This window comes from Sprattus sprattus, assembly GCF_963457725.1.
Source record: "Sprattus sprattus genome assembly, chromosome: 2".
NCBI classification, from domain to species: Eukaryota; Metazoa; Chordata; class Actinopteri; order Clupeiformes; family Clupeidae; genus Sprattus; species Sprattus sprattus.
The window spans coordinates 42,638,168-42,780,922 of record NC_137921.1 but is presented as its reverse complement, the minus strand read 5'-3'; the positions used below and the strand labels follow the sequence as shown (position 1 = coordinate 42,780,922).

The following is a 142,755-nucleotide window of genomic DNA, read 5'->3' as shown; positions in this document are numbered from 1 at the left end:
TTGAACATTTACCTACATCCGATTTTGTCTCTGAAGGCACCTTTTCAAGATCCAGCAACGGTTCAGAAACATCTTCTGTTGACACTTTGGGGTTTAAGACCAGGACAGGAGTTGACACCTGAAGGTGCTCTGCAGAATCTTTTTCAGAGACATCTCCACTTGAATGCTGAGGAAACAATCTTGGGGATCTGATTCTCACTTGTGAAACGTGTGCACTGACTTCATCTTGACTGGGAGTCCTTATATAAGCAACTGTTTTCTCAGCAGATTCAGGTGGTTCTACAACAGCAGTGACACTTCCTGACTTCTGAGCATCCAAAGCATTTGTATCTGAAAAGCTGACATCATTAAGTGAGTATTTGGAAGCTGCTGGTGATACCTTTTCCCACACTTCTGCTTTAACACCAGTTTTAGTAAGTTCCTCCCCTGAAGGAGCCTTGAAGGAGCTGAGAACCATTTCTACCACTTCAACTGCCTTTGAAATGTAACTGCACTGAATTCTTTCTGAACTTGATTGTGCCGATGTAATTTTAACGTCAGCTATGTCATCAAATGGAGTTTTATTTGAGTTTTCTGAAACAGAAAGATTATGTTAATGGTGATTAAATGGCTAAAAAGCATTTTCAAATCACACCTTCACTGAAACTGGCAAGGTTTTGGTAAACTGCACTCAAAACTGTCTGTGGATTCAACTTTACATAAAACTGTCAGTGGACTGACTTCAGTGGGGCAAAACTGCACTTACCACTTGGTGTTATAGTAGAGGATGACCAATTTGTTGTCATTTCAGATGAGTTCCTCTCCAGGTTAATGTTGCTTGAACATTTAACTTCATCTGATGTTGTCTCTGATGGCAACTTCTCAAGATTCAGCAACGGTTCAGAAACATCTTCTGTTGACACTTTTGGGGTTAAAACCAGGACAGGAGTTGACACCTCAAGGTGCTCTGCAGAATCTTTTTCAGAGACATCTCCACTTGAATGCTGAGGAGACAATCTTGGGGATCTGATTCTCACTTGTGAAACTTGTGCACTGACTTCGTCTTGACTGGGAGTCCTTGTATAATCAACTGTTTTCTCTGCAGATTCAGGTGTTTCTACAACAGCAGTGACACTTCCTGACTTCTGAGCATCCAAAGCAGTCTTATCTGAAAAGCTGACATCATTAAGTGAGTATTTGGAAGCTGCTGGTGATACCTTCTCCCACACTTCTGATTTAACACCAGTTTTAGTAAGTTCCTCCCCAGAAGGAGCCTTGAAGGAGCTGAGAACCATTTCTACCACTTCAACTGCCTTTGAAATGTAACTGCACTTAATTCTTTCTGAACTTGATTGTGCCAATGTAATTTTAACGTCAGCTATGTCATCAAATGGAGTTTTATTTGAGTTTTCTGAAACAGAAAGATTATGTTAATGGTGATTAAATGGCTAAAGAGCATTTTCAAATCACACCTTCACTGAAACTGGCAAGGTTTTGGTAAACTGCACTCAAAACTATCTGTAGATTCAACTTTACATAAAACTTTCAGTGGATTTACTTCAGTGGGGCAACAATGCACTTACCACTTGGTGTAATAGTTGAGGATGATTTCCTCTCCAGGTTCATGTTGCTTGAACATTTACCTACATCCGATTTTGTCTCTGAAGGCACCTTTTCAAGATCCAGCAACGGTTCAGAAACATCTTCTGTTGACACTTTGGGGTTTAAGACCAGGACAGGAGTTGACACCTGAAGGTGCTCTGCAGAAGTTTTTTCAGAGACATCTCCACTTGAATGCCGAGGAGACAATCTTGGGGATCTGATTCTCACTTGTGAAACTTCTGCCCTAATTTCATCTTTGCTAGGAGTCCTTATATAAGCAACTCTTTGCTCAGCTGACCAAGATGGTGATACAACAGCAGTGTCACTTCCTGACTTCTGAGCATCCAAAGTATCATTTGCTGAGAGGCATATATGATCCAGTGAGCTTTTGGAAGCAGCTGATGGCAATACTCCCTCCCTGGAAGGTATCTTTTGAATGATCACCACATTAGGAGTAATTACTGCCTCTTCGGGATCCTTTGAAGATAACTGAATACATTCTGAGCTTGGCTGTGATGATGCTGTTTTCTCTTTAAGTGTACTACCAACTGGTATTTCATTTGATCTTTCTGAAACAAAATTAGTTACACAATTCAGTAGGTATTTAAAGAAGTAGAAGAAAAAATAATGTCACACATAAACAGCTGAAATATTTCTGAATGTTGTACTTAGTGTACTTACCACATGGTGTAATAGGTGGAGATGCTATTATTGCTGACATTTCAGATGATTTCCTCTCTAAGTTATCATGGCTCAAACATTTAACTACTTCCGACTGTTCTTCTAAAGACATTTCTTCAACACTTGACTGTGGTTCAGAAACATCTTCTGCTGGCACAATGGAAGCTGAGACAAGGCCAAGAGTTGACACCTGAATGTGGTCTGAAGAGGGACAAAAGTGTAAACATACCAAATGAATACTGAAGTAAGTATAATTTGCATATACTGTAATACTGCTAGTGGACAGGCTATCTTTCACCTGTTATGCAAGATGATTTGATGGACCCACTGTTCATTTCTGTAGACATATCTTCAACAACCAACACTGGTCTTGACAGATTATCCCCTGATAAAGATGGAGTTGTCAAGCCAGAGGTTGACACCCTGAGGTGATGTGAGGACGCTCTTTCAGAAACATCTCTCTCTGAATGCTGAGGAGACAGTCCTAAGGGTTTGGCTTTGTTTGTGACCTCTTGACTGGGTGATGTACTGGAGGTTAATTCCTCCTCTGACTCAGCAGTGTGGCTTCCTGGTTCCTGAGGGGTGGCTGGTGGCACCTTCACCAAAACTGATTCTGACCCAGTATGGTTCTCTTCTCCTGATGTAATCATATCTTCATGGTGGTTTTCCATTGAAGAAGCTTTGTCCATGGTCTCCCCATGAGTAGAAATACAAGACTCTGAAACACCCTCTGACATGAAGAGTGAGTGAAAACTTTCTGAACATGGAGTTGAGGATCCGGTTTCTAATGCAATGTCACCATCAGATGAAAATTCAACACAGCTGTTTGAAGCTGAAAGGGTAAATTGAGTGACAAAATGTTGTTGAGGGGACACGTAAAAACATTAAAAAGAAAAAATATAAAAATAATTTTAAAACATCTGACTTTTCAGAGCCTTCTGAAATCAAAGGGACACACATTATTTCTGAACTACACTCAACAAAATGATCACAAGTAGAACTGTCGGCAGTGAAATGAATTAGTGAGACATTCAGAAAAAATTGGGTGCGTTCCTTAACAACCGCTCCAAGCACTCTGAGCATACTCTGGCACTTTGAAACCATTCGTAAATTCAGAATGCTGTTGGGCATTATCTGGGCACTCCAGATGAAGAGACAGAGGGGGGAGAAAATGACTGAGACTGTTTTGGGGGAAATCAACAGCTGCGGACTTATTGGCAAATTACAAGCAATAATTCATTCAACAAAAAAATGCTTACATAGTATTTATCATCTTCACTGTCAACAAGCTCTTTAATTAAATATAACCCTAATTCAACACAGCTGTTTGTGTTATGTCCATTTTGCATTTTTTTTAGATTTTTATTTTTTTTGTCATTCCATTTTCAGAGTGCCATATTGAATTTATGAACGCACCCAGTGTGTATACATTCCACTTGGAACTCTGTACGTGTGTCTTACCAGATATGAAAGATGGTTCAGGGGAATGAGTTTTGAGTCTCTCGGCTGAATTGGCTGTTCCAACAGACTCCTTTTCACTTTGTGTGCTAGTTAAGGATCCTTCATTTAGTGAAGTTTCAGGTAGTTTTCCCTCCACATTTTTACTTGAAGAATCAACCACATTAGATTGTTCTGCTGAAGGTTCATAAATGTCTTCCTTTGAAGCAGAGGGAGTCCAAGCCAAGTCAGAGGCTGACACTCCGAGGTGATCTGATGATGGTCTTCTAGAAACATCTCCCTTTGAGTGCTGCGGAGACAATCTTGGGGATTTCGTTGTCATTGATGAGACACTTTCATCTGTCTCATGTAAACTTTGTGTCCCAGACGCTCTCTGCACTAATTCAGAAGGTGTTGTAACCACAGTGGTACTCAATGACTTGTGGACACACACTGTATCAGTGGCTGAATGACTTGTGTGAGTTGATGATGGTCTAAAATTAGCTGATGGCACCTCTTTCAAAATGGACTCTGACCCAAGGCTCTGAACATAAGATGTAATACTAACTTCAGGAAGCTGCTCCCCAGAAGGAGCATTGTGAATGATGACCCCATGTGAACCAGTGTCTGACTCTACTGAAAGAGAAGAGGAATGAATCCCACCTGAAGTTGGAAAAGTAACAATGATGTTCAACTGGAAGTACACTCTTAACTCTCTAAAGTTATATTGGTAAGTACCACAGTATATGGGGCATATCAAACAATTAAGAAACAGTTTGAAACAAGAAATATACTTTACTACAAATATTATTATATTAAATTATAAAAAATATATAATTGAGTGTGCTGATTTTATTGTCATTAGTAAATGAATCATGCCTGACCTAATATGCAAGATGACTTCGGTGTTATCCTGGGAGATCTGAGGGTCTCTGATGATGTCACTGTATCTCCAATAACCTGATCACTCAATGGATTTGCTGGTGGTCCTGTAACGGTTTCTGTGTCAGATGATTTCCGCTCTAAATTATATGGTGCCACTGGTGGTAGTTTCTCATCGTCCATTTCAAATCTAGCAACATCTTCTGCTGACAAAGAGACGCCAAAGGTTGATAAACAGGGTGCTTTGCGAGAGCTCAGATAAATATCAGCTTGACAGAGTAAGTGCTTATTTCCTCTTGACAGGCTGTTCCTACTAAGGGGGACTCTAATACTGAATTATGTACTGCCCATTCAGTTCTGTCACAACAGTGTCACTTCCTAGCCTCAGATTAGCCAAGACATTAATGGTTGAAAGAAGTGCTGAAGACACTTTACCCAAAGCTGATCCAGATCCAGGAACATGTCCTACTCCAGGTGTAAAAGCAGTTTCAAAAAGCTCGTCCTCAGAAGGAGCTTTGTGAATAATCACCACATATGGTGTCCCATCTGACTCTTCAGCATCCACTGAAATGGAAGGGAAATGAGAAATTTGTGTAGAGGATGCAATTCCCACTTTTAGGTCATCTATTTCAAGATGAGGTATAATGTGTGTCTCAACGTGGATGACAACAATTACAAGTGAAAAACCTGTTAATATGTAAGGGATAACGGCCAACGAGCTGTACAGTTCTACAAAGATAATGGACAATGCAAGGCAAAGAACTCCACGACACGTAGCGAAGTCCATTATCATTGTAGAACTGTACAGCTCGAAGGCCGTTATCCCGCTTATCTCCCGTTTGCAACATTCAAAAATGTTTTTATTATTATTATTATTTAGAATTTTCCTTTATCTTTAGGAAACTTAATATGCATAATAACCTGATGAATTCTTGATTTGAAGCCTAGTGCTCCCGTTAGAGAAGTTGGTTGTCAATGGTAACCATTCAAGATTGATATGGAACGGCGATTTAACTTTTCTACTGGGACTACGTCCAAGGTGTCCGTCTATACGAACTTAATGTACACCCCATTAGCCAATCAGAAAACAGTATTTCGTTCCAGAGGGAGATAATATAATACAGCACTTTACCTGATGTTTTGGGAGATGATACAGGAACCTGGGATCCCTCTTCTCCACTGGTAGACTGGGTCCTGACCACATTTGGTTCTGATCTATGTAGGTCCTCCTCCTCTGTTTTAAGATCTGTATCAAACAGTTCCCCAAATGAGGGACCTTTGTAGACAACCACCACCTCTGGGATGGAAACAAACTCTGCTGAACTTTCAGCAACAGCCGTGGATACACTTTCAAATTCACGGTCATCTTCGCCTGAATCTTCAAAGAGAACTGTGATAGAAGACTCTGCGTCAAGGCTAACTTCAGAGATACCGCATGTTGAACCTTCCACTTTCTCATTTGCTGTAGCTGTGTGTGATATCTTTCTGAGTGATGGTAGTCTAGAAAGGCCTTTAACTCTTTGCTTAGAACCGCAATGAAGCCTGGCCTGGCTCCAATTGCATGACAAATCAATGCTCTCTGAAGAAAATCTCAAAGGGATGTCTCTCATTTTCTCAGTTGCATTATGGTCACTTATCATGTCCTCCGCCTGTGGAGTGTTAACATCTCCAGGGTCTTCAGATAGTTCCATAACTGGTGAAGGTGGCGTACTGGACAAGTTATTTCCACTGAGACAAACTTCATCTGAGGGAATATCCACCAAAGACCAATCAGTGGCCATAGACAAAACAACTGAAAAAAAAATCTATCAATTATATCTACCTTCTACCTTTAGTTTTTCTAAAACATTAACTTTTATTATTTGAACATTAACTTTAACAATAAACAGAGGTTTTATGTGACATAGCTTACAGGAACAGAGTTCTGTCTGTTGGTTTTCTGGCTGGATATCCTTTATGTCTCCAGTTGCTACCGTTTCAAGCCCTTAAAAAAAGAAAATTAAGAATGAATTTTGAAGGGTTGGTATTCAATTCAATTCAATTCAATTCAATTCAATTCAATTCAATTCAATTCAATTCAATTCAATTCAATATTATGTATAAAGCGCCAAAACAATACAATTGTTTACAAAGGCCAATTTCTGAACCCCCCCTTAGAGCAAGCACAATGGGAACAGGGGCAAGACAAAACTCCCTGTTAATCAGGAAGAAACCTTAAGCAGAACCGCCGCACATAAAATGGGAACCATCTGCTTGAGGCCGTCCAGGTAGAGATGGGGGGGGGGGGGGCGGGGGGGGGGTTACTTGGTCAAATTCTAACCTATGTTACAGACCATTAGAAATAACATTATTACTCATTACCAGGTGGAAAAAAAATCAAAAAAGGCTAGGTTGCAGCAACTCTCTCCATTTATCCAATTCCTCAGATCAACATATATAACATGAAAGGCAACCAGATGAACCTGTACATCTTAACTTACACTTAAAATCTGATGATATAGGAGACGATGTCAGACCTCTCTCTGAAGGTGTGGTTCTCATCATGGCATTATCCTCTTGTATGGGTAGTCCAGCTGACAGTGTTACACAAGACTGTTTTCTACCCATATGCTCGCAGCTGGAACCCTTGTCTTCACTGACGGTGGAACTTGAATGCACTGAAACTGCTGAACCTTCTTGAGTTGGTAACAGGTCTCCACACACATCTGCAGAAACTAACACAGCAACACATAACAAACAAATAAATGGTGAATTTGTCAAAATGGCTCAAGATTATTGCAAAAACATGATTATTATAAATAGGATATCTTCAGAGATGGTAAAACAGATTTTAACTGCTCAGTATACAGTCTATACCTTATCAAACTGTTTTTGCTGATTGGTTGTTCCATTTCAGCTGGCACTTCAAGGGCATATAAAGACATTGGCCCTACATATTTACTACTATGCTAAACTACTATTTTAATTTTTTTTAATATCTATGTCTGATAGTTCCTTCAGTACCGTTCTTACTTTCTGAATTATCAGATGAAACTAGGCATTCATCCGAGTGCACTTCATAGATGACGACAACATCAGCATCCTCTTCAGGATCATCCAAGGGAGTTTCATCTGTTCCTCCAAAAAAGTGTATCACTTCTATTAGTTCAATGAAACCAATGAAGAATTGAAGGATGAATCTTAAGATATGGCATCAACTATGATTAATGACCCTGTTTATTACCTGGTACACTAGATGTTTTCATTCCCACTCTCTCCCTTTGGCTAAGTGTCCTCAGTACTGTTTGGCGTGGAGACATAGCTGATTCAGCCAAGTCCTCCTCCTCCTCCTCTGACAGAAAGTCATGTGAGGACCTATACAGCATGCAGCTTGAAGTCAAATCAAGTTGCTCAGTAGATGCTCTCACAGTGATCTCATGTATGCGGTCTCTCAGATGGTGGGACTCAACTTTAGGTGGAGGGGATGGAACTCCGACTGCTATAGAAGGGAAGTCGTTTCACAATGACAATCTTAATTTCATATGGCATATAATCCTTCTGATCAGTGTTTTGCCTGCAAAGTATGAAAAACGATATGTTTCTCTCTAAGAGATTCTATAATTACAAACTCGTCTCTAGCCTTTATAAGCTTGTAAATCATAAACATGATGATAATATAATATACGATAATAAAACGAAATAAAATCACATCTGCTAAAATGCTAAAAAACCGGTAGTACAGAATTATTTACCTGATTCACTGGATGACTTGGGAGATAATTTTGGAGGTCCATGTCTGTCTTCTAACACTCTCTGTCCATCAAGGTGAATTTCTTGCAGTGATACCTCAGACATCTGTTGTGAGGCAATCCCAAATTCACAATCTGAAAACTGTTCATATTCCTTAAAGATATCTGACAGATATCTTGCTGCAACTGCAGATATGCTAGACAGTTCATGGCTACATGGAACTATGCTACAGAGTTCTTCTGTGGGAGTTGTTCCAGATATTTGAAGGCTTTGTTGGTAAGTTGATTTGTCTGTAGCTTCCCAACATAATTCATTCTTGACCACAGAGTCTTCCTGAAGGTCCCCTGATGGAACCCGGCTCAGATTTGGTGTGGGTACCAATGAGGACACCTTATGGTAAAGCACAACATCAGGGATCCTCTCAGAAGTTGTAGAAGTTTCCTGCCCGTTCTCTTTTCCAGACCGCACTGCAGAAGACTGCAAACGGCACTGACTCATGCACAACCCAGTAGCTTTGGAGATATCTTTAGAATGACTACTGATCAAGTCCTTTGATGGAGTAGACTTTTGGATGGCCACAGATTGCTCCAACTCATTTGTCTGTCCTGTTCCATGGACCACTAGTTGGTGGTCAAGAGCATCGGAGGATGAAAGTGTCACGCAACTGTCACTGCATTCTGATTTGGAATATTGTTTTTTCACAGGATAATACTTTTTTAAAGAGTTTCTGATCCCTACGAATTTGTAGAGAAATAACACAATTAATTACCACCATTAAAACACCAGCTCTTAACTTGTCACTTCACGTTTTTAACCAGCCTATATTTAGATGATAGAAAAGGGGCACCTCTTAATCTGTGATATGTTAGGACAAGATGCCTGATGTCCATCGTGGGGTTTTCTTTCAAATAAAAAAGGAGAACATCAAATTAGACAAAATATGTGGCTGAGCTATTTTACTTCGTCCCTCAAATAGGTTTCCCGCTGATGAAAAACAGTTATTCACCATTTTTGTACTCCAGGAGCTCTTGACAGTATACTCCAACGAAATGTGTCATGCGTTTTGGACGTTCCCTCACTATAGCCTCTGCGACACATTCCAGGCAAGTTTTGAGTCCGTAGGGCACAATAAGAGTGCGTCGTGGCTTGAACTTTTTCACCGGCATCTTAATAGAATACGAGCTGATGTTAATGGTTGTGTCAGAAATGTAAATAAAACGTTTAGCTTCTTAAGAACATGTTTGGCTAATAGCTAACATTTGCTGACGTTAGGCTTACCTAACGTTGGTTTTAGTTAACATAACGCTAAACGCTAGATATCTATGAATGATCTGTCGAACTTTTTGGCTTACCTCTGCAAGTGGCCTGTGCCTCGGTGGTTCCAGCAATCACCACCGGACCCCAACCAATTATATCCCCCTCTCAAAACATCATGTCGGTCTACATGAATTGCCAAATTGGGCCCATTACAAACGATCCCGCTTCAGCAGCAACTGCCCATGCAAATTCGATTAATAATAATAATAATAAAAAAAGTGACGTCTGTTTGTAGCGAACATTCCATGGAATCGCTGTGTTTGTTGTGTAGGATCAGGGGCGGTTCTAGCAAATTGGAGGCCCTGGGTACTATTCGGCGACACTCGCTAAGCGGTTTAGCCATAGATATCTATAATAAAGGCTAGGTATCCTGCCTGCGTTTCTGGCCGACGGAGTCGAATGTCCGCACATTTCGGCCATTTTGAGGACAGTATAGCTCACTCCCCCTTAACATTGTGTTGGTAGTGGTACTTTTTAAATAACCAGAACTTGCTCAATTTTCAACCGATTTTCAAACGGGTTGGTTTGTTATAAACGTAAGGTATTTCTTATGGCACTACATACTTATGAAGAATTATGAACATAGGTTTTCATATGAAAATAACATTGACAGGTCTCTGACAGGTCTCGTTTCAAGGGAGTGTTCAATAGAGCAGGTTGCACAAAATTCTGGCATCTTCATTGGCAATAAAGTCAGCAATTTCCTGTCGAAATCATAATGTAAGATGTTTAACAAACCAACCCGATTGGAAATCATGTGCAACTTCAATTGTATTATGTGCAACTTAAGTTATATTGAAAAGAAAGAACAATTACTCGCCAATTGATGTAAAATGACTGATACACAATAGCCGTGATACACAATTAAGCTGCACATTTCAACATGTTCAAGCATCCAGAATTATTACCAAGGTAATGACGATTGTAAATCAAGTCATTTGTAAATCCGTCAAAATTTCCGCGAGATAAGAGTGTAAACGATTGTGAAGATCACTGACGTTACCTAACGTACCACTGATCCCTACCGGAAGCATACTGTCCTCAAAATGGCCTACTGTGCGGACGTTCAAGAGACCGCCGTTGCACCCCCTTGGGTTTAGCGAGCTAAACTCCAGGCTAAAAAAAGACAACACCGCTTTAGCGGATTCGCCGAAGCAACTTTTGCTCAATTTCCATGGTAATTAATCGCTTAGCCCTAGCCTGCTCCAGGGCAGGCTAAGCAAAGTTTAGCTGGCTAAACTTGCCACACCCACGCCAAAAGGAGGGATCCCATTGACAAGGAGTCATAGTTTGATTAGCGTAGGAAGAGTTCTTTGCGATCGCCAAGAAGATCCATTTTTCCATCATGATGAGTTCTTGTATGAGCGCTACCGATCCACCCGACAAGGAATTATTAATTTAGAAGACCTTCTCGAGTCATTTATTGCACCACCGTCAAACATTGAATGTCATCACTTTCTTGAGAGTGGTAGCCTTCATTTTTGTAATGTCGGCGATGCGGAGAACAAAGCACTCATAATTATATGACAGTGGTAGCCTAAGAGTTGAGACATAGGTACAGTTGATAAACCCGAAATAACTTTCATAATGCAGCCTGAGACGTGATTTTTAGTTTGCACATGAATACTAACGTTTTCTTTGATCCCAGGAAATTTGAGCACGTAACCCAAAAAGATATTGGCTAAAGTTGTTTTACCTACTTTAACTTACATCATTGCAAACGTTTAGTTTTGCAAACGTGTCTAGTGTTTGTGCGGTAGTGAATGGTGGATGGTGGAGGTGGATGGTAAGGTGGGTGCATGATAAGAAGAGAGAAAGAAACACAATTTATTTGGATTTCTTCAATTTATTGAATTTCTTATTAATACATTTTCATTTAGTCATTTAGCAGACGGTTTTATTCAAAGCGATTTAAAACTACAATTCTTACGAAGGTGAAGGGAATCAAACCGGCAATTTACTGCATGCAAGCCCTACGCTCTGCCCGCTGTACCAAAGTCACATGTTCAGGTAAAGAAAAGATATCACTAATTAGACAGCCTATGGACAGTTTCTTTAATGCTGTTGCACTCGCGACAGTGATGAATTTTGACATGATTATGGTCTTGAATTCTTCATAACGCATTCATGGTCATATCCCGCCTTAGCGGAGAAAAAAATGAGTCTTTTTCTTTGAGTTTAGACTATAATGCCGTTCAAAAAATCCTGGTTTTGGTTATCGACCTTTCATGCCTTTTAAAGCAGGACGTGCACGCGCAATTTAGCTGACGAGATAAATTAACTTGAGGTTAAAATAAATTAGCGCCCGTTGCCAGACCGGCTTGGCCTGTTCTCATTTAGCGAGCTAGTTAATCTCTAGTTGCGAGCTAAATTAATTATCTTAGCTTCAGTTGTACGCCGAACAGGGCCCTGGGCAAAGAACAATGTTGAGGGCCCCCCCCCCAAAAAAAGAAATCGTTTTAATGTTATGTGGAACTGACATTTATTGTGAGTATATGACTTTAACAATTCAACAGTTGTACATTATTTTAATTATGAGGTTTTGAGTGCAGTGTTTTAGTAGTGTAACTTTTTTATTTCTTAATCAAAACAATGTTACTTGTTACTTTTGATTAATGCTTTATAGTTCTGTTTCTGAATGTTTTCAACTGCAACTTCCAAATTTGTAGAGGTCCTGTTTTAACCATTTCAATTCTCTCTCTATCTGTTCATTTGTCACGCCATAGGGGTCTTCACTAATCAGACTGTATCTCCACCATTGATGTAGGCTACTCACATTGTTGACATCACCGCTGTCGTTATCAGCCAGCTGTGCTTGAGCTGTGTTCATGAGTCATGACCATGGCAGTATCATGCGTGTCGTCGTCAGTGCGGGTGTGACAGTGTCTCGGATATGGGCAGCTGTGGTACATGATGGCTCACCGTTTGTAGAAGCAAAGCAGGCAGGCAGAGCTAGTTGGTGTCACTACAAGCTGTTTGTCTGCTGCTGCTGCTAGGAATCGCTAAACTTGGCTTAGCCGCACTTGAAACATTATCAGATGAACTAGACACATTATCAGATATTTCTTCCACTTCCACGGACGAATTCCTTGATAGGAAATTGTGTGTTACCTTAGGTAATTTCTCCCTGAACTTCTAATCCTGCCCTTTCCTCTTTCTTTTCTCGCTGCCACTTAAAAGACGTTTCACGCTTAACTTTGCGACCATACACGTCACCACACGAAAAATTGTTAGTGACAGAAAAGTCACGTGACCTGGAATAATTTGTTCCATGATGGAATTAAGATACATTTTAAGATGATACTGAAAAAAAAAAAAATCGTTTTTCATGCTTATTATGAATTGTCAACTTTTTTGCAATGCCAAGTGATTTATTTTAATTAGCAAAATAAATAAAAAATCGGAAATACGACGAGGCCCCCCTGGTGGCCGAGGCCCTGGGCAACTGCCTGGTTTGCCCGTTCGTCCGGTCCGCCCCTGTGTAGGATACATTTAATCAGGGGTGCTGCCAGGAATTTTGGGCCCTATGAAAGATTCTAGGGGAGAGGCATGTTTGCGCGCGCAGCGCGCGGCAATTTTTTTGGGGTGCCCATTTGAATCATGATCAATGATAAATATATTGTATAATGGGCTGAAATGGAAGGCACCCAATGCATTCACTTTAATTATGTCAAATTAAGATTCACTAGCATTAATAACTGATTATAAAAACCAACATTCTATAGGTAGGGACTGATATTATTGTTTCGAAATACTAGAGAGATATTAATGCAAAGAATAGAGAGATGTCGGTAGTTATTTCTTGTATTTCGAATTTGCTCGTTCACACTAACAAAATAGCTAGCTAGCTTAGTGTTAACATAGCCCACTACATTACAATATTCCCTTTCATTAACCTCAAGTAAACCTACATTTGAGCAGGTAACAATCGTTAACAACTACAGATAACAGATACAGCCACATTCTGTAACTACCTGTACTTAGAATTTCACTCCTTGCACCGTTTACTTTGAGCTAAACTCCATGGCTATAATCCTGGCTGTCTTGAAGAGACGTTAGGCAGAAACAAATACATTGTAACGCTGGTTGCACAGGTTATGTTGTCTGGGAATTCCCTGCCCCTTCACTGCATTCCATTTGTTCAGTTGGTCTGGCCAACTCTCAACGGCGCTCCACTTCAGCCACCTGATTGGACAGTCTTTTAACCAATCAGACCAACGATACTATACAACGATACAACGATCGGTAATAAAGCAAACACATATTTTTTCTGTATGAATTGTTCCAGGGCAAGTTTCTGTTCTGTTTTCAAAGAAAACTTGCCTTATCGAAGTTTTGCGGTGCTTCGGCGGCCACCATGTCCAATGTTTAAAAACTCTCCGTGCAGTAGATTTTGTAACGTAGCCGTGGTAAGTTTAAATCCGCCAATGGCGCACCAGGTAGCCAAAAGCCAGTTTGTGATTGGCTCCAAGGATTCTGGAAATCTTGAAATGAATGGGTATGCAAACTTGGCCAGACCCAGTTCTGAGGCAAAATCAATTTGGCCGGAAGAAGTGGGGCGGGACTTTCCAGACTACAGGTTATGCAGACGCAGACCACTTTGATTGACTGACACACGCACACATTGTTCAAATCATACGCTGGACACTTTATTAGTATTTCTACATGGGTTTAGATAATGATCAGGCTATAATAAGACCACATCGGCTATGTAATCGCTGACAACCGGGATTTCATAGGCTAGTGGTTGGTGTAAACCGGGACATATTAGCGTCCCGACAGGTTTATGTCGGGACGCGGGACACGCAACTCAAAATCGGGAGGGTCCCGGTAAAACCGGGACGTCTGGTCACCCTAGGTTAAGACCTGACCTCAGCCAGCCCAGCCGCTCTGTACACCTGCTGCCAGTGCAACTTCAACGCCTCGCGCGTTGCGGCCGAACCATTTCGCAAGCGCTCAGGGGGAAGGGCAAATGACAATATGTTAAATAACTAACGAAAACGTTATGGAAATCGACAGTTGTGAGTTTAATACGTTTATTTCCAATTACCATTTCTTTGTAATGAGACATTTAAAAAAAAAAAAAAAAAAGGCAAAAATATTAATATTATATTATTAATTGCCATCCGCGGGCCGTGGGCCGTGCTGCGTTGGGCTGGGCCGTTAGAATCAGTAGCCTACCACCTTTCCCCGCCAGTCAGCGCCCCTGCATTTAAAGTTTATATGAGTTAAGAGATAAGAGAGTTGTTGGTAATCAAATAAGAACTATTGATCATTTGAATAACTGTGACAAGGATCAAAGTGATTTTAAGGAACAGAATCCATTTGCGTGAACTATTTGTTGTTAATATTTTGATAAATCTCTATTTTGTGGAGGTCCAAATGGCTTAGTGGGTTTTTTTACGGAGTTGCTCCTTATATTTATTTCTTTGTTCCTTTCCTATACAATAAACCATTAAAATATATAACGAGGTGATTATTCTGTCCTCCTTGGAGACTTGTAGTTTTCATCTTGTTCCATGTTTGGTAAAATAGGTATTTCAATGTTTGATCAACGTAGGCTACGTTTTGGACTAAGGCACACAGTTGCATTTCGGTTCCCTAAAGACAAATATATAATGTGCTGTTTTAAACATGACAAAATGTTCCAAAAATGTGTTTTTATTATCCAAAAGGTAATGCAATTTTCTGCCCTGTGTCATAAGCATATCCTATTTCTTACTTAACAATAAGATCAGCAGGTGCTCGGCTCATGGGAGTCACCCTTGTTGAACGGGGCACTGTATGGATGCTGTTTGGTTGCAGTTCGATCAGCTTCTCCAGGCATGGGTGCAGCAGGGTAAAAAGGGCACTGAAAGTGCTGAGTGGAGCCTAAAGCAGGAGGCATAGCTCCAGGAGGTTGCTGCCCCATGAGAGCAAATGGTGGCATGTGTCTGTGTAGTGGATGCATGCTTGGAAGGACGTTCACAGATTGATCTTGACGAATTGATGACATCCTGATAGATGTCTGTTTGAATTGCGAGGTTTTCATCTGCATGGTTTGATAGGGTTTCACTGTCAAACAAGGGGGGACAGGCATTCGGACTGTCATTGGGAGGTGCCTGCATGGAAAGTGGTTTGATGGCATTGGGAAGGGCTGGTAAAATGGCATGGCCGAGAAGGAACTCCTGGGAGCATAGAAACTTCTTTCCATCTCAGGATTTTGTTCAGGTTCTTGAGCATCGTCATGACATCTATATGAGCTAGGGCTGTAACAGGCATGTTCCTGATGGTAGGGATAACATGGATAAAATAATGGCTGGTCATATGGAGGGTAAACAGAGCCGTCAAAAAAGCTGGGTTTCCAGTAAGGATACTGAGTCAAAGGATGAACGGGTTGAATGCAAGCACCTGTACACACATTTACACACACACAAGAAAAAAAAACTGTCATGCAAATGATATTGCTTGACAGTTAATCATAATTGATACAATTCATACTTCTATGGAATCAGATCAATGCCATAAATATTTTAAGTGAAGATAGTTTTTGAAAGTGTAGATACATTTCGTATTTGAAATCCGTATCTGTAGATAGGTTTTGAAAGTGTAGATGGTTTCACAGATACTAATATATATCTAATCTATATTACAGATACAAAATCTATACTACAGATTAAAAAATATTTATGGCATTGATCTGATTCCAGATACTTCATTTTGTATGAGTATATTAGCGAAAAGATTAGCTTACCATCACTACCCATACTTGGTGGCTGGATTTGCTCTCTTGCATTGCTGATATGAACTACACATGATGGTGAGTCCTGAGTGCACTGACTTCCAGTCATCTCAGTGGTGGATTGTTGGTTATTCTGGGAAACCATTGAAGCCTGGCATCGTACTGAGGTCACTTTGGGCTGTATAGGTCTTGTCTTTGTACCTTCATCTCTCTGTACATTGCATGGATGACAAGGTATTGCTTTTGCAACTGTTGCCCCCACGGACATTTGGTAAACAGAAGCAGTGGAAGCCTCAATTCGAATTCTCTCCTCTGTATTCTGAATTGTTAGACGGTCTCCTCTTGCCAGCGGTTCACCCACTGCTGTGGTCACATCACCTTTCTTGTCACATGTTGACGGTTTTGTGGTATCGGTGCGTAATGGCAGGTGTGGTACATTATCTGATTTGGGTCTTGTTCCAGAACATGACACTGCCGTGGACAAGGGTTGCTTGTTCACTGGCAGCGTAGTGGCACCATTGCCACATTTATCTTGACTTCCATTTTCTTGAGACAAAGGTTTAACAGGAATGATTCCGATTTCAACATCACTAGAAATCTTTACAGAGTCTGCTGTCTGTTCAGAGTGTATAGGGACAGGCTTTAGATACCCCATCCTTTGTAATTCCTCTTCAAAACCAACCACAAGTAAAGTTTCAGCTAAAAATAAACAAATACAAATTAACTGATACTAGGTCAGTGGATTGTTTGTATACTTTTAAATCATTATTCAGTTATCTGTGTAGAGCAAACAGGCCTGCACCGTGTAACAGACTCACCTGTGCCATTATGGAATTCTTTGACAAGCCTCTTAATGTTGACATAAGGTCCATGTCCTTGAACAAAAAAAAATCGAAAAAGCAATACAATTTTCTCAAAACAATTGACCATTATGAACAAATATCGGTCACATTACCTGCTCACTTATTGTAGCCTAAAGTTTACCTTTTCTAAATTCTTTCAGTTTAACCAAATAGTACAGGGCAAACAACTGGATGTCGTGAGGCTTCTTCTTTATCACAGTTCTCGCCAACCCCTCCAACATTGTAAGTAGTCCATCAGGGACTGGTATCTGCGATTCTGCCATCCCCAGGGGTCTTTTTGGCTCAATAAAACCTGTACATAGATTATTTGATTTTTTGCGAGGACATAGTCATTGCTTAATTGAGCAGCAACGTTTGCTGACAACTATAATTTTGTATAGGTAGCGAAAGTTTGCTATTCGTGATAATTTAGCCTATGCCATTGTACTTACAGGTAAACTATTTCAATTTAGCCAATTATAACAAATATAAAATTATATTGTGAATTACCTTACATTAACATTTCAGTTGAAACTCACAGCAAACTGAAGCCATTGTGGTAAATATAAACATTCAGGAAGTCGATTGAACCAAGAATAATCACCATCACAACGGATTCCAACATCTTATCGTGCATGAGAACGTTGATTATTGACTCGCGTCATATAAAAACGTATCGGGTAAGTTCCGACCAGCGTTGTCACCTATGCTCTGCAGTTTTATTTGGTTGTTAGTATACACTTCGATAGAAATACAAAGCGAACAAACAAAAACGACTATTTGTATTTAATTGTCGCATGAAATAAATACCTATATCTCTACAGCGTTTGACATTCATTTCAGGACCATGGACAGTGGAAGCCGAATGAGTAGGCTGGACTATATTTGTATTAAACGATTCGAGTAGCCTAACTACAAAGGCCATGTTGTCTTAGTAATAATGGTCTCACTTATCAAACGCTTAGTTAACAGCTTTTTCAGTTCTTGCTTCATTAAAATTACATATCCATTTACAGGCCGACGTGTGTAAGGATATCGTTGAAAATAATTCTGAATTGAAAGCCTTTATTGAATTTTGAATTGAAAGCCTTTATTGTCATTGTATTTTCATACAACGATATTAGGAGCTCTTAATCATTGTTGTGGGCATGTGTAGTATTCATATTGGACCATTTGAGCAGAGTTCAACACAGAGCTGAAAGGGTTAAAATATCCTACATTTAATACAAATTTGTATTTATTCAACTGTATGCTTCTGAGGTATTCTACTAGTACCACATTTGCAACTGAGGTGGGCTATTTTTTATTTCTTTTTTACAAATGTATATCTGAATTTAATTTCTTCTAGGCTAAATATTTACATTGTTTCCGCTATTATTTCTGAATTTCATCATAGGCTACTTAATGTACAGCTGCCTATTCCCTTAGACAAAACACTTCAGTAACACTCAAAGTTTCATTTAACATTTACATAAGATATACACTATACATTATATAGTGCACTTAACAGCAATAAGTGATGTAATAAGTGAAAAAGTATGTACTTCCCAGTACTGTTTAACTAGTGATATGGATTTCATTTTACCTCCATAACATAATAGAGAAGTCATCATTGATTTACTGCAGAATGCATGCACCACGTCTTTTTCTCTGAAAGCAATACTCTCAAACATATTTCAATGCAATGTGTGTTTTTATGGAAGCAGGTTAGGGACTAGAGGGCCTTGTTGTATATTTCATGGGCAGGGTATTGGCATCCAGTGGGCAAAGGGCATGGGCATCTGAGGCCAGGTAGAACCATTCTCGAATGTGGGTGCCTGGTCTGATGAGGCTTGTTGAGTTGCTTGGCATGGCACTGAGTGGCCTGCTGTCCCAGACTGACTGGCTGGTGTTTCTGTTGAATGAGGCTGAGCCACAGGGCACAACCTCCATAACTGTGGGCTCATAAATGGGAAAACCATGTTGGGTATTTCTGCTGGTGGGCTAGACTGAGCTGTAGGGACATGGAAAGAGAAAGAAATAGTTGACTTTTTGTTTATGGTTCTGTTAAGTCTTCTCACAAATTTGTATACGCTTTTATAGTTAAAATAGACTAAAATTCACCTGTGCCTGGAGAGGTGTGAATGGCATTCTGTGGTGGTTGCAATACAGCAGCCAGTAGCTGAAGTTGTTGCTCAGCAGTAGGAGGCACTGTTGGACCAGAGGTAGCAGTAGGGCCAGAGTTCTGAGCCATATAGCCTGAAGCAAGAAGAGCATAAGGCATTGGGAAGGCCACATATACCATTTGCTGGGCACTTTGTGGGGTTGGAACCTGGTTCGCCACTATGGTACCACTTTTTGAGTGTTTTTGAGAGGAACTCGTTTCAGTCATTTCCTCTGGGAATGATGACTCTGTTAACTTGGTACTTAGTTTTCCTTGAAAATGTTGTTTCGGAGCACTAGATGAGGTCAATACCCCCTGTGTTAAGGTTGAAGCCTTCACTTCAACAGTGTTTACTTTTCTTCGTTTTGATCTGAGAAGTATCTCCATTTGTTTGTCCATCAGCTCAGCTATTTCACCCTCCTCCATTGCTGGTGGGGTCCACTCTACATTGTTCACACTAAACAACTCAGGGTCTTCAGCAGGAGCTATGGGTCTGACAAGTGTGTGATCACCCTGGTTCTTCTTCCTGTCAGAAGGACTGAGAGAAAGCTGGTGAGGATCATTGGCCAGAACTGTTGCAGAACTGTCTTGAGGTCTATGCTGAGATACAGGCTCTGAGAGCAAGCGCAAGCTCTCTAGAGCAAGACGACGATGAGACTGATAATTTATCATCTGTTGCTCCTCTGCATAAACCTCTTGTTCTGTTGGAAGAGGGGGATAAACCAAACCAGAGGTCGAAACAGGTGTGCACGCCAAATGAGAGGTCATTCTTTCTTCTGGGTTGACCAAAACAATGGTTTCCTCCTGTGGTCCTGATGCAGTCAAGCACACATCCATAATTTCTATCTCAGGTTCTTCAGTGAGCACTGCAGGCTTGACCAGCTTACACTCAACTTTCTTCTTTTTTCTGCTAGGCAAAGGCTTTGTGGCTGCTCCTGCAGCAACTTCCTGGGTGAGCGGCGTGTCATTTGGAGGCTTGAGACGCTTAGAGACCAATTTAGTGTGAATGACCTCTACAATAATATTAGTCTTCTGGCTGTTAACACGTTGTCTTTCGTCATCATCAGCAGATTTGACAGGGATGGAGCCTGAGATTTGCTCCATCGTGTGTGCGCGTACAGAAAATAAAGCTGCTTTTGCAACTAATGCTTGTTTCTTCGCTTTCACATCTTTCATAGTACCCAAACCACATCTAGGCAACCTGTCCACTGTTTTTAAAATAGACAAAAAAGAAACAGGTGTCAGTTTTTTCAGGTATTTCATTGCAAAAACACAGGGGGGTCCTCTGTAGTACAGCTGATATGGTGAAGATATAGGTTACTGTATATTATATGTGTGTTTGCTATCAACTTTAAAGTTATTAATTAAATTGGCGTAATTAATTGCGATTGTTTTTGACAACACTGATGTTTATAAATTCTACCTGTATCATTAAAACAAATCCACAAATAGATTTAGTTATAAACATGTTTCTTTCATGAGTAAATTCACTAATGTAATATGTTCAACAAATAAGTGCAAGCATTCATCTTTACCTCTGCTTTTATGGAACTGTTTCACAAGCCCTTGGATATCTTCGTTGTTACACACTGTGCAGCAAATAGCAAGATAAGAGAGGACATATACAAAAGATACACTGCCAGACTGTGATTTTCTTACATATTTGTCTAATTATACCATTGATACATGTGGCTCACCTGCTCTAAAACGCATCAGTTCTGCAAAGTAAAGCGTAGCGAAGTGCGGTATACTTTCCGGCCGCCTCTGCACAACAGCTAGGCTAAGGCCCTCAATGAGCGCTCTGAGGCCGCGTGGCACCTCAATCTTTGGGGGATACTGATACACGTGGGCTTGCTCCATGTTCCCCTATAATAGAGCAAATAACAATTTTAAAGTACGCGCCAGGGGCATATTGTAGCCCTAATAATTTGCAAATGTGATCTGAGGGAAAACAGTAAACGTCCATGATAACAATGGCGAAAACTTACGAAGGGTGATGGCCGGTGCCCTGTGATTTCCACCGCTATTCCAAAGAACCGACTCGAGCCTGTTACTGCCTCATATGTTTACCAACAGTCTGATGTTACCCATATGTGTTAAGTGTTGCTGGCTGATAAATGACGCGGGGTAGCCGTTTCGTCACAATGACTCATTGGGGAGCCTCACTGCTTGTGTTTGGGTAACTGTTGTCATGGCACCCAAGACATGGATGACAGGATGACGAGAGGCACAACGTAATGATTCTTATCATCCTATTAAAGATATTTCGTCAAATATGCCAAGTATAATTTAAATGCTAACAGTTATACTGTACTGGGGCGAACACCTCTGTAAAGTAACTACAACAACTCACGCTCAAAATAACATGTTCCCTCTTGTCCAAAGAATGTAAACACCTCACACACATAATTCAGATAATTGGTAATATTGTACTTTATTGTTACTGTTAACCCAATTTTATAGAGAAAAAAATTACATGCAGGAAAACCAGTTCCTGCTGGAAAATGTACCACCCCACTTTCATAGCAACTCTCCCATCCCCTGAGACTTTGTAGACGACTTGGCACCCATTACAGTGCATGGCCTACAGAGAGATTGCACAACTCAAGTCCTTCAAACACCACAAAACACACTCTATGCTCAATACTTTCTGGTCATAAGCCAAGCAGTTACAAGCAGAATGATCCTTCGAAATCCCAGCCTCATTTCAATGTCTTTTGCAGATGTCCAGACAAAAGCTTGGGACTTGAAAGCATAGGGTCAAGCGTAGGTTCATCCTCAGTGAACTGATGTTGTGCATCCCTTGTAAGAGAGTAAAAAGTTTTGGGTGTCTATGCAAGATGACCGCCCAGCCATTCGATACCATGACATGACATGGTCACATGAACAGTGCGCCAATATTTTCAAATCACTTGACATTTGGGTGGAAAGCCACATACACATCAACTCACAAGTATTAGATCAAATCAAATACACCCTTGCAACAGTACATTGAGAATGAGACAAAGCACACATGAGAACAAAGTGCAGCAAAGATTTTCTTTACAACCTTCCACAGAATCAATACGCTTTTTAAACAACTATTCTTTATTGCTCATTTCCCACACCTCGAAGTGTATATTTTGTTGTGAAATCCTCATTCCCTGCTTTAAGCATTAAAGTCTGGGAGCTGCACTTGTCACTAGTATGGAAGAAAGTAAAATGACTGTATGTTGTTCTGATAAAGCGCATTTAATGTAAAGTTAAAAGGTAAAGCCAGAACTTGATGGAATTCTCACTGTAAATTTAGTGATTAAGTATGGTGATCAATGAGATTCCATCTGAATCTGAAGAAAAAAACAACAAAGAGTAAAAATACAAATGGTGACAATCAGGAAAACACTGATGTTGTATAAATATACTGTAAGGATGCACTGGTCATCTCCAATAGAGACACTCTTAAGTATTCATCTAGCTAAAGCTACGTGTGTGTGCTATGTTGGGAGTGAGCACTAGTTTGAACTACTATGAAATGTGTTGGGAATCTTGCCTGGATTACTTTTAAGCATACTAATAAGGTCATGAGGATTTTCAATAAAGAGGCAAATGGCACAGGGCTCAAACGTGACAGTCAGGTGGCCTGAGATGATGCTATATTTGACTTGCAAATCATGAGAATAAATCATAAGGAATAGAACAGAAGGTCCATCAACATAAATACATTAAATACAAATAACCTGGGATGACCTTCTGGGTAAATCTGACTATATTTTGCTGGATTCTTGTAACCTATAAAAATGTACTTGCAAGAGGACAGTAGTATGTAATCCCAACCGCCCAGAAAGCATTACTAATGTGATTTAAAAACAAAACAAAATAAAACCCTGTTTTATTTGTGACAGAGTTTGATTCAGACTCTGCGGACATGCATCAGCTGCCAAACTGTTTGCTGTTCTTTTAACAAAAATGTATAACGGCATTCATGAGGCAAAAAAGACAGACCAGGGGTTCCACCGATCGACTCGACAGCTCAATAGATGGAACACACAAGAGTTATTGTTCAGACAGGCAAGCCATGGTCCTCACCTGAAAACGCCTGAAATGTGGTGTAACACATGGCATTAAGACATTTTTCATAATCCCCTACACCAAAATAGAATGCTCACCGGTCCAAAATCATACCCTTTTAAAACCTTGATCCTCGAGTGATTAGGAATTAACAAATGGTATTACCGAAGACCAATAATTGGTCACACAAACAGTTTCACAGGAATACAAATAATGTAATGTAACAATACAATGATTTTTTTGTTTGTAAAATTTATATCACCGTAAACTTAGATGGCTTGTATTTGTTGTTGAAAAATTGGACAAAAAAGTGCAGAGATCAGAGGTGGGGATGGAACTGAACAATAATCTTCTGTAACTGGCATTACTGGGGAACCACTTCCTTCATAGATGCCAGGGCGGAGTGGATACGGACGTGTAGTCGATTTTCAAAGTCATACCCGGTGTAATTGTCCTGCAGAAGAAGTGAGAGAGCATCCAAGACTGAGGACCAATAACATATCCCCCATGCCCTACCCAACCAAATTCAGTGCAACCGTACCAGTTATTTTAGTGTGCATTTAGAGTTATTGTAGCTGTCTTACCTTTGACTGAAGAAGCAACGACCGTCCCTTTCCCACCGTCTGCATAAAAAAGGAACAATTACTGAGGGTTTCCATTTTACAATTATGGAGCGTACCGAGGGGTTCCATTTTACAATCATGGAATGTACCGAGGGGTTCCATTTTACAATCATGGTATGTACCGAGGGGTTCCATTTTACAATCATGGAATGTACGGAGGGGTTCCATTTTACAATCATGGAACGCATGATGATCATTTTATAAGCTTGTTCATTTTACTCAGGACATATACAAGCTTCATGTGACTACCCTCAGATTATGTGAAGTTAATCACACATTTAAAAGACAGACAGGCCTAGGCTCAAATATTTTTTCACTAGAATCATCCCTTTTCCCGCTAGAAGTCCCACCCTTTAAACAAATGCATGCCCTGCCTTGTCTTGGGTACATGATTGACAGACAGGTTGAGACATCTTGTTCCGATTGAGCCTGCAGTAGTCTCAGAGACAGGATATTTTCCACAGAACATGTTTTTTTAATCCATAGCTGTTGGCGTGTAAGGGGAATTCCAACAATATTACAAAAGAGTATTCTGAATTAAAAATCCTTTATCCGTAGAAATATATTAATCATCAACATCAACACATCAACACATCAACATCACTCATCAACATAGAGGAGACCTACTGCATAACAATCCTACGTGTGAATTCTAAAGAGAGAAAGAGTTTTCACTCTACCTCAGGTTTGGTGAGCAGCATACAGCCCAGTTCGTAAACAGAATAAGGTTGTATATATGAGTTAGTCTGCCTGCCCAGATCATCTCTGGCTGCCAGTTGGAAAGACTGTAAGAGCAGAATCACAACATGCACTTAGGAAATGATCATTTTAATACTTTTAAAAAGAAAATGACAGAAACAGTGGTTAAGCTTATTAAGCTCTAGTACCGAGTACTGAACTCTAGGTTTTTGATCACTGCAAATAAATGATACCCATAGGTCCTGTGTAAAGCACTATATGTTTTAGATTTTATTATATTTTTTTAAATTGTATTGTTGACAAACAGTTGGTGAGCACACAGTAAGCCTCAACTGCATGGGTATTTGGAGCAGAAATGTTTTAATATTAAACATGAAATAAATCTTGTATTCTGTAACTGTTTTTTCATAAAAATGACTACCCAAAATACATTTCATAAGTCACTATTTATGAAAGCTATTATACCTGAACTGCATCTTTAATGTTTCCAAGGGACTTCTGTATGGCACCAAGGAGCAGATGTCTCAAACCATAGCTAGACGGGTCCTCCAGACCTTGCAGAACTGAAAAATAAAGTATACAATCAATAAATATTAATCAATTGTTTCAAAAACACAAGTATACAAGCACTGTATGTGAGAGCACGCAATTTAAAAAACTCTGAATACATTCATCTATGTGTGTAAATACGAATATAGTTTAAGTCCTTCTGACCTTGGCTCATGACCTGGAGTTTCGTGGCTGAGCAGTTGGGCAAAGCCTTCCACAGATATAGCACCTCAACTATTCCCAGGATGCAAAGCTCTCTGGTAGGAGATGTTTTTCGAAGCCTTTCAGCCTGATTAAAAGAAACCAAACGGATTAAATTGAACGATTAAGGGCAAGTTGGCAAATGAAAACAGTACAATCCATCATTCTGATTTATTTTAGCCTTAAAAGGACTGCAAACTATCCACTTCAAACTCACCTTTCGGAGTGCAAACTGCTCAATCTGATTGTTCTTCCGTTTAAAAAGCTTCTGCACATCTTTGAAGATGCCTCTGGCCCCTTCTAGATCTCCAGAGGCCCCCTGACACACTTAAGAGGACGAAAGATTAAATCAGCAGATATAAAAACTAAACAGATATGGTTAAAGTGACAGACCAGCATGGTGTATCTATTACTATATAAGATGTTCAGTTATTAATTATTCCCTTTGTAACAACCATTTTATAAGTTATGAACCATGACATCTCAATGACAAATAATCAAGGATATGGTTGAAATTAAGTGTTAAGAATCCTTACCTCCAGTCAAGTAAGCATAATAGCATTGTGACCACCGAGATTCATTCTTCAGTCTCTCAAATGCCTTATAAGCATCCTCAAAGTTCAGCTCAATCATGCTGCACCAACCTGCAGTTTGTTTACCACAGTAGTACCAGTGAGAGAAAGAATGAAAAAAAGCCAAAAGGAAGGAGAGACAGTGAGGGACAAGTAATGAGTTTGGATGATTACATACAGTAGGCTAATGTGGTTGTGTTTTACTCAGCTTGTAGTGGACAAGTTAGATGCCTGGAAGATAAGTGATATACATGCGAAACAGCCCAGTCATGTATGGATACATCTTTGTGTGTGTGTGTGTGTGTTTAGTCTTCCATACCGATCTCATACAGACACACATGTTGCATCTCTCTCTGGTCTGAGACGAGCTCCAAAGCATGATGGAAAGATGCAAGAGCACTGTTGATCTGGCACTGAAAGACCAAAGGACACTCAACCTCACTCATCAAATACAACATAACCAGAACAAGAATATTCAGGAGAAAAGTTCTCATTTCAACATTTCAAATACATTTTTACACACAATCAATACAAAATAGACAAACCTCAAGCCTCTGCACTCGTCCTCTGAAGAAAATGAAGAGAGAGGAGTTGGGGTACACCAATGACTTTTTCTGTAAGATGGCTTTAGCCTCCAGTAGTCCAACTTGCGAGTCGGATCCATCCACAGCGAAGAAGGGCTGCACTACTGTGTGGTACCACAGGAGTGCCAAGCTAAAAAATGATTCATTACACAAATTATTACAGATATCAGTATCATACTTCATATGAATTGTAATACACAAATTATGATAGGACTTTTGTGATCCTCTTGTGAACCAGCTCAAATTTTACCGTTATTTTTAACGATTCTTTGCAGCCAGTGTGAAAAGGGCAAGGATAACTTCAGTGTGAGACTATAATGGTATTTAAAAACCCCTAGATCTTTACTTGTATGTACTAATACATCACAGTTATGCCCAGCAGCAGTTTTTGGTTCAACAGTACTGCACAAGTTGATTACGCATGTCGACTACAGCTATTCTTAGACTGCAAATAACAAGCTGTCAGCCTCTAGACTACAAACAGGAACTATCTAGGCAAGGATGATTAACACCACAAATCAAAGGAACAGCAAGGCAAATTAATAGGACTGTCTGTACTGAATCATTCTGTTCACTTAATAAGCACTCTCCTTTCAACCGTTGGCACAACTAAATCTATATAAGATGGCTTTTGCTGAAAAACGGTATGATTCTATTTCTAAATTTCTATATATCAATATTTCTCATCTGTTTCATACTGTCTATTTTATTTGCTTTAGATACACTGCTACTGGCACACTGGTACAGTAATTACAATGACTACTTTATAAATATTTTATTGGCAGCCTTTAAAAAGCGACATTACTGTGACAAACGTCCTGTAAGGACATCAAGGATTAATTGATTTGTTGATATGAACCATTGACTATATATAGAGGCGGAGGACGTGACTCCATGCCCTTCGGTTCAATAGAAATTAAGCATAAATTTGCTGGAGTTTGCACAGTAGAAAAGAGAGCCGAAATCAGGTACGGCCAACGACTAAAATACGAAGGCAGGTACGTCTACAAAATCAACTTGCAGCAATAACCACAGCAAAGCTGTAGTAACAGTTAAGACACAGTGTTCATGGATGTTCTTTTTGTTGGGTAAGTGTAATGTTACATTTGCTAGCAATTGTTAGGTAAGATTAGACTGCACGCCAACCTCCCTAAAACCTTTATTCACACTCGGCACTCAATTTTTGTAATCGTTAATATCCCTTCAAAGTAGAGAGACACCATAGGTTAAACAAGACAACAAGCTAAGCCACTCCACATAATGAACGAGTATGGGCGCGATTCAGGTACTGCAGCTGGTGTCTTCCAGCGAAGGATGTCAATCTCTTCATTTCCAAGTGTATCCACACCTCCTTACGATATTGAATAACGTTTGTAATGCAGATATCACCATAGGGAAAACAAACTGTTTGAATTATATACTGTAGATGGAAAGACAGATTAGACGAGAAAAGAAATAGACTACTTTGTGATTGCAACACATGGGACTGGGCAGAGTTACACATTGTACTGCAGCCCACCATCAGGCCCGTGTTCGCTTCACTTTTTGGAGACATCTATATGAAGTCATTGATATGAACTTAGCAAAAACACAGACATTGCCCTAATGACAACAGATGGGTGGACAGATGGATGGACGGACAGATTTTGATGTTTATGTAGTAAAGTGTAAGGGCTTACGTTGCTAACGGGGCTTTCATGTCCTTGCTTTCACTGGCATATGCCAACGAGGCTAAGCCTTGGTGTCGGTCACCGGGGAAGCCCAGCAGGTTGACGATCTTGAGGAGATGGGGTGGCACCATGGAAATGCAGAGATGGAACAGGCCGTAGCCAAAGCTGACAGAGCCCTTCAGGCGGTTGAGGGTCTCTTCCGTGATCACATCGGCCTCAGCTGCTGGCATGTTATGATTGGCCTGGTCCGTGGACAGCGCCTCCTCCTGGGTGGGTGACCTCTGATGGCAGGACTCCTGCAGTTGATTGATGTCACTGTAGCACTTGTTGTACATTTTCCAAGCCTTGCGGAGGATCCAGCCTCCTTTAATGTAAGCTGAAGGAAAAACAGAACATTGTCTTCAAGTCTTCTGCTTATAGAGTATACTCCATTTACAGAGATGCATAGTGTTAGTAAATGTTTGTAGTGGCAAAAAGTCAAAACAATGGCATCTGCGAGTCATCTGCGTCATTTTTTAAGAACAATATATTATCCGTTATTCTTTCTTGGCAGCAGAAAATGTCAAAAATGATGTGTCCTTTGCATGACATACCTAGAGCAGTATTAAACATGTCTTTCTGAGCACATAACTTACAAAAAAGATCAAATATGCACCAGTAGTTGTCTGCGCCCTCATAATTCATGAGTACGCATTTCCCTGCAGGCTGAACCTGATGTAATACCACTCTCTCGAAGAATGGCTGTGATTCATGCATAACAACACAGAGATCAAAATATCATCATCCAACTTTCAACCAAGGTGACAAAAATGTTGTTTCTCTCTAACCTGAGAGTTCCTGTTTCACAAAGGAGAGGACAGCAAGGTAAACCTGGCAGTCAGCCACAATGATCTGCCTCTGGAGACGATCCACCACAGTCACCTCAGGCCTCTGACTGTCCATCTTAAAGAGCCCATATGCAAATGTATGTAAAAACTAACACAACATATGAAACATACTGTATCTACAACAATACATGACAGTACATCAAACATTAACAATACATGATATACATGATAGTATATCTAACATCAACAATAAATAAATACTGCAGTTTATCATTGTGACAGTTTTTACAGTATCCTATTCATTTCTAGTTTTTACAATGTCCAGTATTCCCATTTTTTCTTCTTATGATTTACATTTTCAAAAAGGTAAGATACACCAGGTGTACCAAGAAGTAGAGACAGATTTGTTTAGCAATTCACTTTACAAACTAAAACAATACTATGAATGTGTCACTGTCTGTAACACCATAACTAAGAGTGATAATGCCATCCAGGGAAACATCCACTATAAACAAACTGTGATTATAGATCATTGATATGTTTCAGTTCACTGTACTTCTCCACAAAAAAAAACATTGCAGTTCTGCAAGGTGCCACTATGTTCATTCGCAGCATCTCATCATTATTTAATGTCAAGAATAGTGTGCAAACATGTTCACACTTCCTGGCTCCAGGGTTTTTGCATGAAAACATGTACAGTCCATACAGTTGAATTAAAGTGCTACTAAAGGTTTCTTATTTTAAGAATGCTTTTAAAAAACAGCACTGTTTCACCTAAGTAGTGTCTGAAATCTTCTGTGTCTGGGGATGGTGGGGATAAAATAGCCACTTGTAAAGAGGCAAGTATGTAAAGCACTTATACGGTTTCATACAGCATCATGACTCCTGGTCATTACAAGCAGCACTTATACTGTTTCATACAGCGTCATGACTCCTGGTCATTACAAGCAGCACTTATACTGTTTCATACAGCATCATGACTCCTGGTCTTTACAGGCAGCCTGTAACTGATCAAACACACACAGAATGTCTTAGGCTGTAAATATTTGTTTCATTTTTCTTTTATTATGACATTTCTATTCTATATTAGGCTTATGCTCTGTATAGGTGATGTCGTCTTTGAATCGTTTCTTGCCCTCTCTATCTCACACATACACTCCTACACACAAGACACACACACACACACACACACACACACACACACACACACACACACACACACACACACACACACTCACTCACTCACTCACTCACTCACTCACTCACACATACACTCCTACGCACAATAACACAGAGAAAGAAAAAAGGGTTTGGACAAAGAAATTGAAAAACACAGAGACTTACACTCTTCTTGATTTTGTTACGGATGGTTTCAATGACCCCAACATCACTCTCACAAAGCTTCTCTGTTGTCTTCAGGTCATCACATGCTGTTTGCATTTTCTCCTCCTCAAAGGTCATCATCGCATTCTACACACAAACGCACATTCAGGTTACATGACTTCATGACACATTGATACAGCACGATTTGCACTACCCTCCACAGGAACAGCAATCATATAAGCAAAGACTTTTTACAACTTCCTGCCTCTATACCTTAATGACTGGTATGTGCCACCAGAGAGAAGGGACGGATTAGGGGGGATTAGTGTGCGTATTAAAGGACGGAAATGACATAAAAGGCTAATACATAGACACGACCGAAAGAGAAAGGCACATGGTGGGAACAGCTCTCAGCATTCTCTTTAATATCCACTCAGGTCACCAGTCCACCAGATGATAGTGTCAAGAGCTGGTGAAGAGAGCAGATTAATGGGTTGCATCATGGCTGTTGCAATCTTTGTTCAACTGGGTTTATTTTTCTTATTTTGGATCAGAAATGTGTGAGGCTCAAATGTTTTTACAAGACAATAAGAATTGTTTTTAATGGTGGTAATCAGATTGGCTAGATTACACAATGGGGCTCACAAAACAGAATACAAAGGGTCCTTTATTCAAGACATGGGGAAACTTGGACGTATGCTGTGTGTGTGTGTGTGTGCGTGTGCGTGTGCGTGTGCGTGTGCGTGTGCGTGTGCGTGTGCGTGTGTGTGTTTGTATTTGTTTGTATGTGTGGGGGGGGGATTTCTCCCATAAGAAACTTCCCTTGTTCTTCGCAGCAAAGGAGTAAAGCGCCTAAGGCTTCCTTAACATAGCAAAACAAATGAATTATTTCAGGAAATTCAATTCGGTCAGGTAAAACCAAGAAAAACTAATGTTATGCCCCGTCTCATACAAATATTCCTAACGCCACTACTCCTTGGATCAACACGAGCAATCCACTTTCAATCCACAGTCAATACTTGATTAGTATCTATCAGATGCTTATTTACATCTGGCAGACAGTGAGATCTGTCTTTGACATAAATAGATGTTACAGGGGCCTGCTTTATTCTGGTGTGGAGAAGCCTCTATCGCCCTTCCTGTCCATTCTGTCTTTCTCTCCCTGCACCTCTTTCACTTTCTCTAGTTCTTGGTCTTTCTGTCTTTTACACACACACAGACACACACAGACACACACAGACACACACACACACACAGACACACACACACACACACACACACACACACACACACACACACACACACACACACACACAAATGGCCCTGAAAGCTCAACACACTGCAACTTAGCTAAACACGTTCAAAAAGACAAAACACTAGCAAATAAGGAAAACATCTTCATCCATTTGACAACAAATGTGCAACATTTAGCAAGCAAGCTGCCAATTGAGACACAACATTACAGAAACAAGTTGCAAATTGAGACAACGGAATTCTCTATTTGGATGTGTTTGCTTAAACTGCAGTACATTAACCTCAGGGCCACCATAACCAGCAGATGATCACGCATTTTAAAACAAACACAGAAAGAAAAATAAAGCTTTCTGGAATGAAAAGAAAACTACACAGATGAAGGGAGAAAACGTTTCAGACGGATCATATTCAGATGCAGATGGAGTAATGTAGAAAACACCAACAACCATGACACTTCTGGTATCTCTCCACACACATATAAAAATCTAGAGGAAAGTCCGGAGTACATTTGTTGTAGGTGCTGATGAGGTACAAGAACAGGAAGAAGCTCAAGAACAGTACATACATAGTCATTGTATCATTGTAAATGAACCATCAAGTATGGCCATGACTTACCAGGAAGCTAACGAAACTGGCTCCAAAACTCATCAAAGGACTGTGGGTTCTGTGGAGAAGAATGTGATTCAATTTAGATAGCCAAGGAGACCCTTACCGAAGTCTTGGTTTGTTAATACCATAATTGATTCATTCTAAAATGAATCTATTCACTACTGCTTCTGAAAACACATACTAAATTAATTCACCCAGGTCTACCAATACTGCATTTAGGTTAGTAAGACAACTAAAGGGATGGTTGAATGTATATTCGAGCACACACACTAACACAGAGACAGGCTACGTAAAAAGGCTCTCAGATCTACAGCAATCATGCATACAAATTCTCTGATTTTTACCATGACCCAGTGTATTTATTGTTAGGTACTTGTCTCACATTGAATAGCAATAACCGTAGGCCTATGAAGGCAAATAATTGAGACACGCACCTGTATTTTCTGAAAAGCTCATCGCTCTCTTTAAACCCGTTGTTTAGGAGCATATTGATGCCCTGAAGAGCTAGCTCTGCATCATCAATTTGATTGGTTTTCTCCTCTACCTGCTGCTGCTCATGCTGAGATTGGTTAGGCCCCGCCATTGTCTGGAAGCTTGTAACAAGACAAGGTGGTGAAGTCTATGTAAAATTAATATCAGAAGGAAACGAGAAATGCACTGAATACTACCATGAATTTATCACATACCTCATTGGTACTGCTGCAGCTAAGTACCTTCCTTTGAAACAGGCAGACAGTACCTCGTTTTTTGTTTAGCGGTCACTGGAGCATCAGAACATCGGGCCAGCAACTAGCGCCTCAGATATGAAAAACAATGTGCAATCATATGAATTGCCACTTCATTCCCACTTCAAACAAAGGCATATTGTGTCCTCGGCAAATCCTCTTGCCATGCCTCACAACGATGCCGTCATTCTTGCTGGAAGTCCAGCGGTGTGTACATATTCTTCCAGGCGCTGCGCCCGAGCAATTACATAACAAGATGAAACGCTTCTTTTCCAATCCGGTCCGCACAATGCAATATTCCACAAATTTCACAACTCTTCGTCGTTCCAATAGGCTGGATGTCGCAGATTCAGTGCCTGTTAAAGGATGGGGATTCTCAAATAAGCTATGATCTGTGCTCGCATCCCATTAGCTGTAGATGGCAGAGCTTTGTCGAAGCCGATGACTGCGTGAGCCACTCCTCCCACTACCCACTTTCCTTGGTTGCTTAGATCTAGCTATGGCGGCAGTGATGACAGCTACAACCTTTCACCCCAGACGCAACAACGTGAGGCAGGCGGGTAAGCCGGCGGACAGTCAGGCAACAGCAACATAACATATCGTGCCCTAAGTACATTGGTACATTGGTTCATGTTATTATAGATCTGCTGTCATTTTTGCTATTTTGTTTGTATGTGTATATGTTGTATGTCCTATGCACCAACCATACCAAGTCAGTTTCCTGCATGTGTAAATCTACTTGGCCATTAAAATAATTCTGATTCTGATTTTGATGTCTCGGAAAATGTGGCGTTTTTTCTTGATTGTATCTATTTGAGTTCTGCTTTATTTCTAGGGTTAAGTTGGTTGTTTAAAACAAATTCTTCTGTGTTTTGGCCCTCTAATAATTAACCCATGATTAACCATGTCTGTATCATCTGTTCTTGGTTGCCTTTAACTGTAGGAAACGTTCACGGATCACGAAAATAATATTAGCATGAAATGTATAAATTTGAAATTTGTATGAATACGTTTGAATTTACAACTTCTTACCATATTCAACTAGAATAAAGTGGTAAAGGAATGTTATTCCCGCCATACTCCGATGCAGGTAGGCAGTTGAACATTCTGTTGGGACCACACCCTAAAGTATGAAGATGAAAAGGGTGAGTGCATATGTGTGAGAGGGCGAGACAGACACATTGAGGGCATGTGGAGAGGCTCTGCATGGACTGGCCATGGATGCACCACGCCTTTTGGAGCAGCACACTCATCATGAATAAATGATGAAAGCATAACTGGCTTCTCACTGGATGAACCTCCCAACAAAACAAAAAAAAAACCAGTTCTCTTCTTAAATGCTCTTCATGTTTTCTTTTATCTGTTCATAGTTCAAAGCATGCAATCCATGGACAAAATAAAAAGATTATGAAGGTTATGGACCTATGTTTAGTGATTAATTTTGCAGGCCTCAGTTGTAACCCAGCTATTCAGTCAATAACATAAGGAACAGAGTTTGTGATTTTATTCTGTTTACTTGATTGATAATATTTAATTCAATTTATTTTTCAAGCATATGAGCGTTTCATTGCTTTAACATTTACTGAACCTTGTGAGTTAAGAAAGTCAATCACATTTGTAAAATTACATCAAGAGCACCCTGATCTGAGCACCAGATTGTATGTAATAATTTACAGCAATCCACTGACATAAACACAGACAGACTAAACTGATTTCAAAAGAAAAAAACTTTGACGAGAAAAGTTCGAATTCTCAGACTACATCTGGCAGCATTACAAACCTTGCCATACACAGAGACTGCTTAAGAGGAAGAGGTGCCAGATGAAAACAATGCATCTCATCATAAACTGGCCCTGTTTGTTGATTCAGCACACAGATGCGCAGATGTATCCTTTGTGTGTTGCTCTGAGTTATGACCTTCCCTCAGTAAACATTATACTGCTAAGAACACAACTGCATTGAAAACACAGACAGCAACATGGTACAATAACTGCCTCTTTTGCTGAAGAAAAGGAATATCTTTTAGATTTTTTTGGAAATGAAAAAAAAATTGCCAAAATTTTGAGTAATCAGATTTTACATGACTGGATAGAGGGCGTAGCTGGCAATCCCACAGGTGTTGCTTCCATTTCGGATAAGCCGCATGTATCCTCCTTCTCCCCATCCTGAGCCCCAGCTGAAAAGGCAAGAGCAAGTTAAACAAGTGAGAGACTAGCTGCTACTTCCAAAGCATCTGAAGACCACAGAATAACAATAGCAACATTGTCTAATGTTCTCATAAAATATTTGGCACTGGAAAGGTGCTCACCTGTTTTTAATGATCCAGTAGTCCTTTCCTCCCTCTGAGCCATAGCCCACCAGCACCACTGCATGGCTGAGGCTGTTAGGGCTGCAGAGAGGCTCCTCATAGATACCTAGTGCAGATTAATAACAGTGATATGAGTTAATTATCTTATGATCATTTATTGATGTGTTGGGTTCGTTTTTTTTATAAACACTATTTTGTTATTTCTATAATACAAATGACATTGTAAATTAAATTTCATAAATACAATTTTGTTTGGTGTAACCAGACACAAAGACACTTTGTGCAGAGGCTATATTAAATTTGTCAGCTCTGCAAATTAATACCATTGAACTGTATTTCTGTGTCAGTAATTCTGTTCTGAGAGGTTTGGTGCACTGCATAGGGTGATGACATACCTGAACTGTAGAACAGGAAACTGGTGTGGTCAGCATCAATGGCAACTGTTATTGGCCCAATGGTTGCCACAGCATCAGCCAAGGCCTGTTCATCTCCAGCTGGTATGAACCTATAATCACTGATCTTGGCCACTGCCTTGGCGTTGTCATAGAAACAAGGCTGGGTATCCTAATGACAATCATTACAAACCCTTCATTAGGAACCATTCTCCATTTGACTGTGACTTTAAATGCAGGATCAAACCAAACTTCCCAAAGGAATCCTTATTTTACTAACACATAAAACTTGAGTGACCCTAACCCAGAGATGAACCCATATACTGTTATTTCTTTATTTATTATAAGTGAGTTGAGGAGCCCTTACCCAGAGATGAACCCATATACTGTTATTTCTTTATTTATTATAAGTGAAGAAGATAATGATGATGATGAAAAATATGTCAGTGCCAACATAATGTCTACCTACATAAACCAAAGAACATACAACTGATGTGAGGGGTACGAGTCAAAAAACATACCGCTGATGTGTAGGGGTACGAGTCAGACGATTGCAGACCATTTTTCACTACATAATCATAGGCATTGGCCATCCAGGCACCACTACAGCCATGGGTCCCAAACGACTTGGAGCAGTCCACCAGGTTTTGTTCACTCAGAGACACAAGTTTGCCAGTCTTCTTAAACATTTGTCCCTCAACAGCACCCGTAGTACTGAATGCCCAGCAAGAGCCACAAAAGCCCTGTCAGAACAGAACAATCAGGCGCTAGATATATTTCTACAGGTAAATTCTTTCATAGTTCATTCTGTTTCTAGTTTTCCTGAGACAAATGCACTTTTGACTCTCAAGCATAATTGTAATACATGTGAGGCAATTAACTACAAGATATATTACACAAAATAACTTAACTTGAGAACTCTACCTGGTCCTTGACTTCAGTGACATAACCCATAGTTCTGTAATCCACAGTAGCCAGTCCTAGACGCTTGGCCCCAGCTCTAAGTTTACGGGGAGACACATCCTTCCCTCTTTTGGCAGCTTGGCCAGTAATAAAGGCTCCCTGCAGTCGTTTGTACTCTTTATCTGTCTGCGGGAATAGGTGGGGGTTAGAAAAAAACATTAAATACTGATTAATGTCACCAGCATAGAAATTATTATACATTGCTATTATGCAATGTATATCTCAGGCAAAAGTAGTTATTAAAATATCTCCAAGCTCTACAGAAAGTTCAAAAGTTCCATTCATCTATCAGATGTATTTATAAGTAATTTTAAACAATATAAATAGGACTCACCAGGTCACCATATTTGTTCATTGCCATGGTGAACCCTTTGGACCCTTGGAGGTAGTTCATATTGTTGCTTTTGATGACACTCAAGTGGCCCTCCCAAATCCCCTTTCTTTCAAAGTCATCCATCTACACACCAACAAAACAAAGGTTACTAATGCAGTCCTGATGACACTGTGATGTTGTAATAATGTGTGTGTTTGTGTGTGTGTGTGTGTGTGTGTGTGTGTGTGTGTGTGTGTGTGTGTGTGTGTGTGTGTGTGTGTGTGTGTGTGTGTGTGTGTGTGTGTGTGAGTAGTGTAGTGTACAGTTGTGTTCTCATATTGGATCATTGGACAAAGTCTGTGTGTTGACTTACCTCTTCATCATATGCCACACCATTGCTTTGCTTCCACAGTGTCCACTCACTTTCTATTTCTTCGTCTGAGTCTGCGGTGGCATAGTTAGGGTCCCACAAAAGCAGGACAATCAAACACGTCCTGGCCAAGACTCCAGTCCAGCAAACCTGGAACATGACTAACAAGATGGTCATTTTGAGGAAACTTTCATTTGTGTTTCTTTCAGTCAAAAGTAGTTGTGAGCATGAAACACTTTTTCAATGGACTTACATGCATATGCAGGCACACACACTCTCACAGAAATAGTCACAATATGACAGATTACTGATATATGCATTAAGTGTTTCCTAACATGGCCCTTGTACTGTACAGAGGTTTGTCATACATATACATCTGTGATCATCCTCATCACTGTAATCACACATAATCATATGTAAAGAATGAAATTAATATGATAGCCTAAGCACAAGACTCACCCAACTGATTGTATAAGTTCTGTATGGAAGGGCAGCAAATAAGTGTGTCTTCAAGAGCATACAAAATATCTGCTCACTCCTCCTTATATCCCCTTTAGTGAGGGGTGTGACCATACAGCCTGCCCTGTCAACCTAACTTAAAAGAAAAAAGAACCATGATAAACCGTTTCATAAAGTTACACAGTGTTATACCTAACGTTTAGATTTTAACTAATTGACACCACAACTACATGAAAAATACTGGAATGGTTCTCTGTCATCATCTTTTTGTGTCACAAAGATTCAGCACAAGGATTTGGATCATGACTTTTTTGTTCTTTTGGGGCTGCTCCGTTCCAATGCAATCATTGAATTGGAAATTAAGTTGGAGTTCACATCAGTACCCAATGAACCATGCAGGGGATGAAATTATTTTTGTGCCCAGATAATTTTAACTAATGGTAACTGGAAAACGCAACTGGTAGCTCAAAGTTTGATTCTTAAGGCATGTGTGACCTATTTTATTGTTACACTATGCCAAAAAGCTTGCAAATTGTTTCTAGAGGTGTCTAGAGACATTCTAATTTGAAATGTGCTGTTGTCTTTCAACGTGAAATGAGACATGGGACCAGAGCCAGTCAATGCAACCATCAAGACGGCTTAACAGTCAATTACAGACAACACCTTGTATCGTGCCAAAATCAACAGTTTGCTATATCATTGAGAGACAAGGGTGCCCTGTTGACCCCTTAAAAAAGCAAACAACCTCATAGACCCTGGGAAAACAAAAGACTGATGAACAGTTGTTAAACAGATCAAGATTTATCTCCAGTACATAGGTGTGGATAAGTCAAGCTTAAGAGAAGATGACGCTTTCATAGTCAGGCACGGTCTGGCGACAATAACACACCATAGCGTTCTGGCATGAAGTGACATGGAAGGATGAGACAAAGATCAACCTGTACCAGACTGGTGGAATGAGATGTGAATAAATGGATCATAATCCAAACAATACTATTTCTTCTATCCATCTACCCACCCTATCAATAAATCTGCAGGATGATTATGGAAGAACACAGACATGTTTTGCCTGCTGACATCCATTGAAATGTATTAAAACTCATTGGATGACACTGAAGCAAAGAGAAGTAAAGAGAGATGCCCCTTCCTGACCTCAGACCAGACCAGAATTAAAACATAGAAGCACAGCATAGTAGCTGAAACAAGCAAGAACTGAAAATGAATGCAAAATATACCTTATAATGCACCATGCTGCAGCAGAGAAGATACTCTAATGATGACTGTAAGTCACAGACTGAAAGGAGTCAAATGAAGGTGCAACAACATATTCAATAGGGTGGCTTCATTTAAGTTTATTTTAGCCTGTATTAAAACCTATAATGCGTATATGGTGTAAAAAGGACTACAGCTCATACTCTCATTTGATAGTGATGATATTGATGTACACTCACTGAAATTTGAGTTAAACCCCTAAAGCTCAAGAATCACACAAATGTGTCATTTTGTACTTATCTAAACATCTCTTGAAGAGACTGTAGATTCAGGAAAAACACAGACCTCTTTTAAACCAGGACTCACACCTCTACTTTTTCGTGCCAGCATACCATTAACGCCTTACGTCTGACTTGAAACGGGTCAAAACTTGTTATTTTTCTGCTCTGAAGGGCTGTTAAATTGTGTATCTGTGCAAATGCAGTTCAAACCAAGTGCATGGCAAACAGCCAGTGCCAGTCAGGTGTATTTGTCAGTGGCTAATCAAAACAACCCACCTGTCCAAATTATGGCACCATTTTGAAGCATACATTTATAGAAAAATGATGTGCTGTGTGCTGGGACAACCCAGATAATAACAGTTTGTGAGGAGATAATTATGTGTTGAAAAGTGAGCCCTCCAGGGTATTATAATGAAAATGACAGCTAAAACGCTGTGTGAAATATGAGTTTCATGCCGGCAGGTATGATGAAATCCTCTCAAAAACCTATAATGGACCTATAAAGACCAATTAGGGGCCCTGCATGTTAGAGTTTATTTGGTGTGCATTCTTTCATTTAGCTACATTGTGTAACCTAACACGCAACATATACCAGTTTCAGAACCGCTTTACTACATACCGACACACTAAGACTCTTCAAAAGACTTACAGAATTAAGTCTATATTCTATACTATGGATATGGTACTATGGTGAATCAATCAATATAGATTTATTATATAGTATATATCAGGTATTTTATCAAATACACAAAGTTCCTTTAGCAAGCATTAAGTCAAATATCTGGTGTGTTCAGTGCTTGCAAGAGCACTTTTAGCATATCTTAAAAATAATGACAGCACTGATGCTCTACAGTGAAACACCTTTCATTATGGTCATGAAAGTCCATACATCACTATAGTTTAGCCCATCAATTAAAGGTTACGGTTGAATGAATGTAAAATGCCAGTAGAAAAAATCAAAAGGAAGTGGAAAAAGCATGTTATACACCCAAACTGAGCCTTTAGAAAAATATCACAAAATCACTTTGCATGTTGTCTCGCTTTATGAAAGTTGTGTGTATGAGAAATCATCTCTCAACAATCAACCTGCAACAGCCACAAATATGGCATTTAACAGCCACAAGAACCAACAAAAACCAAACCAAAACCACATATCAAATGTAACTGAGCTCAATACCAACCTGTAGCTAGTACAGACACAAGATGAGAGAGTTAGAGAGAGAGCGAGAGAGAGAGAGAGAGAGAGAGAGAGAGAGAGAGAGAGAGAGAGATATGCTTAAGATTCAACATCTATTCATACTTAAATTCAACGTACCATAATTTTACAGACAGCGAAAGGTTATGTTAAAAAAAAACTAAAACAGATTTGGTTACAGACGTGTATTTTGTGTCACATTCATAACATAGAAACATTGATTTATTTCAGTAATACGATGTATATGATTGATTTGAAAGGGTGTGGATTTTTTTCAGCATGAAGTTTAACAACCACATTATTTTATCGTTATTAGATATTACAATATTTAAGGGCTATTATAGGTACAACATTAACAATTTCATGAAAATATCTCTATGGCTCTCGGTGTGCGCGGCCATCAGGGGATTTAGGGTGCCATTCGATCGGAGAGACGTAAAGAGCAACAACACATCCTTGGCTGGTTGGCTTGATGTGACTGCGAGATAGTTTTTACAGCAACGTCAACGGGTTTTGGGGAGGACAGCGTCTTTGATCCATCTAAACATCACCGGTCCTGGAAGTTAGTCGTCGGTAAGTCTTCACCCATAGCAATGAGTCGTGAATAGGACACGGAGGATGTCGTTCAAGGTGAGAACCCTTTTCAATCTCTATATTCAAGCTTTCTTAGCTCATGATACAAGCAGCTATGACGAGTTGCGACGGTACTGTAGCACTGACAAGCAGTCCACCTTGCTACTGACATTTTGTAGCCGAAGGCGAATAAGGTAGCCGATTTCGCTGGCATGAGAAATACTTCGCAATGTCGCCAGTGTTCACTACAATATAAATCTCTGCTGATGCCTTATCCTTGTGCTCTCAAGACATTTCAATGCACAGACAAATTACTCTTTAACACAGTCTGCGCAGTTAGCCACTCTGCCAGACGACCAGCGTACAAAATGGAAAGGAATAGTGATCAGTAAAAAATCCTGCCTGTCGTGTTCTCTAACGTGCTATACAGCGTCACACCATTTCTTTATTCTTTGTCTCCTGATATTACGCGTAAGCTATTCACTTCTGTCATTGCATACAAACAGTTTATTTCGCATCTGCATTCATGCACACACATCCGACAAAACCCATGTGTCCATGGAATAGCTTGAGAGTCGGCTGTTTTGACTGGGCTGCTTAAATGCAAAGGCCATGTAATGAACGGCAGGACTATGTGTGCAAATATAGACAGGCGGATGACCACGTCACGGTTCTGTGTGTATTGTAATGGCCATGTGTGACATTTATTTACGTGTGTTTTGCAGAAGGAGACGCCCCTCGCCAACGCAGTATTTTGGGCAGCACGGAAGGGGAACTTGGCTCTGCTACAGCTGCTTCTCAACAGCGGGCGCGTAGATGCCGACTGCAAAGACTGTGTATGACTAGCATTTATTACAAAAGGCAGTGTGTGTGGGCCTGTATAATTATGTATAGTATGATGCTGGATGTTCAGAAAAGCCATTAGTTTACATGTTTTTCATTTTAAAAATTGTATCTGACATGCTCGGATGTGTAAAAATGACAGATTGCCATGGTATACATTCAGACTGTATGTGTACATACTTTTTACGTTAATGCTTTTTCCTATACAACAGAGTTTCTAGTAATGTATACAGAAATTTATGATGATGGTTTGTGATGTTGTTGTTTACCCTCTCCAGTATGGCACGACAGCCCTTATGGTGGCCTCATACAGCGGACATCATGATTGTGCCCGGGAGCTTGTAATGCAGGGTGCAGACATCAACTTGCAAAGAGAGGTATTCAGATAATTCAAGACACACTCTTAACAGTCAAAGTCTCAGATCACAATAGTTACTATAAACCAATGGAACGGAAAGACACACGCGCCATACAGAGGGACAGAATTTCAAAGGGTGCATAGCTGGATCCATTCTCAGATCTGTATTTGCAAGTGCATAGGTGTCAGAGGGAGATGAACCGTTCATGTTTACAAAACAGACACTTCAACAAAACATAATTAACACTAATAGTTCTCCACAGTACCAGACAGTAAGAGTGTTTTGATTTACTCATATCAGGTGCTTATATCAGATTTATCAAGCTGCAAAAGGATATTTGTCTTTTTAGCTGCTGTCAGCTACCTCAAAAACATAACAGTTCACTTCCTGGAAAGATGACTTGTTGAGCCATGCAAGGAGAAATAACGGCATGTCTTTGCATTATTAATGTGGAAAATGTTCCTTGACTGCTATAGATCAATGTTAGTGTGATGGCTTCTGTGAAGACGTACCATCATAAAAAGCAATGACTTGAAGTTCATGGGGCAAATAGACTTGGAAGATAATTGGTGCAATCACCTCAACATTTGCCAAGTGAGGACCGAAGGCTAAATTATATGTCATGCTTAGTGTGTCTGTCTCTTTGATGCCTTGAAGGCCAGCTGACGATGCTGTCTATGTGTCTTCTACTTTGATGTTATTCTAGACAGGCTCCACTGCACTCTTCTTCGCTGCTCAGCAGGGCCATGATGATATTGTCAAGTTTCTGTTTGAGTTTGGGGCCTCCACAGAATTCCGGACAAAGGTATTCAGAGTAACCTGCTTTCATTCATGTGTTAACTTGAGCATGAAGTAGATAACGAGAGTGAGTTTAACAGTGTGTGTGTGTGTGTGTGTGTGTGTGTGTGTGTGTGTGTGTGTGTGTGTGTGTGTGTGTGTGAGTGTGTGTGTGTGTGTGCGTGTGTGTGTGTTCGTGTTCAGTGTTAGACCTTTCTGTCCGCATGATATCTGGTTACCTACCAATTATCACATCGGTAATCATGTTAACAAAATGAGGTGCAAATGGTGTTTGTACAGGATGGTGGCACAGCCCTTTCGGCTGCTAGCCAGTATGGCCACAGCAAAGTTGTCGAGACCTTACTGAAGAATGGGGCGAATGTCCATGACCAGCTAAATGTGAGTATTTCCAGCATGCTGCTGAAAGCCCTTCCAGTTGAATATGGCATTAAGTATGTTCAGTAGAAGATCAGGGGTCTCTGGTGCTCTGATTCACGTGTGTGCCACACAGAGGGGTGGGCCTGACAGGGGTGGCACTGAATTTGGAGGATGCCTGGGGCTGACTCAGCAAGCAGAGGGACTCAGTCCATTGTGTCTTTATTTGTGTCCACTGCAGTCCTGTGGTACCCCCATGGCCCAAGTCAGCCCCAGGTCAACCCCATGGTTTTCTGTAGAGCATTTATCATACCTCACTCCTACCTCAATTGCTGCTATTCAATTCTGTTTATATTACAATTCTGTGTCATATTCTAACTCTGACTGTACATATCATATTTATTCACTTATTCCACCCTACATTTGCACATACTCTGCACTTTTATTGCTATTTTGCACTTCTGGTTAGATGCTAAACTGCATTTCGTTGTCTCAGTACTTGTACTCTGTGCAATGACAATAAAGTTGAATCTAATCTAATGTGTATTAAAAGCAAAAAAGTGTCTATCCACCCGAGGCCTACTTAAACATTATCCTTTGTGCAATTTACAACATGACCAACTATCTACAGAATTATCTAGGATACTAATAATCCTCCGTAAAGTGATTGGTTTGATAGCGTATTATGTTACCTCCTGGTATGAAATGCGCTGTATAAATAAAGTTTTATTTGATTTGATAACCACTCTGGACAATATGACTATCACATTATCATAAATCAAGGCAACCTTTTGTAAAAAGAAAATGCTCTCCCATTTTTTGTTGCCATCATTTGATTACAGGCTGTAATTAGACAACCTAGTGAGCTAAGTCACTTTAATTGGCAAGGCCAAGCCTAAGGTCACAAATTAGTATTATAAGGTAGTGTCATATGTAGCCTAATTTTGACAGCATTTATCTTCAGAAAATTGCAGGGAATATAATTGCATGTCTTTGAAAGTGCTGGATATGTTCCCCCTACATCCATCTTGTTGGCTATATACAAAATAGCAAGTTCTGTTCTCTGTGAAGTTAAACTACTCTCTGCTACTGCTACCCATTACACAGAGCAGTCCTCTCAAGAGGATCTCCCTTACTGTGACTATTTTTAAATGTTCTGTTGGTCAACACACCCAATGTATGACTAGCTGTACACTGCGTGACATGCATATCACGTTTCAGGATGGAGCCACCTCTCTATTTCTTGCTGCCCAACAAGGTCATGTGACAGTTGTGCGTCAGCTGATATCATCTGGAGCAAAAGTGAACCACCTGCGTGAGGTCAGTGGTTACCGCCTATGCCATTGATGTCAGTTACTTCATGTGGATTATGTAAGTGGAGGTTGGCGCCAAAATAAGTAGATTTATGATGGAGAACTTCCATTAGTGTCTAAGCACTTCAGCAATTAATGTAATGTCTGACTACATTTGATTTATCATTTGAAAATACGTTTTTTTTACTTACACGGAATTTACCATATTTATGGTCACACTCATAAACATACTCACACACGCACATACCCAAGCTGATCTTAACCCTTCAACCCTTCAACCTGATTGCCAAAAGTGCTTGTCCCAGGAATAAACTGTAGTGTTTCATCTGTTGTTCAAAACTGTTTAATTGGTTGGCACTTAATTGTAGCTTGTCATGTGTCATGACAAGCTGTTGTTGTTGAGATCAATATAGCCTATCCTATGAATGCACCCATTTGAGAGGTCTAGCAATATAACATTCGTAAAGTGTGATACACATTCAATAAACTCATATAAATGAATCGAATGTATCATTTACAACTGTATGTGTGTAGATGTGCTGACACTGGGATATCCCAGAGACAATGCACAGGGCTGCTCAGAGCCCATGAATGCATAAGATATGGCAGATATGTGAGCTGTGTTTATGTTGATGAATTTGAACACCTGGACAGGGGCGGATCGACTGGGGTTGCACAGGGTGACATTTTCCACCATAACGACAATGAATTGTCACCCCAGTTTTGAGATGGGATCATATTTATATATATATATATAAAAAAAAAAAAAACGTTTTTGATGCAAGTGTTGATGCAAAAAAAAAAAATCAAAAATTGGTTATTTTACTTCATACTCCCACTAAACACTGTGACAGTGAGGGGGAAAGTGAATATTATCCAATCACGTTTTGTTCTCCATGAAGCTTCAGTCTGCGCTCCACCTTCCAAAGCCTTCACCAGGTCCTCAGTAGTGTCCATTATAGAAAATCAGTGCATTATACCATGCATTTCTGTGGTCTTTTTCATCTCTTAATGCTTGAGAAGTGTGAGTTTTAAATGGTAAATGGTAACCCCACAATGACATCCTGGTCATGTTACTGCTTATTAAAGTAATATCTTGATCATATGAGGTAGCATCTAATGAATTTTGGAATACACTGAACGTATATGTTATTAATATTTTGAGTAAACATGTGTGTAAAGCACTTAAATTGGACTTACCTTATGCTGTGTAGCTTTATATCCGGATAGTATATTCATTACGTCCATAGCCTATAGATATAACACACAATGCTTATAGGATACTATTTTTATGTCATTGAAAAGTTACATAATTTGGGCTGACAGGCCTAACTTGATGTTAGTAAGTATTCTTACACTAACTTACATTATTATGTATTTTAACATACATATTTAAATTGCAAATGATCGCACAGTTCGACTACTATGAGTGCATGCACATGTGTAGAAAACCTAAGCATTGATATTGCTCACCCTTATAATCCTTATGCCACCCTAAGAAAATTGCTCCTGCACCAGGACCAAACTAAATGTTTTAATTCATCACCAGAGTTCAAGACAACCCACCCAAGCAGAATAGGCAGTATTTACCCGAACTTCTGCCATTGAGCTATGCCCCCTAGTGTTAATCCACATCTGTAAAATCAATGCCATGTCTCATCATTTCTGCTCTGCCTCAGGATGGGACTGCCCCCTTGTGGATGGCCGCCCAGATGGGCCACAGTGAGGTGGTGAAGGTTTTACTTCTTCGTGGTGCCGATCGTGACGCTGACAGAAAGGTAAACACTCTCACTCCTCACATTACAACAGCACTGAGAATGGTCTTAATAGATGTTGTTAGGTTTTGAATAGGCCCTATACATTAATTAGCTTGTCTCCAATCTTTGTCTCCTTGTGGATCTTGTGTGTGTTAATAGGATGGTTCCACAGCCCTATTCAAGGCTGCATTTAAAGGACAAAATAAAGTGATTGAGGAGCTTCTGAAGTTCTCCCCCTCTCTGGGTATTTTGAAGGTTGTAACTATGTATTTTAATCACTTTTGAACTTTTTGTTTTAAGCCCTGTAATTAAGACACCAAAGCATACCAACTAGTTATAGAACTTGCTAGTTCTACAGAGTAATTCACTGGAAGCTCTCATATTTGTACTATACAATCAAAATAAATATGGAACATTAGTCATCTCATAATATATTGCTAACAATAAATTAACCTTATTGTAAACAGCAAGGTGGTAAAGCAGCCTGTTGAATGAAGTAAAGAAGTCATTTGTTATGGATTAAGTTATTTTGTTTCTTCATTGCAGAATGGTTCAACACCCCTTCATGCAGCTGTCATGGGGGGGAATCCTAAGACTGTATCACTTTTGCTGGGAGCAAATGCGGATCCATTTGTAGCGAATAATGTGGGTATCACAAATGTTAAATCTGAGATAAGGGTCACAAATTGTCAAGGAAACTCAAGCATGCAAATAAAGCATTAAAAACACATATAGTCAGGATATGCAAACAAAGATTGCCAAAGCAATGGAAAGATGTCTGTAGTGTTTGTATTTCTCTCTGACTGCTTGTATTTGCTCCAGATGTGTTTGTTGCAGATGTATTTGCTGTAGATCGTGAGTGTTGCAATGTCACTATTAATCGGGTTTGTTGGTTTTCCCAACAGAATAATGATCTCCCTGCTGATCTTACTAAGAACGACCGAATTCTTTGGCTTCTACGACCCAGCATCGCCAATGGAAGTTGATGACCATTTTACCCTGGTCCTCACATTTGTCCATGGGTTTCCTTAGAAATAATGTCCTTCCTGCTAGAGGTCAGATAGCAAAGCAGTTTGGATATTCCAGTGATATTTAAGAGGATATATTTTATGGTGCTTGTTTGCAACTGAAGCTTTATGAAAATATGGACTACAAAACATGGTCTCTCAACTCCTGTCCACGTGACATGTCTGGGCAACACGGTGCAATTTTCTTCTGAACTCATAACTAGATTAACAAATTGTACTCATACTTCTTGTCACAACAACTTCATTCTATACAAACAAGTATTGCCTTAATGAAGATATTTGCTGGGTACTGGTGGATATGTTACTAACTGAAGTTTATTTCATATGGAATAAATTGTTGGGTAATATGTGAGAGACCTTGTTACTGTAAATAACATAACCATAAGATAATTATTTAACTTAAACCTTTTACCACTATGAATGGCATTATCATGCAAGTTTGGGTTATTTTGCCTTTTCTTTTCCACCTGAATTGCTTTGAGGTGTGTGATATGTATGCTGTTAAAGGCTAATTATAATTAGGGTTCATGCAGCGAAGCTGCAGAAACCTATTGTGTTTCTATGTTTTTAGGTTTCCTCCGTAGGGAGGTAACCTATTGTTATTGTAGGCAAAAATTCTTGTACCATGGGAGTCAATGGCAGCCCCTAGAACCATATGGTAACTTTTTGTGAAATTTGGCACACTCATTAAGGACAGTCCCTTCTTCATTCACACCAATTTTCATGGCTCTCATTAGACCACTCTAGCGCCACCAACAGGCCAAAGTTGGACTTGTTTTAACACACGCAGCTTTTGAACCGTATGACCGATTTTCAAAAATGAGGTACCATTGGATTCCCTGGATCAAGACGAATAATCGGACCCCGCTCCGCGAAAGCGTCCGGTGTATAGATCTTCCGCTATTTCCGGTTTTATCAAAAACCTTTGAAAGCCTTCTCCTCCTACAATTTTTGGCAAATATTCTTCAAAATCACCAGACATGATCTTCAGACCTAGCCTCACAAAAGTTATGGAAATAATTTTGATCCTCACAACCGTTTGTCTGGTACAGCCACTCAAATTCAGCTGAAAAGTCGCCAAACAGGAAGTGAAGTCATATCTTGGCAAATCTTTGACAAATCAACACCAAACTTGATATGTCACTAGAAGACACTACAACATGTTGCCATGTGCAAAGGCAACTTCATATCTTCAAAAATGATTGATTTAAAGCAAATTGGATAAATTGTTAACGCTAAAACAATGCTTTACACATCAACAGGTCAAAAAGTGATACTCTGATTGAATCACAAGTTCATGTGAAGACACTTGAGAATGTTTAGAACACAAATAAAAAAAAAAATTGACTGTAAGATGAAAAGTAGATTTTTGGTGAATATTTGAAATACGCATGGTTGAGTAAGAGCTAGGGTGATTCTCAAAGGAATGTGTGCCTTTGCGCCGCGTGGTTTAGACACAGTGACGACACATGGTACCCATAACAACGCTGGAAGGTGAACAGACAACCATTTTGTCACTGAGCAATGTACACGATTTTTTTGGAGTCTAGAAGATTGTCATTTACATTTGACCGTAAGTAATGGAAGCATGTCTACTACTGTTTAATTTGTATGTTCAATTCAATACAATTGAATTGTGTTTGTATTCTCGGTTGCTGTGTAAAGTTGAGGTGCTGAATTAATGTGTGTTCGTAAGCAATGGGCTATGTCTTTTAGCATAGCAAGGTATAAAACATTTTGACTTGTGGGACGGCGAGTGAAGTTAATGTAATGTATGTGCATGTACAGTTAGGTTATTTGTTCGTCATGTAACTAATTGTGTTGTTCAAATTTCTGGCGGACTTGGGCTGGGCTTGGTTATTACTCTGTTGAACGCTGATTGGGCTTGGACAGAAAAGTTCGGCCCCGTTCATGCTGTGATGTTCATGTGTTTGCAGAGGTAATTGTGTAAGCTTTAAATATTAGCATAGTTGCAGGGCTCGACTAGAAGGCAATTAACAGAGGCAATAGCTAGATGTGTTCAGAAAGTGATTTAACCAAAGGATAGAACTTTGACACAGTTCGTTTGCGTTGATGAATGAAAAGTAAAGCTTTATTGACATCTTCCAGCATCGCTTTTTGGTTTCGTATTGTGGATGTTAGATGTGGTTTCGTATTGTGTTGTGGATGTTAGCCTATAATTAATATCTTGCAAAGCAGAGATAATCTTCCAGGTTCTCTATCCATGGGGGGGCAACTATCTCAGCGTATATGGCAGTGACGTAGTTAGGCCTAGTTCAAATTGTATGTGGAATGTTGACAAGCGGCTATGGCTTGATAATACAGTAAATGACGTGTGAAATGAAACTAAAACACATCACAGTTAAAGTTGTATAAATATTGATTGATTCACAGCTATTTGAATGGATGACATGACTAACAAGTGGTCGAAGAGTAATTTGAAAGTATTTGTTCAGTGAATTAACGCGTTCGGTCAAACAATCGGTCACCTTTTTTGTAATGTTTACATAGCCAGGCTACCACACAACTTTCATCTGAAATAGCATGCTATGTCGCAACATTTTTTGAATTTGACAGAATATTCAGTATGGAATGGCAATATCAGACCAGTATGGTTTTTAGCGGTTGACATTATTACGGTTTGACTGCTTCTTTTGGACATATGTTTTTTTAGGCCAAGTGGAAAAGAAATGGTCTTTGCCCACTTAGATAAGGTAAAACTCAAACAAAATAAAATGCCATTTTGGTTTTATGGGCAGCTTGAAGGTTGTAACCATAGACATATAGAATTACTAGATACATTATCCGCGTTGCCGGCCAACGGAGTCGAACGTCCGCAGAGGTCGGCCATCTTACCCCGGGCAGATCGCTCACCGTAACATTGTGGTGGTAGTGAAAAATGTACTTTTTAAATAACCATAGCTTGCTCAATTTTCAACCGATTTTTAAACGGGTTGGTTTGTTATAAACGTCAGAGATGTAGCTATGACACTATATAAATATAAATACTTACAGTGCATGAAATGCCCCGTATTGTTATTCCTTCGTTTCTTATACTTATTATTCTTTGTACAGACTTCTGTGCTTAATTCAGCTCGAACACCTTAACGTAGAAACTTCATTCAAAATGTGTTGTGTAGGTCTTGTAAAGGACACTAGGATTATGTATTTCTCATATTTTTAAACGTTACTTTTTAAAACATTAAAGAAAAACTAATAAAATGTTTCCCATTGACTTACATTGGGACATCATGACGTCATAATATGTCTTTAAACTGGCTTGCAACTGTGCTTCACTGACAATAATGATATAAAGTAGGTACAATATTTCCCTATACAAATATACATCAAGAAATGATGCATGTTGAAATCCCCACCCTGTACAGAGATGTATTTATGACACTGCATACTTATGAATAATTATAATTATAACCATGGGTTTTCATGTGAAAATAACATTAAACAGAACAGATAGGTGTAATAAATACACACATGCACAAGGTGTTTTTATTACCTGAATACAGTAAAAGACAGTTAACAAAACACAAAAACTCAGGAAAACCATGACAATGTACAAGCACCGCCTCGCCATCGAAAGAGGCAGACACAGGCAGACCTGGCTGACCGGAGAGGTTGTGGGTACTGTACTTTTACAGTAAATTACTGGCTACTAGTTGCATTGCTTTCACAGTAATTTCACAGTTATTTATTTTAAATATTTCACAGTAAAGTACTGTACATGTTTCACAGTAATTACATGTAAACATTTCACAGCAAAATGCAATGCAACTACAGCGGTATATTGTAACTTCACAGTTGTCATGCCATTGGATTACTGTGATATAGCGGTATGTAGCTGTGGAATTACATCGTCTTGCTGTATATAAATTACAGTATTTGTCTGTTATGTTATGCTTTTTACTGTAAAGGTAATGCAACTAGTAGCCAGAAATGTACTGTACATTTACAATTTAAATAACTCTGCAAAATACTGCAAATTTGACTTGTAAACTGTGATTTATAAAAATGCACACGACAAATTCACATTTACAAAGACCACTCAAAGTCCACGCCTCTCCTTCGAGCCTTGTTCTGAGTAAATGCCCAAGATGCACCTGTAAACAATAAGCAAAGACAACTTTCAGTTTTACAGATTTTATATTGCATTGTTTTTAAAGGCACATGCAGTGGTGCCCCTTCCCCTTTAACCAAATCGTACACCAAATAAATTAGTATTGAAAGCCAAGCCAGATTGATATAAGAAATTGGCTTCCATCGTAGGGCAAAGACCTTAAAATACAGTTCATAAATATATTTTAAGAAAATATCATCCTTAAATATAAATATCAACTATAGCAACTTTGTAGTGATTCATGAATATAAGCTTAATTTGATCAAAATGTAATTGGCTAGTTTGATGAAACATTCAATGACGGATCAAAGAACAATAGTAAAAAGAGAAACACTTATTTTCCCCATCAGATGAAATCGGTTTTTTGCCCCTTTGGCAAGGTGTTCTTTTTACCTCAACAGCCTGCTCCACTCTTGTTAACTGCCTCTGAAAAAGAATGGAGAGCAATTACTGACAGATACTGAGAGATAGTAGTCTAGCAAATACTCATGCATATCCTTCCTATTGACATGTAAAGACCACCAAATGAAAACACATAGTTTGCACCTTCCTAAGATATAAAATACTGTATTGTCTGTGATGCGAGCTTTTTGGAGAAACACAGCTTTGAAATTACATTTTACATTTACATTTAGTCATTTAGCAGACGCTTTTGTCCAAAGCGACGTACAAGGGAGAACAATCAAGCTAAGAGCATTAAAAAACCTGGTGTAACCATAAATATTGCTTATAAAACGACATAGAAAGAATAAAAAAAGAAGTGCGGGCCTGTTGCTGCTTAAGTGCAGGTTGAGCCAAGGTGCCAGTTTAGGAAGAGAGGTGCTCTTTGAAGAGTTGGGTCTTCAAGAGTTTCTTAAAGGTAGGGAGGGACGCTCCTGCTCTGGTAGTGCTAGGCAGGTCGTTCCACCAACGTGGAACTACAACTGAGAATAGTCTGGATTGCCTTGCTTGCACTGGGGGCAGTGCCAGACGACGCTCACTGGATGAGCGCAGCGTCCTGGGTGTGACATTTGCCCTTACAAGAGCATTTAGGTAGGTGGGAGCAGACCCAGTAAGCACTTTGTAGGCAAGCATAAGTGACTTGAATTTGATGCGAGCAGCTACTGGCAGCCAGTGGAGCTCAGTGAGTAGCGGGGTGACATGTGCCCTCTTTGGTTGGTTGAACACCAGGCGCGCCGCTGCGTTCTGGATCATCTGTAGTGGTTTTACCACGCATGCCGGCAGGCCCGTTAGGAGGGCGTTGCAGTAGTCGAGGCGGGAACCCACCAAGGTTTGCACCAGGAGCTGGGTGGCATACTGGGTTAGGTACGGCCTGATTTTGCGGATGTTGTAAAGCGCAAAGCGGCATGACCTCGCGACAGAGGCAATGTGGGCTGTGAAGGTTAGTTGGTCGTCAATAATGACCCCGAGGTTTCTTGCTGTTTTGGATGGAGCCAGAGATAAAGAGTCAGTCTTGATGTTGATGTTGTGGTGGATGAACTGTTTGGCTGGGAAGACCATCAGTTCTGTTTTGGCCAGGTTCAGCTGAAGGTGGTGGTTTTTCATCCATGTGGATATATCAGCAAGACAGTCTGAGATCCGTGCCGAAACAGTGTTGTCCTCAGGAGGGAAGGACAGAACCAGTTGAGTATCATCGGCATAACAGTGGTAGGAAAAACCATGCGAGCGGATGATGGGGCCCAGCGAGGTGGTGTAGATGGCAAAGAGAAGTGGTCCCATTACAGACCCCTGGGGCACCCCAGTGGTGAGGTGGTGGGGTACAGATAGATGACCTTGCCATGACACCTTGAATGAGCGCCCAGAGAGGTACGATTCAAACCAGGAGTGCGCCTTGCCTGAGATGCCCATACTTGAAAGTATGGACAGAAGAATGCGGTGGTTGACTGTATCAAACGCAGCTGATAGGTCAAGCAGGACAAGAACTGAGGATTGAGCTGCTGCTCTAGCTGTTTTTAAAGCCTCTGTCACAGATAGCAGGGCTGTTTCGGTGGAGTGACCGCTTTTGAATCCAGACTGGTTTGGATCGAGGAGATTGTTTGTTGACAGGAACTCTGTGACCTGTTTGGAGGCTGCCCTCTCAAGTGTTTTAGATAGGAGAGTGAGAAGTGAGACCGGTCGGTAGTTTTCCACCTGAGTGGGATCGAGAGACGGCTTTTTGAGCAGCGGCGTCACCCGAGCCACCTTGAATGAAGAAGGAAATGTTGCAGAACTAAAAGAGGCATTAATCACCTGTGTTATTGCCGGTAGGACGGCAGGGGAAATGGCTTGAAGGATGTTGGATGGGATAGGGTCCAGCGGGCATGTAGTTGGACGGCTACCTGCTAGGATTTTGGAGACCTCACTCTCAGTGAGGGGGGTGAAGGAGGGAAAAGATGAGTTATTGATGGTAGCGCCCTTAGGGGGGGAAGACAGTTGGTCGAATTGTTTCCCAATGGCTGCCACTTTCTCTGTGAAGAAGGAAGCAAAGTTATCGGCTGTGAGGTTAGTAGCTGGGGGAGGAGGAGGAGGGTAGAGCAGAGTTTTGAAGGTGGAAAATAGTTTCCGAGCATCAGTTGCACTGTTGATTTTGTCATTGAAAAAAGTTTTTTTAGCAGCAGTGATGCTGGTTGAGAAGGAGGCCAGCAGTGTCTGGTAGCTTGCAAGATCGTCCTGTGCTGCAGATTTGTGCCACTTTCTCTCAGCCGCTCTGAGATTGGAGCGCTGCGTTCGGAGGGTATCACTCAGCCATGAATGAGACTGGGTAGCTCGCGCAGGTCTGGTAGAAAGTGGACACAAACTGTCCAAGCATGAGCTTAGAGTGGAGCAGAGAGATTCTGTGGCGTCATTGACACCTAGTGAGGAGAAGGTGGAAAAAGGTGGAAGAGTAGAGGAAACCAGGGAGGAAAAGTGAGTGGGGGAGAGTTTGCGGAGGTTGCGCCGGAACGAGACCATAGGAGGAGGGACAGAGGGTTGCTCAATGAGTCGAACATCAAAGCGAATGAAGAAGTGGTCTGAGAGATGGAGATTACTTAGTTGCTGCAGCTGGAGGCTAACATTAGCTCACTTTTGCGCATATTTGCACTAATAACTGCGTATTCTCGACCAAATAACTGGCACGCTATGCTTCTTAAAGACATCAGGGGACCATTACGAAAACACGTAATTTGAGCTTTCCAAAGATATGAGGCAAAGCTTCGCGGGGGGAAACGCCTTTAAAATGACTTAGCTGGTTACTGCAGCTGGTGGCCAACGTTAGCTAACTTTAACTTTCACGCTAATTCGCGTATTCTTCATCGAATAACTCGCACACTTGATCCAAAACATCGTTCATTTACTAACCCAGACAACAAACAATATTATAAAGTTGTGACAAGCTGTCTGTCAAACTTACCTTCGAGCTCTTCTATCATCCTCCGTGGATCCAAGTTCAACTGTCTCTTCTTCAGCCCACAATGCAGCGCAGTTGTTCAAATTTACAGTAATGTATTGGGTTATCTCAAAGGAGGATTTGAATAGAGTATATTACTGTGGAATAACAAAATGCTGTGAAATCACTGTATCATTTTTTTTCACAGTAACTTACTGTGTCTATTGATTTCACAGTAAATTCTACATTACAACATGATATTGTGATTATTACAGTTAAAGTATGTAAAGTTATAATACGATAATTTATTGTGAAATAGATAGGTAGCCTACTTTATTTATATCTGTATGGACAAATTCTTGTGTCCACACAAATAGCTGGAAAGCTACAAACAGTCCTGAAAATCGTTCATGTTAAGTTGGATATTGTAGCGATCTCAGTCACTACGACTTTACTTCAATGTTCTTCAATGACTTGGTCGATGCAATATTACCGTTATTCGCTAACAAATATCAACAGCAACGAAATCAGGAACGTCTATTTTTTTCAGTTGACAAGATCATCCGCATAAAACGTGTTGTAATCATATTCATAATTATGATTAAACTCGTTCGTACCTTTGTTAAATTACATGGAAAATCCTATTGGTTTGTTAAGGTTTACTATGGGCAGGGGCGAAGTTTGCCACCCGGAAGTAAGATATTTGTTATTGTGACATCATGCTGAATTGTCGTATATTGTACATACTTAGAATAATTATTCTATTGTTTAGAACATTAAATGCTTATTCATACGTATATAATGTCATAGCTACATCTCTGACGTTTATAACAAACCAACCCGTTTAAAAATCGGTTGAAAATTGAGCAAGCTATGGTTATTTAAAAAGTACATTTTTCACTACCACCACAATGTTACGGTGAGCGATCTGCCCGGGGTAAGATGGCCGACCTCTGCGGACGTTCTAGACTCCGCCGTGAGTTATCTAGTAATTCTATATATCTATGGTTGTAACGACAGCCCATCAATTGTGAGCTAGCCATTTTGTTGATAACTAACGTCAGTTAGTTGTATTTAATATTTCACTGGGTATTGCAGTTGTTTAATTAACTGAAATAATTATGAAATGTTATGTTCTATTTGCCATTCACTTAAGCAAGTTACAGTATTGGCAAGCATTGATAGCATGAATCTATTGACAGACATGACACTTTGTGTGAATAAAGAAGGGACAATTTTTCTATACAGTTACAAATTGTCACAAAAGTACATTTCCCCCTGGTTCGCAATGTTTTTAGGAGGAAACCGCCATCGCTGCTTGCAGCTATATTCTTATTATTATTATTCTGTGCTGGGATCCTATGGCAGCCCATAGAACCGTCTGGTAAAAAGTTGTGAAATTTGGCACACTGATTGGGGACAGTCCCATGATTCATTTCACCAAGTTTCATGTAGGCAGATGTAGCGCTCTAGCGCCACCAACAGGTCAAAGTTGGACGTACGTTCACACACGTAACTCTTGACCCGTTGGCTTGATTTTCAAAAATGAGGCATCCTTGGAATCCTTGGACCAGCACGAGTTCAACGCACCCTATGACGTCATTTTGCGCCATGATGGATTTTCCGCCATTTTGGATTTTATCAAAAACCTTCAAAAATCTTCACGGGTCACAATGTTTGTCCGATCAACACCAAACTTGACACACATCATCTTCAGACCAAGCCTCACAAAAGTTATTGGATTACATCATCGCAACTAAAACCGTTCGCCCGTGACAGCCAATCCAAATTTGCGACGAAGTCGCCAGACAGGATGTGGGCTCATATCTCAGCAACGATTTCATGTATTAAGACCAAACTTACTACATGGACCGCTTACCTCATCAGGAAGACGCTTAAGAAATTTGGTGACCTTTGACCTCTAGGTGGCGCTGTAATTAGCAAAAATGCCTTTTGGCCTGTAGCTGTTGACGTGTTTGGAATTTCAACTTACTAGTGGGATCTATACATGCTCTTGGAGGTCTTTAGATTGACACATGCAAATATGTGACATTATCATAATTGATAAGGGCGCCATATTGAATTTAGTCAAAAACACTAAAAAGCAAACACAGGTCACAAATTTGATCTGATCTTCACCAAAATTGGCGCAGACCATCATTAGACCATGCCTTATAACTGCATACGTTTATGGAACAATTGACGAAAGCGTTCGCCAGTAGCAGCCAATCGAATTAGGCGGCGAAGCCGCCAAACAGGAAGTGAGCTCATATCTTGGCAACCCTGTAATGTATCAAAACCAAACTTGGTACATGGACTGCTGACCCCATCTGGGGGACAATCAATACATTTGGTGACCTTTGACCTTAATTTAATCCAAAACACTAAAAAGTTTGCACAGGTCGCGAATTTGATCCGATCTTCACCAAAATTGGCGCGGACTTCCTAAAGACCATGCTTTATCACTGCATTGCGCTCTGAAAGCATTCGCCTTCAACAGCCAATCGAATTTGGCCGATTCGCTGCATGAACCCTCCATCGCTGCTTGCAGCTATATTTTTATAATTGTATTCTTGTTTACCCTTTCTTTTTTGTATGTGTGATGAAGCCAATTGTACTTTGTGTTAATCATGGAATAAAATGTCTGTGTTCATTAAGTTAATTTATTTCATCGCCATCTGATTGACAGGTCTTAGTTAAGAAATCCCTCACCGTGTGTAGTCTGTGGGAAAAATGTTGTTGTTTTGTCCACCGGGAGCAGCATTGTCATTAACCCTTCATTACCTCTCGGCTGTTGTCGTAGACCTGTGACAAATCCTCCATGCTAAGCTACTCAGTGTCAAATCGAGAAGTTTTGAGAAGGCCAGGAGACGAGTACCGGGTTGGCCACTCCCGCACATCCACCGCTGGAGTGTCTCCAGTCTGACCGTCAGTGGAAGTCAGGTCATATACCAGCCACTCCCACATCGCTGACTTTTATTATGTGACGCTTTCGGCAAACTCGGAAGTAACGATCTATACAAGAGAAGGAGAGGAATCCCCTTTTAGTGTTTTTTTTCACAGTAGAAATGTCTTTATAGTCATGTAAACGGATTCCTTGTCTAAAGACTTGACGCATCGACATTTGTCTCTTCCAGAACTGTCAAAATAATTTAATATATGCATTTGCACAATGTCCAATAAAACCAACAATTTACAGGTAAGAACGAACTTTTACTCGTGTCTACTTGCTTGTGACAAGTAAATCGCCTATTTAGAGGAAACTGAGGCTAGTTCTATTAGCGAGTCTTAGTTATCTTTTGGGCCTCTGAAATAGTATAAATAACAATGTTTAAAGGGGTGGTTTTGCGCATAGCTCCAAACAAGGAAGCAGATTAGTAGGCGATTAAATCAAAGTTACCTATATGAAATGTTCGTCTGGATAATAAGCTGACAACCAACTCTATTAAAGTTACATAAAAATATAATGTTAAAAATAATAATCTACTTAAATTTGGAAGGCTACAGAAGGTTAAAAGTACTCAATCTAGAAAGTTGACACTGCTCTTCACGTCATGCTTAGCTGACAACACATTCTAACCAATCACTGAGAATAGCATCTTGCAGAACAAGGTGTCTGGTATGAATGGGCACAGCCCTTTCTTTTGTCTGATGCTCACAGCTGTTTTTTCTTCCAAACAGAAAGCCATTGACTTGGCAAATAAGGCATCAGAGGAAGATAAAGCCAAAAACTATGAGGAAGCCCTGCGTTTATATCAACAATCAATAGAGTACTTTTTCCATGTGATGAAATGTAATGAGTTTTTGTACTGTTGTCTCCTTCCTCAAAATTAACCTCAAACACAGAGCAAAAGCTTAGTCACATGTACTGTACCTTATCCTAAATCATACTTAATGATAACAATTTAATGGACAAAAGTGTTAAAGGCACCCAGTGCAACTTTATGTAAACATTCAATGAAAAATAAACATTCAATTTCTAGTCTTTTTTACACGTAGTTAGTTTCAATAACTCCATACCATTACATATCGACATTCAAGGAGCAAAGATGAGACGTCGTTGTGTGGTGAGAACTGATAGAAAATCGTAAACAACAACAATCGCCAGTGGGGAGAGGCCATTTTTCCATTGACTGGAATTCTGCTTTATTTATTGTAGGTAACAAAAAATAAAGAAAATGGCGGCGATTGTTGTTGTTATCGATTTTCTATCAGTTCTCACCACACAACGACGTCTCATCTTTGCTCCTTGAATGTCGATATGTAATGGTATGGAGTTATTGAAACTTACTACGTGTAAAAAAGACTAGAAATTGAATGTTTATTTTTAAGCCTCGAAAGTTGCACTGGGTGCCTTTAAATATATCACTACACTTTTCAATTTGAAGTCCTCCCTCACCTTCTAATGCAAATCCATTTGTTGTGGTGTAATATGAGACTGTGGTATAATGGTCACTGTAAACCGGAGGACATAATGTGATGCATCACCATGTCTTTGCTTCAGATGAAGCTCAGGGAGAGAGGGCCAAGCAGAGCATCAAGGCCAAGTGTATGGACTACCTTGAGCGGGCAGAAGAACTGAAAGTACACCTGAAGAAAGAAAAGGCCCAACCTGCCAAACCTGTGAAAGAGTCGGACAGCAAAGGGTGAGAGAGGCTTTGTGAGACAGTGGCACACGATAGAACCTAGAGGTACCTACCTATATAACAGGACAAGGCTGTTTCATTCTCCTGGGAATGCTATGGCAGCCAGTCTGCCCTTCCAGCATAACACACCCGCTGCTTCACACCTCACAATGACACTCACCTCCCTGTTTCTTTCCTCCCCATCTATTAAAGGTGCAGTCCACGATTGTAATCCATACACTTTTTCTCAAATTCAACAAATTGCTCCTCATGGTCGTCGGCATGGCAGTTAACTGTGTGCGCTCAAAAAACATAGTGGCTCTTACCAAGCCTAAACTATTTTAGCCAATCAACACATTGCATCAGGAGCAAGGAAGGAAGGGGTATAATTTCACTGACTGTTGAGCTTAAATATCAACAGAATCAAAGAATATCAATTACTGATGTATACTGTGCTATATGTACAGTGTTCTATTATTTATATCATATCAACTGTTCTTGTTATGTTTGTATGCTTAAAAAGTTTTCTGGCTGCACTTGGTTTTTGAGAGTTAGGTAATTACCTCTGACAGAATAGCCATTTATGGGGTGTGTTTGTAGGGTGTGGCTGTAGAGCACATTGAGAGAACATTTATGTTTGTAATAGATATATATGTAATAAAAAGGAAAAAAAAAACAGGATTAAGAGCTATGCAACCTAATGCAGAAGTCCTTAACCCGGTCTTTCTTTACAAACCATGCTGTGCCTTGGTTACAGTGTATATATTCCCTATACTGTTTAGTAAAGTGACTACTTCTCGGTATCTCTGCTCACTCATCTATCCCAGTAAACCAGTTATTTGCATTAGCTGATTACCACGGGCTGATGTGGATATGCAGCCTGAATTGCTGACTGGTTTCAGAGGGGCAGCAAAGCCTAGCCTTTAGGTTGGACTTCGCCAACTAGTTCAGCAGTAGCTCTCCCAGTGATCAAACCCAATGTAAATATAACCTAAAATGTCCAATGACATTTGAGTCAATGAAAGTTAATTTTTTTGGCTGTCAGAGCACCGGCTCCATTCCATACAGCAGAACCAATGGCTTTTCACCTGTCATATTGGTGCATAGATAATTGAATGATTGGTGGATTATGAGTGCATATTATTATTATGCCACACTATTACAGAGCTGACAGTGATGGAGAGGACCAAGAGAAAAAGAAGTTCCAAAACCAGCTTCAAGGTAAAATAATCAGCGCTTGTTTTGCCATAGATTATACATAACATCCATAATAATACCATTGTGACCGGTTCTCTTTCTCATCAATGTAAAGTAAGTCTCCAGCAAGGTCATGGGTTCAATTCTGAAATTCAAATTCAAATGGTGATCAAATGTATACCTTCCTTAGGCTGTAGGTATTTCTAGGTAAGAAGTCTCAAATTTGACTGTAAGTCAGGCAAAATAACCTAATGAGCACACAGTAGTCAACCCCTTACTTTGAAATCATTCCATCGTGAGGCACTATAGATTTTCAAATCAGGCTTATGTAAATGTTTTATTCTGTCTCAATAGGTGTGGTAATTCATGAGGTGAACTGTTGTTATTTGTAGGTGCAATTGTCATGGAGAAGCCAAACATTAAGTGGAGTGATGTGGCTGGCTTGGAGGGAGCTAAAGAGGCATTGAAAGAAGCAGTCATTCTCCCCATCAAGTTTCCCCACCTTTTTACAGGTACAGCTCTTCAGGTTTTTTATGCTTGTTTCTATTGCGTCATGGCTTACAATGTTAGATTTGACAAAATGATTTACATTCAGACCTCAATTACACAAAAGATTTCTCACCCATCTCGCTCTCAAGGAAAACGGACTCCATGGAGAGGTATCCTACTTTTCGGCCCTCCAGGAACAGGGAAGTCTTACTTGGCTAAGGCTGTGGCCACTGAAGCAAACAACTCCACATTCTTTTCCATCTCTTCCTCTGACCTGGTGTCCAAGTGGCTTGGAGAGAGTGAAAAGTGAGAGGCAGAGTCATGTAGAGGGTTGGAGGTATTTAGGTGAAGGTGTAGAGATGGTGTCATGAATATGAGATAGAGCTGTTGGGTATCCACTAAAGGTATCACAATTGTAATGTTTTTTCTAATCTACACAATACGTCTGTCTACAAAATGTGTGGATGTGATGTTCTGGTTTGGAAACTGATTTCCATACCTCACTCTTCGTGTTCAGGTTGGTGAAATCCCTGTTCAGCTTGGCCCGAGAGCACAAGCCCTCTATCATCTTCATTGATGAAATTGACTCCCTGTGCGGCTCCAGAAGTGATAATGAGAGTGAAGCTGCTCGTCGTATTAAAACAGAGTTCCTGGTCCAGATGCAAGGTGAGCTAGGAACCTGAAGACAGCCCATTTTTATAATTTGTCATGAGTGTATCTCTTTTAACTACATAATCTGCTTCCTTTTTAAGGTGTTGGAAACGATAATGAAGGCGTCCTTGTGCTTGGAGCAACCAACATCCCTTGGACACTGGACTCAGCCATTAGAAGAAGGTAGATCACATAAATTGCTAACACATAACCAACACAAGATAAAAGTACCCTGGAAATAAAAAAGGGAGAATGTATAGTAAATGTTGAATGCATGTGTTTGCATGAGTATGTAAATTTGCTAAATTTTGTGTCTGTTGCTCAGGTTTGAGAAGCGAATCTACATTCCTTTGCCTGAGGAAGGCGCCCGCTCTATCATGTTTAAGCTTAATTTAGGCAACACTCCCAATGACCTGAGTGAGGCAGACTTTGCCACTCTGGGGCATAAGTCAGTGGGCTACTCTGGTGCAGATATCAGTGTCCTCGTTCGCGATGCCCTCATGCAGCCTGTCCGCAAGGTGCAGTCTGCTACTCACTTCAAACAGGTAAAGAGAGAATACAAAGGCCAAGTCAGAGTGGCTCATAAGACGTGTCTGCTTCACTATGTGTCACTATGACTTCATAGCCAATTGACCAGTAGCAAACAGAATAGCAACGGTCACCCTTAGAAAATGTGGATGTTTTGTGTCATCAGTCTATAAACACAAATCAGCAGTGAAAGCATTTTCTGAAATTGAAAGTGAAAGTGCATGTTTCCTTAAAATAGACATTTTGAATGTGTTTTGTTTTTGTTGTTAATTACCACTAATTCATACACCATCCATGACACCAGGTACGAGGAAAGCAGTGGAACAATCCAGATGAGGTGGTTGATACCCTTTTGACCCCATGCTCTCCAAGTGACCCCAATGCCATAGAGAGGACCTGGATGGAAGTGTCAGGCAATGAACTTTTGGAGCCGATTGTTACCATGGTAAAAAATCATTAAGTATTTTTTTTTTTACATGTACTGAAACAAGTAGTCAAATGAGCAGCAAATATCATTCATGACTATCTTCATTTACAGAAGGACATGCTGAAATCCCTCGAGAGGACCAAACCTACTGTCAATGAGGAAGACTTGGAGAAGCTTAAGAAGTTCACAGAGGACTTTGGCCAAGAGGGCTTATGATCTGCACAGGAAATAACACCACAGTAATACATATATGACTATTTATCTTTCTGTCTAGTACTTTATCATTCCTTCAGTGTTTTGTCTGAGAGTGCCAAAGGCTGTTTCTGCTTATTGCAATAAAAACATTGTAAAATGAAATGTGAACGGTCATCTGCTGTCAATTTGTTAACACTGCAGTATTATTAGCATCTGTGGAAAGGGGAGTTGATGTTCGGAACTCATAGTACATATACAGTTGTATATTTTACTCACTCTCTTACATACACAAACAATTTATAATTGAATCTCAATATGCTTGTCTCTTCTCGTGTGTTTGCAAGAGAACTTGGAATTTAGCCAGTTGTTTAAGGAAAATAGCTCAGTTTCAGACCAGTCAAAATATATACACAACCAGGTAAAAGTTCTCCATACTGTTTTTATAGATGCAATTGTTTTATTTTAGTGTTTAGTAAAATTACAATACATTATTAAGCTGAAATGCAAGACCTTTGACTTAATACTAATTAATGTCGTATATTTAACCATCCTAAATAGAATCATCAGAAATGCTGCTCAGAAGATATAACATATAAGCAAAACAAAGTAATGAACCTCCAGTCTTGGTGTTCTTCTTACCCTTCATCTCTTTGGTAAAAAAAAAACAACAAAAAAACATCTTCATAAGTATTCAAACATAGTCAGTCTCGCCTTTTAAAGATAACACATTGAGACAGCACATGATGTGAAAAGCACACAGTCAATAAATAACGTCAGTATTGGTACTGATTTGTGAAAGTGCAGGGTGTTGTGAATGGAATTATTTCTGACCCATCATTTCTAATGGCTGGATGCCCTGAGGCTAGTATAAAGCATAAGTTTAAGGAGAATGCGTTCCCTAATTACCCTTCATATTTGTGCATCTTAACCTGGACAAAACATTTTCCTGTTTGTAAATATTTGAGACAATAAATAATAAAACACATTTTGAGAAGACACAAGGTGGTGAAATGTTCTGACAAATGCCAAACCTTGGATATATGATATAATATATATAAAATATATATATGGATTATGGCCTTTAAGAATCAAATTCTTGAACTAAGGGAGTATAAAACATACTGTACATCAAAGAAACAAAATAATCAACAAAGCTCATGAGTAACAGTACAAATAAATGTTGACTAAAACTAGATAAGAAAATATGAAACATACTGAACTTGAAACTCAAGGAGGGTCGGCTTGGGTGTGCAAAGGCTAAGGAAGGTGCAAAGGTAAAGGAAGGTGCAGAACAGGGCTACCTACATCTGCAATAGAGCAAGGCACCCATACTGACATATTAGACAAACAAGTGATCAAAGTACTCAATAGCTACCCATATTGTATGCAAGGAGATTTCACTTATCTGGAACATTGATTCCCTCATGGTGACTCCAAGTAGGCTTTGATGAAAAAGCACTTAAACAACCTATCTACCACATATAAAAATTAATAGTTATTAATAAATTAATCTAAACAAATATTGTTCCCTTCATTATTATATTCATCACATCAGTTGTTGTTATTCTATGGTTAACATTAGCTATTCTCATAGGTATGTAATTTCTAAGGAGCCTGACATAATGTGAGGTACAGGGGATAATTGATCTTTGGTACAAAGACAGGGAGGTTAGTTGAAACATAAACACTTCAAAGCCCAACTAACACATGGATAATAACTATTTTATTGCAGTGGTACTGCAGTTCAACCTTCACTAGGACAGCTGCCTGAACAGTGCGTCACCTGTGGGGTAAGACAAATGTGGAGGTTGGATGCTGTTGGGACCATATTAGAACACAGAGAAAAGGGATCCGAGAGCCAATCCAGTTGCAGCACCAGCAAGCATGCCCAGTGCTACATCACCTGCATCGTCACGGCGACGCTCTTGGACAATGACATGGTTGACTCCAGGAGGAGGATATGCTCCTAAGTGACAGAGACAGTCATCATAAGACATGTACCATTCTTTAAATGCACATTATTCAGAACACAATCTGTTTCCAATTTCATCAATTTCAGGAAAAGTGTTCACAGGTAAACCTGCGCTAAGAGAACACTTTATTTGCTTACTGTATTTGTTTATTTGTTTTTCAAGACATACCTTGGTACTGGTAAGGGTAAGCAACAGTGTAGTATTGACCATCAGCAGAATACACCATTTGTGTGCCATGTGGGGGCTGAGTAGCATAGCCTCCATATTGGTCTGGACAGTAACCCTGTTTAATGGAAAATATAGTAAAATGTTAACACACATAGTACTATTGTGGATCCCAAAATACTATTATGACTCAATATGTATAGTCCTGGTACCAAAAGAAATAGTGAAAATATAAGATTAAACTAAAGGCAAAAAAAGTGTTTAGTACCTGAGAGGTTGGGGCACACTCTGAGTATGGTGGAGGAGCCGTAGCAACAACCTCCTCAGCAAAGCCAACATGTGGTGTAGCCACAACCTAAAGCACACCCAAATCAACACTGCAGTTAAGTCAAATTAGCTTTATGGTGGCCAAATGCCCATGCCTAAACACTGCCCAAGGCAAGAGCTTAAAAAGGATTTCAAAAGAAGCATTGGCTGAAGTGAAGGATGTTATATAACTTAGGACATGTAGGTTTAGTAATTTGTTGAACAAAACTCTGATATGTAAACTGTCTGCTTAGTTAAAATGTCATAACAGTAATATCATGGTTCCTGGCATGAGCCAATAGCTGACCCCATAACTTACAATGTCTATTTTTACCCTTCCAGTACTCCTCATAGTGTGTAGTTAAGCCAGCAAATACCAAATATATGACGACTTTCTTTTACATGGGAAGGTGGCACATACCCGGTACAAAACATTGATTAACTTCAAACAAAACAGACACTGGTTCCAAAATGTGGTTGTGTCATTGAGGGAAAACGAAATCTTGAGCATTTTCAACTCAACATGATCTCTGCTCAAAGGTCATTGGCTTGTGTTAGCCAACAGGGTGGGAAATAAAAGTCCAGTTGGCCTGAGAGCAGTCTTGCAATACAAGTCTTTACCAAGTCTTAGTGCTACAAACAAAAATCACTCACCGTATTAACTCTAGCATCCTGGAGAGCCATTGTCCATGCCCTGTTATAAAAGATAGTCAAGACAAAATGACCTCAAAAGCTATGGTACCTTACTCTCTCACTTACACAATAGTTTAAACAATTTACCAAGTTACTCCCTACAGGTCAGGGCTAAGCCCCAAATGTTTTCAACTCCTAGCAAAGCTCCTGCCTTTACTTTAGGTAAGAATGAGTGTATCTGTTTGTGAAATAAACATTTAAAAGGTTTAAAGTTCCCTGTGTGTTCTTATCTAAAGGTGTGGTTATACTTTCAATCCGGATCTCCTCATAACATAATGTTAATCTTAATCAAGGATGAAGACAGCATACATAATAGCTTTTAGCGCGCTGGTGGGGCTCCATGCTCTGCTGTAGATGCCCCCTTTTTTTGACCCTGCCTTTCAAACAGCCTGAACCTGCCACTGAGAGAGTCTTACAGAGCATCATCTGAGCTGTCTGCACAGATGCTGATAACCCGTCCATCTCTGCAGACGATTTGCAGAAGGGAATCACGACCCTTGCCCTCAGGTGGGGTCAGTTCTGTGGACAGAGAGAAAAAAATGTGAAAAAGATGTGACAAAGACCATTCAGCTGGTCGAACACAAACACATATATATCAGCAGGATGGCAAGGCTTACAAGAGTCCAAAACAATCCTAAAATACACAACAGTCTAGAGAACACTATCTGGTGCAGTGTATCTGACCATACGTTTCAACGCTTTTGAAATTAGTTTTACTGTTCACTCCTCCAAGTAAAACTGACTAGCCACCGGAATAAGTCTCCCCACCTCGACATGCATTGGTGTTGCGGATGTTTATACAGTCGATCCTCATGTGTATCTCATCCTCCATGTCGCGCCGCTGCTGATCATCATAGAACACAAGCCTTCCATCAGACCAAAGATCGAACCAATTATTTTTCCATCGCCGCAAGATGGTGCCTGTAAAGTATTTCACATAAATGTTAATTTGATTGCATATCTGAACTGAGTCTGGCTCACAGCATTGTGAATGTCAAATGTAATTGTTTGATTTGTGTTCAAACACCACTAGCCGTCCTGGTAAGGTGCATTACCACTAAGAATGTGACCTTGAAGTGATAGTGACAAAATGCTATGGGTCCTAATGTTTTCAGTAATGTCATTAACAGGCCATTAAAAGGAATGGAAGTCAAGTTGAGGTCTGAAAGACAAGTACATTTTCGGAGAGAACTGGATCAGATACTCTCTATATAAGCTAGAACACTTCCAATTAAGGCTAAGGAACAGCACTGACCCATGCTATGTGCAGTAAGGCTAAAACAAATCCCTGCAGACACCTGCAAAGCATCATTCAACTCAATTCAACTGGGCTCAGCAGACACAGAGAGCTACATTTTTGCAAATGTCTGTGTGCCGTGTGTACATGAGTAGCTATTTGCTATGAACTAGGAGCTGATGACCAATCAACTATAATCAATCCATACAGATGTCGTTAAGTGCATTCAATGTAACGTTCTTCCCTGACAAGTGTGTCGACCTCACTTTGAAAGTTTTAAATATGGAATTGTAAATAAGCAGACTTATTTCAGCCTTGAACATAAACTACTAATATAACCTGTTATATAACTATAAACTATTCGTTCAGTTATTTTGTAGAAGGACCTACTCACTTTGTCTATGAAGCCATCCACTTTTCACGAGAGCCATCCTCGGGGACCTGGCGTAGCACTACAGAAAAACGAAAGGTTAATATTATAACCTATATCTGGTACATTTACAGCTGCGTGGGTACGTACGCCTACTGTCTCGGCTACACATTTATATATATAAAAAAAATTAAGATGGAGCAGAGATACAACTTATGCTAACTTTAAGTGACCCCACCAAAAAAAAAAAAAAAACATTTAGACTGGCATTTACGATGACATGCAAACATTATTTTGGTGTAAGTTCCACGTCCAATAGGATGTTTTCATCTTGTAAGCTTACCACAACCTGCTATGCCTGCTAGTTCCGCTAGCATCTGCCGCTTTCAATTACAGCAGCTGACTACTTCACACAGGGCAGACTGACAAGTACAGCCCAAGATAATATCTGAAATGATGCATTCCTATAGAGATATTAACTATCTCAAATGAAATACCAATAAAAGCGTGGATCCTGTATAGAACTCTTTGTAGGCTAAGGCCTGTAATGGAAAAAGATCCAGTCTCCCACTCGATGACTAAAGCATCAGCTGACTTAAAAATGTTGTGAGAATGTTCACGAATATCCGGTAACCACTGAAGTCAAACAGAGGGTTGTCTCAAAATATGGAGTGGAATTGAGTGCACAGAGTACGCAGTCCTTTTCAGCAATTTAGGGCACATCTCGGTCCACATCCACAATACCCAGACCCATGACCCAAAACATAGGGCTCAATAAGATCGGGGTGCACAACGAGGTTCTTGATTTTTTTTTTTTAAGCAAAATATTTGGACCACAGAAGGGCAATTTACTCTTTTAATGGTAATGAATGAGAATGAATGATTAAAATCAAAAGAGCAATTAGTCATGCATCTATCCACGTCATTACACGTTTCAAGAATGGAGTACACGCACATTTTATTTCTAATGTTTGCATATCTTATTAACTCTGTCTGAGGAGCAATAAGGAGTTCTGTTCCAAAACTAGCACGCTGACTAAATGCATGCAAAAACTTTGCAAACACCACCAACAACCAGTTAACACTGATAGAAATTTGCCAACACACTAACTAGTTTATTTTGGCATTATAGCTGGCAATGTCATGCTGTGAAAACTTTTCTTCCATTTTTGAAGGGCATTCAAGCCTGGTACACAGAACTACATAGGGCGTATCCTGGATGGCTAGTGGGAAAAAACACAGGTGTTTATCTGTCCTTCACATAGGTTGCCTATAAAACCATACCTCAAAAAGTGTCAAATTGTTTCATAGTGTTAGTTTAAAAAAAGAAGAAATATTGAACTACCACGGTCGTATCTCTATAAAGCAAGTTACTGACCATACTTATTTTTTTCTTTTTCTACTTGGTTCTTACTTCTCATCTATTCTTCCATTGTTTTTAGCAACCATGGACATAAAGGGGAGGTAAAAATCTAACTATGTGACCAAGGTTAAAAACACTAATATCCCTGTCAGACCCAGATGAGATCTACTACCTTCTACCAGAAAAAAATTGCTACAGGCAGGTTGATTTGTTACTAAAAGTTGCTAAATGACATTGTGATGTCATGACGTAACTGATGTAACTGTGAGTAAACATTGGCAATTTCTGTGAAAAATATGATTTGAAATTGGTTAGTTTTGCGTTGTTTATCATCAAATATTTGTATTTGTAAAAGTAATATAAATATAAAAGCAACATATTTATGTGTTTTAATGATTTGACCAAAATCAAAATTAAGTTTGTCTTGTTGAGCGCATACTACTGCAGTCAGCCAACAATAGTGTTTGAGTCCCTTTTTAAAAGTTGCTAAATTAATTATCAATAAAGTAAGCAAATTAATAAAGTAGATACATAAATAAAATAGCTACATTTGTTGCTAGGTGCTTTTTGAAATTCAAAACTGGGAAGCACAAATGCCTAATGAATACTGACTTGACCTAATCCCAAAAAGCAACACATAAGAGTGATATAAAAGTTACAAAACTGAATATTTTTTGACTGGACCTTCACTTATGCCAGTCTAGTTTGCGGCAAACTTACCCCACAAAAAGGTTTGCCAACTGCAGGGCACCAGAGAAAGATGAATGCCTGGACAGTAATTTCACTTTCAGAATCACATAAAGTGTTGAATTATCATTCACATTAATTTGAAAGGCCATGGTGATTGTGCATGTCACAAACCACATCCAAAAAGGCAGCTACAGTGAACAGCAGCAATTGAACTAGATGAGAGGTTAAATAAAGAGGTTAAGTAAAATAGGCTTAGTCATTTAGTGGATTACTGCCGACATCACAACTACATTTACACTGACCTCTTGGCCTTTTCGGCTGTAGTGAGTAGCCTAGAGCCATATGTATTTAAAATGACTTGACAATTGCAGTGAAGTATTTCTTTCTTTCTTTTCTGTCATTTTTATCAAGCTACTCTGTATTTTTTCATGGTACATTCATATGTGACAAATACCTCATAATGTTGGGACATTTTACTGATGGCATGGCCCAAGTAAGATAGCTGATACAACTGTGCTCTCCAAGTGCTCTTGGATTCAAGGACTGCAGCACTATAACAAGGAATTATCCCTAGTTAATTCCAAAGTCCTTATACCTTATGAAAGATATTTTAAAATCAAGCCTACATGTAGAGTCACTGCTATACAGTTATCAACATCTTTCAGCAACTTAAATATTAGAGTTGAAGCTACCATAAGAAGTAGCCTACTGTAGTTTAGTCCATCTGCCAGGCACTAACAAGATAGTACTGATGAAAATGATTTTCTTTGATCACAAACTCTCAGTTATTAGCGAGAAAACCTCATTCTGATTGAAATAACACAGGAGGGTAGTCTTTTCACTACATGACATAGATGGTAACAGTGCACAAAGGGCTAACAACATAGCCAAACACACGGACAAGAATGAATGAGAACAGTAATGCACGCTAATATGAAACACAAAAAGGGGACCTAAACTACATTCTTAATTCGAGCACTACTGTACAATTAAATATACACATTCTTGCTACACATTCACACTGTATTCTGGAAACTAACAGTTTCTGATAACGCGGAAGCTTTTACTACCCTTGCATGCGACAGTGTTATTAGAATTAGCAACAACTTGATGAAGAATGTATAATACGTGTGTGGGCAAGTTTTTTTTTTTTTTTTTTTTTTACTGTAGGTACACATCTCGTAGCCCACAGGTCCTTAGAGGAAAATGGGCCAAACCCTAATGTTATCCAATCAGAGCAGCTTACCCTAATAAGTCGTTTTTGACCCAATAGTAAAGAAGGACATCATGAATTATTAATAAGGAATTTCAATTCGGTGGCTGTTCACGAGGAGAAGAGAATATTTTTAACCATCCTGAAACAGCAGAAATGGCGACCGCAATATACCTTGAACATTACCTTGATAGTGAGTAAAAAGATTAATCTATGTCGCTGCTGTTACCTGATGCTTACCTTTGGACATCGGGCTGGTAGCACCTCAGCTAGCGTTAGCTGACTATCGTAGACTGCCATGTAGCTACAAAACAAACGTTCTACGTATGGAATTACATAATATAATTGTTTGTCATTAAACTGCCAGTATCTGCAACAGTCCAACAGCTGTATTTCTAAACTTTTCCTCAGAACATTCCAAGTTTGGTGTGTGTTTTTGACAGTGGCCAAGTGTATTCGTTGTCAAACTGTTGGTTACTTGGCTAGCAAAATGCACGTATGTTTTTGAGACCATGCTAAGCGGTTTTAATCAGGAAACTGTGAAGCGGCTAACCTAGCCTTGCTTTAGCTGAATTTGTTTCGTTAGCAAACAGGGAAAAGGGCTGCTGTTATGCTTCTTGAGGGAATGGAGCCTCACTCCATAATGACAGTTCTCACAATGTAAGGTTAGTTTCCACAGAGTAGCATTAACAATCTGACAGGGCTACGCCTTCAGTAATGTTGAGTGAGTGAGTTGGTAGGACATTGGTTTCTCTCATCAGCTAGCTTACCAAGATAACATTCACGTCATCTCATTGGGTGTGGGTGTAAAGTAGACTTAACTACAGTAACATTCGTTCTAAATACTTTGGGATGCGAATGTTGTTTACGGAAGTCGCTAACAATTAAACTGCTAAGCTTTTCAGCCACTGTCTAACGTTAACTCGCAAACAAACCTTTTCATTTCTGGTAGAAACCTTCAACACAGCAGAGGGCGGGATTTGTGGTTTGAAAGTGCGTCACAACAGACGATGGTGTCGTCTGACATAGAACCTGTCCAGTCTGTCGTTATACAATAAATATACTGTCAACAGAACAAAACAGTAGGAAGTATGAAAAAATATTCATACAATATAGTTAGCTAGGTTGTATACTGATGGTTACTTTGTTAGTCCATACAATTTTGAAGATTATTCGGGCGTGCCCACCTGTTACGCTCTGTTGGACTTGTCTTAGGAAGAAACAGGAATGCACCCAGCAATAAATGTACATTTTCATTCTCTTTAGGTATTGAAAATCTGCCATGTGAACTCCAAAGAAACTTCACATTAATGAGGGAACTAGATAGTAGAACTGAAGGTATGGCTAAAAGATATCACATATTCATCATTGGCAAATAATCAGAACGAAGTTATGAACCCTTAGATTAACTTTGATTGATTCTTTGTGGCTCTTTATTTGTATCCTGGCAGAGAAGAAGGGGGAAATTGACAAGCTAGCTGAAGAGTATATTGCAAATATCCGGAGTCTGGCATCTGAACAGAGGGTGGAGCACCTGCAGAAGATTCAGAATGCCTACAGCAAATGCAAAGAGTACAGTGACGACAAAGTACAACTTGCCATGCAGACATATGAAATGGCAAGTGTTGTATAAACTCTTTCCTAATGTTCTTTCCTGCTATTGGTGTCCTTGGTATAGGTTTGTGGTCATGAACTGTTTTTGATGTTTTTATATTTTTGTTTTTGAAACAAGTTTAGAACCTAGTTTTTGTATTTGGTATCTGCTAAATAATGCTGCAGTGTCCATTCAGCAATGTAGTTACTCAGGTACATGACTTAACCAGACTGTTTACATCTATCCATTTCAGGTGGACAAACACATCCGAAGACTTGATGCAGACCTTGCACGATTTGAGAATGAGCTGAAAGAGAAGTTGGATGTCAGTGGCTATGAGAGTCCAGATAGTCGGGCACTAAAGAGTGAGTCTAAACTGTAAGAAGGGATTTGCTTTATTATATCACAAATTAAATTTTAATTTGTCTCATCATCATCCTGTCAGAAGGTGGAAGAGGACTGAAAGAGAAGAGAGCTACAAGAGGCAGGGGAAAGAAAGGGTCGGAGGAGGAATCGCCACGGAAGAAAAAAATTAAAAACAGGTAAGCCTGTGCCCCGTGTAAACAAAAAGACATTTCAGTTGATCCCATGGGATTATTGTAAGTTTTTGCCCAGTACTATTGAATTCTGATTGCAGTCTTCTGGAATTGTCTTCAAATGACAGTCTTCTAAATGTGGAAGGAAATATCTTCTTTTGGGTGATGGCAAGGACGTTGGTCTTCAATTTGAAGGCAAATAGCTAGATAGATTTTTCTGTAAAGAAAGCAGGAATCCTAGGAGTTTGTTATATAGTGGCATGATTTGATTATCATCCAAACTCAACAGAACCTCAGTTAGTGGGTGGGTAAGACAGAAGCTGCAAGTTGTGTATGAGTATTGGCTCATTAAAACATATTTCTGTCTGGTTGTAAAATGGAGACATAATCAGGTTGTTAAGAAATAAGGAGTTGAGGTTAACTCTTTGCCGGTTAATGGCAGCAGATTGTCTTCAATGAGATCAGACATGGTGTTGTACACATTGTTTATTTTATTGAGTTAACGATTCCCTTTGAAGATGCGATTGAGAAAGCCTTTGGAAGGAAGGAGCTTAAGTATGTGGAATTGGTAGCAGAACCAAGGAAACAAGGTTGGCAAATGGAGAGATGTGGAGATGTGTGTAAGAAGCTTTGTAGCTAAATCAACCATGCTTCTGTTGGATTTATTTTTTTGAAGAAAGTCACTTGAAGGAGCTGTCTGAGGCTGCTGAAAGAGTAAGCCAGTGGTTATCGATAAGGCGCTCACAGGTTACTTGGGGACATGTGAATGAACCTGTATTGCATGAAGAAGCCTGTTGTCTCAATATGTTTGGGTGCCAAAGGTGGCCAAGGGTCGTATCCCATTTTATTCCCTAACCCTAATCTATGTTCGTAATCCTGGGGGGCTCTCCCACTCCCAACTCCTTTCCTTACCCTAACCTGGATTCATATCCAATTCCTACCCTAACTCTGACTGGAGTTACCCTCCCAACCCTTGCCCTTGATAGCCCGTGGCATGCCATAGTATAATGAGATTGATGTTTAGATAGTTTAGTTAGACAGGGCATAGTTCAGACACTGAGAACAGAAATCTTTTTCGAGGTGTATCTGTCGTTGACCCTGGTATTGACATGTGTCCTAACCCATCGTGAGTATGGAGGGGAGTGGAAGGTAGCTCAAATGACAACCCCGGCTAAATGCTTGCGAAGGCATCTTTGTTGTTGTTAAATATCTGTATAATGGTGATATTGCACCCTGTTGTTATAATACTTGTTGGGTATGAGTACTTGCATATGACTTGGCTGCTGTCGGAAGTCCCCACCCAATAGCACAAGGAATTTAACATAATTTCCTGTGTATAACTCCCACTTCAAACATATTTTTCAGTAATATGTTGGTTGACCTCAGGTCCCTGTTTACACAATTTTGGAGTGTTATTTAGTCCAAACAAATATGAAAACGATGTTAACATTGTTCAAAGCAAAGGCCCAGATAGTTACAGACAGTAATGACATCATTTGGGTTGAACTGTAGGCCGTGCAGGCAGTTAATAAAAATAAGGTTTTTCACTTGTATTCAGAATTCCATAACAAAGTAGGAACATGTCTTCTAGAGACTGTAGCGAAGTACAGTATCTTTGACAAATTCAGAGGATTTTCTCACCACTATGTTTTGCTGCTTCATGAAATGCATATCTAATTTATTGGCCAATTTTTGTCTTTTTGTCATATCATTTTTACATCAAGCCAAAAATGTGATCTGATCCAACTTCCTTAGGCCACTCAAATTATTACACTTTTGTGTCTAATGTCTGCATGCTTTACATTTTTTGATCTTTACCATATCAATTCAAGTCTCAATATGTTATTTCTTGTCTTCTAAAACCAAACAGTGCTGGATACATTTGTACTGATATTGTTTTGTTACGTCTCTGCCTTCAGTCCTGAATTTGGTGACTCACTGTTGTCAGTTCAGCCATCAGACGTCTTGGACATGCCAGTCGATCCTAACGAGCCAACATACTGTTTGTGCCACCAAGTCTCATACGGAGAAATGATTGGCTGTGACAATCCTGACGTGAGTGTTCCATTTCATTATGTATCAGTCAGATATGTTGCTTTGAAAGGCACATGATTCCATTTCAACTTTTGTAGTACTCTGTGCCATCTTCTGATAATTACCCTTTTTTAGATTTTTGATTTAGCAAACTAAGTCAAAACTCATACTATCATGAAACATATATTATGCGTTTATTTTAATCAAGCTTATCATTTTGCTTTCGAACAGTGTCCGATTGAGTGGTTCCACTTTGCCTGTGTTGACCTTACCACAAAGCCGAAAGGGAAATGGTAAGCCTGACACTAACATTTCATTTAGAGACTTTTCACTATGGATGGTTTTCAATCAACACTCATTTATACTTCAATCTTTCAGGTTTTGTCCACGTTGCACCCAGGACAAGAAGAAAAAATGAAACGTATATTTCTGAGGCTAAAAGATTACTTTTATAAACCATATATATTATATATTTAATATATGTATTTTTGTTTATGTAAGAAAATAGTGTTATATATATATATATATACATACAGTATATACACTCAGATGGCAGTTTATGAGGTACACCTAGCAAAATCTAATGCAGTCTTATACGCCAGTTCTGCAATAAATCCCCCTTCATGATTGTTATAATGACAGTTTATGTTTAAACAGTTTAAAAGAGGTGGCCATTCAACTATATGATCATTTTGGACTATGTAATTTGCGGTGCTGTTACACTGTATTGAATTAAACACAAAGGTGTTTCTTCAAAATAATAGAAACACATGTCAATACAACGCAATACAACAGCACCACATGCTGCAACCTCCAAAAAGAACACAACAGCTCTCTAAAGTAGGTTAACAAAGACTGTATATTATAACCTCCATGATGCTAGGTTTTATTGCAGGACTTGTGTATTAGACGGCATTAGTTTATGCTGTTTCTATAAGTTGCAACTGAGGGTAAATACAAAGGTCGCCATTAAGTCATGACCATATTTCCCTTAAATGTGGTCATAACAGAGCTTTTATTTTTTGAAGTACTTTAAATGTCCATTTTATTTGTCTATGGAGGACATTATTGCATCCTTATTCATCCATGCCTCGATGTTAGTATTGGACTTAGAATTTCAGTTGCATTGTTTTTTTCATCAAATGAGAGGACAAACACTTGTAGTCTTGAGTTTATATGTATATAATTTGAAAATATTTCATTCATTTTCATAGCTCTTGCACTCTTGTAGCTATGTTTTAAACCAACAAAAGACAGGTATATATTCCAACTCCGTCCAGTTGAGCACCAAATTAACCGAGCATAAAAAAAAAAAAATCGTATTTATTCTGCCTTTTGAATGTACCACATAGGGAGGAGTCCCAGGCAGAACTGCTGTAATTTTGCCAAATAATAATACTTAATCTGAATGCACTTATAAGCACTGCTGTTTAGTGGAATGGAAAAAATGAACTGTTATCCAATGAGATTCCTTCAGAATTGACCTGTGGTAAACCCTTACATCCAACACAAGATGTAAAAGAAAAGCATGTACATTTTTTTTTTTCAACTGTCAGATGAGGGCACAAAAGCGTACCAAAGTAAGCTTTGCCCATTGTATCAATTGTGTGCTTATGACATTCACTGCTGTTATTGTTTGTATTTTTGTTGATGGTTTTATCTTTACTCAAGTCACTTGCAATGATAGCCCTATAACTACTTGTGTAATCCTCTTGGCTATTTTAAAACGTTTTGTAAGACCAAATGTGAACAATAAAATAAGCTTCAGTGTGTATTTAGAGAACCTGTTCTAGTGGCACATTCTGTGTAATGTTAAATTTGTCCTGTATTGGGAAAATACACTGACACTTGCAGCTACCTTGTGTGATACATAGAGGAAATTTAATTGTAATAGTTATTTATTCTTATCTTTACTTTGCCAGTCATCAATAATGATTAGGAGACAATCATCGGGAGAATGCTAATATAATGGCAAGTGAAACATTTTGCCCAAAGATAATTCCACTGCTGTTCATTCTATGTATTTCTCCTACTGAAATGGGTACTTTTTGTATTTTTCATGGGGCATAGACTTATTTTCACTTGATTGTGAATATACAAGTATCCTTATTCCAAAAAGAACATTGTTCCTAGAGGAGTAAGCATCTTTGTATATCAGTGTTTCATTTAAAATGTCAAGAAATAATAAATATGTACCAGTATTTGATATAGCATTGTGGTTTTATTTTATACTACATAGCTTGACAATCTGATTAAATTCAATTCCACTTGATCACCTAGGCATATTTGCCTTCTTATTAAAATAAATGACAGGGTTATTTAATAAACAGCTTTCAGTAAGATGAAAACTCCAATTTCATGCCAGCTAAAAACCATCATCAGACCCATCATTATCCCAGCTGCAGGCACCCTGACTCTCTACCTCTGTAAACTCCACTTCGACATCATAAACAAAGTCTGGGTCTCCCTTCTGCTTTCTGTTGCGTTCAAAGACTGTATCCATCTGAGCTTTCCTGCGCGCAAGCTCCTCGTCGCTTAGCTTATTGAGGTCCTCATCGTTTGGATCTTCATCTCGCAAAGCAGCCAGGCTCTGTTCTAGAGTGAGCCCCCGCAGGTGGTCACGCAGGAGTAAATGAAGCTTCTCTAGCTGGCTCAAGGATACACTCTCCAGGTAGTCCCTGTGACGAGCATTGTGTTTCAGCCGTTCTGCAGCCTTGCTGCAATCTACAGGTGTGGAGGCACAGTACAGGATATAGAACGCCCCAGAATGAACCATATCAGTGTGTACAACCAAATTCTATCAGATTAAATACTTAGGCATTAAAAGGACTGGCACAGAGTATTTATTCAAATCTATGGGATTATTACCACTGGTCCAGGCACGGTTCAATGTGCAGATGTAGAACACTGTCAGTCTGGTAATGGCCTAAATTACATGCAGGTCTTGTTTACAAAAAAACACTACTGCTTTGGTTTTAAATCGAAGAGACAGACTAACTTTAATATCATCTTGCTAAAATTGTAGTTGTAATAGTCGACTGTGTCTTACCTGAAAACTGTGAGAAGTTTCTCACTGGAATAACGCGTTTTCTCTTCTTGCCGGTGTCCTGGTCCTCGTAAATAACGACGACTGATGGTGGGCTAAAATTCACTCCACATCGTTTCGCCGTAAAGGGCATTGCCACTGTCCAGTTATGCAGTGTTTGTCTAGGTCAATTCATTCATGTGTACATAAAAAGTTCTACCTAATTTACCTAAATCTATAAATTACGGGAACCTACAGACGTGCACATCGGTTGCTAGCATGTTTAACTTGTTACTAGCTAGCCAAGGAACACACCCGACTCAGATGTTTTTGTTATTGAAGAAAGCAGTTAATCTGAAAATGTGACTATAACCCATGCCATTTTAGTCTTATATAACGGCTACCTGCGTCATATCTGTCATATAAAACAACTGAACACATTTAAATTACGAGGACCATACATTTAAATTTACCACATATTTTCCTGTGTTTTACCCCTGGTTGAAGTGCACAGTTTGACGGGGAGCTTAATAGATTGCCTAATATTTTGGCGAGCATACCGTGAAAACCAGTATTTGTGTTTACGATAAAACAACAACTGTTTGTGAGTACTTACATAAAATAAATGTGCATCATTTTTCATGTTCAACTTTAGTATCTAAACTGCAAAAATATCACTTGTCTGTTCTGGCATCAGTAAGGGCAGCCCAAAAAGGGGCCTAAATTAAAGCTAAATATTTTCTGCGCAAATCCAAAAACCGGATGCGACAGCCTTTGGTCAGTGCGGAGTTAAAACAGGTTGTCATATGTCAGCTGTAAGAGACCTGTTATATTATCAAATAAATGTACAGACTTCAATAAAACTGCTCTCTTGTTTTTTAAACAACAGTACCAGAAAGACAACCGAGCCACCCTGGTTTGCCAACTTGGAAGTACCTGTCCTGCAACTTGGTTAACCCACCATCAGATTCGTTCATCATGACACATTTCTGAAGAAAACAAATGGACATGTTCATCAAATGATGGGCGTGATCTTGCACATTTGTGTCGTATTGTTTTGGGTTGGCCATGGGTTGAGCGTGACGCATCCAGGGAAAGGTAAAATAAAAGAATAGCCTTGTTTTATGATATAGGGGCTATTTACCTATGTAGAGTACCAGAAGTGTTTCTCTTTGCTACAGGTGGCGATGGCTGTGGCTTCATAATAACGTCACAGTGGGTGGATTTAGTGAAGGTGGTTGTGAACTTGACAAAAAGTGGTTTCCACAGGTATTCGCTTACATTTTGATTTTCTTTAGCTGTAATTACTACTGGTAAGATCAGTCCTAACATTCTACTATCTTACATTGATTTACAGAGATCTGGTATACATGGTCCAGTTTGGCGCTCCTTTCCCAGAGGATCTTCAGGTTCTTCTGGTTCAGGATATAGCCAGAGGGGTGTACATGGACTTTTACCAATTGCAATCCTTGCGAAAAGATACAGGCTTACATGTATGGAATCTTTTATTTTTGTGTGTTTGTTTTGTGTGGAATTGTAAGCTATTAAGTTAGTTAGTGTGAATTTGAAATGGCACAATACCTTTAAATATTTCCAACTTAATTCAGAAGATCACTGATGTTTATAAATAAATATGTATATATGTATGTATGTATGAGAAAATAAGTGAAACGTGATTGTGTTACTGCAAATATACAGAAGAAAGAATGCAATGGGAACAAAAAGAAACTTGGTCAACATGTTGTCCTTCCACACACCAGGTGCTACTTGACTCAGAGGTGGATCTGGAGGCACCAGCTTATGAATCAACTGGTTTTACTGCCCTTGTGTATCCTCGCCCAAGTCCTACCAATTCGGGGCATCTCACCACAACAGTGCCCCTTCATGGGCGTTATCACAGGCCTTCTGATCCAGGGACACGGGAGAAAGTGGCGATAAAGCATCCAAAATTGCTTTTAAAGTCAGACACCTGTGAGCATGGTAAGCCTTAGGATCTCAGATGCTGGATACTTCTACAGATGCTGCTATCCTAAGGGATGTGCACACAAGACAGGGTGCATCAATTCTCTTAAATGCATATTTGCATGCATAGTAAAATGAATGACTGTCATACTGGTACAGCATTGACAGAGTTTTCCTAAAAGCACAGGCAACTGGCTTAACTGTTTTAATATTTTGTATGGTATTGACAGCCCAAAACACAGAAGACAATTTCAAATAAGTAGCCAGTAGCAGTACTTTAGAAAGTCAATCTTCCAGTGAACCTGACAGTCATTCCATTCTGAAGTTAGATGTTACATATCTGAATATCATTAAATATTGGTAATATTTTGGTCAAATAAACCATTAACTAGTTATTTGTATCTTCCTGATTGTCAAGCATAACCTTAAAGCTACCTAGATGCTTTCGGGGGTTGTAATTATTTGCAGGCTGGATATGACAATGGACCCTTTTAACCTTTATATACACATATTTTAAGATAAGGTCAAGCGTTTGTATAGGAAGTGATTATTAAAGTGTAGAATGTAGTGTTTTGAAAACCATACTGCCAATGTTTTTGCCAAACTGTCCTTGTTCTTGTCTTTGTTCCTGTTCTCTAAGGGCTGGGTTAGGGTTGAGCAAACAATCTATCTCTGCACGTGTCTGGTAAAAGTGCTGATCTGTTGCACAAGGGTCTGTTTGTTATAGAAAATATAGGTGACAACTCTAATTTCCTCTCCTCACATTAAGGTAAACCACTGCTTTCCAGTCTCTCTCGCAAGATAGTGTATGCCCCTTGTTCAGTAGACAACGCAAGCATTTGCTCATGGATTGAGGTTGAGAACTTGCAGGTATGGGGGACATACAGTTTTCTTTTTTTGGTTTTAACATGTTATCCATAATGGAAAAATAGGCTGTTGTAACATATCTGCAGTATAGTGCAGGTAATATGTCTGGTTGTGGATGTGGACTTGTCCTGCAGCAGCCTAGTACTTAATCAACTCCATGTCCCAACAATGTAACCTTAGCATCTTGACATCCTCTAATTATTTTCTTCTCTCTATGTAGATGCCACAATCAATGGCTTTGGACTTACCAGTTGGTGACAAGACTCTGATATTCCCTGTTTGTGGTGGAACTCTGTTTATTACAATTATGTGTAACCTTATTCTCACTGCAACCATCTGGAAACATGCCATATTTGAGTTTTCCTAAGTACTCTCCTACTTGTTTTGAATCATCTCCATGAAGAATTGTTTACAAATTGATCACCTTGCTAACATTAATGTTCTCTGTCATGTTATTTTGGAATGGATACTGAATTACTAAACATTGTTTAAATAAAGACACCAATGTAGTATGATGGTTGCTTGATGTTTTGTCTCTGTTTGTGGAAAATTAATGGAATAACACTGATTTACTGAGCAAGCAGGAAGATTTAATCCCAGCATAAGACACATTTTAAAGATTTGTTGGATGTGTATTGTCTTGATTGGCATCCAATTTTTTTGCCAAACGAGTAAGATCAGAAACATCTAGCAGGATGAACGACTTAAATGTAGTGTACTTGTTGTTGGATACAAGTTATTCAATAAATACTCAAGTCGAGCACCTGATTTGTTTATCATTGTTTGTGTAGCTATCGAGGCTTTTATTTTGAAATGTCAATGAAAGTGCGACCCAGAAGTAGGCTAGATGCTAGGTTCATCCAGGTCGCAGATCCCCTCCTCGCCTTGTCCTGTATGACTGAAGATCCAAAGCCACTGTATAGTATACACAGCCGCTTTTAGGGATTTAATTTGGTAAGTATTCTCTAAGTGTTCTGTTGTTACATTTCAGTTGCGGTAAATGGTGACTGTGTTTTTATGTTGGAGCTTTCTGAGCCATATCAGCTAGCGAGTTAGCGAGTTTTCAAGCTAATGTTAAGTTTAGAGAAAGTTTAGCTCACCAGATAGCATAGCTAGTTGCTAGGTAGCAATTTAGCAGGAGTCAACGTTACAATGGGCAGGTCTTTTCCTGTCCTCCCTTGAGCAGGCAACGTTTGTGAAGTAAGTGTGTATGAGCATTCACTGCACTTTATACAACTGAGTTTTCTCGTCAAATGGTCAGTTCAACTTTCGATACTCCACTTTTTCTTTGCAGATGTTGGTAGCTTGCTTGCTTGTTTGTAGCTCATGATAAATAAAATATCCAAATCAGCTCAGCCATCAGCTAACCCGTAGCTAGCTAAATATATGCCTCAGTGAGCCGGGCAGTTACAGTACACTTGGTGGACACTAGTGTTTAAGATAAATAAACCTAAACGGATAGCACCAACGCGAATGTTGCCACATATTGATGCCAAATCATTTGGAAAAGGAGTGCAACTTGGATAGCGAGCATAGGTGGCTAATATAGCCATTTCACAGCTAATAAGTAACGTCAATTGTTCGAGCCTCGGTCTGTAACATTACCCATCGTTGCATAGGTTTCTTGATCATCCGAAATCAAGTATAAACATGTCTATGAAGTAATAACTCAAATAGTTTGAACTAAGCCACCGTGGATACGCAACTTAGTGTGAGCCAGGTAGATGACGTTACAAGGTAAATTAGTAGTTCCTTTGCTTGCGCACAGCTTGCTGGTAACGTTACCCCCAGATGTTATGACTATTTTCTATATTGCCTTGGACATTTTATGTTTTTTTTTTATTTTCATGCGAGGAGAGCATATGACAGTGTTTTTGTTGTGATGGTGTGAGTTGATTAACCTACCTGTAATGTGTTTTGTGTGTTTCTGTTTTAATGCTTTTTGCAAAGGTTAGTGTATAAACATGTATCTCCATTAGGTATGGTGAATATCATGAAGAGTGTTCATTGATTAGGTTGAGATAAGTTACCAGTTCTATGACGTGAAGTTATTTTGTATTGTGACCCAGAGTTTAATTTCTTAAAATAATAGCAATGTTTTGTAGAACCTAAGCAAAAACAATGGTGCAAAGGAGAAAAATCCTATGCTCAGAGACAAATCATTCTAAACCACAGGATGTATTTCTGTTTGTCTGCAGTGCCATTCCCCATCTTGTACTTTGAACACTTCCTCCACTCTTTTCACCCTTTCTCCTTTAACTGTCACTGCATCTCTCTAGCCTCTGCACATTTCTCACTCTGCTTCGTCGATTTTCCTCTCCTTTCTCTTCATTCCGTCTTTCTCTGTCTCTCTTGTGTCTCCTCGCTTTCTCATTCTCTGTGGTCATGTGTGACAACGGGGATTACGAGGACAAACCCCCCGCCCCTCCAGTGAGGATGAGTAGCACCAATTTCAGCAGCAGCGGGAAGGACCACACACTCTCAGCCAATCACAGTTCCAAGCCCCTGCCCTCTGTGCCAGAGGAGAGGAAACGAAACAAGATCATCTCCATCTTCTCCAGTGGGGAGAAAGGTGACAACCTTACTTTCCACCTGAACCACCTACTACCACACCTGTGAATTCATTTTCTGCAGGAGACAGAAGGCCGTGTATAGATTCAGTGTTGTTTGGTTAACCCTAGAGTATTCTTAACTACATGGAAGTTGTTGGTAGTCAAAAGGCCTGGCAGATTAAGTATCGGCAGTGGAATTAGCTGTGCACAGTAATGGGTAACGGTCACTGTTGTGTGACAAAATTAAGAGCTCTCAGGTTCCTCCTAAGATGAGGACTTTATAGAGTGTCTATACAGACTCCGTTAACAGATAAATCAATGTTATTCTGGTGATTTGCAGTGGGCAGAAGAAAAGACAGAGACAAGGAGCGGCCAGAAATTTCTCCACCTTCTGATTTTGAACACACAATCCATGTTGGTTTTGATGCAGTCACAGGGGAGTTCACAGTAAGTATGGATTCTCTTTCTCATCTACAACCTAAGCCTTCATCCGGTAAATAGTTTCTCTGTTTACCTAAGGGTAGTAGGCACACACAAACTGAGATACACCATCGACTGACTCCCTTGTTGTTGTCCATAGGGTATGCCAGAGCAGTGGGCACGGCTCCTGCAGACATCCAATATCACCAAGTCTGAGCAGAAGAAGAATCCTCAAGCTGTACTTGATGCTCTGAAGTTCTACAATTCAACTGGCAACGGCCGCCAGAAGTACCTCAGCGTCTCATCGGGTGAGTTTAGTGCGTATCTGTCTGTCGGCTACCGCAATTATGATTTAAAGAAATCAGCGTAATTTATCCGGAGGCTAACGTAGATAGTCAAAAGGAGTCATATACAGAAGATGGAAAATGCAGATCCAATTTGGAATGTACTTAGTGAGAGATTTCATTTCTACAATAATATTTTGACTGCAATGGATGTTGACAAAGAGTACAATTCTATGAATCACCTTTTTGCTTTGAATTTGTTGTTGGTGCAGTTAAAAGGATATGGTTTGTCACCGTACATCACCGTTGTTGTAACAGTCACTTTGTGACTGTGAACCTGTTACCAGTCCTTACTTCTTTGTACACAGATTACCTGATAGGCTTCAGTCTGGCTGAATATCAGTATGTGTTCAAGACACTGATAACTCTTGATGTCTGCAAGTAATGGACTGGAGTGACTGCAGACCTCCATTGCAGTGCTGATGAAGTTGCAGTATTTTGCTATGGTCAATGAGATTGATTCTTTTCTGACCGTGTCCTTTCTTGTATGTATCTGCAGAAAAAGATGGCTATCCCCCAGGCCCACAGTCTGTAAGTACTAGAATGGGAACTAATACTAGGCATCTTTATTTTGTACTGTGTTGTGATGACTGTAATGGTGGTTGTGTCCCTTCAATGGTAAGGGGTTTATTCAGTATTTGTCCCTTAAATGGTGCGTGGTTTATTCACTCTGCCGTATTTGTCTTCCCCATCTTTTGTCATGATATATTCCACAGCCTGTCAAGAAAGGCTCAGAACCTTCGTCATCGAACATCAAAGACATTGATAATGGTGGCGATGATGATGAAGATGACGACGAAGCACCTCCACCTGTTGTCGCACCCCGCCCCGAACACACCAAGAGTGTGAGTGTTTTTACATTTACATTTAGTCATTTAGCAGACTCTTTTATCCAAAGCGACTTACAAGGATGTATACACATTTTACATTTTACACTGATGGCACACTGCACATCAGGAGCAATTAGGGATTTAGTGTCTTGCTCAAAGAGATTTAATCACTAATCAATGTACCCTACAGGTATATACACGATCCGTCATTGATCCCCTGCCTCCACCTCCGACTGCTCCAGATGGAGACTCTGCCTCTAAGGCCACTGACCGACAGAAGAAGAAGGGCAAGATGACTGATGAAGAGATTATGGACAAACTAAGTATGACTGGGATCAATTGTTATGGCATTTACATGGACAACATTTTAGTGTTATGTGCAACTGTCCCCCAAAACATCACAACCAATGGTATATTTCTGTTCTATCATTCTGTCCAGGAACAATAGTTAGTATCGGAGATCCCAAAAAGAAATACACACGTTACGAAAAGATTGGGCAAGGGTAAGTGTGTTTTGTTAAAGTATGCATACATTTAAATCTGTTTTGAGTATTTGAGCAAGTTCTGCATTTTTCTTTTTTTCTCAGAGCTTCGGGAACAGTTTACACGGCAATTGATGTTTCAACTGGAGCGGAGGTGAGAAAGGAAGATGATTAGGATGTTAAAGTGACATAACTAGGGCCCAGCATCACAAACCTAGTTCAGCATGCTCAGGCTACTTACCAACTTGACCTTCTCATAACCTGGAAAAGACCAGTCTGACCTGTTCCACAACAGTTGTCAACATTTGGTATCCTCCTCGGTTTAGAAATGTAGGCTATAATTAATCTCATGTACAGACATGTGTGGCCATGTGTTGCATTAAAAGGCTCTTGGGCCACTGTTTTCTTTGGTTGAGAAAAAAGAGATTGGAGCCCTTAATGTCTTGCTAATTTTCTGTTTTCTCTCTGATCTCAAGGTGGCCATTAAGCAGATTAACCTCCAGAAGCAGCCCAAGAAAGAGCTGATCATCAATGAGATCCTGGTAATGAAGGAGCTGAAAAACCCCAACATTGTCAACTATGTAGACAGGTAAAGTCACTTTCAGCTGTTTGTTTTTCTCATCTGTAGCCTTTGCTACACCTGTAGTCTTTAAATGAAATTTTGGAGTATACACAGTAACAATGTAGATTTTAAATAAGTTCAATTTAGTAACAGCAGTAAACATGTAACAACAGTTTACTGTCTTTCAAAATTCAACTACATATTTTATTAACTGTTCAATGGGTACATTCTGGTCTTAGATCACAACTTTTAACACTGAACAGAAGCTCTCTTTAATATAACGGCCCTATGGTGTCCGGATTCACAAAACTAATGGATGAAACATTGGTCCTTTTAAAGCCATTATTTTCATGTGTTCATCCCAGAATCCACTTGGTCACTTTTTACCAGTTTCCAAGGGCATCGGAGTTATTTGACAGCCATTCATTCTCTATAAATAAGACCGGTTCTTCTGTACCATCATAGCATAAATACCATTGATGTGCCAGTAATGTATAACGAGCTGTCTATCTGGTGAGGAGTTGACTGTATTCGTCCAAGGATTTAGAGGGCAAGGGAGGGTGTTGTGTGTCGTAAGTGTTGGATTTCTTTTCTTGCCTCTTCTTTAATAGTTTATCTTCATATGATTGTCATATAGCTTCTTAGTAGGCGAGGAGCTCTTTGTAGTGATGGAGTATTTGGCCGGTGGTTCTCTGACGGATGTTGTGACGGAGACGTGTATGGATGAAGCTCAGATTGCAGCTGTTTGTCGAGAGGTGATTTAGAAGCCTTTTTATTCATTCACAACTTTTCATGCTGTGTGAAAAATGTGTGTTTTTTGTTTTGACCAGAACAGAGATGCTGCACTTTGTAGGATATCAAAGTAGAGGTGTTGATTTTTCACATACATGTCACTCTTCACATTTTGACATTAACCATGAGTTGATGTGCCAGGTTTTATTCCAGTTTGATAAGTTAAATCAGGATCATCTTCACCTGAATCTGATTCTCTGCTGAATAATTTAGCTAAGGTATTCTTCATATTGAAGGAAATTTCGGGGTCCCAGAATCCAACATTCCAACATTCACATGTATACATCCTTGTAAGAATCCAACATATTTATAACAGTGCTCAATGATATTATGGCCTTTGCTGAACCTTTGATTTGTGTGGTCCCATAAAATGATTGGTGTACCATTTGTTTTCATGGGAATACTAATTATTGGTTTTCATTTTTTTTATATAGTGTTTACAAGCATTGGAGTTCTTGCATGCCAACCAGGTCATCCACCGAGACATCAAAAGTGACAATGTCCTATTGGGGATGGACGGCTCGGTTAAACTGAGTGAGTAAAACCATACAAATAAGATGAATGAGAGAAGCATAAGTAAAATTATTACTGGTGACACTTTGTGATTTTATAGTTGTCTAATGATCTTTTTTCTGTTTGTCTCTTTCTGCCTTTCACTTTCAGCCGATTTTGGGTTCTGTGCCCAGATTACCCCAGAACAGAGCAAGCGCAGCACCATGGTGGGAACGCCCTACTGGATGGCCCCTGAGGTTGTGACCCGGAAGGCTTATGGGCCCAAAGTGGACATCTGGTCCCTGGGTATCATGGCCATAGAGATGGTGGAGGGCGAGCCGCCGTACCTCAATGAGAACCCGCTGAGGGTGTGTACACAGCATTGCTTCGCACCGGGAAAAAAAACCCAGAAGTCTTACACTCTGTCTGCCTTCTCATTTATGACCGGCCTCTCTTCTCTTTTCATTTGGGTCTGTCTTTCTGTCACCTTCCTTCTTGCGCTCTCCCACCCGCTCTCAGGCACTCTATTTAATCGCCACAAATGGCACTCCGGAGCTTCAGACTCCAGAAAAGCTGTCGCCGGTTTTCCGTGATTTCCTGAGCCGTTGTCTGGAGATGGACGTGGAGAAGCGTGGAGGAGGAAAAGAGCTTTTGCAGGTGAGATTGCTACCAGAGGTGGTAGTCACCTTATGTTTTAATGAATTTGTGATGCCCGGGACAAAATTGGATAAGATTATAAAGGTTCAATACAGTTTTGTTTGTGGTATGTTTGAATTTCTTGTATATTTTTCTTCTCTACAAAATAAATTTAAATAATTAGAAAGACATGATGCTATTATTCTGTAAAGCCTAACTCAGTCATTAATTACTCATGATCTCTCGTCTAACAAGAGACCCACATTGGTAGTTACAAACTGTCAAACACCAAGGCTCTACTTTGTAGCACATTAATGTTAGCACAGACCTGTCATGTTCGATTTGAACAGGTTGAATGTGCATTTACAATATCGTAATTTCAAAATAAATCACTACTTCTGTGGATATCTTAACTGTTTTCTATAATACTGTTATATACAGTGTCCGCACATACATATACCTGTCCATTTTCCTTTTGCACAGAATGACCTAAACCTGTGTGTTTTTTGCATGTCATAAATAAACAAATAACTCTCCCCCTCTTCTTTTTCTTCTACAGCACCCCTTCCTAAAGCTGGCTAAGCCTCTGTCTAGCCTCACGCCACTTATCCTAGCAGCCAAGGACGCCATGAAGAACAACCGCTAACCTTTCAGTTGAGACGGTCCCTTAGCCCTCCTGAGCTGAGTGTTTCTCCACCTGATGCTCCCCCCCCCCCTTTCTTTTGCTGACGTGCCATCAAGCATCCAAGCCCATGAAGCCACGCTGTCTCCAAGACCAAAAACACAAGCCCCAATCTGCAGGGGTAGGAACTCTGGTGGCCTTATGAACTCTTTTTTTTTTTGTTGTGTTTCCCAGGGGTCATGAGCTAACCCCTGCGTGAATCATGTCTCCATTTTATATAGATCCATGAGTTTTCCATTTCAAAATATGACGTAAAGAAGACAACATACAGATGTGGGTCCAGAAACATATCTTGATTTCTCCACTTCATGCAAAAACATCTGCTAAGTGATTTTGTGTCCATCATTTCCAGAAGAAGTAGTGTTTATGACGACACTTCCTCATTGCCACATTTATAAATCTCACCAGCCTCCCCCAGAGGAAGGCGTGCACCTTATTTACCGTTGCCAACAGTAGCTTGTGAGTGGTAGGATTGTCACTTGTGCCTTGTGTACTTTTCCTACACACAAAGTATTGTGTTCTGTACAGGATGGAGTCCTTCTTATGTCAGTTTCTTCATTTGCCTAAAACCGGGGAAGTTAAACTTTCATAAGGTAAAATTTGTTGTGAATATTACGAATTAAAAAAAAAAAAAAAAAAAGGAAACTAGGATACAAATTAGGACTTTTAGACAAGCTGTCATTTAATATGTATGTTTATATGTATAAACACTATTTTTGTTTTTAATAACTAACATTATAAATAGATCTGTGGAAGTGTTGGTCAGGCCTGTTTTGGTGCCTTGAGTCCAGCTTTATTCCCATGTCAAAAATTGTAACTGTGAAAATAAAATAGTGTTTCTCGTCAAATTCAAGTCCTTTGATGAGTAATTGTTTGGGTTCAGTTTCTTTTTGAAACATAATTTACCAGTCATACATTTTCATAAATTCCAGTAAGGTTAAGATATTTATCTGTGGGTTTACTGTGTGTGTGCAGTGCATGCATAAGTATCAGGATATACAAAAGCAGGGTGTACTGAAGGATTGCCCTGGAACATGTCAGAGAGTATTGACTAACACTGCAGAGGTTGAGAATTTTCATGGGAGAACAACTTCTAGCTGTGTCCCTGGTTTATGTACAAAAAATTCTAGGAATATGTTACATTGTCTGCAGATTCCACTGAACTGTTTAAATGGATCATGGTCCAAAAGGGGATGTATGTGCAGGTAGGAAATGGAAATTATACAGTGGATCCCTCAGCCTTACCATAAACAATTGGACATCTTTAAAAGGGAAAGCAGAGTTTGAATTTGGTGGAATGGATGGAGCAATCCAGGAGTGTCTGGGATAGTGTTTCCTCACTTAAATAATGAAAAAAAAACTACATGAACTATACTTTACAGCAAAAAAAGGGACAATATGGGTTCATCAAATGCATAGGTGCAAATTATGTTGAAGCAGAGGGTGAAAGAACAATTAGGCCAGAATCAACTGTACAAAATTCAAACTGTATTAAAACATGGCATTGAAGACAGACTGCACTATGGTTGGTGAAGGAAAACCACGAAGGGCCAACAATGTAGATTATATCAGTTCTTCCACTGTCCTTGATTTACCAGAGAAGCTGCAGAGGCTTGTTTACATTAACATTTAGTCATTTAGCAGACACTTTTGTCCAAAGCGACGTACAAGGAAGAGAACAGTCAACCTAAGAGCAATACAAACCTGGTGTAACAATAAATACTACTTTTTTTAAGAAATAGAAAACGACATAGAAAGAAAAAAAAGTATGCGACTGTCACTGCTTAAGTGCAAGTTTAGTTTCTTCTTCTTGCTCTTAAACAAAGCTGGTTACCATCTGCCTCCTCTCCGACAATGTCACCTTTAGAGCAGTGATGTGCAAAGGTATCTCTAGGCTTGTCTTAGCACATTTTAACTCCTAAATGTATCTTCCTTACAATACTACAGTAGGCCTACTTACACACCATGGCACCCCAAGCCATTGTCTTAACTGCCTTATTCGAGATTCTCTCAAATTCCTTCACCTCTATAGCCACTTCGTAGGCCTACACAGTCTTGGTACAGTCAATGACAGTCATAGCCTAGGGTTGATTAATTAACAATTCATTCTCAAAGCTCTGCAACCTGTCCTCGGTCACTCAATGTGGAACTGTACCATCTCCTTTAGCTCTTAACCAGTTTCTCTACAATAACAGGAATCGCCTATATCATCAATGTAAAATCTCTCTTCCACCAGTTTTACCCTAACAGATCATTGCCGATTTCAGATTGTCATTCAACTTTGCTTACAGCCAACGGGCAGACCTAAATGGAGCAGGTGTTATAAGTGTCATCGTGTCATCCATGTTAGCTTGGATAGGAGGTGATGGGGTGCCGTTCTGCAGCCTCTCACCACTAACAACCAATTTAGATGCCCAATTATAACTATCTCCATTGTCACGGTGAAAGCAAGTCATGGAATGGTGCATCCAGCCATGATGGCACTATCCAAATGCTGCCAGGATGTGTTGTAGTTTCTTGTGCACCATGGAATATCCTCAAAATAGGCTTTGACAAACACTGAAATCTTCTCAGAGGGCCTGAAAAAACTGAATGCCTTTCACAACAGACTGTGTGTCACCAATCCAAAGGCATTAGCGAAGTCCGAAATTAGTACATTGAAGGGTCTGCCAGGTTTCCTTGATGCCTAAATTGTATGACAAATCATGCTAATATGTTCCAAATATTATTATTTATAATAACATGTTATAACACATTATGTACAATCAGGGGCGGGGATTCCATTTCTTTGTAGGGGGGGACATAACATTTTCAAAGATTAATTCAATGTCAAAGAGTAATTCCTGGGGGGACATGAAAAAATTGCTGTCTGGCCCTATCGCCCTCTCTCTCTCTATGCTGTCTTCGTACTGCCTACCTAGCAGGACCGGACAGCTAGCTAACACTTGTCTTTGCAGAATAAAGATAATGAATTTCAAGTGAATCCACAAGCCTTGTTTATTTTGAGTTTACTGAAGTTATCAGCATGCAATTATTCATACAGGACGTTTTATTTTGTGAATCTGTCTGGAACATAAAGAGAAACACAAATTTCATGTCAAATAATGTGGCAGAAAGGTAGCACGATACCACGAGAGCTAGCATAACTTAGCTGCTAAATCCCGAATTGTATTATATCATTTACAAACAGAAATTCTCCAAACGACATTCAATGTACCAACACAAAATATCTACTCACAGACAAATAATGTCCAAAGTGTACACAGCCAGTGTGGGTTTTGCTTGAACTTTACTGGAGCGACTTTCAACATGTAACCTAACCTCACCAGTGCAGAGGCGGAGGTACTGTTGCAGAATGTATATGTCCATTCTATTCCACTATAGCTATATCCACGCGATTGAGTTTAGTGCTTATTTATTTATTCAATGCCATTTGCAGTGTTCGTGTAGTGCTTTTATTTTTGTTAGGACATCACGATGCCTCGCAGAATCATGACTATAAATCTGAACAGAATTGTTAATGAAACAAATGTTCTCGTATTTATTATTATTATAATTATTTAAATACTAGGATGTCTGTAGAATTGATGTGAACGCAATCACCAATGATTCCTCACAAATTCAGGCCTTAGAACAAAGGCGCACTCCAATCTGGCCAATTTACGACTGCTGTTTAGCGTCCTTAAATTCTGTTCAAAGTTAAGAACAAATCCCAGATGAGAAAACTTTCATGAATGCCAGAATTGCCCCAGGAACTTCGTAAGTGGAGTTAAGAAGAAATTTCTTCGGCTTCATGGTCCAAGCTTGTGCTAGTCGAACAAGTGGTGTGATAAATGACTTACTGTTTCCAACTTGTTTTTTACTTGTACTTTATAGCCTACTTACTGTTTTTACTTGTACTTGTTTGACTTGTGTACCAAACCTCTTTGAGGAATAGGGGAATCATGATTGTTTTACATTTAAAATTAGCACTGCTTGTGTTGTCAGGCTTTTATTTTATATTACTATATTATTCAAAATGATTTGTTTGTGTTTACAATGTTTTTGTTTGGGGGGGGGGGGGGGGGGGACAACTTTATAGTAGGAGGGGAAACATCCCCCCTGTCCCCCCGCGATCTCCGCCTATGTGAATAATCAAGGACACAGGAACTATTTTCTGGGGTCAGGGTATAGTTGCACATCATAGACTACCTATCTCGCACCATTATCACTTCTTTCGTGGTGCCCCACCCTGGACAGCGCTGTCCAACACAGCAGTGCTGATTGGACTGAGCTACTAAGAAGCCCAATGCAAATCATTGGAAAAGTGCAGCTTTTAAGAAAGGAAAGTAGGATTTAGATGTTTACAAAGCTTCTGTAGTATAATGACAATAAAAAATGGCTCATACGGAAAAGGCACCTGTTTTTGTCAATCATGAAACCTTAAGAAAATCCTTTAATAAAAAGTGCAAAAGTCATAAGGCAATTCATAGGGCCTTGAATGTACAAATATTTGTAGCTCAGTAAAAGAAAGCTGTCTATACATGTAGTGGTGGTGGGGGCGAGGGAGCACCCTCTCATCTCTACCGCCAATGTCCATGGGTAGATTTTAGTCCAGGCTTTCAACTCTTTGGGAATACAATTTTTAATTGGAGAGGCCTTTCTTAATTGGAGAGGTACCTATAACTTCATAGGAAATTAGAGGTACCTTGAAGGCCACCATAGTAAGGGGGCAACATTTGCAATTTCAGAATGTTGGCGTCACGGTGATTAGAAGATCTGCAGTCTCGAGCGCATGGCTCTCCATCAGACTGTCTTTAATAATGTAACAAAATGTATTCACTCGAGTTTTAAGTAGGCCTTCACTCAAGGCACACTAAATATCCAACAAACTCATGGGCAACAATATATCAGGCAAGCCTATTTCCCGTGGGTAGTCCAGAAGGCTGTTGAAAGCGGAAAACCGGAACAAGCATGTGGAACGCATGGCTAACAAGACAGGCTGGGGCTTTATCAACATGTCTCCGAACGGTAAGTTAACTTTAATGACAAGCACATTACGGGGTTTTCAGCTTTTAGTGAGTTCGATAGCACTGTATATGGATGGAAATTATTGTAAGCGAGAAACAAAAAAAATCCTTCAGCAATGTACGACCACTCTGTGAGAGGGCCTAGCCTATAGGCTACTCAAGGGCAAAACGGCGGACACTCTTGATGCATCCGAAATGATCATGACTCAGTTTAACCATGTTATTGTTAATAGGATGGTTTTCCGTTCGAGCTATGAGTTATTTATATTACATCGGATTTCTGGGCTGATGGGAGTGCATGGACGCCTCGGCCTCTAACCGTTGGTTGGCCTAATTAATACATCCTACCCTGGCAATGCGCTTCAGGCTACACTGAGAGGCCTTTTGATCTGCCAACAGGTCGAATTGCTGTGTTTTGCAATGTTTTAAAATCACTGGTAGTTTTCTCTGTCGTTAAAGTTCGGAAATTGTGCATTTTACCTAAATGAAATGACATACTCAAGCGTGTGGTAGGTAGGCTATAGGCCTGATAGCTAACTACACATTGTTTTATTGTCAGCCAAACTCTTAACAGCATTTGGGTAAACCCTATATATTCCTTGTCAGTAAATGTGTGTGCTATTATCTGGACTGGTTTTCACTTCAATGTTTCTTTTGGATTAACAGCTTATTTGAAGAAGGCAGACCCTGGCAGACCCTGGAGGTTTTGCTGTCATGTCTCATGAGCGCCACCTGCTGTAAGTACTGCATCACATTTTTTTGAATAGTCATCATTAAATTATCTCGATCTGTTAGTGTATTTAAAACATTGTTGGGCCAGTTAAACATTTTTCCTGTTGTAAATAAATATAAATGTAGCCTCCCCGTCGGGGAATTGAACCCCGGTCTCCCGCGTGACAGGCGGGGATACTCACCACTATACTAACGAGGATTGCCTTGTTGTTGTAACGGATAACTGTATTGTTATTTGAGTAGTATATTCTGAGTGTTATTTGAATGGAGTCTAATAGTAGTATTTTTGTAATGGTGTTGCGGACGATGGTTAGCACAAAAAAAATTAAGATTAGGTTTCTTACATAACATACTAATATTGATTATTTGACATTACTGGCAAAGTCTCCACATCACGGAAAGCTGTCTCTTACCAAACCAGCGATGCTGACGAGTTATCATCACATTACAAGTCAGATCCATGGTGTAAAGATGATTTACCTCACGGCATGAAAATCGTACACATGAATATAAAAAACAATAGTGTTCATTCACTATTATCACGTAATTTCAACACAAGCCTGTAAGGGCCAATCTCTTAGTAAGCGAGCGATGCTGAGGTATAGCTAACTTATCAACACAACATTGTCAGAAACCAACTGACAAGACTATTTAACGTAACGACATGAAAACCGTTACACATTGCTATATAAAAGGATCATGTTCATTCATAATTTTGCGTGTCATTTCACCACAAATCGTCATCGTTACCAAGTGAGTGATGACAAAATGTGTGTCAGTTCCGCGCTGACAATATATGATCATGTAACAACATGAAAACCGCACACATTAGGAAAATATATTATCATGTCCGTTCATTATTAAGTACGTATTTACCCTAAACCTGTCTGAGAGAGAAATTGCCAGCCAGCTCTCCCACATCAACCAAGCGAATTAGCAGCGAAAACTAATGTTACCACAAAGCAAGCTAACTTTTATGGAAATATCTGGCGATATAATTGTAAATGTATCCTGTAGTATTACATTTACCCCAAACAACGGATATTACGTTTGATTAATGAATACTAGCGTGAATAAAACCAGCGGCCCGTGTCCACAGAAGTTTGCCTGAAATAAAGTACTGTGCGTCACCACAGCGTCAAATACTCTTAGTGGCCAAAATGATATTACATCCGTAGTGGTTTAGCACTACCATAGAGAATGAATGGGAAACGGTTTAGGGCCGTTTAGCTAAACTTTAGGATTGAAGCTTTTTTCTGGATTCATGCATTTCATTATTTATTTTAGATCCCCCCCAAAAAAGGGTCCGCATCCCGATTGAGGTGTTATTAAATGTGAGCTATATGAGTAGAAAGCATTTAAATTACTTGGGGATTTAAAATGAATTGCAACTCTCCATGTAACACATTTTTTTTTGTAGTTTATATCAAATTTATAGGATGTAAATGTTACTACTTTGAACATAGTAAAATACTACTCCATTACATTTCAAGTATCATTACAGCAATGTACTAATGTTTTTGAGTTCTGGTCTTGTTTGTCAAAGTGTGTTTTAATTATTATTATTAAAAACTTGCCACAGCGCCAAGAGGTCCTAGTTTTGAAACATGTATGAACTGTCGGAAATGTCAATGTGTTGTAAAACTTTTAATTTGTAAAAATCTCTTCAATGGATCCTTGGAGATATGTGAAGTCGCCTCATGTTTCAAAGGCTCCACCGTAGTCCAACTCCTCACTAAACCTCCCTCTGAGCACTGATTTACATTAAATGAAAACATACCTAGCAGTAGCATTAATCAGCATAACTCACCTTAATGGCACGTGACCTGACAGAAAAAGGGGAGAAAATCCATAGTATTTGATTTGACACACTGATTTTTGGTGGTGAGTATACCCGCCTGCCAGTTATGTATAGCCGTAATGGAAAGCAAGTAAGTACAGTATTTTTTTAAACCACAGGAAGTACTCCTCGTTAGTATAGTGGTGAGTATCCTTGCCTGTCAGGCTGGAGACCGGGGTTTAATTCCCGGACGGAGAGGCAATCTCTTAAATAATAAAATATTGTCCTGTAAGTGAACATAAATCAATACTGCTGCCCTCACCGCTCAACCTTCCATAAAATGTTAGTGGTAGTGAATGATAATGAACAAGTGTATATAAATAACAATGTTTCCGCCCGGTTTCGAACCGGGGACCTTTCGCGTGTGAGGCGAACGTGATAACCACTACACTACGGAAACTGTGTACAAGGAACAGAACCATGGTTAATTACCGTTGAACTAAGTCCATGGGTAAGCCAGAGCTTATGGTTTAAAATGGTGAGTCCTAGGCCAATGTTCTCTTTTGACAGAGCTTACTAATACCCATCATTGAAGGAACTATTGAAGGTACATCTTTTTATGACCATATCTCATCAAAATTTGTCATCATTTGTCACCTATCAGTAGCCTTGTTAGCGCAGTAGGTAGCGCGTCAGTCTCATAATCTGAAGGTCGTGAGTTCGATCCTCACACGGGGCACATGATTTTTAGGCTTGACTTACTTAAGCTATCATTAGGCCCTCATGAGCTGGACCTGTCTTTGAGCCAACCAGGACTACTGGCCCAGGACCTCAAGTGAGAGAACAAAAATCATTTGTGTTTCTACAATCAGGCCAATAGCCCCGTATTATTGCCCAAGTGCAGGGGTATTCAATTAGAAACCCAAAAGGTCCACTCGCCAAAATTCCATTCAGTTCCAACTATGCACAAAAGGTGATGTGGTCTGGCCTTATTTGTGTGAAAGGTGACACCTTTTTTGTTGTTTTAACTTGGGCATAAAAGGTGTGAATGCCATGCGTAGGCACTGATGTAAGTGTTCCTTAGTGAGCAAGCTCCTGTATTTGTTTTTCACCATATTCATGGTTGAAAAGGCAGACTCACAACAGTATGTTGAGGTATGCACACTCTTGTTGTGTGGCTGATCTAACTATTACACTGCATGTTGCTTGGTATGATGATTGCAGATGGTGCAGGTACTTGTGGCCTGACGGTTTCCCTTCATACCCTATGTAACCGGTGTAAACTTCTGCTTTGTGTAATTGATTTGATTTGTGGACAACTGTTGCCGAGATGGATATTTATTCACCTGTATAAATGAAAGTAAAAGTAAAAGTAAAAGTACTACATCAACAATCCTACTTAAGTAAAAAGTACTCACTTTTAAATTTACTTTAAAAGTAAAAGTACTCACGACACGCAATGGGTTGTCTCTCAATGTCTAGGCTGTGCCATTTTGATAAAGAAATAGCGGCTGGTAATAAATGCCTCTACAGATGTCACTACAAGTAATAATTATAAGCAACAACATTTGTTAATTGGAAAGGTTGGTGTACTTATTGGGCCTATTGTCTGTAATACTGTTCACACTCTATCTTACAATGCTGCAGATGACAAGTTATCTACCAGGGATTATTTGTTAATACCATTAAGCCAAACCAACAAAGACACAATTTTATATCTTTTAATCTTTTATTTAATGTGTAAACGTGTTAAAAATGGAAATATGAAACATGAAAAACAAATGTTGTTAAACTGGTCAATGCAAAGTTTTATGCTATATTGATTGCAGAAAAGGAAAAAAAAATATTGAGTAACCCAAGACTAGGCATTACGTTTTCATGCCAGGCAATAACCAGTCAATAAAAAAGGCAAATCTTTACGTTAGCTTGACATTGCTAAACTACCAGCCTTATCTTACTACTACGTAAAATAAATAATCAAGGTACAATCGTGTTATTTTGATGCTATGGCTGTATGTCAACATGTATTTTGCTAGATAACAGTATATGATCATGTCAGTAACCGCATACGTAATGAAAAAGTCATAGACATTAACTTAGCATAGCAAGAACTCCGCATAACTCGACCTGTTTCTCCAAATTTGAAGGCGAATTTTTGATGGCTAGCAACTCTTTTTTTTAGGTAGTAGACGGGAAACGCACTGAAACATCCACAAGTTATTCTTGGGGCCTCTGAACTTGTACATGTCCTCAGATGAGGCTGACTCTGAATCCATGCTGGAAAGTTGTTTGTTAGTCAGGCTGTTTGTCCAATGTTTAAGCAAAACAGGAAAGGCTACCGTAGTGCTGCTGCCAAATACACGCTCTGCTGTCATTGGAGCTGATAGAGCCACCTGATTGGTTGAAGCGTCCTAAAGCAACGCAATCCATATTTTTGTGTAGGCAACATTTTGGCGAAACTGTTTTATCGACAGATATTTCCATAAAAAATAGCCTGCTTTGTGGTAACATTAGAGTTCACTGCTAGCGATAATTCGCTTGGTTGATGTGAGAGAGCTAACTGGCTTTTCTCTCTCCGACAAGTTCGGGCTAAAGAATGAATGGACATAATAATATATTTTCGTTTTGTGTGTGGTTTTCATGTTGTAATATGATCATATATTGTCAGCGCGGTACTGACACTATTTTGTGTTACCAATTGGCTAGCATTGCTCGCTTAGTAACAATGAAGATTTGTGGTGAAATGACGCGCCAAATTATAAATTATCATGATCGTTTTATATAGTCATATATATAGTTAGTTTTCATGTCTTGACGTTAAATAGTCTTGTCAGTCCGTTTCGGACAATGTTGTGTTGATAAGTTAACTACAGTCTCGGCCAAAAGTTTTGAGAATGACACAAATATACATTTTCACAAAGTTTGCTGCTTCAGTGTCTTTAGATATTTTTGTCAGATGTTACTATGGAAGACTGAAGTAAAATTACAAGCATGTAATAACTGTAATAAATGCTTGAAATTTAAACTTCAGTCTTCCATAGTATCATCTGACAAAAATATCTAAAGACACTGAAGCAGCAAACTTTGTGAAAATGTATATTTGTGTAATTCTCAAAACTTTTGGCCACGACTGTATACCTCAGCATCGCTCACTTGCTAAGAGCTTGATTGTATTTTATATCATCTTTACACCATGTATCTGACTTGTAATGTGTTGATAACTCGTCAGCAACACTGGTTTGTTAACAGACTAGAGAAAAAGTAAGCTTTTGTCAGGACTATGGTAGTACCAGAGTAGACTTTATTAGAAATCAATTAAAGTCTGTCTACAGTAACAATTTAATGTTTTCTCCAGTCTTCCAATCTAAGGAATCCAATCTCCTGTTTAATTCTCATCAATCTGAGACTGAGTTGTGTCCTAATAATGCATGGCAAAAATACACCTCAAAAATGTATTTTTTTCCTTAACTCCTATCAAAATGAAACTTTCCACAATGACAGTACCCATGAAAGTTCTCAAGGGGATTAAGGTCTGGGGAGTTTCCTGGCCATGGACTAAAATATCGATGTTTTGTTCCCCAAGCCGCTTAGTTAGGCTATCACTTTTGCCTTATGGCAAGGTGCTCCATCATGCTGGAAAAGGCATTGTTCATCACCAAACTGTTCCTGGATGGTTGGGAGAAGTTGCTCTCGGAGGATGTTTTGGTACCATTCTTTATTTAAGGCTGTGTTCTTAGGTAAAATTGTGAGTGAGCCCACTCCCTTGACTGAGAAGCAACCCCACACATGAATGGTATCAGGATTCTTTACTGTTGGCTTGACACAGGACCGATGGTAGCACTCACCTTGTCTTCTCCGGAGAAGCTTATTTGCGGATGCCCTAAACAGTCGGAAAGGGGATTCATTAGAGAAAATGACTTTACCTCAGTCCTCAGCAGTCCCATCCCTGTACCTTTTGCAGAATATCAGTCTGTCCCTGCTATTTTTCCTGGAGAGAAGTGGCTTCTTTGCTGCCCTTCTTGACACCAGGCCATCCTCCAAAAGTATTCGCCCTCCCTGTGCGTGCAGATGCACTCACACCTACCTGCTGACATTCCTGAGCAACTCTTTACTGGTGGTGCCCCATTCCCGCAGCTGAATCAACTTTTGGAGACGGTCCTGGTGTTGCAGGACCAAAACATCCTCCGAGAGCAACTTCTCCCAAGTATTGATTTTGCAAGAATGGGCTGCCATCAGTCAGGATGTGGCCCAGAAGTAAAATGACAGCATGCCAGGGTGGATTGCAGAGGTCTTGAAATATTGACTTTTTGCATCCACTTTATGTAATTGTCAATAAAATCCTTTGACACTTATTAAATGCTTGAAATTTAAACTTCAGTCTTCCATAGTATCATCTGACAAAAATATCTAAAGACACTGAAGCAGCAAACTTTGTGAAAATGTATATTTGTGTAATTCTCAAAACTTTTGGCCACGACTGTATACCTCAGCATCGCTCACTTGCTAAGAGCTTGATTGTATTTTATATCATCTTTACACCATGTATCTGACTTGTAATGTGTTGATAACTCGTCAGCAACACTGGTTTGTTAAGAGACTAGAGAAAAAGTAAGCTTTTGTCAGGACTATGGTAGTACCAGAGTAGACTTTATTAGAAATCAATTAAAGTCTGTCTACAGTAACAATTTAATGCTTTCTCCAGTCTTCCAATCTAAGGAATCCTGTTTAATTCTCATCAATCTGAGACTGAGTTGTGTCCTAATAATGCATGGCAAAAATACACCTCAAAAATGTATTTTTTTTCCTTAACTCCTATCAAAATGAAACTTTCCACAATGAAAGTAGCTCCACACTTATTGAATATGTCCATAGGCAGAAACACCATTCTGACAAATACATCGGTAGGAGTAAAGGAAAAAATTAAGCCTATTTGGGTGTATTTTGGGCATATTTTTTTTACTTTTCATGGGTACTTTCATTGTGTGAAGTTTTATCTTGATAGGAGTAAAGGGAAAAAAATACATTTTTGAGGTGTATTTTTGCCATGCATTATTAGCACAACTCTCAATTGATTACCGCAACTAGGGGTGCAACGGATCAAAAAACTCACGGTTCGGATCGTTCCTCGGATCAGAGTCACGGATCGGATCAGAAAAAAAAAATAGACAAGACAAATAAACATGTTTTGTCTTTTTGTTTATTAACACTTTTAAGTTATTAAATTGAAATATATAAAATCAACTTAAAGTGTACAATTAACATCTTCTTTTCAACATAATCAATAATTAAAGTGCAACATAAAAAGGCATATCTCCTTCCTTTAAACATGGACCAATGACCATCAATAAAAAACAAAACAAATTAAAGTGCAACATAAGAAGGCACATCATCTTCCTTGAAACAAGAGCATTATCATCAAAGAAGAATTAAAGAAAGAAAACAAAGCATACATGAGCTTATAAAATTTTAAATTCTTTTTCAAAAAGACAAGGGTGTCTACATTATCTGGGGAGAGTGTGGACCTCTTTGCAGTCACTATGTCCCCTGCTGTTGAGAACACTCTCTCGGAAGGGACTGAAGAGCCTGGCACAGCGAGATAGCATCTTGCCATCTTAGCAATATGAGGGTATTTACACTCATTGCTTTTCCACCATGTCAGTCCATTCTGCATTCAATTTGACAGGGAAGCCAAAATGCTCCCAAACAGGGGATTTAAATGTGGGGTGTTCAAGTTCTTCTGTTCCTCCGCTCGCCATGACCACGTCTGTGTGGTAACCTAGGCGACAGGTTTGTGTGGCAGCGCGAGTATATGGAAACAGACGTATCATTAGAGGCAGCAGTTATCGTTACAGTAGTCACCGAAGTCTAGCCTACTTTTATTTTTCATGCCCACTGTTCTACATGTTGTACGCTGAGGACAATAAATCACAACGAGCCATAGGACTGTTTGCTTATTGAAAAGGGAACTGTTGCAGACTTTTACCCAGAGCGTGTTAAGTAGCTCTGTCCCTGGAACTAGCAGGAATGGTTACGGCTGTGTGTGGACTGAACATGCGCACAATTTTTTTTTTCATAAATCAATCCGCGGATCATGCGTGTGCCGAACCAAAATAGATGATCCGAACGGATCACGGATCAATGATGATCCGTTGCACTCCTAACCGCAACTAGGATATCTTAGGACTTCTAGTATGTGTTTCTGGACACCTCATAGAAATGATCTATGCTGAAAAAAAATCTTTTACAATTGATTCTATTTTTGGCTCCAAAATGGGCTATTTTGCCTGGCCTATTGCCCCAAAATCAAATATGAACCCTAAAAAAAAAAAGGATGTTGCATTGGCCGGGAATCGAACCCGGGCCTTGGCAGGCGAGAATTCTACCACTGAACCACCAATGCATGCATACAGAGAAAATTGCGACCTTTAAAAACAACCGCTCCAGCTGCAGCAGAATTCCATGCATTCTTCTGGTGTAGATTGGCCAGTAGATGGCGCTGAAACAGTAGGGTTAAGGAGTCATGGTATGCCCATTCTACCACAAGTTCATATGGTTCCTTGGGGTCTGAATGAAATGTCTGTAACATACTTTGGTCAAAATACCACAAGGATGATTTAAAACAGCCCTGTTCAGAGTGACCTGTTTTCAGCGCCTAATGCCAGGTAACCCCCTCTCCTCTCATCCACGGGGTGAAATTGGGAAACTTCAAAACTTTTTTTTTTTTTTTTATCAGGTCACATGTTCATTCAAGTGAGCTGATTTATGCTACTGCTACTCTAGTATGTTTTAATTTAATGTAAATCACTGCTCAGAGGGAGGTTTTGTGAGGGCATGAACTATGGTGGAGCCTTTGAAACCTTAGGGGATTTCAAACCACTCCAAGGTTCCATTTAAGAGTTTTGAACGAAAACATTGACGATTCGGACAATTCATGCATGTTTCAACAGAGGTTTTAAAACAGTATTCTCCCCGTCGGGGAATTGAACCCCGGTCTCCCGCGCGGGAGCCGTGGATGGCTAAGACTAACTTTCTTAACTTCTCATTCATTCTCTATGGTAGTCTTAACAGTACGGATGTAATATAACCTTAGCCACCGGTGGATATTTTGGCGCTGTTGAGCAGTCGCATTTTTTACAGCCGCGCAACTTTGAAAAAAGTTTATTCTGAGGAAACGGTGGAGACGACAGGTCAAGCGACACTCACTTCTCGGATTGTATTCAGTATTCATCGATCTAAGGTAAGATATGTTTCTTAGAATAAATTAACAGCAACAATATTAAATGTACCACCATATCGTTAGTTGTTTTTAATAGCAGTAAGCTTGCCAATAGTAATATTTTTGATCGCGGCTAATTCGTTGGATTGATGAGTGAGCCGACCGGCTTTTCCCTCTCAGACATGTTTGGTCTAATTACATATCAATTAATGAATGAAGATATCGATATTTTTGGGGTAATGTGCCAATTTATATGGTTTGACGTGCTTTTATTCAGTCAGCGCCCTTCTAACACTATATTTTGTGCCATCGTTTGGCTAGGCTAGCACCGCTTGGTTGCCAAGCGATACAAATAGGGATTGTAGTTAAACTGCGCACTATATAATTAATAAAAACGATGGTTTTACACGTTCATATGTACAGTTTTCATATCATTGCAATACATTAACTTGTCTGTCCGTATCTGACAATACATACATAAATAATTTATCGATAATGATACATAATGATATATCGCCAACGTTAGCAGCGCATCCCTAGTATTATTGAATGACGCTGGCGTAACGTAACGCTGGTGTTTTGATAGCTTGTGGTAAAATAACGTATTGAAGAGTGAAATAACATGATCGTTTTATATATTCAAGTGTTTAGATTTCATTTTATAATGTTAACGTCGGTGTCAGTCGGTTTATTCCAAAGTCCTGTTAACCGCGTAAGTTAGCGGTGACGTCACGTCAGGTATTTTTTACCTCAGCATCGTTCTACTGGTAGACTGACGCTAACGTTTATGTCCTATAGGTCCATCATAAATTAAAATGATCGTGTTTTACTTGTATGTGAATGGTGTGACGGTAAATAACCAATACTCAGCATGTATATATAACATAATTAGTTGTTGTGGGCCTTGTGGCAGGTTATTTATAGGCTTGGATGGGCTACTGTCTGTCTGACGAATTTATACGAATTTTAACCACACACACACACACACACACACACACACACACACACACACTGCAAAGACCCTCCCACCCCCTGTTGATTTCGAAGACACGTGCACGCGCGTGTACACACACACACACACACACACACACACACACACACACACACACACACACACACACACACACTGCAAAGACCCTCCCACCCCCCTGTTGATTTCAAAGACACATGCACGCGCGTGCGTACACACACACACACACACACACACACACACACACACACACACACACACACACACACACACACACACACACACACACACACACACACACACACACACACACACACACACTGTGCTTTCAACTCCTGCTACTGCAAAGACCCTCCCACCCCCCTGTTGATTTCACAGACACGTGCACGCCGAGTAGATAAGGATCAAAGAGGTGTGAGGAACTATTGTTTTCTCTGCCCTCTGAACTATTTGACTGAAGTTCAGAGAAGATGTACTGCAGTACGATTTTTTAAAGGCGGATTCTTTTTGAGTGAGGCTATTTAATATGATGTGAGAAATACCTACAATATCAGTATTTATTTGACAAGAATCTTTTTCATGCATCTTCTTACAGTAAAATAACCCAAACATATATTTTTTTTTAGGTCAAGATGCAGAGAGTGCTGTTCTTCCCAGGGAAGGTAAGTGTTGTGTTCCGCAGGGGAACACTCGGATTTCTCAGACAGGACCCGTCTGAAGAAGCTAGACGGATGAAGGATGACCCCAGTATGAGGGAGGACCTCGTGCGGCAGAATGCTCTGGCTGTGGTCCGTCAGAGAGGGGGCGATGCCTCAGACAGGACGGAGGTGCTAGGAGACTACATCCTGCAGTTTGGCAAGTATAAAGGGAAGACTTTCAGGTGGCTTTTGGAGAATGATGTAGGCTACACATGTTATCTTATCAAGCATCTCCGTAAGGAGGAGGCTGAAGGTATCTGTAAGGCCGAGGGGCATAGCAAGGACAGCCTACTGTCGTTTGTGAATTTTGCTCTCAGTTTTTCAGATATCCAGTCTCTTCTCGCCTATGAGGCCAGTAGAGTAGGTGCTGTGGCAGCCCCATCAGAAGATGACCAGCTGGTTGGCTTTGGGGCCCGGGCTAAGAGCACCTGGAAGGAGATATGGGACAGCAGATCTGATCGCTACGCAGCCTTCATCATGGGGAAGAGCTGCGTCCCAGGGACACGTATGTACAAGCTGCAGCAGTACCTACGGAAGAGGCAGCAATCCGATTGATTTGTTGGTTAGGCCACGTTCTGGTCTGTTCTGATGATCCTGACATGAATCAGGATTATCTGTTCTACATTGATTTGTTGGTAAGGCCACGTTCTGGTCTGTTCTAATGCTTGTGTTCTACTAACATTGAAGGCATTTATAGCTCATTGTTGAGGGTAAGTACAGTTCAGTTCTTGTTTTGCATGTTATTTTGTTGCTATACCTTAAGGGTTTGGTATTTTAAATGATCTACAGCATAAAATAACTACGCTTCCAATATGCATAGGTGGTATAGCAAATATTTAGCTTTTTTATATATATTTTGGACTTTAATTACATTCAGTTTGATACATGAAGTTGTAGATTACCCATGCAGTGTAGATACATAAAAATACCACACCCTAACATATGTTCTATGAGTTTGCATGCGTTACATGGTGATAATTAACACATTTACTAATGGATAATGCTAAAAAGGGATTAGACTGACATATTTTTCCTGTGTTAGGGAGGCTGAAACCAACAGCAACGCTCTCCAAACCAGACCGGCCTGTTAGTGCCCTTGCATCTCCACCTCCAGGTTGGTATAAGCACACATACACCTGCTAACTTAACTCTACTTGACGGACATCAGTGTTCTAATTTTGTTCTACCAGTTCCAGTGAGGGTTCCATTGCCAGTGCCTCCCGAGCTGCTTGCCTTGGGGTTATCTTCAAGCAAGACCACATCACCTTTGAGACCGGTGCGTCCTCCCAGAGCAGCCTCTGCAGCCACTGGTCAGTCTTTGGTTCTCCTACAACCACTTTGATCACACGCACGCGCACACACACACACACACACACACACACACACACACACACACACACACACACACACACACACACACACACACACACACACACACACACACACACACACACAGCAGTAGCACTCTTTAAAGTTTCTGTGTCTATTTAACACACTGCACCTTCTCAGACGTTCAGTGTGAATTATTTATTTTGTAATACGTTTTTCACTCTTTAACTCTGTCTATGTCCTCCTTTCTTCCCTCTCCCCCACCTCTCACTATCACTCCAGCAGTCTGTACTGCATCTGCAGCACCCTCGGCAGTCTCTGCCCCGTCTGCAGCACCCTCGGCAGTCTCTGCCCCGTCTGCAGCACCCTCGGCAGTCTCTGCCCCGTCTGCAGCACCCTCAGCAGCACCACCACTCCCAAGCTACGACCAGGATGTGAGCCGATGGAACTGCTCTCACCAGCAGAGAATGTGGATGAAGACTGAGATGGAAGCCTTGGGACTGTGGCCAGGCTCTCGACCAGTGAGACACCTGATGAACATGCTCTCCTTGTGGCGTCATCCACCTCAGCCTGAGCTCATTGATTCGGTGTACGAACTGCCATCTCCAAAGTACTTCCAGCTTCATCCATTCTTTATATGGAAGCCAGAGCACACCATCATGGAAAGGGTAAAGAACACCTACACCCTGCCGTGCCTGTACGGCTGTCCGAATCCTCACGTGGTGTCATCGGGAATTGGACGACCTCGTGTCATCATCGGCACAAGCGGCCAGTACTACATACTGGCCTCTCGGCTCAGTTGCAGAGCCTGTAAGAGGTACTGGTTTGCTGACAAACCGCAGTGGGTGGACATGCTGCCAAGCCGCTTCAGGAACATCTTGCCAGCTTTTCTGACACACAAAAAGGCGATATGTAAGACTGTGTTGGATGAGCTGCGCCGCTCCGGAAAGTCTTCCAACGACATGGCCAATCAGGTGAATGAGTCTCTCAATCTCCGGTACGAGCGTGCGCATTTGGCCTACATGTACACTGTCAAGAACGTCCTGGATGGAGACGGTAGCCTTTATGGACAGCGAACCATCACAGGGGCAGTGAGAACAACTGCAACTCCTGCTCCCTTTGGTGGGTATGGTGATGTGGATGGCTGGTATGGAGTGACAGTTTCAGCTCACTACCGGGTTGACTGTCTCATTCAGGAGTACCACAGGCAGGAAGACACCCTCACTCTGCTGCTACAAGGCACTTTTGGACAGGCCTTAAGGGCTGGCCACACACGCAAGGTGGCCCGAAAGGTAGTGCTGGCATCAGGCACTATGTCATCCTATGCCATTATGAATGAGAATTGGATGATATTGTCATGGGTGATGCTGCAGTCAGAGAGTGACAAATCCTTGGAGCCGATGTACGAGGGGTTGTCTGCTGTGAGTGCGTATGTCTGTACGTGCCGGCCCGCCTACGTCTGCCCGCGCGTGCCTGCCTGCCTGCTTGCTTGCCTGCCTGCGTGCGTGCTTCTGTGTGTGCCTGCCTGCCTGTGTACCTCTGTGTGTGTGTGTGCGTGCGTGCGTCTGTGTGTGCCTGCCTACGTCTGTGCGTGCCTGCGTGCGTACGTCTGTGTGTGCATGAGTGCATCTGTGTATGCATGCGTGCATCTGTGTGTGCTTGCCTGTGTCTGTGCATGCCTGCCTGCGTGTGTACCTCTGTGTGTGCGTGCATGCGTCTATGCCTGCCTGCGTGCGTACGTCTGTCTGTGTGTGCGTCTGTGGGTGCATGGGTGCATGTTGTCTGTATGTGTCTGCCTGAATCTGTGCGTGCCTGCCTGCGTATGCCTGTGTTTATGCGTGCGTGCGTGCATCTGTGTGGATGTGTGCGTCTGTGTGTGTGTGTGCCTGCCTGCGTGTGTCTGCGTGCCTTCCTGCCTGCTAATCAAATGTGTTCATTTCAGTCACATAAAAATAATAACTGGTTTATTTTACTGTCCCCTAGGCTCCAGCCTAACCAGATGTAAAGAGTTTGGCAGTGCCAAGAAGAGAGTGGATGGCCACTGAATTGTTCCAGGCCCAGGGCTGACAGGGGCAGTACAGTGGCTCTGTCCACACGTCTGACACAAGACTCCATTTAGAAAATTGTGGGAGGCATCTAGGAGAAGCAGCAGCACCAGCCAGAACAGAAGAGAAGACAGACAAAGACCTGTCTTGCCTGTGGACAGCCCAGGTCTAAATATGAGACTGATGAAGGAGCTTTAATGTATTTATTGAAATCTCACATGCTCTGCCCCTGATGCTGAGGTCTTCACCATGACGACAGTGCACATTCACATGTATTGAACACACGCATAAAGTACTAATTTGGAGCGAGGGGATGTATGTCTATGCTTGTCAGTTTCATTTAGTCATTGTGAAAAGGTATATTTGAAAGCTGGCCTTAAAATGTTCCATATCATTTCTGAAATGCTTATCTTATGCTTACCATACTACATTTGTAAAAACCATGCAGTCCTATTGATACATATAATTTGATGTGTTTATTTTGTCAGTTATATATTTGACTTTCTTTTATCTGTGCACATAAGACTGTATGTTAAACTGACCTCAATGCATCAGGCCAGCCAGGCAGATGCTCCCTTTTGATCAAGTTTCCATCTTTTTAAAGGGAAGTTTGTCATTGTTAATAGCTGTTTGTTAGTCATTTTCTTTTGTCATTGTTAGCAGTTATATTTAATTGTTGGCCTTAAATGATACATGTTATTTCTAAAACATGTATCTTTACATACAGTCCACGCTATTCCATTTGTGTAAATATTGAGACAAGTACAAATTATTTCAGATAATGTCAATAAAACTATGATGACTAATAAAAATTGAACTTTCTTTGAAATATTACACACTGCCTTTACTCCTGCTTAAATGAAAACCATATAGCTTTTTCTCAGCGTAATTATACCATCTACAACAATAGGCTCTGTGTCATAAGAATGTATCCAAGTCTGCTGGTTCGGTTGATTTAAGCACTGCAGGGGATATTAATAATAAACACACTTTGACAAACAAGAGAAGAACTAAACAACATTACTACATTTCTCCAAAGATACTGACAATCTGATGGAGTAGTAATTGTACTATGTTCAAAGTAGTAGCATTACTATACATTTGATATAAACTACAAAAAAACTAATTTTACATAGAAAGTTGTAATTGTTTTTTTAATCCCCAAGTATTTCCAATGCTTTCTACTCATTTATTTCACATTCGATAACGCCTCAATGGGGATACGAACCCTCTATCTTGGGGAATATAAAATAAATAATCAAATGCACGGACCCAGGAAAATGCTTCAATCCGATTGGCCGGTAATCCGTTACAGGAATACACGACTGGACCCCGCGTGACAGGCGGGGATACTCACCACTATACTAACGAGGAGTACTGTCTGTTATTATTATTATTATTATTTTTTAAGTGTTTTGCTCTTTTGATGCTGTGGCGAGTTTATGATAATAATAATTAAAACACACTTTGACAAACAAGGGAAGAACTAAAAAACATTATTACATTTCTACAAAGATACTGGCAATATGATGGAGTGATATTTTCCTATGTTTAAGGTAGTAGCATTTACACCATACAAATTTGATAGAAACTACAAAAAAACTAGATAGAAGTAATAAAAAAACTGATTTAACATGAAAAGTTGATTTACATCTTTAATCCCCAAGTAATTTGAAATATTTCTACTCATATATCTGACATTCGATAACACCTTAATGGGGATACGAACCCTATATTTTGGGGAATCTAAAATAAATAATTAAATGCACGGATCCAGAAAAAAAGCTTCAATCCTAAAGTTTAGCTAAACTTGCCCTAAACCGTTTCCCATTCATTCTCTATGGTAGCGCTGAACCACAACGGATGTAATATCATTTTGGCCACGTAGTCCTTTTGGCGCTACGGCGAGTTTTTTATTAAAGACGCACGGAAACTTCCATGGAGACCGGATAAATCACTAGTATTCACACAAGTGTTCATTAATCAAAGGTAAGATAAGTTGTTTGGGATAAATGTAAAACTACAGGATACATTTACAGTCATATCGCCAAAGGTGTCCATAACAGTTAACCTGCTTTGTGGTAAGATTCGTGTTAGCTGCTGTTTAGCTTGGTTAATGTGAGAGAGCTGACCTTCTTTTCCCTCAGACAAGTTTGGGGTATTTACTTGCTAAAGAATGAAGGAACATGTCAAAATGTTTGGTAATGTGTGTGGACTTCATGTTATATGACCATATCGTGTCGGCACGGTACTAACACGATTTTTGTGTCACCAGTTGGCTAATATCGCTCGCTTGGTAACGATGAAGACTTGTTAATGGTAGAAGCTTGTGGTGAAATGACACGCCAAATAATGAATGAACATGATAATTTTATATATCCATATGTGTAGTTTTCATGTCGTGGCGTTAAATAGTCTAGTCAGTCCATTTCTGACAATGTTGTGTTGAGAAGTTATCTATACCTCAGCACGGGTGGCTTGCTAGAAGGATGACGCTACAGGCTTGTGGTGTCATCCTTAACGTGATTATATTGAGGGAACACGATTGTATTTTATATTCATGTGTACGGTTTTCATGTCATGAGGTTAAATCATTTTGACACCATGGATCTGACTTGTTATGTGTTGATAACTCGTTAGCAACGCTGTTTTGGTACGCAGTGGCGGTTCTAGAGATTTTGCCTTGGGGTGGCAAAGGTGGGGCATGAGGTTCCAGCAGGGGGGCATACATTGTTGATGCAGTAGTTTATGGAAATTGCAGAAATCATTTTTACTTAGGTTCAATAGAGGCTTACAATCAAGTTGTCTTGTCAAGTATGTATTGAGTCATTGTACCATCAAGGGACAAATGATTCAACCACCTAAACCATCTTTTCTGACAGTATATTCCCTCAGGATGTGAAGCAACATCACATGAGACATGCCCCACCCTCCTCACTGCTATACCCATACTCAATTCCATATGTACAGATAAATCAGGTGTCTGGGAAATCCCTCTGTCTGGGCTTGAACCATTAAGTGACAACTGATTCAACCACCTATACAATATAATTCCTGAAAGCATGCCTTAAGGATGTGACCTGCCTCTTTACTTTGCTGCCCATGCAGAATACATTGTGAGTAGGGTTATGAAGTATGGCTAGATTCAAACAGATTCAAACGCCTAACCATATCTTCTCTGAAATGATGATTATTCCTTCAGGATGTTATAAATATCACGGAGGCATGCCCCACCATCCTCTTGGCTATGCTGCCCATATATAATACATTGGGTGTGTCCCTTTGTGGCATGTTGTCCACGTATGTGTACAGTATAAAAGCATAGGCCTATACAGTCTTCAGCATTATTGGCACCCCTAGTAAATATGAGCAAACAGGCTATGAAAAAATATGTCTTTGCAGTTTATCCTCTTGGTCTTCCACTCAAAATATTCACAAGAATCATACCTTTTCATTGAAGTAAAATGATTGAAAGAAAAAAAAAACTGTTGACATTAAATAAATATTTTCCCCCAAAACATGTGTGCCACAGTTATTGGCACCCCTAGGAAAATCTTATAATTGAAATCTAACTGAAGTATATTTACAGTCATATTTTACATTTTTAAGTTCACCTGTTTGATTAGGAACTCTTAAAAGGTCAACCATGACTTCCTGTTCCACTGGCGTACAAATATGAGGTGACACAGGCCGAATTCCATAAGTCATTCATCACTATGGGAAAGACTCAAGAACACAGTGACGATGTGCGATGAAAAGTTGTTAAGCTGCACAAATCAAGAAATGGACACAAGAAAATCTCTAAACAGTTGAAAATACCCATTTCCACTATCATGGAAATAATAAAGAAGTATAAAGCGACGGGAGATGTTAAGAATCAGCCTGGAAGAGGACGTGTCTGTACATTGACCCCACGCACCGTGAGGAGGATGATTCGACTGGCAAAATAATCTCCAAGGGTCACAGCTGGAGAATTGCAGACATTATTTGAGTCTTGGGGTCACAAAGTCTCCAAAACTACCATCAGATGCCACCTACATCACCACAGGTTGTTTTGGAGGGTTGCCAGAAAAAAGCCTCTTTTGTCAATCAACAACAAACTAAAGTGCCTACAGTTTGCCAGATGTAAGTCAGACTTTAATGGGACCAAGTTATATGGTCAGATGAGACCAAAATTAAGCTTTTTGGCAACAAACATCAAAGGTGGGTTTGGCGTTGACAGAAAGATAGCCATACAGAAGAGCACCCCATACCCACTTTGAAGTATGGTGGCGGATCTCTGATGGTGTGGGAATGTTTTTCTTCCAAAGGCCCTGGACATCTTGTTAGGATATATGGTATCATGTACTCCATCAAATACCAGCAGATATTAAATAAAAACCTAACAGCCCCCCTCTAGGAAGCTTAAAATGGGCTGTGGTTGGACCTTCCAGCAGGACAATGATCTGAAGCATAGCCTACCTCAAAATCAACAAAAAAATAGTTCACCGACCGCAGAAGGTTTTGCCATGGCCATTGCAGTCCCCTGACCTGAACCCCATAGAAAAACTGTGGGATGAGCTGAAGCCGAGTCTACAAGCGTTGACCTCAGAATCTGAAGGATCTGTAGAGACACTGTATGTAGGAATGGTCTCAGATCCCGTGCCATGTGTTCAGCAACCTCATCACGCATTAAAGAAGAAGACTTAGAGCTGTTATCTTGGCAAAGGGAGGCTGCACAAAACATTTAATCATGGGGTGCCAATACCTGTGCACACATGTAATAATATTTATTTATTGTAAAAAAAAAAAAAATTCTTTCAATTATTGTACCTCAATGAAAAGGTAAGATTTTTATGAATATTTTGAGTGGAAGACCAAGAGGATAAACAGCAAAGACATATTTTTTCATAGCCTGTTTGCTCATATTTACTAGGGGTGCCAATAATGCTGAGCGGGACTGTATATACTATATCAAACTGCATTTCAAGTTTATCTTAATTCTGAGTAATAAAATAAATCTTAGATCTTATATATATATATATTAGGGATGCAAATGATTAATCGACTTTAGATTAATTGTCGATTAAGAGGTTGCTCGATCAAAATGTATTAATCACGATTAATCGCTAGAGGGCGCTAGCGCGAGAGACCGGTTGAAAACAAAATGAAGCGAGCGAAAAGAAGTGCGGTGTAGGACCACTTCAACATTGTTAATTCAGGCAAAGAAGTCAAATGTTCTCTGTTTAATGCGGTATTGAAATACAATAGTTCCACTAGCTCACTCAGTTATCATTTGAACACCGTGCATGCTTCTGTCCTGCATGGCACCACCAGTTCACCTGATCAACCTAAAATCACAGCTACACTGTATTATACCTTCTCTCGCTTACTGCCGCGAGGTTAGCTATTAGTTCGTTAGCGGGCTAGCTCACTGAGACTTCATAGAGTTAGCTACCTAGCTCGTTAGCGGGCTAGCTCACCTTGCTATGAATATCTCTGTCTACTCCCGTGCTAACGTGTGCCCGCGAGTTTGGCTCATGAGAGTAAGTAAGTAAGAGTTGAGTTGGCTATTTAGCTTGATAGCGGACTAGCTCACTCAGGCTTAATGATATTATATACCTAGCTCGTTAGCGGGCTAGCTTACCTTTGCCTGATGGCTTGCCATTAAGAATGTAACTACTCTATCCCTCACTACCGTGAGCGCGAGTTAAACTTCAGAGAGTTGTGTCGGCTATTTAGCTTGTAATAGCCTAGATGCAGTTTCTTCATAATCTATAGGCTCAATAATATTCTGTTTGGCTCTCTATTTAATTTCTTCTATTCTTTTTTTTTATGTCTGTTTCAAATGCAAGAACTGAGCCAGTCCATGATTTATTTCTTTGTTTTAAATAAAAGAATGTATTTTGTTATACCATAAAAAAAACTTTTCTGCTTTCTTTTCCTAATGCATAATTACTTGAGGAATGTATAATAGAATAGAATAGAATTATCAGAATGTAATGTAATATAATAACTCAACTATTTAGCTGATATTTGTAAAGGCCCTATTGAAACACTGAAACTCAGGTGAAAAACGCCGCTTATCAATTAATCGAAAGTCGATCGATAAGATTATCAACTAATGATTAATGAATTAATCGATAATTTGCATCCCTAATATATATATATATAAATATATAAAGGGTTACATTTTATGCCTGCTTTATTTTTGGCAAAACATTGGATCAGAACAATACAAGTATCAACCCACCCTCCTCTACTTAAACTTTATGCCAGCAAAACATTTGTGGCATTGTAACATTGTCTTGCTTAAAATTAGAAAACACTAAATGTGTACAAAATAACACTAAACAAACTCAAACCACCCTTCCATATTTTCTCTCTCACTCAGACAGTCAAACCACCCTTCCTCTCACTCACACACACACACACACACACACACACACACACACACACACACACACACACACACACACACACACACACACACACACACAAACATTTCTATCATATTGAAATTTCATCTATTGCAATGCCTGTCTAAATATTTAAGACAGCACGCTCACTTTCAATGCTGAGCACAACCAAATTTGTCAACCGGTCACCTCCCATTGTTGACCGCAGGTGGTCTTTTACAAGCTTAAGAGTTGATCTGCTCACATCCAGCAGTACTTACTGGCAGAACAGCAGCTAATTTACACAAGCAATACAGCTCACACGTGACCTCCTTAAAAGGCTCCAAACATTTAACCAAATCAATGAGAGAAGATGGACTGTTTGTTCCACTTGGTACGGGACTAGAGCTTTTTGGCGTATGACCAGTGTAGATTGCACTGACCAAAAGAGCTTGACTACTAAGATATTGACGCCATCTCAGACTGATCCATGAAGGATTTTTTTTTTGTACAAATAACATCTGAATAAAAAGTAAACTTTTGTTAAAGTAGTACCAGAGTAGACTTTCAGAGACTCAATTGAAGTCTGTCTACATTGTAGACTCTACAGTATTAATGTGTTTTCCAGTCTTTAATCTATGTAACACTTTTCCTGCCCCTCTCTCCTTACTCCCCCCCCATCTCCATCTTGCGGTCTCAAACTGAAATGTGTGTGCACGCTCACACACACACACACACACACAAACAAACACACTGTACTTTTAAACTCCTGCTGCCCCCCTTATGTTTTCACAAACACACACCAGTGCGCCCATGGACAGACACACAAACACACTTCTGCCCAGGCACACAGAATGTATAAGCATCAGAGGTGTGAGAAACTATTGTCGTTTTGACCTTTTGAACTATTTGACTGAATTTCAGAGATTAAAGAGGATGTACATCTGTAACATTTTGTAACAGGCCGATTCTTATTAAGTCAGGTTATTTAATGTGATGTGAGAAATACCTACAATTTGGGATTTTGTTTCATGTGTCTCTTTTTAAAGCATCATCTTAAAATAAACCTAAAACATATATAGTATAGTACCCTGCACTCCACCTCTATGACAGAGACACCGGAGAGAGTTTGGCCTGGAGTACGAAGAACCAGGCTGCCGTCCAGTCCCTCCGGATTGGGGCAAACACAGAACACAAAAGAGAGATGAACCTGCTGTCTTTGTGCCTCCGTCCGGTATGCAGACATGGTCCTGCCCAAGCCCGAGGAGCGACACTCCCCTCCAGCTGCACACCACTGTCTGGCACACCATCCCCTGGTCCAGCACCCTCCTCGAGCTGGACACAGCTGTCTGGCACACCATCCCCTGGACCAGCACCCTCCTCCAGCTGGACACAGCTGTCTGGCACACCATCCCCTGGACCAGCACTATCCGTTGGCCATCCGCTCTCTGCTGGTGCACTGCTAAAGCAGGAGATGAGCCGCCAGACGACCACCCGGAACCTCCTGCAGCAGTTTTGGGCGCAGATATTTGCATTATATCATAATGTTATTACCATGATTAACTCAGGAACTATTATTGCTTTATTGTGTTCCAGAACTCAGCGGGCAACGCTGAGGAGTGCCCACACTGGACCCATTAAGTCAAGTGGACAGGTTGAACATGAAAAATGCTGTTGACGGCTTGCTGCAAAAATACCATGGGGAGAAGAACATGCAGAAGCTTGTGGATCAAGATTATACAGACATGGTGCATTAGTCTGCCACCAATCCCAACAGTTAACTGAACCCCACAACCGGGCTACCCATATCCCGCTATGTGAAGCACCTGGCAAACTCCTTAACATCAGTTAATCTTTGAACATGAGCAAGGAAACTCTTCTGCTGACACAACAGCTGTGGCACTCTTCAACAGAGGGTAGTGAGACGGCTACTGTTCCTGTGGTCACTATGGGGCTGGCTACTGTCAATCCACCTGCACCTGTCCTGTACACACCTCTGTCACAAGAATCAAAAGAGAAAATTGTGGAGGACATCTTGCAGCAACAGCAACAGCATCAGCAGAAGTGAAGACAGACAAAGACCTGTTGTGCCTGTGGACAGCCCAAGTCTCAATAGCCCCTTATACATGCGTCAATGTAAAGCTGTTACATTGCGCCTACCACGATAGAAACTCGCGAGCGTGTTACAATTGCCTCATGTATAAGGGGTCTAGATGTAAACCGTTAGTTTTTCCGCCGATCGTCTGAGCCTTTCGAGAGAGGTGGTTTACCACGTTAATTCGTCTTAGAAAAGGGGGTGTCAAATCAGGCCGATGTGTCATGGGGGAGGCCGTGCGTGACTGGGGGGAGACGGTGACAGGAGGCTAGAAAGTTCACTCCATCATCTCTTTGAAATTCCTTATTCCATGAGTGGTAGGCTACAATGACTGGCTGTTTTAAAATATAACTAATAGCCTAACCAAACAAAATAACCCAGGAAGTTTCATCTTCGAGACGTTAAGGCTTCTTCCAATACTGACAGCTGACTCATAGTTTGCAGGTTTGCGGGAGACGCGACATTTGAGGGATGTCACTTAATTTAAACCTTTTTTGCTTCCGTTAGTGTGTGTGTGTGTGTGTGTGTGTGTGTGTGTGTGTGTGTGTGTGTGTGATAGAGACAGAGAGGACTCAGTAAAACATCGGAAAACACCGTGTCTCGTAAGCCTTAAACTATCAATCACCCCCACAATGAAATATGCCATTACAGTCGCGACAAACTTCTTGGCATTGTGGTGCGCCCAAAACGCAAGCTATAAACGTAGCCATCCTAATGTAACCAAAATATACCTCTGCTGATATGCCTTACCTTCGTTCTATTTAGAATTTGTCTTAGCACTATGCAGGAATAAAATAGCATCTACAGTGTCAGGATTCAGGCGCTCTCGCCTGGCTTCTATAACGCGCCCTGCTGCACTGAAGGAGCGCTCACTCGCAGCACCTGTTGCTGGAACGCATATAATTCGTTTTGCAAGGTGCTGTAGTCGTGGGAACGACTGGCCTGGTTTCTCCCAAAAGGAAAGTAGATTTTCCTCTGCTGATCCCGCGTCTATATGGAAGTTTGTAGAGAGATTGCCGGGGAGTAAAATGCTCCCTTTCCGTTACGTCTACTGCTGGCTAGTAATACAGACAGCCGGAAAGGTTAATAAACGGAATGAAATAGCTACACATTACACACGCTATGTTTTAATAAAAGCCAAGTTACTCACATACTGGTTAACACTGTTTGTTACAGCACATAAATGTTTGTCGCTACATCCAAACTGCGTCACCGTTGTCCCTCCCTGTGCTCCAGCCGCACCATTTTGCTTGCAATGTGCATCATTTAATTGAAATATGCTTATTGGCATTTGTTGCACCTTAATCATTTTCTACAAACATGATATGCTATGTATGGTGTAGTAGACTGAGACTCTATTCACTACTGCACAAAAACTAGACACGTTTGAAAAACTAGACGTTTGCAATGAAGTAGGTTAACTTTCGCCAATATCTCCGTAAGGGAGATGGGTTATGTGCTCAAATTTCCTGGGATCAAAGAAGACGTTAGTATTCATGTGCAAACTAAAAATCACGTCTCAGGATTGCTGCGCATGCAAGTTATTTCGGGTGTCTCAACTGTAACTAATACCACTGTCATATAATTATGAGTCCAGTAAAAGACGGAGCAAACACACCTGTTTTCTACCGTTGTTGAAACACATCCACGCGTAGACTCGTTTTCTTTCCATCCGAGAGTGGTTATTCAAAGAAAATATTAAGAACTATATGCTGATAGAAAGAAGGGAACTTTAAGCCACTACACTGCGATGCGGATCCACGTTGATGTTGTTAGTAAACAAACCAGGTGGGAGCACATCTCCGTGGTCTTTGCGCATGCCCGAGGCAATGTAACCGCTTTACATTTTGCACATGTATACAGGTAACGACAAGAGCCGTTTCCCTTGAAAATCTTCACACCTACACGCGAATACGATACGATAAACTGATCTGATCTCAGTGGCACATGTATAAGGCCCTAATAAGTCTCAGACTGATGGATCCTCCATCCACTTCTTTATTGTTCTGGATGTTGAAATAATATTTGACTAAATAAATACATTGTATACACAGTTTATGTTCTATAGGCTTCTGTATAGATGTAAATAGATTATAAATAGTTGAAAATGTTCATACGTTATGTTAATTGTTCTGGATGTTTGTATGTCCCTAGATGTATAGGTTCTCTAGACTTCTGTATAGATGTAAATAGATTCTAAATAGTTGAAAATGTTCATACGTTATTATGTTAATTGTTCTGGATGTTTGTATGTCCATAGATGTATAGGTTCTCTAGACTTCTGTGTAGATGTAAATAGATTGGTGACATGACAGGCGGGGATACTCTCCTCTATACTAACGAGTACGAGTGTGTCTCCCCCTAGCACATCTTGCCGATGCATGTTGTTGTCACTTGTGTTGCTTTAAGTCACTGACGTGAATGCTGCCAGGAGTGACAAAAGTCTCGATGAGGTTGACCACTATTCAGAAACATTTTGAGGACAGCCCAAGACCTGCCTTACACTACCACCTATACATTTGAAACTTTTGGCTATTGTGACAGGGCTCTGGCCACGCCCGCACACCAAATTACACGCCCCTGGGACCTTCCAGGCGGAAGTTATACAAGAAATAAAAACTTCTGGAAATCAGTGGCTACAACTTCCTGTGGTCGTACAAATCCGGGTCCGATTCCCAGAAAGGGAGGTGCTGCTACACACATGTCAGTTAATCTCTGTCTTGGGTTTTGCAGAAAGACTGACTGATGTTCGTCTACCTCATTTTGCTGAAATAAGATATTTTATTAAAGGGGACCATATCTTGGTAAACCTAATTCATCTAACTCCCCATAATTTAAGAAATCAGCCTTGGTCCCTGCTCGTTTAATGCTATATTCTTACCCGTAAGGTAGGCTGACCTAGGGTCATTTCTTTTGGATGCCTACAATCTGCTTTGACGAATTCCCCTCTTACTTTTTATTAACTGGTTTATTTAAGGAAAAAGTGTTGCTAACAATGTTGTCATTGACTTTTTTTAGATTTTGGCATATTCCACAGACACAATCTGTTACTTATTCTGAAGAATAGCTCTGGGGCTGCAGTGCTGTCACAGTTGCTACACTTACCAGCATGTTAGACCTAGCTGGAACGTTACATCATGCAGAGCATTGCATTCAACACTTATCACAATTGGTATGTTATATCCTCCCAACCCCCCAATCTGGAAATCCCTCTTTACCGTTTCATAGGAGGGACAGAACCCAATGTTATTTCAACTGTCTCCCATATGGAAATATTCAGCTATTTCGTAACACAGCGACTGAAGGCCTACGTTTCAAAATGGTAATTTTTTTATTTTGTATTGCCATCATACTCGTGAAGCTTATTCACTCAAAAGTAGAGTAAAATTAGGTTATTTCAACTGTATGTACAGGAATTTGAAACCGCCTTTGTTTACTTGAAATTGATCAAAGTTGTCTTCTAAGTGAAGCTAGTTCGTGATTCTAATAATCCCATACACTGTCATATTCCACTAATTACTTTTCACGGTCCCTAGCTGTCCGTTCAGCGTTTGCGCTCAAAAACAATACTCCGGTGTTTGTACACAGTCCTGACCAGTGACGTGCGGTGAGGTTCACAGCTGGTGAGGCACAGAAACCGGAAGTGATTACGTTATTCCGATCTCTAGTTGTTTAAAAAGAAATAGAAATGTATACATCATACATGTATATATGCTTATGGTTTTAAAATTGTCATCTCACCAGAACTGAAAAAACTTTGTTTTATTGTCTAATACTATTACTTTTAAACGATTATTATTATAAGAAGTTATGCGGCCTGGAAGTCAACCAGTCTCAACATCGAGTGCCTCACAGGCACCCAAAGCCAATTGGCTGCCTGAGAGTTACCCAGTGTTAGTAAGCAGCCTGGAAGTCAACCAGTCTCAACAAGTGCCTCAAAGGTATCTAAAACCAATTGGCTGCCTGACAGTTACCCTTATTCCAAAGCAGCCTGGAAGTCAACCAGTATCAACATCGAGTGCCTCACAGGCACCCAAAGCCAATTGGCTGCCTGAGAGTTACCCAGTGTTAGTAAGCAGCCTGGTAGTCAACCAGTCTCAACATCAAGTGCCTCACAGGTATCTAAAACCAATTGGCTACCTGAGAGTTACCCTTATTCCAAATACATATCTACAGTAATTAATCACTTAAATACATATCTACAGTAATTAATCTTACTTTATAGGCTTACTGTTACCTAATGTTTTAACCAGATTTAGCTAGCTAGCAGGTTGAAATAACATTACCACAGCTAAAATTAGATTTAGCTAACTAGCAGGTTGAAATGACATTACCACAGCTAAGATTAGCATAATCTATCTTTATGTTAACATATTGCATGGTATAGATAACATTAGCCGGCCCATTTTATACAGTGATTAATCTACAGTAATAAATCTTACTTTGTAGGCTTACTGTTACCTAATGTTTAAACCAGATTGAGCTAGCTAGCAGGTTGAAAAGACATTACCACAGCTAAGATTAGCACGATCTATCTTTAAATATGGTTAACATATTGCATGCTAAACATAACATTAGCTGGCCCATCTTACATGTACAGCCCTAAAGCAAACACAATTAGCCATTTCATGTTTAAAATAGAAATATATTAGCTACATACCTTTGTAAAGTTGGAGCTTTCACTCGTTGCTGAGAGGTGGAATGAAGTTGGAGCTGGAATGAGAGCACTATACAGAAAGTTTGAATTGGGGCTCAAAGTGTTTGGATTGGACCAGAGGTTTGGGGGCGGAACCAGAGGTTTGGAGTTGGGAAGCACATTGATTGGATAAGAGTTTTGGGGGCGGAACCACCTTCCAGGCAGCCGCTGCCTGGCAGTCGAAGTTGAGGGCTCAAAACACCATTGAGCGCAGTAACGTCGCTATTTACAAAACCAAGTAACTTTTCAGTAGCTAAGCTCTTTTATTGATCAAGTACCGCAGTAGCGTCCTCGAAAGCTAATTTATCCTGGACCTTTCTGATGTTCATTCATAACAGGCTTCCCTGCAGCCATTAAACACACAAATTAAGCAGTACATCACTTTAGGCGAGACGAGTGAAAATAGATAGATAGATATCGTCATTTCAAGTACACCAGACGCTGCTCATACATTTAAAATTAATTCTCCCCTAATTTTAAATGGGTAGTTTGCATGCAGATTCTAGACAACCGGATAACTAGAATGCTGTTGATATTTAGATACAGCTGAAGATGATGAAAGTTAAAAAGTGAAAAGTCCGTGCGACGAGTGAAACTAAATATGTTTTCAGATGCCTTATTTGTAATCCAAAGAAAAAAGTTCCTGTCAACGTCAATGACATCCAACACAAACATACGAACACACGAATTTCATCCATTCAACCGTTTTTATCTGACTGACAGTTGTGTTGATCCCTAAAATTGCATTGACTTGGCATGCCGTTTGTTTAACTGAAAGTAGCTTCTAATGTATCAAACTACTTTTGACAGGTTTATGTAACTTAGCTTGCTACTTTTTTTTTGAGTGGTGGCTTCTGTGTAGTGAAGCTGAATTTATTGTAGAGTAGCTGATAGCTTAGCTCACTACAAAAATCAAGTAGCTTGCCCAACACTGTCTGCAACTCGGACACTTGAATTCGAAGTTGACATTTACATATGTATTTACACAACGTATTAACAAGCAAACAGTTAAACACCACAGACATAGCACACAATACCAAAATGTTCTACTGACCGGTATAATTTAAAGTTGGTGCACTGCACTGGCAAGCTCCTAATCCATTCACGGCTCCACTGCACCTAGCAGCCTTTAGCGAGGTTTGTGTTCCGCATGAATATGTCCCGTTGGAAAACATGAAACACTCCAATGCAATGTCAATACCTTCGGTCCCGTCGTTTGAAGCAAACATTTTAGCTCCGCCATTGGTCTCCCATTATTAATCATTTCACGTTTGGACTGCAAGTCCAATTTTGAGAACTGCTTCAGGTTAGCAATGCAATCTTCCATTTTCGCCGTCAAGGTCAAGTAGAAGTGTGTAGAAGAAGTCCAACGTCAGACTATACCCGAGAATTGCGCTCATGCTCGCCCCCTTCACTGAATCCGTGCTACTGCCTGCCTCAGTAGCAATATTTTTCAATGCATTTTGAGCTCAACTCAAAGGTTCTGCGCTTGCGCACGCATGCGTAAAACCCAGTTTGGCGTGATTGCGCAATCCCTACTGAGGCACTGGCTCAGCTGTCCATAGACAGCAATGCATTTGCCACGTCTGATCACTGTCACTGGGAACCGGAAATGCTCAAATTCAGCGATTTTGATAATACAAATGCTCGAAATGATCGGAATCATACAGAAATGACACTCGTAACAGAGATAACTACAGAAATATGAATATTTATTTTATAATACATAAATATATATGATTATTATAATTAAAAAAAATATTTTTTTTTTTAATAGCTATTTTTTTTTAATAGCTATTTTTTTTTTTTAATAGCTTTTTTTTTTTTTTTACTAGGCTCTGCCTCCCCTGCCTCTTATGACTGCACGTCCCTGGTCCTGACACTGCACATAGTGAGACGGACCGACTCAGAAACAACCCCAGCCAATAAACACGGTGCTTCAGGCGCAAGTAACGTTCGCGGACTGCATCTTTATGCAGCCTGCCCACAGTCTACCTTCGGTTTCGTACGCTTCGCCTCCCACATTCATCTCGACGCACTTTTCCTGCGTACAGACAGGAGGAGATTCCAGGCTGTGTTTATCATGACGATAATAGCAGCGTGGAGCTCACAGCTGCGTCTGTCCACTGATTGTCCCGAACAAGAGAACATCATTGGAGGGAGGAGCTGTTGATTGTCTTAAGTAGAAGTCGCAGAATTCTGGACACAAAATATAACTTTGTTGGATCATGGCCTGGAGCGACATGGAATTTCAACTGTTTTTACTGATTTTGTTTCTCTGTTTGACTTCCAAGGAATGCGAGGGCAAAGTAAACCACAAACCTTCGTGCGGATATCCTCCCTCGCAATGGTGCCGAACTCTGGAAATAGCGGTTGAGTGCGGGGTGAGCTGACTTTCACAGGACGACCCTCTGTGTTATTAGACTTTAAGCGACGTTAGATGACGGCATTTTCATTTTGTTTCCTGTACTGTGGCGTAATTATCAGTTGTCCAATGCAGTCTTAGTCTGTGTCCCACGGTAGGCTGGTCATGAAGTCTGGCTATGATTCACAGAATACTGCTGAATGGCTTTCAAACGTGATGCGGTGTCTATGTTATGGTTTGAAGCCGTCTAAATCACTGTCCTGATTTCGGCGCTTGTGAACGCTCCGTTGTTACAGGTTGAATAGGTGATTTTATTAAAAAAAACTTTTGGCCAGGTCTTGTATTTTTTTTTATTTTATTTTTATTTTTATTTTTTTTTGTGTATTACACAGCTGAAAAGCGCCTTTTGTCTGATCATTCATCAGAACCTCATGCTTTTCAATTGGGAGCGGCAGGTTGCTAATTTGCAGCAGGCATGTGATGCCCTCATCTGGGGAACATCAGGGGAAACTCATTAGAAGGGAGACTAAAGTCCCCCGCCTCCTCCTCTGGCGAAGTCTTTCCCAGAACCCTGTCCCAGATCACTCCCGTCATATTAAGACGCATGAAGTACACCTCCTGTCCTGAGCCAAAAAGGCTGTGTTTCTCTAATCCCCTTTTTTAGGTTTGTTAAGTTCTAATGGATGTTTGCCAACATGGAGGCTAAGCATGTTGAATTTCTTCAGTCACAACGAAATGATGCTGTAATAATTAATCGGGAGGTCTGCTCCTTCCACCTGTTGCTCAGGTGGTGATGATAACAATGATTGCCATTGTGATTGTAGTGGGCAAGATAGTGATGGGGTTGTTTGACTGATGGCAGTGACGACTTGTGATTTTGTCATGATGGTGTTGATTTTTGTGTTTGGTGTAATGATGGTGGTGTTGATTTGGTAGGAGAGAATTTATGCTGATGGATCATTGGTGGTGGTGATGGTGATTGTGGTCGTGGTAGAAATGGTGAAGGTGATAAAATGAACTCTGTTGCAGGTTCAGAAGCAGTGCCTGGAGCTGAATGCCACACGGCCCAACTCAACCGTGCCCCCGGTGGAGCTGACCCTGTACTACGAGAGCCTGTGCCCTGGCTGCAGGGACTTCATTACGCAACAGCTGTACCCCACCTGGACACTCCTCAGGGACATCCTGAGGGTCAACCTGGTGCCGTACGGGAATGCTAAGGTACCGTGGTGGTAGGGTGGAGGATCAGAGCGCCGCATTCTAACTCAGGCGGATTTGCCTTCAACGTTTGCCTTTTTCCCACAGGAGATGCAGAATGCAGTCATCTGCCAACATGGGGAGCCAGAGTGTCATGTCAACCTGGTTGAGGTAGGACTGTTTAAGAGGGAGGGACATATGTGTTTTAATGCAATGGATGTATGCCATTTCCACACTTTTGCTTTCAATATTTCAATCTGTTAGGACTGGAAATATTGACATGTCTATCACATATATTTTGCCTCTGGTCTGTTCAATTAAAGTTTGTGTTCTTGCCCTTCGCAGGCATGTATCCTACGCACCAACAGCCATGAAGCTTTCCACGTCATCCACTGCATGGAGTCTGCCTCCGATGTCCTGACTGCAGCTCAGCCTGTGAGTGCCATCTTAACAGACTAGGGCGGCCATTTCAGTCATCAGTGAGGTTTTCACAGTGACATGCTGATGTTGACATGTGTTGTATTAGAAGTTGCCTGTTGTGAAACGTCTGGTTTTCTGGTAGATCTATTCACCACTGACACAGGTGCAGATGAATTATGATTTGACCCTCAGTGTCTGTGCAGCCTGATGTGCACTCTTCCTCTGGCTCATCCTCTCTCTCCCCTCAGTGCCTGCAGCTGTTTGCCCCGTCCGTCCGGTGGGAGACCATCTCGTCCTGTGTCCGGGGGCCTCTTGGCCGTAGTCTGATTCACGAGAACGCGGCCAAGACTCGGGCGCTGAACCCGGTGCACACACACGTGCCTTGGGTCACATTCAACGGGGTACAAGGCAGGAATAAATGCAGAAGCTGGTCAAGGGAACAATGGGGCAGCTGCCTCATTATTGAACGCTAGCTCACCCTTTAGCACGCGCTAGCTCATCATTAAAAGTGCGCTAGCTCATCGTTGCGCCCATGCTATCTGATTCTGATCAGGAGCTGGACTTGCTCTTAATTTGCAACCGGTCAGAGCCAAACCTGGGGTGGCTGCTGTCTGGTTCTTCAGAGGGGATCTTAGAAGTTACTATTATTACTAAAGAGAAACTAGAAAAATGTAACTTATTTCAAGGCATTCCTGGGGATACACTATTGCCAATGTCCATTTTGAATGTGTGTTTAAGTGTTTTGTTTAGTTTTTTTGCCTTTCCTTTCCTTTAGATGTACACAGACAAATTGGAAGATCAGGCAATGTCCTCTCTCTTCCATCTGGTTTGCAGTTTGTACAAAGTAGGTTTGAGCCTTTTGCATAAGTCTAACCTTTGCGAAAAAGCCATCTTTTTTCATTCGTGTGTGTTGCTAAATACATGTGTGTTCTGTGTTGTGTTTTTCAGGGAGGCAAGCCTCCAGCCTGTACTGGAGCCCTGCGTAAACTAGACCGAAGCTTCTGCTGACAGAATATCTCCAAGACAAGATGTGCCTTTCATATTAGCATCTGCTGACAGAATATCTCCAAGACAAGATGTGCCTTTCATATATTTCTTTTACAATAAATGCCTCTTAAGTTGGGCTGTTGACCATTTCTTAGGCACATATAAACTGCCTTATTGTTGGGACATTATTTTACACTGACCTTTCAAAATGGTTGTCGTATTGAACCCAGTGAGTTCAGTTGTGAAGTTTACAGCCACGTGCATATAGTGGGATGTATATAAAAAAAAATATTCCCTTTGCATTGACCTGAACTTGATTTCGCTCAATGTTTACGACATGAATGCACTGCAAGCTGCTGTAAGAAATTATTCCAGTAAAGATTTTATGTGAAATAAATCCCAGATATATATAACCGAAATTTGTGTTTTGATTTTTATTAGTAGACTTACAGTGTAACGATAATTTGTAGTTAGGATGGACTCTGGTGTAGTGCTCTACCGATCCATGGCCCGTCCTTCCTACTCCAAAACTGTAGATGGCGATGTTCGGATGTTTTTCTCCTTCACTAAAATGTCTACACCGAGGAAGAACTCTACTGTTGTGCATGCATAACTGGAATGGTTTGACTATCAGAGATGTGTGTGATTTTCACGTATTCTGCATTTATTCGTGAATGTATAAGAGTGTCGTCCGTTTCGCATAAGCATTCTTCGTGATATTTCTAAAGGGGGTACGATCTTCGTTCACGGTGAGTTACCGGCAGTTTGGTCACTTTCAACCCTCCATTCTGTTTGCCAGGGCTACGTTTGTTTCTAGCCTATATGATTAACGTTGATTTTGAAACGATGAAGCATACCGAAGGCTGTGGCTTTCTTAATTGCAGAAGTAGGTTACATGATCACCTCTGCTCTTCTGACTGGTGTGAGGCTACATGCTTTTGTCCATTTCTGACCTTGACGCCACAATTATTCTTACATTTTAAAGTTTTCCCGTTGTGATGTGGGTTTCTTCTCAAAGTCCAGGGTGCTGCAATGGATATCATCTTACAGTTGTGTCGACATAAACTGCTGCCAAGAGTCTGTGCCACTGCTACCTCTTGCAGGCGGCTCTCGAGCTGCGCACAGCCACTGAAAACCTCACATACCCCCGCACCACCGCCCACCCTACTGCCGCGGGTATCGCGTCTGTTCCAGCCATCTAACCTACGGGAGGGCCAGGACAGCGGAGACCTAACGTGCCGGAGCCAGAGACTGATGCTGCAGGCGGGCCTCCTCCACCCTTCCAACCCAGGCTGTTTCTACTATTTGCCAGCCACGGTGCGCTCCATGGAGAAGCTGGTGCGACTCATAGACCAGGAGATGAACGCCATCGGCGGACAGAAGTTGGACATGCCTGCACTGTGTGGGGCAGACCTGTGGCGTCGTAGTGGCCGCTGGGAGCTTATGGGGAAAGAGATGTTCCGCCTGAGGGACCGGCACGGAATAGACTACTGCCTCGGCCCTACGCATGAGGAGGCGGTGACGGAGCTGCTGGCATCCCAGGCCAATCTGTCCTACCGACAGCTACCTCTGCTCCTCTACCAGGTGGATACACACACACACACACACACACACACAGTTAAAGTGCCAGCCAATGATTTTTATTGTAGAAATATAGAAATGTTCATAGGCCTACAGTAATGACATACTTTAGGATAATAAGTGTGATGCATTTGTTTGAGGTGTTTGTAATGCATTTGTTGATAATGTAAACATAACACACCACGATTTGGACTTTGGCTGTCACTGAGAAACCAAGCACTAGTATTGGAGAACACTGTTCATTTCTCATGTCTGTGATCACTACAGTTTTTCTATTTAGCATAGAAGACAACCTCGAGTTAATCATTAGAACGGTGTGTATTTTGCACTAATCATGATGATCATGATTTGTGTATTCTGTTCTGTTTGTCTGGACTCAGTTAGTAGTATCGTTGTTTCTGCTCTCTCAGGTGACAAGGAAGTTTCGGGACGAGCAGAAGCCAAAATTTGGGTTGCTACGGGGACGTGAGTTCTACATGAAGGACATGTACTCGTTTGATGTGAGCGAGGAAGCGGCGCACCACACCTACCAGTCCGTATGCCATGCCTACGGGCGCCTCTTCGACCGGCTGGGCCTCAGGTGGGTGCAGGTGCAGGCGGACATGGGCAACATCGGGGGCACCCTGTCGCATGAGTTCCAGCTGCCCGCCGATGTTGGTGAGGACCGGCTGTTGACATGTGGCAGCTGCTCCTTCTCTGCCAACGTCGAGCTGTTGGAGCCGGGGCAGACAGACTGCCCTCAGTGCCAGGCAGGCACCCTGGTGGAGTCCAAGGGCATTGAGGTGGGGCACACCTTTTACCTGGGCAACAAGTACTCTGAGGTGTTCAATGCCACCTTCAACACTGCCCAGAACAAGCCCACGCTGGCAGAAATGGGCTGCTTTGGCCTGGGTGTGACACGCATCCTCGCCGCCGCCATTGAGGTGCTCTCCAACGACGACGCCATCCGTTGGCCAGGACTGCTGGCGCCCTACCAAGTGTGCGTCCTTCCCCCCAAGAAGGGCAGTAAGGTGGTAGCACTAACTGCCCTGGCAGAGGAGCTGGCTCTCGATCTGGGAAACATGCCCGGCCTAAGGGGGGAGGTGGTGTTGGACGACCGCACGCAGATGACCATCGGCAAGAGGCTGAAGGACGCCAGCCAGCTGGGGTACCCGTACGTGGTGGTGGTGGGTCAGGGGGTGGCCGAGCAACAGCCGCAGTTTGAGGTGATCTGCCAGCAGAGTGGGGAGACGCTCTTCCTCAGCAGAGATGCCCTCACAGACCTCCTGAGCAGAGTGGAGACGGTGTAATCACTGCACTGGCCAGGAAGGGGGCGCTTTGAGTGCAATTACAGTACTGGCCAGGCTGGGGCACTGGGTGGGTAGGATTACAGTACTGGCCAGGATGGCTGAGTGGACAGTCTGGAGAAGTCTGCCCTCATTTAGGCAGTGATGCTAGATGATGGCAGGTGGTGTCTGTGTACTGAGATAGAATAATACAGATACTGCATGATTGTGGACTTGTTGGGAGGGAGAAACTATTATAAGATATGAACAGATTTTTGTTCGATGTCTTGTGTGGGAGGTAGATAAATGGGACCAATCACTGATTGTTAAAAACAATACGTGTTCGGTTTCCTTTGAAGGTATTTATATTTATGTATATTGTTGTAAAAATAAACCACATTTCATTCAGTCTCTGGCTGTTTCCTCATTAGGAAGAATATCTTGTAAGTGTTTTTAAATGAAGTTTAAGCAACTCCGACACGTTTAGCGTCAAAGATAAACATTCCATTCGGTACTGGCAGAACCGCATGCTCAGTAACATTTTCTACCCGGACTCATTTAACAAACGCACCAAACACTACACGTGGATTGTCCAATCAGCGTCTGGTGTGTGACTGCTAGTTTGATTTTTTCTTTTTCTTTTAGAAATTCAAGAACACATGTTAAGCAAACTGATGGTTGTATAAAGAATAGCTGTTATTGTTAAGAAGGAGTGAACAAGGACAGGACGCTGTGATGGCTTCTTTAGGACAACAAGGAGGTGACGACAGCGATGATGGGATGGACGAGTTCATGGAAAAATTTAGAACTGAGAAATATGAAGGTGGTTTTGACGAAAGCAACTGGGAAGAGGTAAGGATGTTATACATGTTTAGCCATATCGCTACCATTCTTCAGTAATCGACAACCAGGTAGCGGTTTAAATCTTGAAGTTAGCAAACTTGTCAACGACTAACTTACAGTTACAGATTGTGTAAGGACGTTAGCACCCACTTGACTGTTAGCTGCCATCATTGTGCAAATCAGCGCAATGTCGCAACACATTCAGAATATGTTCGTCTAACGATCAACCTAAACCCAACCTAATCCCAACGAGTCAGCCCAAACGAAGGACTGCCGATTTCCTGAATTTATTTGTAGTTTCTGCTGGTTAAAATTAAGTTGTCAACACAGCTGATCACACGCTTGAAGCGAGACCGCTTGCTCACTGTAATTTGTATCGCAGTATTTCTTTGTAGTCGGTTATGCTGTTTAGGAGACGTTTCGTGAGGAAATTCTCAGAATGCTGTCCCAATTCACTCGGGCAAACTGTCCGGTAATGTGTACAAACTAAGCAATCATTGTTATTTATGGTCTCTCTCTTTCGTTTCCTCCCTCTCTCCCCCCACCCGCTCCCACTATGCACCCCCCTGTTTAGGAGTTTGATTCGATACCCATGTTCATGAAGAAAGCGCCAGACGTGATTGACCCTTTGAAACATCCAGAGCTGGCCTGCATTCAGGCCCTCATTCATGATGACGACCGGTCCCCTGAGGGTAGGTCTCCGTCAGTAGTGCTCAGTCTCTCGATGGGTGTAGATATGAAGGATAGGTCTCTGACAATAGTGCGCTCTCTCTCTCTCTCTCTCTCTCTCTCTCTCTCTCTCTCTCTCTCTCTCTCTCTCTCTCTCTCTCTAGATGGGTGTAGATAGGAAGGGTAGGTCTCTGACAGTAGTGCTCTCTCTAGATGGGTGTAGATATGAAGGGTAGGTCTTTGTCAGTAGTGCTCTCTCGCTCTAGATGGGTGTAGATGGGGAGGGAAGTTCTCTGTTGAGCTTGACATGATTCAGAAATAGTTTTTGAGAATAAAATAAATCACATTTAGGATAACAGCTTTCTGCCGGTGTTTGGGAATTTGTTTAGGTCCTAGCTGTGACCACACAAATACAGGCGGCAAAGTGGCATTATGGAAGAAGTTAAAAAGTAACTGTCATCTGGAAGGTTTAAAACAATACAAAACGAAAGGAAATCTACTGTATGGAGACATTTCTGCTTAGTAGTCAATGCGGATTCTATTGAGGCTGATGGATATGTCCAATGTAATTAGTGAAAAGTCGTAAAGAAGTATGATAGTAAGCGGACGGGGAATCCCGCCCTGCAGCGCCATGTGGATAACCTCTGTAAGACGACTGATGATGCCGGTGGGCTTTTGCAACCGAGCATTGCCGCCTTCACTAGTAACTCAAGAAAATCCCACTCCAGGACAAACAGAAAATGACAGAAAAATGTGTTGCATTCTGTTGCAATGACATAAGGCCATTTCGCTCCAATAAAGGCAGGCTATTCCTGAAAAATGTATGTAAATGTGTAAACCGCTCTAACTGTGTTGGTGTGTGTTCGTGGGGAATGGACCTGGTGTGTGTTATTCGGGAATGAACCTTGCTTGTGTTGGTGTGTGTTTTTGGGGAATGAACCTTGTAGTGTTGGTGTGTGTTATTGGGGAATGAACTTGTAGCGTTGGTGTGTGTTATTGGGGAATGAACCTGGCTGGTGTTGGTGTGTTATTGGGGAATGAACCTTGCTTGTGTTGGTGTGTGTTATTGGGGAATGAACTTGTAGCGTTGGTGTGTGTTATTGGGGAATGAACCTTGTAGCGTTGGTGTAGGGAGTGAACCTTGCTTGTATTGGTGTGTGTTATTGGGGAGTGAACCTTGCTTGTATTGGTGTGTGTTAGTGGGGAGTGAACCTTGCTTGTGTTGGTGTGTGTTAGTGGGGAGTGAACCTTGTAGCGTTGGTGTAGGGAGTGAACCTTGCTTGTATTGGTGTGTGTTATTGGGGAGTGAACCTTGCTTGTATTGGTGTGTGTTAGTGGGGAGTGAACCTTGCTTGTGTTGGTGTGTGTTAGTGGGGAGTGAACCTTGCTTGTGTTGGTGTGTGTTAGTGGGGAGTGAACCTTGCTTGTGTTGGTGTGTGTTAGTGGGGAGTGAACCTTGCTTGTATGGGTGTGTGTTAGTGGGGAGTGAACCTTGCTTGTATGGGTGTGTGTTGGTGTGGGGAGTGAACCTTGCTTGTATGGGTGTGTGTTAGTGGGGAGTGAACCTTGCTTGTGTTGGTGTGTGTTAGTGGGGAGTGAACCTTGTAGTGTTGGTGTGTGTTATTGGGGAATGAACCTTGCTTGTGTTGGTGTGTGTTAGTGGGGAGTGAACCTTGTAGTGTTGGTGTGTGTGTTAGTGGGGAATGGACCTTGCTTGTGTTGGTGTGTGTTAGTGGGGAATACACCCTTAATGGATCCCTTCCTGTCCCTACAGAACAGGCCCAGGGCCTGAAGGACGAGGGCAACGAGTTCTTCAAGGAGAAGAACTACAAGAAGGCCATCGTGTCCTACTCCGAGGGACTGAAGAAGAACTGTGCTGACTCGGAGCTTAAAGCCATCTTATACACCAACAGAGCTGCCGCGCATTACCACCTGGGTACAGCCTCCCCGCCCGTTACTCCCCACGCGTGCATTATGAGCTGTTCGCACGTTAGTCATCTTTTCGTCATTGTCTCTACTCTCTCTTTACTTCCTAGGTAACATGCGTTCTGCTTTGAAAGACTCTGTTTCTGCCAACAAGATCAAGCCAAACCACCTGAAGGCTTTGCTGAGAGGTTGGTAACATGATGGATCTGACAATTCCATAGACTTTACACTCTACTTATGTTTACCATACCAAAGATGTTACACTGGAATCATTTCTTCTGCAGTTATGTTTACGTCCATGTGTGTGTGTTATTGTATTTGAATACATCAGTATACAGCCGCGGAAAAAATTAAGAGACCACTTCAAAATGATCAGTTTCTCTGGTTTTACTATTTATTGGTATGTGTTAAAGTAAAATGTACATTTTAGTTTTATTCTATAACCTACTGGCAACATTCCTACCAAATTTCAAATAAAAATATTGTCATTTAGATCATTTATTTGCAGAAAAATGACAATTGGTCAAAATAGCAAAAAAGATGCAGTGTCTTCAGATCTCGAATAATGCAAAGAAAACAAGCTCATATTCATTTTTAAACTACACAATACTAATGCTTTAACTTAGGAAGAGTTCAGAAATCAATATTTGGTGGAATAACCTTGATTTAAAATCACAACTTTCATGTGTCTTGGCATGCTCTCCACCAGTCTTTCACATTGCCGTTGGGTGACTTTATGCTACTCCTGGCGCAAGAATTCAAGCAGCTCGGCTTCTTTTCATGGCTTGTGACCATCCATCTTCCTCTTGATCACATTTCAGAGTTTTTTTTATGGGATTCAGGTCTCGAAATTGGGCTGTCCATGACAGGGTCCTGATCTGGTGATACTCCATCCACACCTTTACTGGCCTGGCTGTGTGGCATGGAGTATTGCCCTGCTGGACTCTGATGAGTCCAATTTTCAGCTTTGCCCAACACATGGTCGTCTGATGGTTAGACGGAGACCTGGAGAGGCCTACAAGCCACAGAGTCTTGCACCTACTGTGAAATTGGACTCATCAGAGAAGACGAACTAGGAGACCCTCCAGTCGGCTTTGGTTCAATCCTTATGGTCTTTTACAAACCTCAGCCAGGCAAAGTACAACGTTGTCCCGGAAGAAAAACTTGCTTCCTTTTGCTCTGACAATGTTCCCCAACTCTGAGAAGTGTTTTTTCCAGCAGGGCAATGCTCCATGCCACACAGCCAGGCCAGTAAAGGTGTGGATGGAGTATCACCAGATCAGGACCCTGTCATGGACAGCCCAATTTCGAGACCTGAATCCCATAAAAAAAACTCTGAAATGTGATCAAGAGGAAGATGGATGGTCACAAGCCATGAAAAGAAGCCGAGCCGAAAAGTCACCCAACGGCAATGTGAAAGACTGGTGGAGAGCATGCCAAGACACATGAAAGTTGTGATTTTAAATCAAGGTTATTCCACCAAATATTGATTTCTGAACTCTTCCTAAGTTAAAGCATTAGTATTGTGTAGTTTAAAAATGAATATGAGCTTGTTTTCTTTGCATTATTCGAGATCTGAAGACACTGCATCTTTTTTGCTATTTTGACCAATTGTCATTTTTCTGCAAATAAATGATCTAAATGACAATATTTTTATTTGAAATTTGGTAGGAATGTTGCCAGTAGGTTATAGAATAAAACAAAAATGTACATTTTACTTTAACACATACCAATAAATAGTAAAACCAGAGAAACTGATAATTTTGAAGTGGTCTCTTAATTTTTTCCGCGGCTGTATTTGTGTGTGTTATTGTGTGTGACTACATCAGTATGTGTGTGTGTGTCCAGGGGCCCAGTGTTGCATGGAGCTGCGTAACTATAGCCACGCTCAGCAGTGGTGTGACGAGGGTCTGCGTATCCACCCCACAGACAAGAAACTACAGGAGCTACGCAGCACAGCCGACAAACAGAAGGTGAGGAACCCAAGCAGACTGCTCTCTAGAGGTAGAAAGGACAGGAACCCAAGCAGACTGCTCTCTAGAGGGGGAAAGAACAGGAACCCAAGCAGACTGCTCTCTAGAGGGAGAAAGGACAGGAACCCAAGCAGACTGCTCTAGAGGGGGAAAGAACAGGAACCCAAGCAGACTGCTCTCTAGAGGGGGAAAGGACAGGAACCCAAGCAGACTGCTCTCTAGAGGTAGAAAGGACAGGAACCCAAGCAGACTGCTCTAGAGGGGGAAAGAACAGGAACCCAAGCAGACTGCTCTAGAGGGGGAAAGAACAGGAACCCAAGCAGACTGCTCTCTAGAGGGGGAAAGGACAGGAACCCAAGCAGACTGCTCTAGAGGGGGAAAGGACAGGAACCCAAGCAGACTGCTCTCTAGAGGAGGAAAGGACAGGAACCCAAGCAGACTGTTGTCTAGAGGGGGAAAGGACAGGAACCCTGGGAGCATGTGTGTGTGATTCTACTCATGTGTTTGTACTGATGTGTGTGTTTTGAGGGTGGCGGAGAGAGATGCCCGGAAAGCAAAGCTGAGGAAGAAGGAGCTGCGTGCGTTTGTGCGTGCGTGCGTGCGTGCGTGCGTCCGTGCGTGCGTCCGTGCGTGCGTCCGTGCGTGCGTCCGTGCGTGCGTCCGTGCGTGCGTCCGTGCGTGCGTCCGTGCGTGACTTTACTCATGTGTTTGTACTGATGTGTGTCTTCAGAGGGCGGTGGAGAGAGATGCCCGGAAAGCAAAGCTGAGAGAGAAGAAGCTGCGTGGGCAGAAAGAGGCTCTGCTGGCGGCCATAAAGGTAGGGGGGGGGGGACACTTCCTGTGGGGTCAACAGGCAGATATTTACACTATCATCGATGTAACATTACAACATAGCCTGGTTGCATGGTGAACAAACTGAAGAACACGCCCAGACTTTCCTTAGTTTACCTGTTAGTCACTGGTTGGACACCTGACACTTTAAAATTCAGCTGTGTCTGAAACGTTTAGAATAGAGTCTACCGCAAATGGTTTCAGTTTAATTTAATTAACTTTTGATAAGCTATCTTAATTCAGTACCGTAAAGGAAATCAAGTAAACTGAAATCTGAATGAATGATGAATCAACAATCACAGTAAACATTTAAAAACATGGAAAATATAGATTGCATTTTAGCTAAATATCACAGCCTTGGCGTTCTCTGTTTCAGGAGCGCGGTGTGAAACTGATGAGAATTACGAAGCCTGTCCATGATGAAGAGGAGGATGAGGGTGATGAAGGTCAGGTGGCTGCTGGGATAGGAGAACTGGACGGGCTGATGTCCCAGGAGGCCACAGGGTCATGTGTGTTTCTGGACGACAGCGGCACCCTCCACTGGCCAGTGCTGTTCCTGTACCCTGAACATTGCCAGACCGACTTCATCTCTGCTTTCTGTGAGACGTCTAAGTAAGAGGCACTCCCTTCTAGACACAGACACAGACACAGACACAGACACAGACACAGACACAGACACAGACACAGACACAGACACAGACACAGACACAGACACAGACACAGACACAGACACAGACACAGACACAGACACAGACACAGACACAGACACAGACACAGAGTAAGTCTCTGGTCAGGTTCAGTGATTTTGGCTTGTGTGTTTGACTGGAGTATCTCTTCTCAGTCTCCTAGACCACCTCGCTGTCATGTTTGGAGACGAGCTTCCTCCTTGGGATGCAGACAGAAAGTACCTCCCCCACAACCTTCAGGTGAGTGTCCTGCCCAATGAGTGTGCAGCAAACCAGTCACAGGGAAGATGGCTGAACTCTAGCCTCAAGTGTGTCTCTTTATTAAACAGCTGGTTTATTTCTACACAAACGCATTAGCGAAGGAAACCAACTTGAGATGGTGCTGGTGTGTGTGTCTCTTAGAGTCTATGCCAGTGCTTAGCGCTCTAACCTGTGGCCTCTAACCTCTCTTTCTCTCTCTCTCCTGCTCTCGCTCTCTCTTTCTCTTTCTCTCTCTCTCCCTCTTTCTCTCTCTCCCTCCCTCTCTCTCTCTCTGTTTCAGCTGTTTTTTGAGGAGGCTGAGAGCGAGCGGCTGCATCAGGTGGATGTGACGGCGCCCCTCCTCAAAGTCCTACAGCACAGAAGGTGATCTACATTCATGTATACATTCATCTTAAAATAAAATAAACAAACAAACAAAAAACATCTTTTATTCCTCTAGTCCTCTAATTGTGTCTGTTCATGTCTTACTGTAGAAACCTCCGGTCAGCAGTTGTGTTTAAGATTGAGAGCACTGCTCTGCTATTCTAACCCCCCCCCCCCCCCTCTCTCTTTCTGTCACTTCATCTCTCTCTTCTTTCCCAGGTGTACAGTAAAGGACGGCAGCCCTGCCTTCATCGTCCTGGTAACTGGGTCAACATACAGCAAGCAGTTCCTGTCAGGGAAGAAAGTCCATTGGCTAAAGTGAGGTCATGACCTCAGGGGACATTTGATGGACTGTGTTCCTTACCAGTCAGGGACAGTTCTGTGTGTGTGTGGCCCGCCCACTTACCGTATGGGCAATGCAGATGAAGAGGCTGACTGTCTGACTGACTCTCTGTCTGTTTGACTGGTTGACTGGCTGACAGTCTGACTGACTGACTGACTCTTTGTCTGTTTGACTGGCTGACTGTCTGACTGACTCTTTGTCTGTTTGACGGGCTGACGGGCTGACTGTCTGTCTGACTGTCTGACTGTCTGACTGTCTGACTGTCTGACTGTCTGACTGTCTGTCTGTCTGTCTGGCTGACTGACTGTCTGACTGTCTGACTGACTGGCTGGATGGCTGGATGGCTGACTGACTGACTGAAGCAGCACCTGAGAGGGAGTCTCAAACATGCTGCTGCTTCTGATATCTGCTGATCTAATATCTGAGAAGATGACAAAGGGGACTGTACATTAGTCACTTATTGTCTGTATTAATTTGTGATATATCTTAATAACCACCGTGTCAGCCTTTATTAAATGTTGATATCCACTGAATCGGCATGTACTAAATGTTTAAGTAATACTGAAGCACCCGTCATGCTCCACTAACTGGCCAATAACGCACCGTCTTTCTGGCTAGGGACGGGTTATTATGACCGCTGCGCGACAGCGCTGCGTCGGTCATATAGGTTTAGTCGGAGTTTTTTTTTCAGTTTTTTTTTTCTGTTTGCCGATTTTCTGTCAACGATTTCCGGGACACTGAAAGACCGGGGTGCACGAAATTTGGTGGGCATGTAGCCTTACTAGATTAGTGTGGAACCACTGATTTTCGTTTTGATCCGTTGCACCCCCGTCGGACTGGACCCCTTTTAAAGAGGGTGGGGCGATTCAGTTTTCTGTGAATAAGTCGAAAACCGTAGGGCCTAGGAGGACCACATTTTTTTTGTATGTTTGTCTTAAGAGGCCACGTCAACCATTCCACTACCACTTATTTCATATATAGGTCCACCTAGTTACAAATGAATGTTGTAAAACATTTTAATTGTAAGTTGACAAGGTCAGAACTGCACGAAATCGGAGGTGTGGGATCATTATGACACCTTCTGACTGCACGTTAAGTTTCATGGAATTCCGTTCACGGGGGGCATGCAATAAATTGATTTATATGATTATACACCAACTGGCCTGTAGGTGGCGCGACACAGTTTTCTTCGAATATCCCGAGAACCGTAGGGCCTTGGAGGGCCAAATTGTTCTTGTATGTGTGTGTCAAGGGGCCATGTCAACCCATACCATAACCAGTCATTACATGTATAGCGCTACCTAGTTAAAAATTAAAAAGCAAAAATTAAGTGTTTTAATCGAATATATGTCAAAGTGCTCGAAAAATTACCAAATTTGCCAGGGACATCAAGCCTGTAACCGTCCATCTTTGGTAGAGTTTTTGTCCATGGATGGAGCAAAATGGCTCTGTAGCGTCCTGTTAGATTACATAGATTTTAGTCATATGCAATCACAGCAAGGTCCATTCTGTCAATATGCATCTAAGGCCTCACAGACGGGTGCAGGCCTGTTCCCCAACCATTTGGCCCCTGAGACATCAAATAGCTATTGTCCAGGGTCAGGAAGGAAGGAACAGCTGGAGATCAATGGTTGCCAGGACCCCAGACAGACACTTAATTAATTGAGACCTAATTGAGTCAGACCAAATTAGGTCATACTTCCTACTTTCATTTATGGACACACCTTTAATTTCTCGGTATTGTTTACATGTTAATTCCATACTATAAGAGTCACAACCTTTTTGTAATGAGAAGAAGAACAAGCAAGGAGACCGACTCCTCAACATGCAGACGTGCCTTGTGCATGCTTGTGTTGTATGGAGCTGATCGTGGCATGTGATTGAATAAACACATTCTTTCGCTAAGCCGTCTTCCACAAGTCTGTTATTCTGAACAAGCTAACTTGAACCAAGCGTGGGCATCCGAGGATTTTGCCGGAGGACAGCACAAGCTTTCATTTACAGCATAATCTTTCAGTCCCCTAGAACATTGCAAAAAAACCTGCGCGTTGGGGTTATTTTGGTGTAGCTTGACGGAATTCGGTACACGTCTTCATCATGCTTGGACGCACTAAAAAGTCTCTTGACCCCATGGTGGCAGGTCCACAGGAAGTCGGCCATTTTGAGTGGAAGATGCGTTTTGACGGCGTTTGCACACCTCGCATCTGATCGAACTCCTCCGACAAATTTAATGGTAACGCCTTGAAATGTTTCATTAGTCGGAAGGTGTGGGCGTGGCAGACCCTCAAACTTTGCCAACTTGCCAGTGCTTTCCTCAAAACACAAAGTCTCTTATAACTCTTACGTACATTGTTTGATCCAGAGAAAATGTCTTAGGGTGGACGCTGGATCCGGCCCGAACGCATACATATGCCTGACTGATATCACCTATAGCACCACCTGTTGGTGGTTGGAAACTTCACTTTGTTTCCACACCTCTTTATGTGACCTGTTTTAACAAACTACATTGCAAAAGAAAAATATACCAAAACAATCCACAAAAAAGTAGTACACAAAACATTCCATAACCAAATCATCAAAATCTATCACAAATAATTCCTTTAATACATAAACATGACACACAAACCAATTTACACATACAAAACACATAAAAACACACAAACACTCTGACAACCATGACTCATTCTGTGCCAAAACCTACTGAACAGTTCGGCGGTCATATTTTGTAACGCTTTGCGTTACGTCTAGTTCATTTAGGCATGATCATGACTCACACTGTTTACTTAGTGAATGGCTGAACTCTCAGTGCATGACTATGGGCCCTAATGGTTCAGGGCAAGGAGCACAGCAAACGTCACGCAGCAGTAAGAATGGGGATATATATGTTTATCTATATCAATACCTATAGCTGCTCATTTCATTGACACAGAGCATAGTGGCAAGCATAGCAAGTAATTAGTGGATGTGGCAATGGTCTTCATCAGCCAATACTAGTATATATGTTACCATACCTTATTAATGTTCACATAGAGCTCAGTAATAGTTCCACAGTAGAGCAAACAACACCTTTCTAACAAATTTCACAAAAAAGGTGTCCTTTGATTATACATTGAGCTCTCACGTTTGCACACACACAGACCCATGTTTGCGTGTAGAATCGTATTCATTTTGTGGAAATGTATTCAATTAGCTGTATGGCATGTTCGGCGTACATTGTGCGTTGCCAGTCGTGTTTACCTGACGTGTAAAATATGGCCCCATGTTATCTTATTTACATTCAAAAGCACCATTATCAAAACCGCTGCCTGCCTGAGAGGTTCTTCAACATGTAAACTGAATACAGGTGAACTCACAGAAACACATGCACACACACATCATGTTTTAACAAACTTTACTGTTTTCTTAAGTAATTGTGACGATGCAGTTCAAATACAGTTTATGAACATGAACTCCAATCAGGCTCCTCCTCAGTGTAGACACAGCCTTTATAATAATATAAAATAATAATACATTTTATTTATAGGGCGCCTTTCAAGAAACCCAATGGTGATTGGTGATGAGTACCAGCTAGGCCTGTTTAAAATGCGTCGATAACAGATTCACCTGACTAAACCTGAGAAATCAGGCCTGTTTAAATGCCTCGATAACAGATTCACCTGACTAAACCTGAGAATCAGGCCTGTTTAAATGCCTCGATAACAGATTCACCTGACTAAACCGGAGAATCAGGCCTGTTTAAATGCCTCGATAACAGATTCACCCGACTAAACCTGAGAATCAGGCCTGTTTAAATGCCTCGATAACAGATTCACCGGACTAAACCTGAGAATCAGGCCTGTTTAAATGCCTCGATAACAGATTCACCCGACTAAACCTAAGAATCAGGCCTGTTTAAATGCCTCGATAACAGATTCACCCGACTAAACCTGAGATTCAGGCCTGTTTAAATGCCTCGATAACAGATTCACCCAACTAAACCTGAGAATCAGGCCTGTTTAAATGCCTCGATAATAGATTCACCTGACTAAACCTGAGAATCAGGCCTGTTTAAATGCCTCGATAACAGATTCACCCGACTAAACCTGAGAATCAGGCCTGTTTAAATGCCTCGATAACAGATTCACCCGACTAAACCTGAGAATCAGGCCTGTTTAAATGCCTCGATAACAGATTCACCTGACTAAACCTGAGAATCAGGCCTGTTTAAATGCCTCGATAACAGATTCACCTGACTAAACCTGAGAATCAGGCCTGTTTAAATGCCTCGATAACAGATTCACCTGACTAAACCTGAGAATCAGGCCCCCTGGCTGCATTCCTGAGAAGGGTCAGGGGCGTGTGCCTGCTTTCCATTGCACATGAAAACACACTCAGGAACTCATTGCACATCAAAACACACTCAGGAACGTATTGTTATCTCACAGAACACTTTAAGAGCTGGACATAAAACCATGCCTGTGTTGGTCCATAAAACATTCCAACTCTGTCAGACAGACAGACAGACAATACTGCTGTGTCAACACAGTGCCTCTCCCTCAACATTCCTCGTTTTCTGATGTCACAGTGATACATTGGTCCTTGATTAGACTGCGAGTGTGTATCTGTCTTCATTTGTGTTTTGGGATTTCTTTCTGTCTTACAATGCACACACACGTACAGATTAACATAACACACACACACACACACACACACTCCTGGTGGGCTCCTCTCCTCTGATGTAGACAGCGAGTAGTCCAGGCATGTCCTCCACACACAGACACACACACTTCCTGGTATGTTCCTCTCCTTCTCACAGGGAGAGTCAGGGGACTTCGACGAACACACTAACTGACCTGCATAATCACACACACACACACACACACACACATCGTACATATACGTCTGTTTAAATGCCTCGATAACAGATTCACCCGACTAAACCTGAGAATCAGGCCTGTTTAAATGCCTCGATAACAGATTCACCGGACTAAACCTGAGAATCAGGCCTGTTTAAATGCCTCGATAACAGATTCACCCGACTAAACCTAAGAATCAGGCCTGTTTAAATGCCTCGATAACAGATTCACCCGACTAAACCTGAGAATCAGGCCTGTTTAAATGCCTCGATAACAGATTCACCCGACTAAACCTGAGAATCAGGCCTGTTTAAATGCCTCG

The 142,755-nt window shown here is 40.8% G+C and overlaps 12 protein-coding genes across 19 annotated transcripts; 8 read left to right on the top strand and 4 right to left on the bottom strand.

Moving 5' to 3' along the window:
• Window positions 1-23,744: 23,744 nt before the first annotated feature.
• On the bottom strand, window positions 23,745-32,880 carry ttc39c (tetratricopeptide repeat domain 39C; the record flags this gene model as incomplete). Its single annotated transcript, XM_080860625.1, has 14 exons — window positions 32,726-32,880; window positions 32,298-32,346; window positions 30,450-30,575; window positions 29,106-29,220; window positions 28,288-28,654; window positions 26,570-26,738; window positions 26,344-26,437; window positions 25,989-26,096; window positions 25,670-25,779; window positions 25,417-25,540; window positions 25,168-25,265; window positions 24,684-24,788; window positions 23,965-24,003; window positions 23,745-23,834 (listed from the first exon to the last, which is right to left on the bottom strand). The coding sequence occupies exons 1-14, from the start codon at window positions 32,872-32,874 to the stop codon at window positions 23,745-23,747; spliced, it is 1,743 nt and encodes a 580-aa protein (XP_080716751.1). The 5' UTR covers window positions 32,875-32,880.
• A 2,212-nt stretch (window positions 32,881-35,092) lies between these two features.
• Window positions 35,093-37,539, bottom strand: cts12 (cathepsin 12; the record flags this gene model as incomplete). Its single annotated transcript, XM_080860226.1, has 7 exons — window positions 35,093-35,192; window positions 35,325-35,430; window positions 35,720-35,888; window positions 36,238-36,459; window positions 36,641-36,805; window positions 37,014-37,136; window positions 37,366-37,539. 7 exons carry the CDS (start codon window positions 37,537-37,539, stop codon window positions 35,093-35,095), a joined length of 1,059 nt encoding a protein of 352 aa, XP_080716352.1.
• A 3,380-nt stretch (window positions 37,540-40,919) lies between these two features.
• On the top strand, window positions 40,920-47,881 carry ankrd29 (ankyrin repeat domain 29). Of its 2 annotated transcripts, none has more exons than XM_080860465.1 (10): window positions 40,920-41,139; window positions 41,808-41,918; window positions 42,204-42,302; window positions 42,991-43,089; window positions 43,362-43,460; window positions 44,658-44,756; window positions 46,429-46,527; window positions 46,666-46,761; window positions 47,053-47,151; window positions 47,412-47,881. In XM_080860465.1, the coding sequence occupies exons 1-10, from the start codon at window positions 41,128-41,130 to the stop codon at window positions 47,490-47,492; spliced, it is 894 nt and encodes a 297-aa protein (XP_080716591.1). In that variant the 5' UTR covers window positions 40,920-41,127; the 3' UTR covers window positions 47,493-47,881. The 2 variants fall into 2 exon arrangements, with proteins under 2 accessions (XP_080716591.1, XP_080716592.1); XM_080860466.1 differs by having other exon boundaries at window positions 40,932-41,082.
• Window positions 47,882-58,184: 10,303 nt separating this feature from the next.
• On the top strand, window positions 58,185-63,145 carry LOC308360215 (vacuolar protein sorting-associated protein 4B-like; the record flags this gene model as incomplete). Its single annotated transcript, XM_080832011.1, has 11 exons — window positions 58,185-58,211; window positions 58,694-58,805; window positions 59,517-59,658; window positions 60,803-60,858; window positions 61,227-61,346; window positions 61,473-61,629; window positions 61,841-61,989; window positions 62,076-62,157; window positions 62,300-62,519; window positions 62,807-62,947; window positions 63,041-63,145. The coding sequence occupies 11 exons, from the start codon at window positions 58,185-58,187 to the stop codon at window positions 63,143-63,145; spliced, it is 1,311 nt and encodes a 436-aa protein (XP_080688137.1).
• Window positions 63,146-63,597: 452 nt separating this feature from the next.
• On the bottom strand, window positions 63,598-71,403 carry plekhb2 (pleckstrin homology domain containing, family B (evectins) member 2). 3 transcript variants are annotated; one of them, XM_080833271.1, is made up of 8 exons: window positions 71,375-71,403; window positions 67,893-67,950; window positions 67,030-67,182; window positions 66,678-66,780; window positions 66,223-66,262; window positions 65,531-65,617; window positions 65,266-65,380; window positions 63,598-65,090 (listed from the first exon to the last, which is right to left on the bottom strand). In XM_080833271.1, the coding sequence occupies exons 2-8, from the start codon at window positions 67,927-67,929 to the stop codon at window positions 64,954-64,956; spliced, it is 672 nt and encodes a 223-aa protein (XP_080689397.1). In that variant the 5' UTR covers window positions 67,930-67,950; window positions 71,375-71,403; the 3' UTR covers window positions 63,598-64,953. The 3 variants fall into 3 exon arrangements, with proteins under 3 accessions (XP_080689397.1, XP_080689396.1, XP_080689398.1); XM_080833270.1 differs by lacking the exon at window positions 71,375-71,403 and adding an exon at window positions 68,366-68,435; XM_080833272.1 differs by lacking the exon at window positions 71,375-71,403 and adding an exon at window positions 68,212-68,416.
• On the top strand, window positions 71,223-77,476 carry ing5a (inhibitor of growth family, member 5a). Of its 2 annotated transcripts, none has more exons than XM_080833269.1 (8): window positions 71,223-71,327; window positions 72,401-72,472; window positions 72,586-72,752; window positions 72,982-73,093; window positions 73,177-73,270; window positions 75,184-75,319; window positions 75,530-75,591; window positions 75,677-77,476. In XM_080833269.1, the coding sequence occupies exons 1-8, from the start codon at window positions 71,291-71,293 to the stop codon at window positions 75,714-75,716; spliced, it is 720 nt and encodes a 239-aa protein (XP_080689395.1). In that variant the 5' UTR covers window positions 71,223-71,290; the 3' UTR covers window positions 75,717-77,476. The 2 variants fall into 2 exon arrangements, with proteins under 2 accessions (XP_080689395.1, XP_080689394.1); XM_080833268.1 differs by having other exon boundaries at window positions 73,174-73,270.
• A 23-nt stretch (window positions 77,477-77,499) lies between these two features.
• Window positions 77,500-78,824, bottom strand: cep19 (centrosomal protein 19). Its single transcript, XM_080833267.1, has 2 exons — window positions 78,348-78,824; window positions 77,500-78,022 (listed from the first exon to the last, which is right to left on the bottom strand). The coding sequence occupies exons 1-2, from the start codon at window positions 78,475-78,477 to the stop codon at window positions 77,664-77,666; spliced, it is 489 nt and encodes a 162-aa protein (XP_080689393.1). The 5' UTR covers window positions 78,478-78,824; the 3' UTR covers window positions 77,500-77,663.
• A 302-nt stretch (window positions 78,825-79,126) lies between these two features.
• On the top strand, window positions 79,127-81,644 carry pigx (phosphatidylinositol glycan anchor biosynthesis, class X). The gene is made up of 6 exons (XM_080833308.1): window positions 79,127-79,421; window positions 79,505-79,592; window positions 79,681-79,816; window positions 80,084-80,303; window positions 81,055-81,155; window positions 81,373-81,644. The coding sequence occupies exons 1-6, from the start codon at window positions 79,343-79,345 to the stop codon at window positions 81,517-81,519; spliced, it is 771 nt and encodes a 256-aa protein (XP_080689434.1). The 5' UTR covers window positions 79,127-79,342; the 3' UTR covers window positions 81,520-81,644.
• A 376-nt stretch (window positions 81,645-82,020) lies between these two features.
• Window positions 82,021-89,740, top strand: pak2b (p21 protein (Cdc42/Rac)-activated kinase 2b). 3 transcript variants are annotated; one of them, XM_080832370.1, is made up of 15 exons: window positions 82,021-82,106; window positions 83,584-83,724; window positions 84,045-84,151; window positions 84,285-84,432; window positions 84,968-84,999; window positions 85,185-85,313; window positions 85,489-85,621; window positions 85,738-85,801; window positions 85,886-85,934; window positions 86,257-86,369; window positions 86,980-87,097; window positions 87,569-87,668; window positions 87,798-87,994; window positions 88,146-88,283; window positions 88,822-89,740. In XM_080832370.1, the coding sequence occupies exons 2-15, from the start codon at window positions 83,589-83,591 to the stop codon at window positions 88,906-88,908; spliced, it is 1,551 nt and encodes a 516-aa protein (XP_080688496.1). In that variant the 5' UTR covers window positions 82,021-82,106; window positions 83,584-83,588; the 3' UTR covers window positions 88,909-89,740. The 3 variants fall into 3 exon arrangements, with proteins under 3 accessions (XP_080688496.1, XP_080688495.1, XP_080688494.1); XM_080832369.1 differs by having other exon boundaries at window positions 82,057-82,106; window positions 83,562-83,724; XM_080832368.1 differs by having other exon boundaries at window positions 82,063-82,106; window positions 83,432-83,724.
• A 34,258-nt stretch (window positions 89,741-123,998) lies between these two features.
• On the top strand, window positions 123,999-127,276 carry ifi30b (IFI30 lysosomal thiol reductase b). Its single transcript, XM_080833581.1, has 7 exons — window positions 123,999-124,275; window positions 125,286-125,474; window positions 125,559-125,621; window positions 125,796-125,885; window positions 126,119-126,271; window positions 126,646-126,714; window positions 126,819-127,276. The coding sequence occupies exons 1-7, from the start codon at window positions 124,120-124,122 to the stop codon at window positions 126,876-126,878; spliced, it is 780 nt and encodes a 259-aa protein (XP_080689707.1). The 5' UTR covers window positions 123,999-124,119; the 3' UTR covers window positions 126,879-127,276.
• A 188-nt stretch (window positions 127,277-127,464) lies between these two features.
• pars2 (prolyl-tRNA synthetase 2, mitochondrial) lies at window positions 127,465-129,978 on the top strand. 2 transcript variants are annotated; one of them, XM_080831961.1, is made up of 3 exons: window positions 127,465-127,606; window positions 127,876-128,441; window positions 128,849-129,978. In XM_080831961.1, exons 2-3 carry the CDS (start codon window positions 127,890-127,892, stop codon window positions 129,725-129,727), a joined length of 1,431 nt encoding a protein of 476 aa, XP_080688087.1. In that variant the 5' UTR covers window positions 127,465-127,606; window positions 127,876-127,889; the 3' UTR covers window positions 129,728-129,978. The 2 variants fall into 2 exon arrangements, with proteins under 2 accessions (XP_080688087.1, XP_080688088.1); XM_080831962.1 differs by having other exon boundaries at window positions 127,482-127,606; window positions 127,881-128,441.
• A 347-nt stretch (window positions 129,979-130,325) lies between these two features.
• ttc4 (tetratricopeptide repeat domain 4) lies at window positions 130,326-138,573 on the top strand. The gene is made up of 10 exons (XM_080833401.1): window positions 130,326-130,555; window positions 131,121-131,238; window positions 132,990-133,151; window positions 133,252-133,329; window positions 134,990-135,114; window positions 135,845-135,931; window positions 136,322-136,557; window positions 136,787-136,871; window positions 137,173-137,255; window positions 137,475-138,573. Exons 1-10 carry the CDS (start codon window positions 130,439-130,441, stop codon window positions 137,575-137,577), a joined length of 1,194 nt encoding a protein of 397 aa, XP_080689527.1. The 5' UTR covers window positions 130,326-130,438; the 3' UTR covers window positions 137,578-138,573.
• The last annotated feature ends 4,182 nt before the right edge of the window (window positions 138,574-142,755 follow it).

Excerpts from the sequence above, each read along its gene's own strand:
- cep19 (XM_080833267.1), bottom strand. The coding sequence starts at position 78,477 with ATGCCCTTTACGGCGAAACGATGTGGAGTGAATTTTAGCCCACCATCA. Across the intron at positions 78,023-78,347 it reads AAACTTCTCACAGTTTTCAG|ATTGCAGCAAGGCTGCAGAA; the intron begins GTAAGACACAGT and ends CCACACCTGTAG.
- plekhb2 (XM_080833271.1), bottom strand. The coding sequence starts at position 67,929 with ATGGCTCTCGTGAAAAGTGGATGGCTTCATAGACAAA. Across the intron at positions 66,781-67,029 it reads CAACACCAATGCATGTCGAG|AACTGACCCCACCTGAGGGC; the intron begins GTGGGGAGACTT and ends CTCTGTCCACAG. Across the intron at positions 66,263-66,677 it reads GACAGCTCAGATGATGCTCT|GGCATGGACAATGGCTCTCC; the intron begins GTAAGACTCTCT and ends CTTTTATAACAG.
- ankrd29 (XM_080860465.1), top strand. Across the intron at positions 46,762-47,052 it reads CCTCTCTGGGTATTTTGAAG|AATGGTTCAACACCCCTTCA; the intron begins GTTGTAACTATG and ends TCTTCATTGCAG. Across the intron at positions 47,152-47,411 it reads ATCCATTTGTAGCGAATAAT|AATAATGATCTCCCTGCTGA; the intron begins GTGGGTATCACA and ends TTTTCCCAACAG.
- pak2b (XM_080832368.1), top strand. The coding sequence starts at position 83,538 with ATGTGTGACAACGGGGATTACGAGGACAAACCCCCCGCCCCTCCAGTG. Across the intron at positions 87,098-87,568 it reads TTGCAGCTGTTTGTCGAGAG|TGTTTACAAGCATTGGAGTT; the intron begins GTGATTTAGAAG and ends TTTTTTATATAG. Across the intron at positions 87,669-87,797 it reads GGACGGCTCGGTTAAACTGA|CCGATTTTGGGTTCTGTGCC; the intron begins GTGAGTAAAACC and ends TTTCACTTTCAG.
- ifi30b (XM_080833581.1), top strand. The coding sequence starts at position 124,120 with ATGGCCTGGAGCGACATGGAATTTCAACTGTTTTTACTGATTTTGTTT. Across the intron at positions 125,475-125,558 it reads TGCCGTACGGGAATGCTAAG|GAGATGCAGAATGCAGTCAT; the intron begins GTACCGTGGTGG and ends TTTTTCCCACAG. Across the intron at positions 125,886-126,118 it reads TCCTGACTGCAGCTCAGCCT|TGCCTGCAGCTGTTTGCCCC; the intron begins GTGAGTGCCATC and ends CTCTCCCCTCAG.
- pigx (XM_080833308.1), top strand. The coding sequence starts at position 79,343 with ATGATGGGCGTGATCTTGCACATTTGTGTCGTATTGTTTTGGGTTGGC. Across the intron at positions 79,593-79,680 it reads ACAAAAAGTGGTTTCCACAG|AGATCTGGTATACATGGTCC; the intron begins GTATTCGCTTAC and ends ATTGATTTACAG. Across the intron at positions 81,156-81,372 it reads TTGAGGTTGAGAACTTGCAG|ATGCCACAATCAATGGCTTT; the intron begins GTATGGGGGACA and ends CTCTCTATGTAG.
- ttc4 (XM_080833401.1), top strand. The coding sequence starts at position 130,439 with ATGGCTTCTTTAGGACAACAAGGAGGTGACGACAGCGATGATGGGATG. Across the intron at positions 131,239-132,989 it reads TGACGACCGGTCCCCTGAGG|AACAGGCCCAGGGCCTGAAG; the intron begins GTAGGTCTCCGT and ends CTGTCCCTACAG. Across the intron at positions 135,115-135,844 it reads GCACAGCCGACAAACAGAAG|AGGGCGGTGGAGAGAGATGC; the intron begins GTGAGGAACCCA and ends GTGTGTCTTCAG.
- ing5a (XM_080833268.1), top strand. The coding sequence starts at position 71,291 with ATGGCGACCGCAATATACCTTGAACATTACCTTGATA. Across the intron at positions 72,753-72,981 it reads CCATGCAGACATATGAAATG|GTGGACAAACACATCCGAAG; the intron begins GCAAGTGTTGTA and ends TATCCATTTCAG. Across the intron at positions 75,592-75,676 it reads ACAAAGCCGAAAGGGAAATG|GTTTTGTCCACGTTGCACCC; the intron begins GTAAGCCTGACA and ends TCAATCTTTCAG.
- pars2 (XM_080831961.1), top strand. The coding sequence starts at position 127,890 with ATGGATATCATCTTACAGTTGTGTCGACATAAACTGCTGCCAAGAGTC. Across the intron at positions 128,442-128,848 it reads TACCTCTGCTCCTCTACCAG|GTGACAAGGAAGTTTCGGGA; the intron begins GTGGATACACAC and ends CTGCTCTCTCAG.